General features: G+C 39.1%; 3 long non-coding RNA genes across 21 annotated transcripts; 2 read left to right on the plus strand and 1 right to left on the minus strand.

The window, feature by feature from the left end:
- Nucleotides 1-5,951: 5,951 nt before the first annotated feature.
- LOC144296998 (uncharacterized) lies at nucleotides 5,952-31,649 on the minus strand. Of its 9 annotated transcripts, none has more exons than XR_013364007.1 (6): nucleotides 29,139-29,324; nucleotides 28,871-29,039; nucleotides 28,226-28,336; nucleotides 22,738-27,591; nucleotides 15,617-15,739; nucleotides 5,952-6,227 (listed from the first exon to the last, which is right to left on the minus strand). It is a non-coding gene; the product is annotated as an uncharacterized LOC144296998 (long non-coding RNA). The 9 variants fall into 9 exon arrangements; XR_013364006.1 differs by lacking the exon at nucleotides 5,952-6,227 and adding an exon at nucleotides 6,302-7,423; XR_013364008.1 differs by lacking the exon at nucleotides 5,952-6,227 and adding an exon at nucleotides 9,473-14,607.
- Nucleotides 29,242-73,870, plus strand: LOC144297014 (uncharacterized). Of its 11 annotated transcripts, none has more exons than XR_013364051.1 (7): nucleotides 29,242-29,667; nucleotides 30,161-30,338; nucleotides 35,098-35,173; nucleotides 45,874-54,867; nucleotides 64,917-65,036; nucleotides 68,628-68,696; nucleotides 70,988-72,938. It is a non-coding gene; the product is annotated as an uncharacterized LOC144297014 (long non-coding RNA). The 11 variants fall into 11 exon arrangements; XR_013364056.1 differs by lacking the exon at nucleotides 35,098-35,173 and adding an exon at nucleotides 37,488-37,533; XR_013364025.1 differs by lacking the exon at nucleotides 35,098-35,173 and adding an exon at nucleotides 72,945-73,870 and having other exon boundaries at nucleotides 29,316-29,667; nucleotides 70,988-71,882.
- Nucleotides 73,871-123,304: 49,434 nt separating this feature from the next.
- On the plus strand, nucleotides 123,305-128,132 carry LOC144290583 (uncharacterized). Its single transcript, XR_013358166.1, has 3 exons — nucleotides 123,305-123,448; nucleotides 124,054-124,239; nucleotides 127,457-128,132. It is a non-coding gene; the product is annotated as an uncharacterized LOC144290583 (long non-coding RNA).
- Nucleotides 128,133-144,179: the final 16,047 nt, after the last annotated feature.

The raw sequence follows: 144,179 nt of genomic DNA on the forward strand, positions 1-144,179 counted from the left end.
TTTTTCTTATTTTGTTAAGTTTAAGAAAAAAAATGAATTTTATTATAATATTGTACAAGTAGTGTGAACTCATTTTTATATAATGGTTTCCATCTATATATTATTATATTTGAGCATTGATATATAAATGTATATGAAAAAATATTCATCAAATTGATGCAATTTCTAAAAAATTACTTTGGAGAAATTTTTTCTTTTTTAAACTTTTTTGGCACGTTGAAATATTACTTACATCATTAAAATGAGCTTGAGTTGCTTTTTACAAAAAAAAGCAATAGAATAATTTTTTAAAAATTACAATCAAGGCAAAAGTTTGCATTATGCCTTTATGCTGTTGGTATTCAGAGGTTTAAAAAAAAAACACCCTGAATTTCAGCTATAGCATATCCAGATATCAAAGCTTTGCATTCTTTTTTATAGCCTCAAAGTAATAATATTCGGGAGAAAAGTTTCAGGTGGCAGCCACTCTTTTCTCAGGCATGATCACATATACACACACACAAAAATGACAGACTCTAGCTGTCAAAATCCTCTGAGAGCTTGAAATTGTTTATTACACCATAAAAGCCTAACCTAGCCTGACTAATAAAGGGTAAGAGAATTTTGTCAGATGCTGGAAAGTAAGGGTGGTAAGGAAACCAGTGTGAACTGATGATCCATGTTAGCAGCAAAATACACAGTAAGCCTATGGATACTTAGAAAGCAGGCCACTCGCCTACGGGTCTTGTTGCTCTAAGGGGAAGAAATTGAAAGGTATACCTGAGTTGCTGGTGTTAGCAGTATGTAGCTACATTTGGCAAGGTTACAAGAAAGAGGTGAGTTTAGAAAAGAATTGGCAAGTTTGGAAGCAGTAATAAGAATAGAGAGATCCCATAAATTGAGAGATTTTCAATATTGTGAAGTCATTTATATCTAGATACCAAACAGTAAGAGATAAATTTTAAAAGATTTTGAGGAAAAAATAAAAATAAAAATAAAAATAAATAAATAAATAAATAAATAAATAAATAAATAAATAAATAAATAAAGATTTTGAGGGACAAAAGCAGATTAAAAAGAAAAAAAAATTTATACAATGCCAAAATATCTCAATTGACCAAAATAACTCAGATTAATGATGTGGCTTTCTCACAGAAGCCTAACTGCCATAAGGAGATAGCCCCACATAACGTGGAAGTGGGAGGTAATGGGATGTAGCAACCAAGGAATTTTATTGATGGGGTCAGTAATTCCTATGTTTAGCCAATAAAAGTGTACAGTCAGTACAGAATTTAAAAATAATTGTAAGACCAACCAAAAATTAGCCTACCTTTTTATCATCCACGTGTCAGCAATTTTATGGTACATCAGTAATATCCTTTTATGTTATATGTTATATGAGACAACTCATGCCTTCCCTTTGATAATATTAGTATAAAGATGAGGGTAAGAGTAAGAAAGCAAATCAGTTAACTCCAAATCAAGTTAGAGAACCCTGTCTGTAATCAAATAGATGGGAGCTACTAAGTTGTGCTGGTTGAGAACCAACAGGTCTGGGATAAAAGAACCTGCAGAGTGTCTGAGACTCAATCCTCAGGAATTCAACAGTCAAGAACTCAACTTATAAAGGTTGTCAGTCCCCAAGAAGGACATATTCCTAACATCCACTTTTGTTGCAACCAAGGGAAGTAATAGTCAAGGAAGAACCCTTCCAGAGGGCAAAACATCTGCTACATAAATAGAATTATGCTTGCATTACCAAAAGGAGAAATATGAGGTCATAGAATGTGCCTGTATGATTGAAAATGATAACATTTTAGGTTTAATATACACCTGTTGGACCTATTATCTAAATAATAGACATTGTACATGTTATATTAACACATAATATGTAAATTGGCTGCATTTGTGAAATTGTACTATACATATTCTTTGGCTTTACTCTTTTTTTTTTTACCCACTTGTTCTATCAGATATTGAAGTGTGTTAAATTCTTTTATTACTATGGATTTGTGTATTTCTCATAATTGTCAGTTTTACTCTATGTATTTTGAAACTATATTATTGTATGTACATATATTTTACGTTATTGTATTTTCTTTCTTAAAGATTTTATTTGTTTATTTGAGCAAGAGAACATGAGCAGGAGGATGGGCATAGGGAGAGGGAGAGAGAAGCAGACTCTCCATTGAGTGGAAAGCCTGACATAGTGCTCCATTTCAGGACCTTGGGATCATGACCTGAGTGAAAGGTAGACACTTCACAACTGAGCCACCAAGGCACCCCTAAATTATTATATTTTCTTGGCTCTGTTTTCATTATAAAAACTTCTGGTTTGTTTCTAGTAAGTTTCCTGCCTTAGAATCTACTTGGTCTGGTAGTAGCATAACTATATTTTCAATTAATGTGCATATGGCAGTTTTTTTCTATTCCTTTGATTTCAACTTTTCTGTGTCCTTATATTTAGGATGTTTTTCTTGAGAAGTTGCATCTATGTGGCCTTTGGTTTTTGTGCCTTCTGACAGGAGTATGTAGTCCATTTACATTTAATGTAAGTACTGCTATATTTGCATTTATAGCTATCAACTTACTACTTTTTTATTTGATCTGCTTCTTTTATTCTCTCTCTTTTTGGGGGGAATTAATCATTTATTATTATTATTCTCTTTCTTAACCTCTCTTTGCTTATTAAATATACGTTATTTTATTCCACTTCTAGTAGTTATCCAAATCTTACCATGTAAATCTTTGATTCATTTGAATCAAATAGAAATTATTTCTTGTATCACTTTTCTTGTGATTCTAGAATCATAGAACATTTTAACTGGGAACCTACAGATAAACTGGTAGACCTTAGAGATTGGCTATGGAGATTTGTTAGACAGAATTTGACCATTCCAATACAACTAAGAAGAGATGAAAAAGAAGAAACCGGTGTTTCCTTATTCTACCAGGACATGCTGATTGCATCCTCCTATACCCAAAGTAAAAACGACTTGTGAATGACCCCTCCCAGGCCACTGTTGTGCCTCATTATACACAGAGTCCTTCAAGTACCATTCTCTGGGTAGTGTGCAACATTTAGCCCACTGAAGAACACAAAAGGGAGGAAAAGTAATTGGGACCTATTAGCAGGATTTAAGAACTTTGGCAATATAAGCCCACTGTCTTCATGCATTTGTGTCTGTGTGACTGCTGCAATATTAAGCTTTCCATATGAAGGATTATTGTTGCTTGAATGTATCAGTTACCAAATAAGTTGCAAGTATAAATAACAAAGTAAAAGACTTCAAACTGTGTTTTCAAAATTGTATTCTTAGCGTGAAATTATCTTTGAGAAAAACTGCATTGAAATGGATCAAATTTTCAGTGTTTCCTGCTTTGGTGCATCTCAAGTAAAAACTGTTTAAAATATTTTAAAGATCACAACTTGGTTTCAAATAGATACCAAAGATGTTTTTAAAAAATAGGAGGAACTCAATGCTCTACAGTGCTTTATCTTAATATGATCAGGCATATTAGCCATTTTCCTATTCAATCTAGAATTACAATGCTAACTGGAGAAAATAGTTCTATCATCTGAACTACCTAACATGTCACTAGTGAAAGCTTTTGAAAAACTGTAATGTAGCATTTGTAAATATGACCAGTAAAATTAGCACATGACTGTTTACTAAATTCTGAGAGCATAGCTTTCTACCATACAGCAATATAATAAATACCATGGAAGACTTTGGTATTTATTTGTCTACATCTCTGCAAACTTTTGATGTAAAGGGCTAAATAATAACTGTTTTAGACTTTGTAGTCTTTGTCGCTATCCCTAAACTCTATTTGTTCTGGCATAAAAGTAACAGCAGACATATAAGTGAATGGGCATGGCTATAAGCCAATAAAGCTTTATTAACAAAAACTTTATTATGGGCAATATATGGGATGTGTTTCCTTGTTTGCCAGTCTGCGATCCAGTTCAGACTTCTCACTGAACATACAACAAAGATGAGCCACAAAGCCATCGTGACTTGTCCAAGAACACCCAAACACCAAGTTGTCCTATTATCCACTCCTCATTAGAAAACTTTCTCATCCTTAAAAAAAATATATAATTTCAGAAAATCTCTCACCAATTTCTTCATTCAAAAATGAAAATAATGATAATAATAGAATATACTTTGCTTTTCATGCAATATTTGGCCCAGTGGAAATTTTCAATGAATATATACCAAGTGCTCTTGGTAAAGTTCTGATGTGGTATTTATGTAAAGAAAAACCAAGCCACAACCATAGTTGTGCTACACAACCAGAGACATGAGGGTATACACATCAGCATGGTTGTTCATGGAAACCTGGGTCAGTGGTACTTGGACCCACAGCACCTAAGTGAAAAGGGCAGAGAGATTCTGAAACAGTATTTTTATGTTTTGTTGACAACTACTAACTGCCTTACCTTTACAGATTTTGGCCATATTTGAATAAAAAAGAATAAAAACTTAAGGGACCATTCAATAGACAAATCTAAAAATTTAAAGTTTCCTGGACAAATTTGTTGACAAACCCAATAGCTCCCAGGTGGAGACCCTTTGGATGACATCTTCCTCCCTGATGGCTGAGATTTCTGGATCCCTGCTGTGTGCCAACTACCATTGTAAGAACTTTATGTGCATGAGCTCACTAGATGCTCACACCACACCAGGAGGTCTTCCTTCAGCTCTTAAACCCTCTCCTAGGCACCAGGTTACATCAGGGAAAAAAATGACAAGGTCCTCATTCTTGGGCATTACATTCCTGTACAACTCATATTTAATTCTGGTTGGTGATAAGTATTATTAAGAACAATAAAGTGAGGTAAGGAGATAGAGAGTAATAGGAGGATCTTTGGGAGGATGACCAGGGAAATTGTCTCATTCAAACAGAAGTCTGAATGAAGTGGGCCTCTCCCAACTCCTGCAGTTTTCTTGCCAGTGTCTCTCCTCATTAGCTGTTGTCTATGCTAGTGGCTCCTCTGTCATGTTTCCCCTCGAGGAATACAGCATTCCTGGGTTCTCATAGAACACCACTCTCCCTTACCCTCAGAACTTCTCTGAATATCTATCCAGAGGGATATTTCCCTATCTCAGGAAGAGGGGGTTCTCATGATTTGCTCAGTTGCCATAACAATTACCACAGATAGGGGTTAAAACAAGACATTTCCTCCCAGAAAGGGAAATCCAAGACCAAGTTATCAGCAGGGTTGGTTTCTCCTGAGGCCTCCCTTCTTGGCCTACAAACGGCCATTTTCTCACTGTCTCCTCACATGGTCTTTACTCTACTTCCGCAGGTACATATTTGGAATCTGTGTGTCCAAATTTCTTCTTATAACACCAGTCAAGTTGAATTAGGGCCCACCCTAGCAGCCATGTTTTAACTTAATTACCTCTGTGAAGGCCTTATCTCCAAACAAAATCACATTCTGAGGTATGAGGGATTAGGACTTCACTATATGAATTTTGAAGGGACTCAGGGGCTTCCTGGTCCACAACCCAAACTTTCTGGAGTAGAGCTTGGCTGCTTTTTTCTGATGATTGGATATGCTATCCTTGTGTGGAGGATGACCAGATCCCCCTCGCCCCCGTTTTTCTACACATCTGGCACAGAGAGCTCCATCCACAGTATGTGTATCAAGGGGTAGCCAGCCCCCTTCCAAGGAAAGTCAATCAACCTATACTTTTCCCAAAGGAAAGACCAAGGAGATCTGCTGGACAGAGTCATCTGCTGGACTCTATACTTTAGGAGGGGCTTGTGTTCTTCTGGCTCTGTCACCTGTACTGAATGTATCACCTGACTTGTAGCAGGTCCTCAATGCATCTGTGTCAAATGAAAGGAAGCTCTCAACTCTATTCAGAGAAGAAACTGGGCAAGTAACTGCTCAAAATTTATTTCAGCAACCTAGAAGAACATGTATTTTGTCCCATGTATATAAATTTGCATCCATGGTTAAGGTTGCATCAGTGAACATGCTTTGACCTCTAATGTTACCTAACAAATTGTTTATGTTCTGAGACTCACTTGCCTCAACTTGAAATGAGGTGATAGAAGATTGAAGGAGGAAGGTGGAGCAGATTCTGTTTTGGAGTACAATCTTTTTGCATGTCAGTTCTGAGATGTATGATTTGAACAGAAACTGTGGTGTATTCTTTCAAAAAAAAAAATCAGACTCCAGTTGATACTCTGATGGCACTCCTACTCCTCATGAGAAAAGCCACAGTTACCTGAGCAGAAAATAATAAATTATCACAAAGGAAAAAAATTAGTATTTTAGAAAGAATTTTTTAATGAAAGCATGTTGTCCATTTTACAGAATTTAATTCAAACAGCAGGCAGTACATCTCTCAACTGGAACATTAGTTCTGTGTCCCAGCTGCCTTATCATTATGTCTTTATTATGCCTCATCCTAAAGTTGCTTCCACCACATCAGAAATAATTTACCCCTAGCCAGGTTTTAAATCAAGGATATCTATCAACACACGCTGGTTTCCAGCGATTATGTTATTTTAAATACAGGGGACCGGAAATAAATGAGTTGAAAATGTTAAATGCAGTTCAAGTTCTTGTCACACCAAAAGGAAAACATATTCCAAACCAAATTAATTTAGGTAGTAAGACATTCCGAAGCATCCTCCAATCAACGGCAGTTTGACATATTGTGATTGTCTTGATGAATAATGAAGCAAGACAACAACTTCTCCAGTGCATTCTTCAGGACATGGGAGAAAGAGAAGATGATGTTCGAAGCCCATAGCTCTTCAGACTTTACCAAAAGGGACACTCCTTGTGACAAGGTTCCAAAGGGACAGCAAGTCTGAGCTAAGCCATGGTGGGATCCTTGCGGGTCATTCCAAGCGGAATGTAGGTTTGACTCTACTGATGCTGGCAGCCAGAGCCCAGCCCCTGAGTGGAATTCTTCTGTACTCCAGTTCTCCTTTTGTTCCGATGGCACTTCTCCCAACAGTGCTTGACAATGAGTGATGCTCTAAAACCCTGCTCTTTCACACCCTGTGGGTGACCTATAACTTTTCATGGGTCACCTTTGACCTGCGAACTGACAGTTTGATTTATTGTCCGGTGTTATGATTTATGAGTATCTTCTCAGAATAATTAACAGACAACAGGTGGCGGCATAATAATTTTGATTACCCAGCGGTTCATGAAACCACCACAAAGGTGACTTCATTTTCTGAATAAGAGAGGGACAACAATTAAAAATTAAACAAAGAAATGCTTTTATGCCACAGTTTTTCAGTCTTTTGTCCCACACAGAAGACTTATTTAGGGGGCCTGCATTCCTCTTAGGCACCAGGAAAAAAAATAAGGAACTTCGATTCTGTGAATATAAGAAGACCGCCGTATGGGTAGAATTATTTTTCTTTCTTCCGTGAAGTCTTGATTAATTGAGTTATGTCAAACCTGTCAACCAGATCATCTTTTAACATCCCGTTTTTGACAATGGCCATAGCCCAGGAAAGAATCAGTGGTCAAAGACAGTTTGGGAATGCATTTAACTTTTTTGTAAGTCATTCTAACCTAATTCAACTGACTGCTTCTAAATATTTCTTCTTAAGTATGTAAGCAGAAACCAAGAATACTCCCCCGCACAAAGCCTTTTTTTTTTCTTTTAAAGTGTATGAATAGGAATCTATTTTTTTAAGTACTATTTTATTATGGTCTACATTAGCTTTAACTTTCTTCCCCCTCTTCAGATTTGTGTGCTATTTTTCTCCAGCAGACATCACATCACTTTTATTCAAGTCAAGGGTGGCATCCTCATTAGAGATTTTATATTACAGGCATCTCAGTCTCCTAGGGATTGACATTTATTTCCAAATGAATCCGCAGTGCATTTAGGTAAGCACCTACCTTTAAGAATGCCTAATGCCGTTTTTTTGTAATACTAAATAAAAATCAAGTCAGGTAAGATTTATCCCCCATAGCTCTCCATTTAATCTCTGCCGAAAATGGACCTAAGTGTTACTAATGTAATTGAAGTACACAGGCCTCTGAATATGTAACAGTCCTGCCTCCCACCCAAATGCTAGGTGGTTGAGAACCTCCCGTGCATATGAAATGCAGTTTTGTACAGCGCCACAATAGTGATATTACAGGCTTATCATTTTAATTGACTTTTTGACATATAAAAATATTCCTACAATCCTACTTTACATTATAGTTTAATAACAGCTTAACACACATCTATGAAATATTCATTCCCGTTACATTCAAATTTTAAAATATCTGATGGAGAGCCTGGTTAATAGATAAAGGAGAATCCCTGGAATATTAAAGACAGTTAGGTGTGCAGGTAGTGTCCTCCGCTGAAAAGTAAAGCACAATTACCACGAGGATCGCAGGTTTTTATTTATATTTTTAATTCATAAAGATTCCCCTGAACCAAAATACAGCCAAGGTAAAGGTGATTTTGTAGTGGGGTATTTTTTCTTCTACTATAGATACAAGCTCCAGGTTTCTCTGCTCCATGAGCCTCACTGAACACAATCCTATTCTGAAGAAAAATATCAGAAATACCAGATCTGTATATTTATGTATGATAGTGCTCAAGCCTGCAGATTCAGCTCACACCTCAGAAAATTAAGTGCCACCTAAATGCCCACTCTGGTTGACATCTGTCTCAGAACTCCACCCGCCCCTCAGCTTTGAAGAACAAGTTGGGAAGAGAGTTTACTTTGAAAACATGATACATGTGCGAATCATGAGGTAATTTGGGTACTTCGTTCCCCATCAATTTTTAAATTAATTATCTGGAAGCAAGCAGCGGTTAATTTTGGCCATAGACTTTTTGATTAGAAGCTTTGACCCCTTTTGCCTTTTGGCATCTCCTATACAATCCCGATGACATGCGGGGTAACCCTTGACACCTGATTCAACACAAAGTCACACCCCGGCCGGCCGATCTTCCACATTCAGCAATCCTTTTGTTACAATGGGACAATTTCACCCACTTGCATCCACCTCCGAGAAACGTGGCCATCCCCTTAAGCCAGCCTGCCTCTGCATAAAACTTATTTCCCAGGGAAAAGGAGCGCACCCCCCCCCCTTTCTGCCATTACTTCTGTTTTACAAACTTTACACCACAGCATCGTCCCATATGTTTGTGCAGCGTACAAGAAGGTTTCTTTAGAAAGCGCTGATGCTAATTATAAATTTAATTTGCATTTTAATTAGAATGGTAGCAAATTAAAAGCGTGGCAGCTGGAGAATTTTGAACGCTTTGCAGAGATTTGGTGTCAGTATCTCCCCGTTTTTGACTTTGCAGCCTTTCCCTTTTTCTCCCTCACTATCTTTCATTCACACAAGCATATTGGCAATGTTTCTCCCCGCATTCCTCACATTTGTGTATTTATTTTCCCCATTCTGCCCGCCCTCCCACCGCCCCTACCCCAGCCCCCCAAGGATCAAGTTGTGAATTCTTTCTTCTTTGTGCTGATAAACGGTGTGCACTTGTCCAGTGCCAGCGGACGGTGTACAGTAGTGACAGGGTGGCTCTTTAGAGGGTTTTTTTTTTTTTTTTGAAGCCCCTTCTTGTATCACTCCGTGTTGCAATCTGTGCCTGTCATACAGGTAAGAATCTAATGCTCCCTCTCCCTGAAGAAAGGGGGCTGCTTGGACTCTGTCGGCCTCTGTTTACCACAAATTTGGGTCTGCATAATAGCATCTTTATATTCCTGGAAATCTTGGCCACAGGTCTTTGGCACGTTAATAAAATATTCAGCAGGCATTCCGCCTGGCTCCTGCATGCCTAAGGAAAGGCATTGTTCCGAGTATACCTTTGGGCAAAAGCCCTGCGCTGTCAGCCCTTGAGCCTTTGGAGTGGCAGAGATGGTAGTCCTTGCGTTTCTCGGAGCTGTCTCTCACTTGGGATGTGAGCATGTCTGTTTTCAGCACTCACGTGAGCACGTTTATCAGTTCTGTCGTTTCCCCTATGTTGTGTCTCCATGGTCATTTTCCTTCCTTCTGTTCACTTCCCCCACAGTGTCCTTGCTCAATAATTTTCATTAATTGATTGACAGCTCTGATAGACCCAACTAACCTCTATCTCACTCTCGTGTCTGTTTTTAAATAAGTACTTGTGCGTCCAATGACCTTGTCGCCTCATCAGCGATCAGAAAATGAGCATGCAGATATGGAAGGAGCTGATTAGCAAAATAAGCAATAGATCTCATTTCTGGCTGAAGTCCATCGTGAGCAGTGACGACGATACTTTGCCATTTTACATTTCGAAGAGCAGCGGCTCAAAATAAAGAATAAGCAATAAACAGGCGATGCTGAATCTCCTGAGCATCCGTTCAAGTGTATTAAGAAATGAGCCTTTACCCATCATTTTGTCACCCTGGAGGAAGAGGGATGAGAAGGTGTGGGATGTGTCCCTCGACAACACAAGAGAGGAAGGTGCTTTCCCATCACTCACATCACTGGCTTCATTAAACCTCGAAAGCCAACAGTTAAGTTTGGGGAAATTATTTGTCCTAAGAGGAAGACACGGGCAGCGTCTTTCTACTGCATTCTCTGTGTGAGTGTGTGTGTGTGTGTGTGTGTGTGTTTATGTGTGTTTGTGTGTGTTTACCTTTTTTCCCCCGCATATTCTTCATGTTGAGGTATGCTAGATATGTCAGCTTTTAAGACCTACTGTTACCATGTAACTGGCTTTATACTCATCCATATAATAAGCAGGAAGATAGGTGTGCCTGGGTGGCTCAGTGGTTGAGCATCTGCCTTCCACCCAGGTCGTGATCCTAGGGTCCTGGGATCAAGTTCTGCATTGGGCTCCTCTCAGGGAGCCTGTTTCTCCCTCTGCCTATGTCTCTGCCTCTCTCTCTATGTCTCTCATGAATAAATAAGATCTTAAAAAAATAATAAGCAAGAAAATGTACTTCAGCATCATCTAAATACAACATGTTAGTTATTGTAGTTAGTTAGTAATAACTAAAATGAGCTATAGGAAGGAAAGCAATCCACATCTCATATTAGTAAAATACCTATTTTGGTCCGTTTTTAAGATGCTGATTTTTACCTAAAGCATTAATCATATCCCATGAATGAGACTGAACTGGAAAGTGACTTATTACTTACTTAACAAGAAATCACATTTTAAACATTATAAAAGCCACACATACATACAAATAATTACATTTATACTTTAATTCCAAATAATGTTCAGTTGATGTTACTACTCACTTTACTTGTTAAATTACAAATATTGATTTTATACCTTTCATTTGAAGGGTTTTTTTAAAAAAGGTTTCATTTATTTATTCATGAGAGGCACAGAGAGAGAGGCAGAGACATAGGAGGAGAAGCAGGTTGCTTGAGGGGAGCCGGTTGTAGGACTTGATCCCCAGGACCCTGGGATCATGCCCTGAGGCAGAGGAAGAGGCTCAACTGCTGAGCCACCTAGGTGCTCCCACTTAAAGGGCTTTCATGATGATTTAAAAGTAACTTATGTCAGGGATGTTGATAAAGATAGAATTTCCTGAAGGAAAAGTATATAAATACCATCTCTACTTTATGCCAAGTTTTGGAAGCTGGAGGGAGAGCTACATCACCAAATAAACTATTTTATTCATTATTATAAGCTTGATTAAGATAACTTCAGAGATAAGAATGGGGTTCCACAAAACTAAGTACTTTAAATTTGGATCCCAAGAGAGCTAGAAAAGAAGACAGAATTAACGCTTTCGTTAAGCAGAAGAGGGAATTGATAAGGTGTGCCAGAAGTAACATATTAATGATGGCAAAGGTGTCTGAGATATTCACAGTTGGTTTTCTGATAATTCAAACCTCATTGTAAAGAATGCATTATATCTCCAAGTTAAACAGCTTTGGTTAAAAGTAAATTTGCTTCTTTAAGTTGTAATTCTCATATGTCTGAGAATTCAATCTCCAACTTTGAAAAGCAGGAGTATCTGCGTGATACTGGCATTTAAAAAATGTTAATAAGCATATTGCCATCGAAGAGTAATTGTCTAAAATAGTAGATAATGGTATGCAAAAAGTTGGCCATGACTTACCCTAATTAAGTAACACGATTACAAGGCAAAATAGTGAAAATAAAAGTTCTAATTTCCCTGCCACTGTAGCACCCACCACTTGCCTTATTCTACACCTAAATGTACCCACCATGGCTTAAAACTGTACACATCAATTCCATGGCTTTCAAAGGAAACACATTTTCGGTGGCATTTTGAAATGGACAATACACTTTACCGAGATAAATCTTTTTCATTGCCACTTTGGAAAGGTTTAGTTTTTCTTCATGTAATTTTTTGCAGCTGTACAAAACACTTTCATTAACCCAAGAATGGATTATTTGGAGTGCTAATTAATTGATTCTTCAAAATGCCAATTGACACACTCCCAGGGAAAACCTGATCTAAGCAACTATGTTAATCAAGCTATTGTACTTATGGTTCTGTCTGAATATCAGACCATCTGAAATGAGGAGAACTTTGCCATTACTCGCCTGGCCCTCTCGTGGGCAGCTAATTAATATGAGCTGAATATGACAGTTGTACTTGTACGCTCACCGTACCGCCTGACAATAACTCTATAAAATTACATTTCAGCTAAAGAATGGAAACAGTGTTAAATACCATTATTTGCCTCCCTTTGATGTCTCAGAGTCATTATGAAAGCAATTACAGCAGTTTCTCTGTCTGTATGTCTACAGGGTATTTATTATCTGTATCTGTCTGAATCCTTTGCCAGGTGGAGAATATATGGCATATTAAAGACAAGGGAATTCAGCCACAATTATCAGGATGGGAACAGAGAAAGAAACAAAATCAGAGTTTTGCAGATGATCCTGCCAGAAAACAGTAATTTAATATTAAAGCCTGGTGGTCTGGGAAAACTTGCAGGATCTTTTTATTTATTTAAATTAAAAAAAAATTCTCCAGGTTCACAAAGCTCATGAATCTAGGGCAGAATTAATTAAAACCAATAGGGAAATGGAAAACACAAAAACAAAAGGAAAGGAAAAAAAAAAGCAACTCAAGGCAGCAGCAGGAAACATATTTTGCTTCTTAATTATAAGTGGATATTCTCCCTTTCAACCAGCCCTTTCCTAACCAACTGGTATAATCCACAAGACGGATTCCCTCTCTCCCCTCCCCCCTCCCCCAGATAAAATTACCTATGGTTTTTTCACACATGGACTAACAGACATCAAGAAAACCTCAGTTTTCAGGTCCCCTCTAAGACTTTCCCCATGCTGTTGGAACCTGGCATGATTCAGACACAACCATGTCTATCAGGAGTTGTAACTCCTCCCTATCAAAGTGCATCTGGATTCAAAGGACACTTTTGATTGACAAGCAAGGTGTGGATGCTGACTGCCCCCATGGAGGAGTTTTGTTTTTTGTTTTTGTTTTTGTTTTTTTTCTCCATGGCAGTGTCTGTGGACAGGCCTCTATATGATTCAATTCAAAGATTACTGATCGTGTGCTCCCTATGTGATCAGTGTTCTGTGGATGTTGGGGAGAACGAAAGACGAAAAAAGTCATATGGGATGAGGTCTCTGCTTCATGGGACTGTAGGAAGAAGAGAGAGAGGCCCGTTGGTTTTGAGCCTCCCATTGGGCATTAGGACGTTTCATCTGGGTAACAACCATGTGAGTAGAATCTCTGATCTCCAGTTATAGATGAACAAACCGCAGGGCAGGAAGGTGAAACAACGTGTCCAAAGGAACACAGTTGAGGGCCAGTGCTTTAAACTCCGCTTCTGTCTGGCTCCAAAGTCTGTCTCTCTCCACGAGTTCACACTCTTCCAAAGGCCCAAAAGAATGCTGGGACCAACAGTGGATGAAGAAGGTACCAAGTGCTGCCAGCTGGGAGGAGTGGAAGGACAATGTAGAGGGAGGAGCTGGAGAGAAGATTCTGGGAGGAGTTTTGACTTGCACTAGATCTTGCAGATGTGCAAGCACTTTAGTGAGGAAGAGGTAGGGATCCCAAATTTCCTATCCTCCGGGATTCTCAATTAAGACAGAAAAATGATCTCTTGTATGATGAAGATGGAAGACAAACTTTGTGATTTGGAAAATACTGCACGGAGATGTGTGCTTATTAGTATTTCTGATTTGAGAAAGAGTGATGCGAGACAGATGGAGATAGACTTAACCAAGATGTATTGAGAGGACGTTGAAGAGATTGGTTGCTTAGAATTAAGGGTTGGTATGCTTGATGTGCTGTGTCCATAAAGTTTTGGCCACACGTGTCATGGAGGAATACCTTTGGGTGGAGAAGAGCAGATGCCAGGTTGCTAGGCAAAGAGTACCAAAAGCACTCCCTGTTCTACAACAAAGAGTTTCCTCACTCAGCTACAATGATTCTCTTTTTCTCTTTCTCCTCCTTTGGCTGCTTCTTTTCCAAAAGTACATCGGAGAGGTTAAACCACCATTCAGAGCAGGAAGGATGCCCTAACAGTGCTGCTTCCAGGAGCACATTCCCCATGCTGACTGCTATCTCTGCTTGCAAATATAACATTGTTTCGACTATTGCAAAAACAAAGTCAATCCTTGAGATCTTTAACAAAGGGCTTAACTGGATAAGGAGCTGAATATAAACTTGAGATGGTATCACCTGAAGTCAAAGAAAATACAGATACTTTTTTTTTTTACAAAGAAGACCCTTGGAAACATTTCATTTTTGTGCCATGTAACTTCACCTCAAAAAGGTTCATGGTGTTGGCAATCTCAATATATTCAAAGTCTCTGGATACAAATTGAACCAAGTTTCTCTTTTGTCACCAGAACAACATCAAAAAAGTTTACATATTGATCAAGTATGTGAGTAATGGTCTATTTTGTATATCTGGATTAATATGTAAACAATCTTGGGACACATGGGTGGCTCAGCGGTTGAGCATCTGCCTTTGACTCAGGGTGTGATCCCAGGGTCCGGGATCGAGTCGCACATCAGGCTCCTGCACGGAGCCTGCTTCTTTCTCTGCTTATGTCTCTGCATCTCTCTGTGTCTCTTATGAATAAATAAATAAAATCTTTAAAAACTATATGTGAACAATCAAAGTAGAAAACCATTTGCATGCAGGGAAAAATGACAAAGAGCAGCAGAAGGGGAACAAGCTGGGTTCAAAGCCAAACCTTTCAATTTCTGACATCTCCATTTTCCTCTCTTAAATAGAAATGTCATTTACCTTCCATGGTTACTATTATGCCTTAAGTAAAATAAAACATGTACATTACCTAGCACTGTTTCTGGCACCTAGCAGGTGCTCAATACATGTTATCACTTTTTCTCTTTCATTTTTGAATTGGTGTACCAAATTTTACTTTGGGTAGAAGAGGAGATGGGTATAAAAGCTGCTAGTAACAATAAAAGCTGGGAACTGCCTCAACAATTTTAGCTTTTAAAAATGACTTTTTATGTTTCTTTAATCAAAAATTCAATTCTCCCTGCAATCAATGATGACTTTTATTTTTATAAGGTTTATAGCCATCATTAAATCGTTAAATTATTCAACATAGAGCAGTCAGGACCAGTTAGGTTATGCTGCAGTAACAAACCATTGTTAAAAATGATTACCCCCAAAAAATAAATAAAATAAAATAAATTTTAAAAAAATGATTACCCCCAAATCTCAGCATCCCAGAGCAACGCAAGTTGATTTCTGATCTCTGCTGCACTTATTGCGGCTGTCTGCAGGCTCTGCTCCTCCTCATCCCCCGCTGGGGACTTGCAGTGTTTCTTGTCCCTGTGGCAGAGGGGAGGAAAGCTGGAAGGTCACACCCAGACAATTAGATGCTCCAGCCTGGAGGTAGTTTGTGTCATCTCTTCACTCCCCATTCGCAGTGAATGGGCCAATGGTCACACAACCCCTATCCAACCCAAAATCCCAACTTCAATCCTACCATTTTCCCAGAAGGAGAAGATCTGAACAAATGTGGGGAATTGCATTACTGGTACTACAAGGGATTTAGAGAATGCGTGTTTCCAGTACATTCTAGTAAATGTTGTCTGTTGCACTTAAAAATTAACAGAACAGGCTGAAAAAAAATCAAACCACTCCTTTATGATGCAAATGGGCCTCATAATACTTTTCCTAATTCATTAAGCACCAGATGATCCTGATTTTCCAGCTGAGTTTTTCCTTTGAGACCAGGTATACCCAGACTGCTTCAACAATGACTGCAAGCTCAGGTAGAAATACCTCTCCTGGCCGTGGCTAGCACTTCTTTCTGCTCCCCTGATCAATAATTCCAGCTACAAAAAGCATCAAACATCTCAAAGACATCCCAAAGGCATAGGTTGCCAAAGGGAATAAAAAGCAAACGCCGCATAGATTAATGTTCTCCTTAGGCTGCCCAGACACCCTTGTAGGGCCTGAGGCCTACAAGAGGCCAGTGGTGATTGGGATGCTTGAAATTATAGAGCTTGAACAACATTTCTTTATGAAATAGCTTTTTGAGCCTCTAGAGAAAGGAATTCTAGTTCAAAGAGTGACAGTTTCCAGTTTCACAGGTTCCCAAGCAGGTGAGAAAAGACAAAAGGGGGAAAAAAAAAAAGAAAAAAGAGGAACGAAGGAGAGGAGAGTGATACTGGGGATACTGAAAAATACCTAATAATAACAATGATGTCTTATTAAGATTGAAAATAATGCAAATATCTGGTGTTGACAAGAGTTTGGAGGGAGTCGGCACACTCCTCCATTGCTGGTGATAGTGTAAATTGGAAAAATCTTTCTTGAGGGCAATTTGGAAATACACAGTAAAATTCTAAAAAAAAAAAAAAAAGGAAAGGAAAGGAAGAAAGAAAGAAAGAAAGAAAAAGAAGAAGAAGAAAGAAAAGAAAAGGAAAGAAAGAAGAAAGAAAGAAGAAAGAAAGAAAGAAAGAAAGAAAGAAAGAAAGAAAGAAAGAAAGAAGAAAAAGAAACCCATGCCCTTTCTCTCAGCTGCTTCACTTTTAGGACTCTATCTTACTTAAGGGAATAATCAGAGATGTGTCTAGAGGTATATTCACACAAATCATCATTGTATCCTTACTTATAACAGTGAAATTAACTGTATATATATATACTAGGGATTCAATTAAGTAAATTTGATAGGTGAAATATGAACCATCGAAAGCCACACATCTGAATGTATACCTATATAAGCAGAGAGAATAGACTGTAGGGAAACCCAAAATGCTTAAGATATGTGATATGAGACAAGATACAACATGAAGATACGGCTAATTTGTACTTTTTTGCTAATTTTCCCTTGCTGCTCTTCTGCTTTGCCCATGTACATCATTTGAGGAAAAAAAGATACAAACAAAACAAAAATAAACCTCTAGTATGACCCCTTAGAGTCACCAAATTAGCTCTAACTACACATGCTTTTTCATCTGCTGTGTCCAGAAACATGTAAGGCAGGGATAAAGAAATACAGTTATACTTATTTTCCCAAAGATAAAGATTAGGTCCAGAGATTTTACACAATATCTTGAACTAGTTTTGTAACCACAACTGATCTGTGTAAAAACTTGCAATTAGAATCAGTCTCTAATGATAAAATCTCAGTAAATTAATAGTCTGTAAATTAATGACAATGTACATCTGAAAGTGAACCAAAGCTGTAAGATACTTCCATTTCTTATGTATAGGTTATACATACTTTAATTTAAAAACATCAAATTTTAGTTAACATAAATCTGTGAAGATGTAAAATATGACTTTTTTTTTCTTTAAGGGTTAAGATGCTGTTAGACCCAGGAGATAGGAATAAATTGTTAATATATCACTTTTTTAGAAGAAACACATTCTGACATTTGTTAATTAAACTTTTCTTAAGGTTTAATGCATTGTCAAGATAGGATATGTTTTCAGGAAAGCCTTGTGATCTTACCAAGCTTTAAAATAATCCAAAAGCTAGTTCTGACATTCTACCTAATGTAGATAAAAGAGTATTTTAAGCTCATGCAAATCTAAAGAAATAGGGAAATTTGATTCATCCCATTAATTAGTAGGTAACAACATAACGAGAAATAAATCTTGCTTATTTTCTTCAAAAAGGATGATTAATGAAGGTTTAAAAGCCTTTTTGGTTTTGCAAAATTAATACAGTTTAATTATATGAGATTAAATTTATATCATACCCTATATTTTCTTTGGTGTAGATGGGGTCAAAAAATTTGCAATGTTTAGTGAAGATCACCTTGTGAACTTTTCCAGTATTGAATAAACATGGCAATAATAAATTATAAATGCTGGCAATATTTAAGAGCTTCCTTGTGTCTTTTAATTTTATCTTAATAATTTCTCCCTGGAGACCATTCATTTTCTTGGGGTCATCATTCTGTTTGATGAAATGAACTGAGACCAAAGTTAAGGGTAAAACCCATGTACCGGTCATTATTGGATTACATGATCAAAACAAAAGCTTCCTACAGTATGGTAAATGTAATTTATGTGAATGGTTTGGTGGAGAAGTGGATAAAACCCTCTTTGCTCAGGGTTACAAAGAATCTGAGAAGCCTCCTCCCTTGGTCATTTTCCTGAAGGCAGCAGGGCAGAGTAGATAGCTGTGGAGGGCAGGACCCTACAATCTTCAGCCAGTATCTCAAACTTCCTGTCCCCACTTTCATCCATAAAACAGGCCATACCACAGGCTGCACCAGGCCTTTGCAGTGAGTAAAGGTGATAATGTGCCTAAACGAGATGGCACATGACAGGCGGCTCAGAAATGTTAGTTTCCTTCCCCATTCCTGCTCCCTTAGCAAAATATTAGACTATTAAGATTCTGATATCAAACATAATAATATATACATCTGATGATAAAGCACTTTTTCTTTTTTCTTTTTTTTTTTTTTTTCTTTCATGAGAGAAGCAGAGACAGAAGCAGAGAGAGAAGGAGGCTCCATGCAGGAGCCCGATGTGGGACTTGATCCCTGAACTCCAGGATCACGCCCTGAGCCGAAGGGAGACGCTCAACCGCTCAACCACCCAGGTGTTTCAGATAAAGTACATCTTAAAGCTGGCTAAACTGGAATTACATTTTGGTCTGAACTGATCATCGTGAATAGATGGAGCAAATGTTGCAAAATATCTAGGCATTTTGTGTAATGATGGCTTTCTTACGGAGGAGAATGGAAATGCGGGGCGGGGAAGAGACAAACTAATAATGAATATCTGTAAACTACTAATTAGAGGTCTGACTTGGGGTTAGTCCCTTCAAAGAGTTATAGAAATAAAACTATTTCTCTGGATTCAAATCTGATTCTACAACAATGGAAAACTAAGAAAAGTAGCACTAACCTCCAAATTCTAAATGAAATTACCCAGTTGGGATCTTCATTTTATAATTAGGTAAATGCTGCAAATGCTGCACAGTGTTACTGAAGCAAGTGAATTCTAATCCTGGAGTCTTCGTGGGAAGTTGTCTTGCTGGCAGATTCAAGATATCTAGTCATTCAGCCACCAAAGTGACTTCAGCACTGGAAATGATGGAGAAACTTGAACCTCACCTTCAACTCTCTACATAAAAATTAGAATAGCAGGTGTGCCTGGGTGGCTTAGTTGGTTAAACGTCTGCCTTTGGCTCAGGTCATGATCTCAGGGTCCTAGAATCGTGCCCCATATCAGGCTCACTGTTCATCAGGGAAGTCTGCTTCTCCCCCTCTCTCTCTGTCCTCCCCCCTCACTCGTGCTCTCTCACTCTCTCTCTCTCAAATAAATAAATAAAATATTTAAAAAAAACATTAGAATAGTAGCTGTTCACACTTTCTTCACAGTGTCTCAAATACTTTCATGTGTTTTCTGTTTGTCAACAATCCTGTACAACAGTTGTTAAGTGTCACAAATTCTCATTGTAAGAAATGTGGGACAAAGGCTCAAAGATCTAAGGCCATTTTTTCAAGAACTACTTACTTACTGGTTGACAGAAACTCAAGATGTAGGCGATTTGTGATCCTGTGATCTAAAGCAAACATGCTAAAAAAATAAAAAATAATAAAAATAAAAAAATAAAGCAAACATGCTGAGAAGAAAGTGAGAGCATAGAGAGTTTTGCAGCCAATGGATTGTGAGTTCCAGAGGTAGGGTGGAAGGGTTCAGGCTGTTGGAAATGGCCAGAGAAGGGGCAGAGGAGGGGATGTGTCCGGATTCATGATGATCAGACCTTGAGTGATGAGGAGAAGACAACCTATGGATCAGAGACTTCTGGGGTGAAAGGGCAGTACCAAGGATAAAGAGCAGAGTGAGAGAGATCCTCATGGACTCAAAACAGACACAGTGGGTAGGCTGCAAATACAATAATGACGTTATTCGGACATTTGGGGGTATGACAACATGGACTACATATTAGACATTATTTAGAAAGAGAAAGAGCACATACAAATTAAGGAAAATGTTAATAATCCATACATCTCAGTGAAGACTATCTAGGTATCAATTGTCCTATCATTGTAACTTTTATGTTGGCTTGAAATGTTTTTAAAATAAAAACTCAGGGGACAAAGAGAGAACCAAGCAAGAATTCCACTTGGCATAAAGCAGAGCTTGTATTCAATACCAGAATTGACCAGGAGTAAACCTCTCTACACAACTTTAGTGCCCAAAGCTGCCTCTTTCTCTATAAGACCCAATTTAAAAACATTGTCTTGCCTGCAAGCTGGGCTGCTCTGAATTCCAGCCCTCCCCCCAACTATCCTGTCCAGAGAGATATCTGTGGGACTCAGTGCCCTCAGTCTAAGCCTGAAGCAGTTCTCAACATTCTTGGACCTTACCCTTTTGGCATCTAGTGAAGACCATGCATTTCTCTGCATGATCTTCTAAGTACAAAAGAAATAAATAAAATAGATGGGATTATAGAGGAAATCGGTTTTATTCAAATATATTTTCATAAATATAATTCTAAAGTGTGGTAGAGCAAATATGTGTTTCTTTATTGATGCATTAATTAATAAGAGTTAGCCATGGGTTTAATAACTACCATGATTGGAAATAGTGATGAGCATAAACTGTTTGTTAAGATATGTACAACTATAAAGTGATATAAATTTATCAGTGGTTCCTACTGATGACAAAGTACAGCTAGTGCTAATACTATCATGGTTTATCACAATCATTCAGAATTGAAAGAAATGCTATATTTCAGGTAGTCATTAGTACTTGTCTAAAATGACAGACAGATCTCAGGCTAAGAGTCTTGGTAAGGAGATAAACATGCACCATGCTCTGTGTTGAATTTACTAAGACCTCTTACAATTATTTTCTGTGACTCTGAGAGTTTTGCTAACTATAAACCAATAACTAATCAGTTTTTATGGTCCCCTGGTGTTTCGTATCCACTGCTAAAGACTATTATACAATATCGTGGTATATTTTCATGACCTTATCCAAAAAACCTAAGAGTGGAGTTGTGTAATTATCCATCTTCGGATCATCTATAGTCTGCCCTCTAGTATAACATTTATAAGTTTTTGAAGATGAATGCTGCATTTTTAGATCTTGTCTGTATTTCATGTTCATTTATGTTTTTGAAGTTGAATGCTATATTTTTAGCATACAAGATTTCATGTATTTCATGTTCAAATTAAGAACTCAGTTAATAGTTGCTCTCCAAAACCTATTTCAACTAAATCAATTAAACAAATTAAGCTTAACTTAGTACACACTTCAATGATTTTTTCCAAAATATTATAAAGTCTTTTTAAAAATTTAAATTCAATTAACCAACATAAAGTACATACTTTGTTTCAGATGTAGTGTTTAATGATTTATCAGTTGCATATAATACCCAGTGCTCAACACATCATGTGCCCCCCCTTAATGCCTGTCATCCGTTTACCCCATCCCCTCACCCATCTCTCCTTCTTCAACTCTCAATTTCCCATAGTTAAGAATCTCTCATGGTTTTTCTCCATCTCTGATGACTTCCCATTCAGTTTTCCCTTCCTTACCCTGTGATGCTCTGTGCTGTTTCTTATATTCCACTTATGAGTGAAACCATATGATAACTGACTTTCTCTGATTGACTTATTTCTCAGCATAATACCTTCAGTTCCATCCACATCGATTTAATGGCCTTTGTCCTTTTTGATGGCTGAGTAATATTCCACCACCTCTTCTTTACCACCCATTCATTTGTTGATGAACATCTTGGATCTTTCCACAGTTTGGTTATGGTGTACATTGCTGCTATGCACATTGAGTTGCAGGTGACCCATCGGATCACTACATTTAAAAGCTTTTCTGTTAAGATACTCATTGGTAATAAAAGAATACATAAAATATAGAACATTCAGATATCTTATTCAGTGGACAGTGAGAAGTTCAGGAATTCGATTCTGTCATGTTTTGACCAAGCTAAACCTTGAGATAGAAGGCTATCCAAACTCTGCCCTCCTTATTTAAACTCCACCTCTTTTGGGTGACTTCTAATAAGAATGTACAGAATGACACAGCTAGAAAAAAAAGTTGTATAAGAAAAATGTAGCCCAGGTAAGGAAACAAATATAAAAAATATAAATATAAGAGGTAATCATTACAGGTAAGCCACTAGGAGATCTTGTGAAAAATGATCAATTGTCATTAATTTGAGAAGAAAAAATTTCTGGTTTACACAAGAAGTTGGGTTCTTTAAGACATAAATGTCAAAGTAGTTATCCCATGGAACCTAAGAAAGGAGCACTGAATGGTTATAAAGGCAATATTTTCAGCAACATTCTCATAGCAGAAAAAGCAAATGGGGTAAGCATAGCCGATCTTACCATATCCTGATGACTTGGTTGTGATCAGAGTACAAATTCTTATGAACTCTTTTTGACCATGACAGGTGAATTTCAGATCCATCCCTTTGGGTACTGTGGCTGATAGATTCTTAGACAGTTTTCAATGATCCCACCTTATGGCATGCATGCCCTTGTGTAATCCTCACCCCTTAAGTATGGACAGGATCTGTGGCTTGTTTCTAACCGATAGAGTACAGGGCATGTGATAAGATGTTAACTCTCCAGTAACACTACATAGGATTGAAACGTCCACCCTGCTTACAGACTATTAACTCTTTTCCTTGTGGGTTTTCATGGAATAAGACTTCTTATGGAGAGGTCTATCAGGTGAGAAACTGAGGGCAGCCTCCAGCCAACAGCAGTGAGCAAGAAACTGAATCCTTCTCATAATGAGCTTGAGGGTGGATCTTTTTATAGGAGAGCCTCAAAAGGTATCTGAGCTCTGGCCAACACCTTCTCCAGTAGCCATGTCTGGCCAACACCATCACTACAATCCTGTGATACCTTGAACCATGTCCAGATTCCCAACCCACAGAGATGGTGAGGTAATAAATGCAGGTCGTCTTAATTTGGTAAGATTGTGGTAACTGTGTGTGCAGCAATAGATAAATAATATTCAATACACAATAAATAAGACACACATCTTCAAGATATGTAAAGCAGAGTATGTGCTTATGCTAGGCTGAATGTGCCACTCAGGCAGTGCTTTGGACTATCAGGTGGTGTTTTGTTTTAGGTTGTGGTCAGACATCTTCATCTCTCACTGGTACAGATGTCAAATCATAAGTACATGGTTTAGATGTAATTTTTCCATGGACTCAGAATTATAGAGATAAAATGTGTGTATTGTTGGGCTCATGACATGTCGTATGGGAAAATCCTACTAGCTTCTTCAAGCCTCTCCATGTAGTTTGTCACACAATTCAAGAAGAATGAGAGTGTTTAAAAGAAATATGCATAAATATTCACACAGAAGGTCCTGTGGTCCTCATTCAGTTATTAATTCAACAAATAACTTTTAGTTTGTCTTCCTACAAGAACCAGGCCTTTACTGATGATACAATCTTGCATGGATAAGAGCTCTGATACTGTCTTAAAGAAGTAGATACTAGCATCTACCAAGAACTTTACATGCATTGGCTTATTTGGTTCAGAAAACAAAAGTTTGATTGAGGTTTGGGAGTCATAGAGCAAGCAAATTGCAAAGCTAGAATTTGATCCTGAGTCTTTTTTCTGACTTTAGAAACCCTTTGGCCATGTCATGGTCTTCTGGCTTAATAAGAGTCTCTCGATTTATGAAAGTTATCATGTTATTATAAAACATTTAGAAAATATGAGCGAATAAATGAACAAAAACATTCATTTGATCTCATTGCCATTTCTCTACAGCTAGTATTCTAGAAAGTTACATTTTAGTGGACAGATGGACAGATAATTATGTGAGAATAGTTGGTTAAACAAGTTGTGTTTGATTTTCTGGGCCCTTTGAGGTTTTTTGCTTTGAGGGATTTTTGCAGGGAGCTACTTAAAATTGGCAGCTCTTCTGACTCTCTTAAAAGCCTAACCACATAGAAAAGATGTCTCCTTATTCCACAGAAAGAAAGAGAGGGGTTATCTTAACTGATCAAAAGGAGAAAGATGCTCTTTCTAGACAGTTAAGAGATAAAAAGCAATGGATCTTACTTGGGGGGGGGGGGGTGAAACACAGTGATGGGGATGGATAGCCCTTTGAGAAGGGAGGCTGTGGGGTTCACCAGTGAGGCTGGAGCCCAGGCACAGGGCCAGCCCCAAACATGGCACAAAACCAGCAGCACCCATGGGGCCATGTGCATTGGAATACAGACATGGAAGAAAGAATATTTGCCCGAGCTAATGACCTGTGACAAATGACCTGAGGGTTCCTCCCAATAGTCTGGGGCTCCTTAAAACCCAGGGATTCCTGCACAACTCTGAAAAGGAGAAAACTCCAGTTATGAATGAGAAAAAATATTCTAAAAAACAATTCTGCATTCTAGCACTGGGAGTGCTGGGAGGCAGATGGAAAGAAAATGTGATACTTCTTTCACCCCTGACTTCATGGACTAATAGCCACAAAATCCATGCTTGTTATGCCATCCCTGCAAATATTTAGAGAATATGATCTAGCAGACACTTTTAGGGGATACTAAGACAAATAAGGTAGGATCTCCTCACTTATAGTCTATTGAAAAAAATTAAAAATAAGTCTTTTAAGAATTTTATATATCAAGTGTCCAGTGAATCCAGGTGATGCCTTTCTCAATTTTGCAAGGGATAATTAGTTTGGCTTCTCCAGAGAAGTAGAAACAGTAAGATGACAGATAGATAGATAGATGATAGATAGATAGATAGATAGATAGATAGATAGATAGATAGATAGATAAGGAGAATTATTTCAGGGAATTGGCTTATGTGATTGCAGAGTCTGGCTGGGAAAATCTTAAATTTTAGGTCAGGCCAGCAGATTGAACAGTCTTGAGCAGGAGTAGATGCTGTAGACTTGAGGCAGAATTTTGTCTTCCTCTAGAAGACCTCAATTTTATTCTTAAGGCCATTCACTTGATTGGGCCAAGCACACCCAGATTACCAGAGATAATCTTTATTTAAAGTCAACCAATGAGGGCACCTGGGTGGCTCAGTAGTTGAGCGTCTGCCTTTGGCTCAGGGCATGATCCTGGGGTCCTGGGATCAAGTCCTGAATCAGGCTCCCCACAGGAAACCTGCTTCTCCCTTTACCTATGTCTCTGCCTCTCTCTCAATCTCTTTCTCTCTCTCATGAAAAAATAAAATATTTTTAAAAAGTCAACCATTGATAGCTGTTAGCCACATCTCCAAAATACTGCCACAGAAATACCTAGGTTAGTGTTTGAGTAACTAGGTACTGTAGCTTACCAAGTTGATACATAAAACTAGCCAAGCTGATACATAAGACTAACCATTCTACACAGGAGGTATGAGACTGGAAGCAGAACTAGAAGCTGATTAAGAGCTCACTGGGTGGAGGAGAAGGAACAGCAGAGTGCACGTCAGGGCAGGGAAGCGGAAGGTATGCTTTGAGGAAGTCTGAGTGGTGCTGTGCAGTTGGGACCAAAGAGGAGGGGAGAGGAGTGAGAGAAAACCTGGATTTGCAGGCCAATAAGCTGGGGTCAATGGAAAGTCTTATGGGGCTTTTTGTGAGTAATTTGATTATATTTGAGTTCCAGAAAGACCAGTCTGGGGTTAGTGTGGGCAGTGGTAGGGATGTCGGCTTGGAAGGTTTAGAGAAAGGGTGAGTGTCTGACTTCCAGTACAGTGGGGGCAGAAAAGAGGGACTTGGTATTGGGAAGATAGAGAAGAGCTGACCCCACAGACCTTGTGGGCCTCCATGCCAGTCACCATTCATCCATCACTGTGCTCTCTCCTTCTCTGCTTAGATGCGCTATTTACTCTTTGCCGACACCCTCCTCTGTGGAGCCGTATCAATAAAGCAAAGTCCTGAGCAATCTCCAGGAGTGGAGACAAGAGATGTAATGATATAATTGTGACACTTGTCTAGAGAGCGCTGGACCCAACACATCGATGTATAACAACAAACCGCACCCGTGAATGCACGCACGCACACACACATCCTTCAGTATGATCCTTCACTGCAGACATAATTTTCCCCACAGTTTAATTGCACCCAGGAGCTTGTGCAGTTGGAGATCCAGAAAGAGTTGAGATTCCAGCTTTTAAAGCCATGAACTAGAAACCCAGCCTAGATATTCTCTTTAGAAAATGGAATAAGAGAGGATGAGGGTGCATAGTGAAAGTGTGTTGATAAATGTCTTAAATCCTGGTTGCATCTCCACTACAATGCCTTGAGCCTTGCTTAGGCAGAGCGAGGAATTCGTTTGATCAGAGCCTGATGGGATTTTTTCCAGTGTTTTGGCAACAACTGCTACTCAGAGTAAGTAGTTTGCCTCAGTATCTATTTAATAGCCCCTGAATCTGAATCCACAAAGTGCCCTCAAGATCGGCCTTGTGTAGAACTGAGTGTCACCACCACCACCCCAGTAGGCAAATCTAGTCCATAAGTCCCGACCTGAATGCACATCCACCTGCCCCACTATCTCCTCAACCCCTTTATCATTCTTCCTGAGCACATTGGATTACATCAAGATTTATTCTGCTTCCCTTATCTCTGCCTTCAGAGAAGAAATTCAACATTCATGTATGCCATTTTGAAATCATTTTATTTAAAATAGTATGTGCTGAGCATGCATGCCAAGTTCTGAGCTAAGCACCAGGGATCCAGAAATGTATGAGAAACAGTGTCTTGCCCTCTAGGAGCAGAGAAAGAGCTATCAAGACATTGAAGAGAATGTAGCCTTAGCCTGGAATTAAAAACCAAGTATATATGGAATGGAGTTGGCCATGAGCACACATCATGGAGAAAACATTCCAGGGCTCACATCTCACACCAAAAGTCTGGTGAGAAAGGGGCTTTCTTGGGACTTCTTCAAAAGTAGGGGAGGAGGATGTGGCATTGGCAGGGGCTGAAACCTTCCCTGGGGACCAAGTGATGATCTCCCATCTGGAGAATTCTTATCATTTCCAATTGAAGGCCAGATGGCAAAGGGGAAGGGAAATGGGACCGCTATGCTACACTCTTCACCTCCTTTGTGATGACTGATGGAGGAGCTTTGGTGTGGGGGTACTGTCAGGTCAGGGATCCCTGACACCAAGGGACAATAGTTAGGGGAAGCAAGGTGTTCCTCTTCATTGTCACCTGAATCAGTAGCCCTCCCCTTTGAGTTGCATGGCTCCTTCCTTGACCTGGGGTCCAACCGTTCTCTGTGAACAGAAGAAAAGGAGGAGGATAAGAGGCAGAAAAGGACACAAAACATCCAGATGTTGGAGGGGAAGAAAATAAGTTGGTGGAACAATGCTTCCTGAACTTTCTTGCTTCTGGCACACGTGGTAAAGAGTATGCGAAGAGCACATTGGGATATAGAAATGTTTGGCCAAGGCCCACTTGGCCATCCCATGGACACTGCACTCCATCATCTTCACAACCCTGTGACCCATACTGGTGGAAAAGCTATCGAGAGATGGCTTCTACCAAAGAGACAAAGGAACAGGAGAAATATTCAGAGGCAGAAATAAAAACCAAAGTCAAGGAGATCACCTAGGACAAGGGAGGGCCAGGGCAAGCTTCCAGAAGGCAGAGGCTGGAGAGAAAGGAAGGTCAAGCAGGGAATGGCTGACCATACTTTGTGGCCTCACCCAAAAAGTCTCCTCTCACTCTCAGTTCCTCAGAGCAGCAGGAAACAAGTCAGGCCGTCCCTCTGTCCCTACTCTGTCCTGGCCCTGCTCTATTCCTCCCTTTGCCCCAGGCAACAGCCTTCCAGATTTAGGAAATGGAGAGGAAAGGAAGAAAAGAAACTCAAGTTTGGCTTTTAAGATGCTGACTCAACTCTCTACCTACCTTCCTTCCTCCATGGGCAATACTGGGCTTAGGAGGCCTCTGTGACCCTCCCTAAAAGGCCCCCAGCTGCAGGGACATGTCATGGCTTCTGGGAACTGTTGCTTGGAGGGTCTACGGGGGAGAAAATAGAGGCATCAGGATGTCCCTGCAGTATCAGGAGCCTGCCTAGAGCCAGGGACCTTGGGGGCCAACTTCATGCAAGGGGAGCTTTACTGTTAGAAGAGGCTCTTTGGGGACCCCTGGGTGGCTCAGCAGTTTAGCGCCTGCCTTTGGCCCAGGGCATGATCCTGGAGTCCCCGGATCGAGTCCTGTGTCGAGCTCCCTGCATGGAGCCTGCTTCTCCCTCTGCTTGTGTCTGCCTCCCTCATTCTCTCTCTCTCTCCCTGTGTGTGTGTGTGTGTGTGTGTGTGTGTGTGTGTGTCTGTGTCTCATGAATAAATAAAATCTTAAAAAAAAAAAAAAAGAGGCTCTTTGCCAACCTGGGGAGGTAACACCTTCAGGCGAGTATCCCGCCAAGCCCATTTAGGCAATCTGGGGTGTGTTTTCAGATGCTTTCTCCTGCTCTTCCAACCTGCTCAGATGCACTGGGTGTATTCCTCTGCCTTTACCTGCTCCCTCCCCCACTCCCCAGTGCTCCAACTTTACCCCAGCTGCTGGTCTGAAGGGGGTCTTGACAGGTTGTCTTAAAGGACAAAAGAATGCTGGCAGCTTGGAGTACATCTTCCCCACAAAGAAGTGGTAGTTCAATAGAAGCCTTCATTCAGGGAAGGAATCCTTAATGGTAGAGCATTGTATATCTGAGATGCGGCAGCACCTGGAAGGATAAGAGAGGTTCTTGGCAAGGGCTGGAGCCTGCCCAGGCCCCCTGAAATCCCTGCCAGGGCAGCTCCACAGGCCCTTCCTTCACCAATACCCAGGCTGCCACACGGAGCTAGGGATCCAGCAAGTTTCAGATATGTTTCCATGGGCTCAGTAGGAGCAGAGCAGCCTGGTCTTAACAGAAAGTCTGGGTTGAGTCATTTTAGAAGTCCCTGCTTCTAGAGAGTTCTGCACTCAGGAACTGCATGGGAGAAGTGGATGTTCTACAGGCCAACTGCCAAAGTACCTGTAGAGCTCTTTAGGGTTGCCCTGGAAACCCCAACTGGAGCAACTGTCACTGGGTGTGGGGGAGGGGCTGGCAGTTTGAGAGGCCACAGGTTCCTTCCTCACTCACTGTCCCACCCTCCTGAGGAAAGCAGAGGCTTCTTGACCTGAAGGGAGGATATTCATGATTCCCACCTTTCTTAGGGGAAAGACAGGGTCCAGAGAGCCTATTGGATGGCCTGGGAATCAGCACAAATATACCTTCTCAATGAATAGGTCCTTAAAAAACTGCTCCTAGATTCTAATATATACAGCTATATAGAGATATTGTACCAGGTGGCTGCCATCTACCAGAGCAGGTTTGCAAGTGCTAGGAGGTGGGCGAGGGTGATGGCCCTGGAGATGCCCCACAGTAGGACACTGAGCTCAGGCCTTGGGCATAGTGACAAAGGGAGCAGAGCTGGGACAGCAAAGACATTGGGGCTGTTCTGCCGAATTGTGCTTGCCCGCTGTCCCTGCCCTCCCTCCACCCGCCCCAGTTCTTGTGAAAGAGAGCCTTCAAGAGATGGAAAAGTCTCCAGGGCAAAGTTTCCAGAGTGTGTGGAGGGTCAGAGAAAGTTAGAGATAAAGCAGAAACCCTTGGCAAGTTGGGGCAGTGACACCCAAAGGGAAGGAAAGGATAGGAAGTCAAAGAGCAGGGTGGGCAGGGGAGGGAAGGAAAGGAAGTTGGAGGACTGGGGGAGGTCAGGGACAGCACAGGGGGGCTGAAGTGCAGATGCAGCACCCTGAGCAGGGCCGGCAGGGGGTGCGGAGGGAGTCAGTGGCACCTGCGGGGGTCCTCTTCCTTCCCAGGTTATTGCTGAGAAGAAGACAGGCAGAAGCAGGGAGCAAAAGGGCCAGCGGGAGCTGCACAGGGGAGAACAGAAAGCCCAAAAGTTCCCTTCTGTTGTCTTATGTCCCCTCACCAACTCTTCCCAACTCTCCCTCATGGAAGCCCAGTCCCAAAAACAAGGGAAAGGAAAAGAATCAGGTAAGGTGGGGTGGAAAGATGGGAACTGGGAATCCTTTCCAGAAAGAAATTAACAGCTTAACAGTAATCAGTGACCAGGAAACACCCCTCTAATGGTGGACAGTTAAGCATCCAGTATGGAACCATGGGGGAGGGGGCAAGGCAGGCTAGGTAGGGGGCCTTCTGAACCCCTCACACCCCAGCCTGAGTTATCCCTCCAGGGCACACAACGGGAATCCAGGTCTGAGAAAGACCTGGAAATGGCTCGTAGGCTGAGGAGGATGGTGAGCCGCCTCTTCCTGGAAGGCTATCTGAAGATTTGTGGGTCCAGCCAGACATGTTAGGGAATAGGCAAGAGAGAGGGGCACCAAGGCATGCTCCCTCCCCACAAGAGCCCCTTCCAGGCTGCTCAGGGAAACCCCAAAGGGAACAACTGCCACTTTTTCTTCCCTCCACCCTGGTAGTGGGAGAGGTACTTTTGAGCACCTCGAGTGGTGCTCCTATCCACCGGCTCTGCTGCCTCAAAGGCCTGGCGCCCTGGGTTGAGACAGGCCATAAACAGGCATGCAAACTGGAAGCAAGTCTGGGGAAGAGTTGTGATCTCAGAGAAGATATGAAATTGCTCTCTACATAGCTTAGTGAGCACCAGCTGAGCAGAAAGATTTAGAATCGGATTTCTCTTCAGGCAAGGGTTTGGGGGCTTTGACTCTGGTGTTATTGTTGGAGCATGCTCACATGTGCTCGCCTGCAGATTGAGACCTAGGATTCTTGTGGAAAAGTCCCTTCAGAAGATTGTCCCAGTAAAATAAACCAGCTTCCAATGCCCCACAACCACACATCTTGGAAAGGGGTGAAGTCCTGGCCAGGGTGAGGTGTCACTTACTCCCTTTTTGATTTCCCTGTTGCCAGTATCCTCTGGAATTTGTCCAGGGTTTCACTCATGCATAAGGTCATTGCTTTATCAAATATTTGTTGAGCTTTACTAGGCAGTGGAGATACAAAGATGAATGAGACAAAGTTCCTGTATTCAAGTACTTTTGTCCATAGTGAGAAAAGGACATGCTGACGTGCTGGAAACGGAAACAGAAATGCAAGACCGGGCTGATTGCTTGGGTTTATACGCCCTGTAGTTGCGACCTACACACATACACACATCCAGAAAAAATGAACATTAGAAAAATGCTCTGGTGAATCCTCTGAATCAAAAAAGATGGAGTGTTCACTATGACCAGCAAAGAAGTTGCAAGCTAGAATGTTCTTTGCCCACTCAGAAGTTGACTCTAAAAAAACCAATGAACAAACCCATGCACTCACCCATGTTAACAGGGTCTTGATCTTGAGCAGCACTGTTGTTGGGGAAAGGAAACTACTTGGAACCTTGATGGTCCTGTGAGAGTGGTGAACCAAGGAAGCCATTGAACATGCCCCAAATGCTAGAGACCCAAAATTTGTAAGGAGTTCTGAGGGTGACATGTGCTTATCGTGGACAAGAGTCAGATACTTCCTGAGACCACCATAGGACTGGGGAAGGGAAGCCCCCCAAATCAAGACGTTGTGTGTGAGTGCTCACAGGGGATGGGATGCCTGGAAGTTGCCTCTTTAGTATCTTCAGTCAAAGGGCAGAAGCCATGGGCTGGTCCCCAGAAGGTGGTGATGGCCCAACTGATGGCCAGTGGAGAGGAGTCTTGGAGACTCACAGAAGGGACCAGGGAAAGGTGGGGTGACATTGTAGTATCACCAGGCTGGTGCTTTCTTGCCATCAGAAACAGGGCCTGGTGGGAAAGGAATTTGTTCTTCCCTCAGCTGGGAAGATAGAAGGACAGAGCACAGCCAGGGGGAGAGGGGGCCCACTCCCTCCCTGCCATTCCTGCCTTCATCTATCTATCCCTTCTGATTCTGAGAAAGAGGTCCAAACAGAGGGCTGTTTGACCAGTCTGAAGCCCTGGCGAACCTGGGACTCTGGGCAGAGGTGGGCAAGAAAAAGGAGCTCGAATGACTGAGGTCTCAATTGCAGAAAGAATTGAGAGAGTCCACAGTCAAGACGGGGACCAAAGAGAAGAGAATTGTACTTAAAATATCATTGCATACAAAAGAAGAGATCGGAGAGGGAGAAGGGAGAGTTGCTTAGGGGGACCAGGGTCAGGGAGATAAGGGAAAGGAGAGAGGTGACCAAGGAACCAACTGGCTGGAACTTGCCCAAGGAAAGGAGCCATCAGGGAGCAGAGCCTTCGAGGTGGAGGCAGCAGCTGGGAGGTGGCTAGGGTGCCAGGGCTGACCAGACACTGAGTTGGCAAGAAAAGCTTTCCTATTGGGAGCAGAAGTGTTCCATGCTATGTGTGCAGACATGTGGTCTGCCCTTGCCCCACCCTCTGCTCCTAACTCAAGGCGAGCCTCTCCTGGAGTAAACATAGATGGAGAGAAACAGAGGCTGAAGTGAGCAGTCCATGAGCCGACGGTGGCATTGTGCAGGCATCCTTTGGAGAAAAGCTCCTCTCCAGCCTCCTACCCGTACCTCCAGGACCTACTGGGACCCCTATTCTGGTCCGGCCTGAAGGAAAGCAGCCAGTGTCTTTCCAGAGCCTGCCTCCCTCCTAACCCTGTCCAGTGGCCCCTGATGGGGAGAGCCAAATTTCTCATCCCATAGTAGAGGCGCCCCTCCCCCCCCCCGCAGCTTCTCTGCCCGAGGGGTGGCTGCCAACTCTGAGGAGGGCTGGCAGCCCCAATGCCTTTCTGTTCAAGCCCAGAAAAATCCCATCTTGATGCTAGCCTATTTCCCATTGACAGAGGGGACAACTTTGGATAGTCCAAGGAGAGAAGCAGGTTTGGGGGACATAAGATGATTTGCACAGAAGCAAGGTCTTGGATCCCTCCACCCTTCTGGAAGTTTCTCGAAACTCTGTCCTTCCCTGATACTCAGGAAGCCCTGAGAATCCAAGGACCAAGGAGGTTCAAATGGAGGTTGGCACAGTCTGGGGCCTGGGGTTGGAGAGAGAAGCTACCCTCCCCAGGGGAAGTGTTGGAAGTTGGGTGCCCAGGAACTGCCTGGAATAGGCAGTTGTGGCTGGCATATGCACTTGAGGCAGGTCCCTGGGGCCCCAGGAGCCACTCCCTCCCTCCCCCCGCCCAGGGTCTTTGACCCTGGCTGACCCTGTTTCTTACTTCCAGTCCACTCACCCCAGGGAGGAGAGCTGCTGTGGGCTCAGGAGACCCCACGAGTGCTCCCATGAGGCTCCCCTGCTCCTTGTGCCACAGAGCTTACTGACTCCAGGGCACTCAGTAGAGACCAGAACTAAGAGAAGGCCCAAGCTGCCCTCTGGCATGGTGGCCTGGAAGAGTCAGGGGCTTAGAAAGTGATGAAATTACAGTTCATTCAAGGAACCACCAGCAGCCTGGGTCAGGGGTTAGGTTTAGGATTTCTCTTTCATCAGGTTCCCCAGGCGAATTTCTCTGGATCAGCTGCTTTGACTATTCAACCTGCAACATTGGGATCTCCACTATTTCTACTTCCTTGACATGGCAGCCACTTATACATTTCCCCATGGAAAGGGTTCCCCAGAATATGCCCCATGTAACCCTACCAAGTAGGCGGTGGTGAAACCATCCCTCTTCTCTGCTCTCTCTTCTTTCCTCATTCCACCACACCCCTCTGTGATTTCTTCACGTATTTTTCATCAAACAGCTATGGACTTGACCTTGGTGTCAAGGATACAGCAACAAGTGGGCCACATGAGCCCCTGCTCTCAAGTTGCTCACCACATCCCAGGGAAAGCTATGGTCCTAAACATCACAAGGAGAGGATGATGGATACAAATCATCACTAGGAGAGGACAATGGTCACAAATGTTCACCATGGCCTTTGTTAGGCTTAGATGTCAATGTGCCATAGTCTTTCTCCCACATCACACCTCACAGAGAGCTAAAAACACTTTAGATGGTGAAGATCACAAAAATGTCACCAGAAGACTGCTTTTGCTCAGAGTGGCACACAGTGAGCTAGACCTGTGCTCATCAAGATCTCATTGTCTGAAAGAAGCTGCCACTTTGAGTGTCCAAATTCCCATAATTTCTCTTTATGCTCTACAAACAATTTTACGGATCAGGAAAAATCCTGGAGGCTACATTTCCAAAGTAGGGAACCTTTAAAATGCTAAAGACTCCAGGTCTGTGAGGGGTCATGAGGGGTCAAATGCCTCCTGAGACTAGGGTAAGGGGAAGCAGGGAACCCCCAAGATACAGGCCCTGGGGTACTCTCCGAGGCTGGGACTGTGTCTCAAAGCTGCCTCCTTGGTATCCCCAGTTGGAGGGCAGAGGACCAGGGGTTGATCCCAAGAAGAAGGTGACAACACAGATGATGGTCAATGAGGAAGTCTGGGGGGCTCATGGAGTGCCCAGGAAGAGGAGGTGGGGGTTACATTAGGTATCATCAAGATGGGCTTCCTCAAAACCAGAAACAGGACTGGGAAACAGGTTAATGGAAAAGCTTATGTATATTTTAACATAATTAAAAAACAAAAAAACAAAAACAGGACACTGAGAGGAAAGACGAAAGGTGTCCCTGTCCTAGCTCAGATAACGGATCAGGAGTATGAGGCAGGGCCTGAACTCTTCCCCTGTGGCCTCTTCCATTATTGGCCTCCAATATGCCTGAGGAGGAGAGCAAAAGGAAGCAGTCTAAATCCAACTCAGATGCCTAGAGGACACAGGACATTGGAGAGATAGAAATTCTGTGGTTGCATCTGCAGATAGGGAGTAAGAGTGACCTTCTCTCTGCATCTCAAAGATATACAGAGAGAAGAGACAGAAGGAACCCAGGCAAGGATGGGAGATCTGCAGAGACCAGAGTCAAGACAGTGCAGGTGTGAACACAGCCTACCCCTCCCCCAATACTGCCAAGTGCCAGAGTACCCCAGTTCCAGAGGGAGGAAAAGGAGGGACAGGTGGGTGGAGAGGAAGCAGCTGGCCAGACTCTGCCCCGGGCTGCTGGCTCTCGAGAATAATCAGATTCTTTTGGATTTCATGGTTCAAAACATACAAAACAAGAAATCAGAAATTTTCAGAGGCAGAGAAAAATGCTGGGGAAAATGTGCCCAAGACAAGATGAGCAAGATACTGTGTGATTCCGAAGGCGCTTGCCTTCTATATAGTGACTCTCTCCTCAGCTCTGGATTGCCCTGCTACCTGGAAATTTGGCAGTGGAGGGTCCAAATGAACTGAACTAAGAAGGATTGAAGAGGAGAAAGAAAACAATGCAGGACTGGAGGCCTGGCTGGATGGGAAACAGCCAGTTCCCTTTTTGAGTCCAGCTATGCATCAATTTCTAGATTAGCTGACCCTCTTGCTCCCACGTACAAAGATCCTTTGCAGGGAGCGGGGGGTAGCGTGCAGAGGAAAGTGGCACACAGAGCACATGAGAGATGTCCTTGGCCTTAGAAGGCCCTGCTCTTACTGCTGCTCTCAGAAGCTGTCCCTCTGGAGCCGGGAATACAACAGCCCTGCCCCCAGGCTCTGCACAGCCTCTGGTAGAGCTCATTTCCAGGACAGGTGCACCTGCTGCCACCCAAGATCCATGGCCCAGGCCCTCCTCAGTCATTCGGGAAATTTCTCTCCTCCTTTCCTACAGTCCTGCCTTAGAGTCTCTCCTCTCCAAAAATCCCTAAGGAAGTATGTTTGCTTTCTTTTTCTCATCCCCAAACTTCTATCTCAGTATTACTGTGTCAACAGTGATAAGCATCCTCCTTTTCAGAAGCAGAAAAATGATACTACTGGGCTAGATGTCTTCCCTGGAGAAAGTTTACTAGCTTAACACAAAATGGGAGAGTACAGGGTCAGGGACCAGATACTGTTCAGTAAGTATCCGGCTGTTGCAAAAAAGTCAGGTGCTCTTCTGGTTTCTGTGAAAGTTCAGACTAGGAACTTTATTTTACTCCCTCTTGAGACTCTGGCAGCCTTGAGAAGTCAAGAGCCAACAAAGCCTTCAAAGTGTGCCTGGCACATCTCTCCTAGAGAAAAGCAGTGGACTGTTCAGGAAATGATCAAATTACAATTTAATCAAGATATCTGGACCTGAGGTCTTGGGCCTGGGATGCTCCTTGTACTGATTCGAATGGGGTATTTCTTAATCTGTGGCCTTTGAATGCTTACTAACTTCATGACTAGTCTCTCTGGAATATCCTACAGACTTCATCAATATATCCACTGAAAGTGAGAGAAGGATCCAAGTCCTTACCTTACAAGAGCTTCCTACTTTCAATCAGCTCACAGTCCGAGTGGGAGAGGAAGATAGATCCTTGAGTGTATAATCTTACAACCATATGTTAAATGCAGAATAGTATCCTGAGGTACTCTAATACTCAGAGGACCCCAGAATCATTCAGTCAACCATAGTAAAAGATTGCATGGGCTGGCAACTCTTTCAAAGAAAATGCTTTTCGGTGGTCATTAGTCTGTCTTCAGACCAGTGCAGGGTAAATGAGACAGGATCTCACTTCACAGAGTGGGAGGAGTTTTCCTAGGGTCCAGGTATAGGGGATTGAAGTGCAATGATTAGATCAGGAACTCTTGCTATTTCTAGTTGCAGCGGGAAATGAAGTGGGATGGGTTAGGGACTTGTTCCTTATGGACTGCCCCCCTCTCCAGACAGTAGACACTTGAGGCATCTAAGAAAGAAAGAAAGGGGAAATGGGGACCACTTGACTCATGAATTTCCACTCTCAAAAAGGAGACCAGGAAAGGAAGGTGGTTTTGTCCTTTCTGGAGGGTCCATGACCCTTTCTTGCCTCATAGTCTTTATTTTGTCTCCCCAGAGACAGTCCTCTTATTTTTTTTAAGTAGACCAATACAGATACAGAATATATACCCTAAAACAAAACAAAGTAAAAAAGAAATAGCAAAGAAGAGCAGCAGAATGGGTGGAGACATAGATCCTCAGAGTCAAGAAACAGAGCAGAGCCCTGGAGAGAGAACTAAGGATGCTGTAGACATGAAGGCACTGAGGGAGGGCTCCCAGCCAGAGAAGCCAGAGCTGACTGGGTACCGGGGCAATGGGGAGCCAAGGTGCTTCTTACTATGCATACATACCGTGTTCCAATCAGGGAAATGAAAGGGAGCAATGGCCGGGCACTCCAGAGCAAATTGCTGTCTGACTTACCCATTTCTCTTCCTAACTCTCAGCATAAATTTCTGAGGAAGAGGAAGAAATCTATAAAGCATGAGCCTTGTAAGTTTGCCAGAGAGGGGGAAAAATAGAAACCAGGAATTTCACCAAGAGGTGGGGCTGGGGCTGGCTCCTGTCTGTAGGACACACTGGGAAGTGTCTGTAGGTTGGAGGGGAGGGTGTGGGGCAGAGAGGGAGGACTTGATAGTCAGGGAGAAGTTAATGGAGTACATCAAGCTCTTGTGAATCCCCCTGATAGGACTCCTTCCTCTGTCCCCTGAGTCTTTCATCCTGATTTGGTTCTCAGCCAGGCCATAGTTCAGATGGAATACTGAAGAAAATTAAGTTGACTGAGACCACAGATTCTCCCTTCAAAATAGGCATTCCCAAAACAAATGGACTTGGGCCTGGGCCCTATCATCCCCAAGAACTATAGTTCTCAAGGGCCAGTCTTGATTTACCTTTACCTCCTGGAAGGGACATATATCCAGCCAGGAAGTAGGGTGAGCTGTCTGCTCCAGATGGGACTAAGAATGGCTTTCCAACTATAGTTTGGGCATACTCTTATTCATGTGCCATAGGTTGGTATAGTTCCTTTAAGAAAGACAAGGCAAAAGAGGGATCAGAATGCATTGCTCTGATCCCTCTTTCACCTCATCCTTCTCTTTGCTTGGTATTGCTTCCCCCACCCCCACCCCCAACCTTGGCTTGGACCGTCCCTGGCTGACTCCTTTGGATTGGCTCTTCTGACAAGACTTTGCTCCCACTGGACCTCAGAGCACCATCCTGCTGCTTTGTGGGCCTCAGGGAATCTTGCATCTTTGACAGATGTGACCTTGTGGTGCAGAGGAGAGAGGATGCCTATTTTGAAGGGAGCATTTGTGGACTCTGTTCTTTTCCATGATCATTTATTAAGCCTCTAAATTTAATGTATACATTTTTTTTGGCCAAGGGCTGAAGGAGTTTGTTTTGATCTGTAGTTTTGGTTACACCTGCTTGGGAAGGCAAGATCTTCTGGCAACTCCTGCCATCCCTAAGTCTCTGACTGACTTCAGATTGTCTAGGATCTATTAGGACTCTTCAGCTACAAGTACTCTGACATAGAGAAGCTATGCCTTACCTGGAAGTCCTTTCTAAAACTCATGGATTCATATTCCTGTCTTTTCCTCCTGGCTCCTTTGCCATATCTGCCTCCCAAATTGCTACATATTTTCTTGCCTCTGGTATACATAAAAGACTGAGAGTTAGGCATCTATTCTGATATCTTTCAAAACACATCATGAAAATTCATATATCATTCAGATTCTCTAACAAGTCAGTCTTGGGGATACAGTAATGAATGAGAAACAGTGTCTTTTCCTCTAAAAGCATTTAATCTTATAAAATAACTTCTAGTACCTTCTAAGACACAAAAGGTGAGAAGTTGAATTTGTAAATTAACAGAAGTACTCAACTCTTGGATGGTAAATGGAAAAAACCCATGAAGACCCTAGTCCATGAATGGCTGGGTTGGGTATAAGGATCTCCTGGGAAGTGGCTTGCAGTCCAAGTAGAGAATCTCTAAACTCCTAGGAATCAGACATCTCAAAAGACTTAGCCTTTCTGGATGTGGGATCTATAGCTGACACAGGGAGTTGTCTTATCAGAGTTCCCAGTGAAAGGCAGAGAGCCCGGCGGGCAGAAGGCAAGATGTGGTTTTGTGAAGACATTACCTCACCAAATGATCGCCACTGCAAGAAAGGAGAATAAGTAAGGAAAAGGCAAGCCCAGAAGGAGATAGAAACCATAAAGAACAATGGAACAGGACCTGAAGACAGTACATTGTTCCATACTTCTCTGTTTATAAGCTGGTTTGCCAGAACACACTCCAGGAATAGTCAGGGGGTATCCCACTCCACCTCTGCTATCCTTGCGCCCTGCCTTCCTATGAGGAAAAAAGTACAAATGAATAAGCTAGAATGTCTCAATCAGAGAAAGAGAATCTCATAGATACAGAGAGAGAGTTATACAAAGAGAGACGCAGAAAAAGAACAAAATGCAGAGATAAAATAAGAGAGCTGTAATAAAAGAAATATAGCAAATGAATTGTAAACATCCCCTGGGGGACAATCCAGGACAAAGAGCAGTGAGTTGATATATAAATGAATAAATGAATAACTGATAGAGTGTCATCAGAAGGCAGAAACAAAAATATCTCTATACAACCTAACTCTGGCAAGGTTCAGGGCATGCAAAAGAGCAGAAGCTGAGTTCTCATCTATAATACCTTGTCCCACTGAGGCCAATACCTTTAGCACCCTAGAATCTCTCACATACTCAGAGCTTCAATGTAAAAGTAAAGGAGCAGAGAAAAGTCCTGAGAAGAAGGAGGAGGGAATGGAAATAAAGGGCAGATGTAGGATGAGTTTGAAGAAATTAGGGAAGGGAAAAAAAATTCTGGCCAGCAGTGCTGGGCACAAGGTACCTGTAAGGCTGAAAATGTACCCCACAATCATCACATTCCCCCACCCCCATATAAACCTCTGGTACAGATGGAAGCAAAGGGAGAAAATGTTGTGGTAGGATGCGGGTCAGACAGTTTGGGACTACCAAAAAACCCTCAGTTCATTTAATCTCTTCTACCTTTGAAATTAATTATTCAGACTCAGGGCTGATTCTCTATCAGATGTGTTTGGATTCTACCCAGGATTCAAGATCTCTTTACCCTAAGTGAGGGCAAGAGGAGGTGTCCCCTGATGGGCTCTTGGGTGGATAATCAGGGTACTTGTCCCACTAGGGTATAGTGAGGGAAGACTGTGCCATTATTTGCGATCTCTGGCCTTTGACCTCATATGTGCTCCCAACCCTATGTTCTAGCTGGTACTGACAGTCAGTCCTCTGTGCTCACTCCATCTGATCAGCCTCTGATGGCAGGAGAAGAAGGAGGAGTCAGCTGAAGTTGGCAGATGCCTTTGAGTTTTAATCAAGTCTTTGAAACAAGAGCACTGAACAAGACCATTTCTTTTCTACTTCTTAGCTTTGATACAATGGCTACATAAGATGTCTCAGGGCAGAGGCTGGTCGTGTTTGTTTTGTCATCATCCACAGTAGGGCTTGGAATATAATCTACCCATTTCAACAAACGTCTATTGAGTACTTAGTAAATCATACTGGGACGTCTGCTTTCTCAAGAATTTTATCAAAAGATTGTTTGAGATTAAACCAATTTCCAGAGACCTTCAACCGTAGCCTGACTCAGCTTCCCTTATGGCAAGCTATGGGCAGGGGAAGGGGAAGGCACAAAAGGTCTCACATGGTTTAAAAAATTGTCCCATTGCATTTCAGATCAATAATCACAAACCCAACCTAAAAGCTGAGACCAGAGTTTCCATCAGCTGAGATATGGAATCAGTCTTAATCCTTTACTACAGGAGACACGCACCTTTGTTGAAGCTCTTTGCAGTGCAGACATAGAGCTCTCAAGAGCCCACAGTAGTCTCAGACTATTCAGAAAAACTGCTCTAGTTTTAGGGTTTACACGCTAAAAGTACAGTGCAATCAATATTCACTCACCCTTTTTCTCTCCTTTCTCCTCAAATCTTCTTATTCTACCTTCATGCTTTAGTTGGCCTTTCCCTCTGATTTACTTAATAGATACATAAGAAGACTTTGGAAGTCTAGTATCACTGATGAATATCACTTTAATTAACACTTATTGACCTTTGGCCAGGCTTCTGTTGGTGTAGGGAACTGAAAATTAATGGAGAGTTGGTTTTTCCCATTGTGATAAAGTCAATATTGACAAGGGGCAGAGGGACTGCAAGGAAAGGGAGGCTGGGCCAGGTGGACAGGGTATCCTTTGAGGAGTTATCCAATGGGATACAGACAACATTGGGATACAGTGTGATTTCTTACTGTTTCCAGTTGGAGAAGAAAGAGCCAGATAGTGAGGGTGATTAATAAGAAGCTTGATCTCTTCAGTTATTTTTTTATAGTTAATAATTGCAGGAGGGTGGGGAGAGAAAGGCTGGGCAGCTAAGAGTGTGGGAATGGGCTATTCAGAGAGTTCTCCAGGGCAGGGTGATCTGGCTGCATCAACTGTTCCTTGGGGAGTAACATGGCAACCTGTCTGTTTCCTTCCATACCCTTATTGCCCTTGCGGCCAATTGAGGCTCCTGCCATCCCTGCTTGTCTGAGGAAATATTAGATGAGCAAGACAAAAGATGAACACTCACATCCTGATGCTGGCAAATGAGAAAGAAAGAAATGGAGAAACAAATAATTTTCTAAAAAGTTTTCTCTAGAAAGAGAAAATCAGATATAATGGCAAAAATGCAGAGATTTGGAGGATGACCACTGAATAGGGAGTAGGGGGGAAATGCATTACAGGGAAATCTAATCAGATGGGAACACACAAGAAGGGGTGGAATCCTAGGTAGAGAGAAGAGGAAGAACAGAGAATGGAGGCAGTGGAAACTCTCAATCATACCAGGAAGGGCACTCTCTTCTCCCATCTGGGCTGTGGTCCAAGCCACTTGATTTCTTGGTTCCTAAAAAAAGGTGAAAGAGGTGGTTTCAGGGAAGAGGCGCAACTAGAGATCCATATAGGGAGAATCTGAGGAAGCTGTGTCAAGAACATGGAAGAGAGTCTCAGGGTCCAAAGAGTGCCCATTCCTCCATAATTTACCCAACCTATTCACACATACCCCAGCTATCTGTCAAGTGTCTGATCCAATTTAGCCTAAGGGAATAAAGAGAATAAAGAAATTGGATAGAGTGGAGGATCCAGGCTATATGGCAGCCTCCATCTACTTGCTTATCTGAATCTAATTTGAATCAATACCACCCCTTATTCTTGGGCAGCTTTGAGGAATCTGACAACAGGAAACCATCCATTCTTTTTTCTTAACGAGTGGTTGCTGGGCAGGACCACAGTGTGGGGAAAAGCAGAAGATATCAAGAATATGCCTTATAAATGTCAGGATTCATGTCCTTGGTACCACATTTAAGGCTATTAAATTTACGGATCTCTTCTTTGCCAAGATAAAGCACAAACTATATAAACACAAATACAGTATATATTTGTATATACTGTATATATATATATATATATATATATATATATATATATATAAAACAAGGTGTTAAAAGAGGGCTCATACTTTATTTTCACTGATATTCTAAAAGGCCAAGAAAAAAATGGTGGAAATTTTTGGCTATTTTTTTTTAATAAGGAGCTTTAAAAGGGTCAAAGAAGGAGATCAAAAACTGATACCAGACCTTAGTCCCACACGAAGGGTATAAAATATTTGAGGCCTGGGAAAGAGAAGGATCTTCTTTGTAGAAAGTTCTTGAAGTGATGTGGCATTTTTACCTCCCCCATATCACTAGCGAAAGAAAACTGAAGGTACCACACAGGGCCCTTAACATGCATTTCTTGGATTTTGCAAAGCACAATGCACTGGTGCTTGACCCACAGATGACTGCTCTAAGGAAAGGGAGTGAGACAGCAGAGCAGAGACTCAACTTCCCTGGGAAGTGGCTGCATTGCCAAGGATAGGAAGTGGAGCCAAGGTGGATCACTGTGTTGCATTGACCAGATGTGTTGCTCCAGGAGAAAAGCTGACTAGGAAGCTAAATTATATCATGTCCATAATAGCTGCTAGGAGGGATATGGTAGTGGTTGGGAGGAGTGTTTGGCTGAGAAGGAGGAGGTCATTGCTGAATTGAAGACATGCTTTGCCCATGGCTGGGAAGCAGTTAAATGTGCTCCATGGGGAAGTACACTCGATAGTACTTCACAGAAAAGTCAGCCCTGAACATGCACAACCAGATCCCATGAAAACCAACCCACTGCCCCATTCCTGAATGCTGAGGTGGAAATCAAAGATGGGTGAGCAGAAGGAAAGCTCAAGCCTGGGAACTGGGGAGAAGTTAACTACACCCACTAATGAAGGAGGGAAAAGGCTTGAAATGAAATTCTCTGTTTTGACCATTACACAGGGCTGGGCATTTTAGTTACTAAATGGATCTGTCTTACGACTAAACTTGACTGAAAGGCTGATTATAAACTGAGAGTTCCTGGAAAAATTATGGAACCAGCCTGAGCTTCCACTCAAATAAAGGAGGGCAAGAAATAGCTTCACAGAACAGATTTTCAATAATTGGTTGTTCTTGAAATGTGGAGCTTTTGGGTGTTGTAAGTCATTAGGGGAACTTTGCTCACTCCTTCCCCTGCTCTTTGATTATGCAGGCTTCCCTCCAGCCACCTCTGACCTGACAGGACATGTTCCAGCCAGAGTGAAGCACTTTGAGTTTCAGGAAAGAATACTTTTTCTCTAGTTCCTTGATCTTGACACATGTTCTTGACTCTGCTAGAAAGCACTCTTCCTGCCATCCTTCTTATGGCATGATTCTTTGGGTGCCTCTCAGACTTAACTCCTTTCTGAAGATCTTTGGAATTTCTCCCAATGAGGAGAGAGCCCCCACCCCCACCCAAAGACTCCACCAGCATCACCACCCCCTGCTCCTCTCTGTGGCTCAGAAGTCAGTGTCCTCATTGCCAATTAATTTGTCCTTCATCTCTCCCAAAACACTGTAAATTCCTTGAGGGCAGGGATTCCATCTTATTGATTCATTTATTTCCCAGGTTGGATAACTTCTTGGTACATCGTAGATGCTCAGTTAATGTTTGTTGAATCAATGCATGAACACACTCATACCCCCTCCCCCTTTGTTTGGACATGTCAAATATATGTGTATGTACCTCTGTTTACTTTCTGGGCAACGACAAGCATTTTACTTTTATTACATGTGATTTGAAAATCACTTATCTTGAGAGGAAACAAGGTGTAGAAAGTTTAAAATGGAGGAAAGGAATACAGAGAATAAACAGATTTGTTTCTGAGGCTTCGGTAAAGATAAAGCAGAGGGAAATTAGAAACCAAAGAGTTGTGGCATAGGGGCTAAGGAGAGGTGGCTCAGTTGTGGGTCTGAGGCCAACTAGTATACTGTGCCATGAAGTGACTTGGGATATGGCTACTAAACAAGGCTCATGAAAAAATAAAAGCAAAGCAAAAAAATAGAAATAGCTTAAGCATATTTTTGCAATGCAGTCTCCAGAATGTGCTGGGACACTAAGTCCGTAAAGGTCCATTGGGGTCAGGTGAATCAAATTATTTGTGAAAGGGAAGGGTGATAAAAAGATGTGAGAGCAGAAGTAAGCTTGTGTAGTCTTCCCCAAATTTGGAAAGAATAATATAAAACCTTTGGGTCACAGTCTATCACTTTAGCAGTGCCCCATGATAGTAGCAGACCTCATGGGATGGCTTCAAGATGTACCAAGGAAGCATCTCCCGGGGGCTGGCTCAAGCTCCTATGCCTGTGAAAGCTGTTAGAATATCTGCTTACACTGTGACCCAAAGATAGAAGTTTCTTAAGAATAGTCCCTGGGACATGTGCACGGGAGGGGGGGGGTGGAGCACAAAAATAAGTGATGAAAAATTGTTAATTAGGTGAAAGAGATGGGAACTTGGAGGCAGCTTATACTAAAAACAAAAGAAAAGAAGTAGATGAGGTAGGATTACTTGAAACTAAATAATTGTACAGACTAAAAAATTGTAACTGCTAAATCCATCATACCTGTAATATCTTTAAGTTGTAATTGCACTGGGGATTTCAGAAACAGTTGTAGAAAATGCTTATTTAGCTCTACTGAGGAGATTAAATGCAAGTCAGAGCTCTGTCCAATTCAGGGATCTTGAAAATCCTCTGTGACTGGTTATTGGGTCGCAATATGGACTGGTTATGGAGCCATGGAGGAATACTGGTTATGGAGCCATGAAGGAATACTGAGTAGGAGGAAATCAAATCAGAGATGGAACCATACAAGCTATGAAAATTTGGATGGGGGACTTGACACAGAATAAAAAGATGGCTTTAATATTTATATTGTCAAGAGGGAGGGGATATGATGCAGTCATTAGCAAGCATCTCCTTGAAGCTAGAATGTAGTAGGCTCAGAAAAGTTTCAAGTAAGTCAAATATGATTCATGGGTGACATTTGAAAGAAACAATAGTAATTATGGTCATAATTAGACTTCCAAACAGATACTAGCTGAACTCCACAGAAGCCAAAGCCCCTTAAGGCAAGCAATAGCAGCAAGAAAAGGGCTCCATGATTTCTGCCAAAAGACTGCAAAGCCATGAGTGTAGTCCCACATATGCAAGGCCTGTAACAAGGGTGATGATAACATATTCAAGGGGAAATGGGCCAGAAGTGTTGGACAGTGTTAAGAGTATTCTATTCATCTGCTTTGGAATGGATTTCAAAGCTGTATCCTAGCCAGTTGTGAGGCTGCATTTGATCATAAATAATTACACCCTTTTGATGAAATATTTTAGCTCTTTTTCATTTCATTACAGTTTCCAGAGTGTTCCTACTATGAACCTATGAACCCAGAAGACAAGCCAGGAGCAGGTTGCACAAAGCTTCCCTTCTCCCTGTCCTATGGCCACATTCAGAATTGCCAGATTTCTATAGTAAACTTCACTCCGTCATGTTCAAATTTTCATTTGTAAAATTTTAATTTGAAGATGCACTTAAATGATGAGCTCAGGAAAAGCTACACATCAAAATAGACATTTAACAGATGGTCGAAACAGTAGCAAACTTAAATTTGATAAAAATGCAGGAATGATTTTTATACCACATTACTAAAATGCAAAAGAGAACCAAATTAAAATCCAACATTTGTATATTTCTCATTACCATCCTTAAAACTGTTTGAAATAATTCTCTGAAGTTTCAGAAATTTTTAAACAATTTTATTTTATACAAACCCCTTATTAAATTACAAATATCTTTCAAAATATAATAGGACACATATTGACATGAGTCATGGTTTATGCCAGTGGTTCAAATTATATGCTTCATAAATAATACAATAAAAAATATACTGATACTTAGTGCAGCCAAAGTGATTGTTTAACTGGTCTTCTGCAAAATTTAAACAGGAGAGAGACTTAAAAGTCTAAAATTCCAAGGGAATGACTGAATTTTGATTTTGTCAGATTCTTCCTAGTTCTGCAGAACCTTGTTCAAATTTTGCTTCCCGTTTTCTCAGAAACATATAGATGACAAAGCTTAGATGATAATGTCATTCTATCCTTCAATTAATGATAAATGTTGTCTTAAATAGTACAGGGTGAATGAATTTCACAGGGGTCAATTACCATTTCAAAATAGTCTTATTTCTCTGTCCTAAGTGAACACGGAGAGGATTTTTTTTTCCCCAAAAACGCTCAAACCCTTGCTCCACATGTTGCAAGAAAACTCCTCCAGTGCGGATTTGTGTCTGATGAATATCTCTCTCCAGCACCCAGCAAAGGGTCAGGAACATAGTCCAGTAGCCAGAACTGATGGCTTCTCCTGCCAAGTCCAGAGGGTCTGAATGTGGGTCCGCACTGGTAGCATCTTAATGCTTCAGCTTTTAAAAATGTATCATGATCAGTAAATAAGGCCTTGTGTCCCTTTAACTTCTGATTTTCGGAAACATGTTTGGGCAGGGTCAAACACTAAAATATCCTTTGCTCATCTTAATGTTCACACAGGCCCTGATTTAACACTATACTGGACCACACAGGAGACAGTTGACAGTCACTAAGCTAGGCTACTAAAGACTGCATGCACTCAAGCTGTCCCCAGGGAAAGTTTGGAGATATTCTGGTCAGAAATTTCACTGGGACGCTAACCTTTCGAAGAGAAATATAGCAAGACATTTAGGAAATCCAGAAATCCAGTGATCCACTGTAGAATTATGAAAAGTTGCGCTTCAGGATTGACACTGTAAGGATTTGAAGAGAAGAAATGGGATGTCCAATTTTGGCACCTCTCCTAACAGCACAATAAGTGTGATGTTTTGGTTATATCAACATGAAAATAACTAAATATAGGAGGATTAAAATCTAATTTTAATTACAACCTTTGCATCCCCAAAGAATTTTGGACAACATAGAAGTCTTTTTATTTTTCTTCATTGTCTATTATATATCTTGTTTCCTTGCTAAACAAAAGAATATCTTAGGAGTAAGCGCTGTGTCTTATTTATCTTTGCCATTTTTGTATCACTTCCTAAATTTAGTTTTTAGGAGAGCCACACAGCAGGAACTTAAGTAGATTTGTATTGAATTAACATATAGCCAAATCCAAGCTTGCCATAATGTCAGATATTGACTTGTTATTTGCATATCCAATAATCTTTGCCGGCATTCTCATTGACAACAGCATGTCAATTGCACAGGCAGATCAATTAGGACCTAGGTCAACCACAGATGTCTGTATAAATGCCTGAAATAGCAAAAGTTGCCATTAATAAAGTTTGGATTAGTGTTATAGTGGAAAAGTTAGCCCAGAATATTTTTAAAAAGAAAACTTCCAGTTTCCTAATTGGATAAAATACTTAAAGAGCATGAGGTATTTTTTTAAAGATAGACTACAAAGGAAATATAGATAGCTATTTGACTTCAGCATGGTGGAGTCTGTTCTATACACAAAGCAATTGACATCATGAAGAAAAATCTTGACAAATTTGATTACACAAAACTGTTAGTATTAAAAAAATACTGTTAATATTAAAAAATATATATTTCTATTACCAGTACTGTTCTATTGAGGGAATTAGAACAAATGAGATTTTTAAAGATTTTTAAGCAACTTCTAAAAGCATGAAATCTTAAACAGATTAAGAATGGATTTGAAAGAGAAATTTATATCCATGATACAATTTTATTTTTTTCCATGATACAATTTTAGAAATAAGCATGTTGGGATGCTTGGGTGGCTCAGCGGTTGAGCATCTGACTTTGTCAGGGGGTGATCCCTGAGTCCCAGGATCGAGTCCTACATCGGGCTCCGTGTATGGAACCTGCTTCTCCCTCTGCATATGTCTTTCTCTCTCTCTCTCTCTCTCTCTCTCTCTTTCTCTCTCTCTCATGAATAAATAAATAAAATCTTAAAGAAAAAAGAAATAAGCATGTAAATGACCTCTTGAATGTTATGTTTCCTAATGATGAATTTCATTGAGGTTTGAGAGAGAAAATACTAATAATCGTTTAGACAATATTTAATTAAAACCAGTATTTACAGTTCTGGTGCATTTAAGAAAGATTGTTGCCAATTTTTTTTAATGTATATTTCTATTTGGTAACCAACTTAAAATAACCAGATGATTGGCTTTCTTACCAAAGATGAAGAAGAGCCCTTACATGAATAAAAATTGCCTCAGGGCTTCACTTTAGAAATTTTGAAGAAGTAATTTCTGCCATAACTATGTAATGGTCTCTACGTATAAAATTTAATTTCTCACATATAATTAAAACCCCCAAGCTTGTTTATATAGTAAGGGTAATAAACTTCCAAAGTAAATACTAGTTCTGACTAAAATACATGCTAAGAGATGTTGGTTGTGTTTCAGAGGGCAATTCTCTGTTTCACCAAATAGTGGATTTACTCATTGGATTATGAGTCTTCTTTTCTCATAGAGATGCAAAACCACATACTTTGAAAATCATCCCTATTAAATGGTTGGTTCATACATGAGACTTTCCAGAAGCAAAAAGGTCCCTGGTCAGAACGCTTCATTATAAAAAATTTTAAAAAGTTAGTCATTTCAACTAGTTTCATCTTTGCTTCCCCCTTGGCCACCTAGGCTTCCCAGGTGGAGCAGAAAGGACTCAGACTTTGTTCTTACAGGATAGTCGGAATGGGAAAGTCTTGGAGATCATCAAACATAATCCCTTTACTCTGCAAAGAAATAAGGCTGAGACTAAGAGTAATTGACCTGACACAGAGAAACTGATGAAAGTTTTAGTTCTGTTACTTACTTGTTATGAGGCTTTTTTTTTGAAATAGACATTGTATCTGATTATTTAAATCACTCTGGATTTCAGACATAACCATTCCATGATAAACCCATCTGTATCTTGGGGGCTGAGGTGGGGTGGGGAGAGCTCACTTAAAATAATGCAGGTGTTCTGTTCATATTAGGCTAGTCCAAGACAGTTAACGCTAAGCAATATTCATTGCATGCCTTCTGTCTAATGCTAAGTTAATCAGCATGGTACAGGAAAAAAAAAAGAATACTAGTTTTGAAGCCAGACAAATGAGAATTTAAACTTCTATTGCTTACTAAACAGTTATCTTGGGTGTTCTTCAACCTCTCTGGACTGGACCTCAATTTCCTCATCTGTAAAACATATAGGAACAATGTTTTCAAATTTATTAGAAAAATAGGATGATACGGCTATGAAAAACAACTATAGTAATAGATACTCAGTAGACATTAGCTGTCCTCTGTGGTTATGAAGTTAAAAAAAGCCCTTGCTCCTCCTTCACAGGCACATTTGTCATTAGATAGAACTTTCTATCTCTGTTCTGCTGGGATATCTGATAAAGGTGGGAAGGGAGTTGTGTGTCCAGGCAACACTGCTTATGGTTCAGGTGACCCCTAACTGGGGAACTGCATCCCTACAGAGAGGAAGTATAAATGGAGTAGGTGTTAGGATTCTTCTGTCAGGGTGTGGCCCTTGCAGGGAATCTAGCAGCTGAGCTAGAGACTGTTTCAGAAGATACTGGTTCCTAGTTGGAACATGGGGTTTCTTCTAAGCCAGGACAGCTCTGGCACTTGCCTGGCTTAGTGTCCTTCCCTTACTCAGTAGCTCTCACTGGAGGGACCTAAAATAATATCCCTTGGACAAATGTGCAGACTTCTGTAGGACTGTTCTTACTGAAGAGAAATGCTTGATGCTGCTCTGAGGGCACTCTCTGCCCTTCCTGCATCCTTCTGAGAGCCAGGTCTGGTCTGTGGTAGTCACGCAGGTCTGTTCCTCTGGGGCCCAAAGAACCCTAGGTTGATATTGTGTCTTTCTACAGGCATGCTGAGAGATACAAAGGACAATAAGACTTGGAATACCTAGGTGTTTATTACCTAGGGGAGAAGTTGTGGCATGCACACAGTTAACTCTATGCCACACCAGAAAGTGTCATGAGAGAGCTAAAAGAAACCAAAAAGAGTTATAGAAACACAAAAGAGAGAAATGGCATCAGCTTAAGAGATAAGATGTCTCTCATAGGACAGCATTTAAGCCAAGCAGAAGTGCCATGCTTCTGGGAGGACAAAGCGTTCCAAACATAGGTGGCACAGAGCACAGGCCAGAAGACCAATGCACGGGAGTTGTAGGGGTGAAACAGGGAAGTTGGAGAGATTGAGGTAGAGCAGCAGAGTTTGGGGGAGCAGGGTTCTCCAGCTACTCACAGGGACTCTACGGATTAAATAACGTAAAGCTGTGTTCTCTGAGGGGGTGCACAAATACTCAGAAAGCTGACCAATAAATCATGAGACAGCAAAAATGTCATGGAGGTGTATCTTCATAAAATAGGAGAAAGGCCCCCTGCTAGGTGTAAGGAGGTCAAATGTGATTTCAAGAAAAGAGAGCATACCAGGACCAGCTCTGATAGGTACTCAACTGGTCAATAGCTCTGAAAAAAAAAAAAAAAAAAAAAAAGGTGTTGCCAAGTGGGATAGTGATGTGCTGAAGGTACCGTGGGGGGACCCTCTGTGATCTCAATCGTAAGAGCTTGCTACAACAATTACTTTTAAATGTCCAGAAGCACGTGACGTTTTATTTACTTTTTAAATTATTTTTAATTGAGGTATAGTCTACACACAGCAATATAGTCACTTTAGGCGTACTACCTGGTCATTGAACATGACGAAAATGTTCATCACAATAAGTGTGGTCACCATCTGTCACCTTACAAAGTTAGTACAGTGCTATTGGCTATATTCCCTATGCTGTGCTTTTCATCCCTGTGGCTTACTTATCTTATAATTGGAAGTTTGTACCTGTTAATCCTCTTCACCTATGTCATATGTCTTTCCCTCCTCTCTCCTCTGGCAACCACCAGTTTGTTCTCTGTATTTATGAGTCTAGTGTTGTTGTTTTTTGTTTGTTCACTCATTCATTCTGATTTTTGTATTCCAGATATGAGAAGTCATAAAGTATTTGTCTTCCTCTGTTTCATTTCACTTAGCATAACACCCCCAAGGTCCATCCATGTTGTCACAAATGGTGGGATTTAATTCTTGGTTATGGCTGAGTAATATGCCATTCTGCATGTATACCACATCTTCTTTATCCATTTATCTATTGAAGGACCCTTGGGTTGCTTCCATATCTTTTTGGCTATTGTAAATAATGCTGCAATAAGCAAAAGGGTGCATATGTCAAATTAGTGTTTTTTGTTGTCTTTGGGTAAATGTCCAGGCATATGGATCATATAGTAGTTCTATTCTTAACTATTTGAGGAACCTCCATACTGTTTCCCACAGTGCCTGCTCCATTTACATACCCACCTATAGTGAACAAGGGCTCCCTTTTGTCTACATCCTCACCAACCTTTGCTATTTGTCTTTTTGATAGTAGCCATTCTGACTGGGATAAGGTGATCTCTCACTCTGTCACCATCCAGTCATGCTCCTTTTTCCCAAATGTGGAACTAAATTTCTTGCATAGAACCAAAATCTCCCAAAAGAATATTCAACCCTACCTACTAGATGGAATGTCACCTATGTTCATTGATATTTTGAATGCATTTTTCACACTGGTAAGTTGATTTACAACCAGAGTCTTGAAATGCAGTCTGTAAATCAACATTCTACAACACTGTTTACCTGTTGCAAGTGGAGAAAGCAGAAGTCAGGCTTATTTAGAAATGAAGATGAGCAGAGTAGTCATTGGAAAGTCCTAGAAAAAAAGAAACTCTGAAGTGCCAACAAGAATGTAATTGAAGCTACTGACTGTGGGGAGGGACACATATAAATAAGAAATGGGATGATTAAGAAGGTGTGAGACACTAAAACATCTGTAAAAGATGTGTATTTGAAGTTAGAGAAACTGGGTTCAAATCCCAGTCCTGCCCATGTCTGAAGTACATAAGAGAGGGTTGTTGGGATGGTACCAGAGATGATTTGCAAAGAGTGTAGACCAGCCCCTGTTATATAGGAAGCACTGATTAATTAAATGCCAGCTGCTGTGAGGCTGAGATTTCAAAAAAAGAAGAGTGGGCTCCATTGGTAGAAGTTAATAGGAAAAGTGACATGTGATGTGATTAGAGTAAGCTCTGCATTTCAAATCTAGAAGCTTGAAAAATTCTTGGCACTTAAAAGTTGAGTCTAACCAGGCACAGATGCAATGGAGGGCAGTTGTAGGTCATCAGGGGTGAGGTAGTTGAGGCTTTTAGATGAAGCTGGAGCAAATAGCATGGATATGGCATAACCAGGAAGAGAGGCATCATGTGGAAGGAGGGCTGGGAGCCAATCCTAAAGTAACCACAAAGTAGGGAATGTCTTGGAGAGAGGACAATAATGGTAATGACCTTTGGAGGACAATAAATATAGAGGAGTCTTGTAAAAACAAACAAACAAAAAAAAAAAACTAATAAGCCTGTTACTTGGGGATAAAAATTGGCCTCCCAATTAGACTCTCAATTAGGCCTCCCAATAATCAAGTATATTACTTTATCCGAACCATGTTTTCTCATACCCAATGCATACATATGGATAAACTATTTTGACACATGATTAAATGCATATAATTTGTATATATAAAACTTTATGACACAGGAACACAATATAACATAGTGTCCAAATATCCATATCCTTAGTGCTAGGCATTCAAAGCTATTTGTTGAATAAATGAAAACTCCCAGCTTCGCCACTTAGCCACAAACTAAAGGAGTCTTGATAATGTGATTAATAAAATGGATATGGTAATACCCAGCTCATCAAATGAGATATGTATGAAGTCCTTGGCACATAAAAGGAACTCAATACATGACAACTGTAAAATATTGTTATTTTTAATATGTCAAGCACTGATTTTTATTATTATTTTTTTAAAAAACATCTTGGCATGATCTAATGAAGTTGATATACTTTATACTCCTTCATAACTTCTACAACCCATCAACATTATACATATACTTTACAATATTTTAGAAATTCTGATAAGCACTGATTTTTAAATGCTTTATAAGCACTGGTCTAAAATTATATCACATAAAACATTTTCTATTTCATGTGGGAAATAGTCTCATTTTAGGAAGAAGAAAATATATTTGAAACCTGTAAAGTATCTAATGTAGAATTCATCTTGATTGTAAATTAATTTATAATTAATATATTATTTATCCCCAAGACTAATGCAGGTGACTGTGATTCCTTGGCACCAGGTATTCACAAATGTATGGGTCCTAGGTAATGTGAGAAATATTGGGAAGATAATGAGACTCTGACCCTATTTTTCTCTGAGTGAAAAAAATGTATGAACGAAGAGATGAGCAAAAAATATAGTTTTCTCTTTGATAACATACAAAAAAATTGCAATAAATCAGTCATTTTGTGTGATTAATTTAAACTGTTCAGAGGTCTCACGGAGAGAATTTGCAACATGTGAGATTGTGGCATTCTTGGTGGGGGCAATGGGCAGGGAGAGACAATGGCATCCGGAGTCAAACCTCAGAGCCTTGTTTCAATGTCCCAGAAGTGTGTTGGGACTTTCCCGGGACAGTGGCACTTTGATGACCTCCCAGCCTTCTGTACCCAAAACACTGCTCTCTCCAAGCTTTGCCTTCTTTTCTATCAGAAGGAAAGAGAACGGTGCACTGCATGAAGTGGAGCCTAAGGGGGTATATTTTATTCTTTCAACTAGAAATTTCAGGACACTAGAATTTGTTTTCCTTTCTTTCTCCATCTCTTTTTTTCAGAATGGAAGAGTGACACCACCAGGGCTTCAGAAATCAGAACTAGAGCAAATCTCTACCTTTTGGTGACCGTGTGATATTGACATTTATTGACTTTAGGGACTTCCATTTCATCATTCATAAAATAAGGACTAATGCTACCTTTCTGGTTAAAATTAAATAATATGAAAATAAGAGTATTAGGGATGCTCAAAAGATGTTAATTCCCACTCTTTTTCCTCTTCATTCTTCTCTGGCTTCTTTGAAGGAAAGGGAAAGAAATAGAAAGTGTTATCAGCTAGGTGAGCAACAGGGAAAACTGATATAAATTCTGTATGCTTGGAGAACTTAAAAAATACTCACAATCTGGTAAAGTTGCAAAATTCCATCTTAACTGTGGCAAATCTCGCTAAGATATTTAAGGAAAATATACCTAGAGAGGCATGAGTAGTCTGATCTCAACAAAACTCATGAAGATGTTGGAATTTTCAGATAGTTCTATCTCCAAACTCACTATAATCATAAATACCCTAACTGTTGATCTCACTTGGAATGCTCAGGTGGGAAGACCAAGTGTTGAGAGTGCAGCAATGGTGGTCCCAAAGATCCTTAAAAAGGTAGTGACCTGGGGACCCTGGGGATTGCATCCCACTATGTAATACAGTTATATTTACCATGGAACTGGTTAGCACTAAATTGGCAAGGTCAGATTGTGCCTTTTTTAATCAAAAGCACAACACTGCCATTTCCATTTCCATGCTTTGTGCATTTCTAAATACAGGGTCAGGTTTACATATGTTGGTGCCAAACAAGGTGAAAATATTAGCACCAAAATAGAAAATTCTAATAAAAACCATAATGCAAAGGAGTCCAATCATCCTTAACAAAATAAGTAGTTTTGTGGGAACCTCCTGTTATTCCTAAGTACAGAAACATGTAAGCTCATAATGAGATTTCCCCTCATGATTTTACTTTGGGGGAGGCTGAATTGATATGTTTAACTCATTATATATGTAGATAGTAGATCTAAAGTTAAGAAACTGTATAAATAATAAGTTTCATTTTAAGGCAGTAAATGTTATTTTATTCCATTACTCAAAATACCAATATTTACAATTTTCTATTTTTGTGAAAGAAAACAGAACAAAAACTTAAAGACAAGGAACCGTTAGAATTTTGGAGGCATCTCCTATTTGAGAACCTTAATCTGAATCAATGATAATTTGTTTCCTCATTGTCAAAGAATTGTACTAAATTTCATCTGTGTCAAGAATCAGAAGACAGATTTTCATTTGCTGGATCTTTTTAGAATATATATCTTTTGGCTAAGAAGGAGGTCTAAGAATATAAAAAAAATAAAGATAAATCTATAGCTGAGATGGCTTTTATTCACATAAGGATGTATGCCCCTTCTAAAGAAAATAAAAGTTGACAATTACACAGTCATGCCACTTGCCAAGAATATACATTATCTATTTTTTCTCGCAATAAATAAAACTACCTTTCTTCATTTTCTTATTTTGTGCATAGAATGAGCCAAAGACACTGAGTTTGTCACATGGAAAAGGTTTAATTCCAGAAAGGAAGCAAAAATAGTAATGATCAGGTCCATGACCTTGGTGTTTAGAAGATTAGTAACTGCACAAGGGCTCTTAAGCACCCTCCAACCCAGACAGGAATTCATGAACATTCTGCCTTGTATATTTAATATATCACCTTCCCTACCTCCTTTATTATATTTACATTCTTGAGGAAAAGGTATATTGCATGCTTATAAAATCATATAAATAGCATTTTCATATATATTTTGTTCTATTTCCTACTTTTCATGTAATTACATTTTTGAAATGTATCCATGTTGCTACATATCAATATCCTTCCTTCTGCAGTATACTACTGCCTCATATGCATATCCCGCATTTTACTAGTCTTTTATTAATGAATACTGGGATTACTTCCAATTCTTCCCCTTACAAAAATAAATACTGGGAGTGCATCTCCATACACGTTGTCCTGTGCTCAGTTGAGAGTTCTCCAAGAGTATATAGCCAAAATGAGACAAGTGAATCATAAAATTTATCCACATTCCATTTTACTAAATACTGCTGATTGCCCTCTCAAATGACTATATCAATTTACACTCCTACCAGCAGCATTTAGCCATGCTCCACCAACAGTCAAGAATATCCAACTCAAATGAACAATATCCACTTTTAACAAGTGGTATCTCAAAATAGCCTTGAGTCCATTTCTCTGGTTACTAGTGAGTTAGGTAGGTCCCACACACACTCATTATTTGGATTTCTATTTCTGTAAGTCGTCTCACTTTTCCCTTCATGAGTTACAGTACATATGTTTACATATAATAGATCTTAATAATTTGAAAATTGTAAAGTATTATTCCTAATTATCTGTTACTTTTATCTGTGATGGACTTCACTGAATAAAAGCTTTTGTGATATACTGAAATCCCCTAATTTACCCTTTATGATTTACACTTTTTTGAATCTTGTTTAAAAGATGGAATAATAGGGGCACATGGGTGGCTCAGCAAGTTAGGCCTCCCATCTCTTGATTTCTACTGAGGTCGCGATATCAGAGTCATGAGATCAAGTCCTGCATCCCAGCTTGGGTTGGTCATAGAATCTGCTTAAGATTCTTTCTGTCCTCCACCCCTCCCCAAATTAATCAATTTATTTATTATTAAAAAATAAAATCTGGAGTAATAAAATATTACCCTACATTTCTTTCTATTAGGCACAGTCTTAACTTTCACTTTTTAGACTTTAATTCATCTGGATTCATTTCTGTATATGATACAGAGTAGTTACCTATAATAACTGATTTCCCTCCTCTTTATAAAGTGCTCCTTTCCTTACTGATTCACTGGTCTGTGAAATCTGACCACTCTATAACACATCACATTCCCATGCACATGGATTTTTTTTTCCTACTTTAAACTGTTTCACTAATTTTGTATACTTACATTCTTTTCACACTTTCTTTGTGAATGGCTTTGTCCCATGCTGTACTATCTAGTATAGCTAATTCCACTCTGCACACCAGCCACCACCCCCTAACCTTGCTTTTCTTTTTCCAAATTTGTTTTTATATTTTCATAATTTTTTATTTTGTGTAAGTCATATATAAATGATCAAGGTTTTCTAAAAATTCCTTTCTGGGCTGTAATGAATTTATAGGCTAATTTTGGAACAATCAATACTTTTATAACACTGTTCTCTTTCTCAGGACATAATATCTCTATTTATATATATGTTTTTTCCAAAGTCCTCTGATACAGTTTTAAATTTCTCTCTGTGAAAGGTTTGTGCATGATTTATAAAATTAACCCCTAAATAATTTGTGAATTTTTTTTGCCATTTAAAATGGTATTTTATTAACTATTACTTATTTTAGTCTATGATTTCCAGGATAATGAACAAATGTTGGGTATTGAATATAGATCTCGAATCAAGCTATCTAGTTAAACACCAATTCATTTCAATACTGTTATCAGTTGATTCTTTTGGATTTTTCATGTAATGGACACTTCCAAAATAAAATTTTTGTTCTTGATACACCTTCATTTCTGTTCCTATTTCCCTATCTAGAATGTCTAGTACTAAGGTGAAAAATAATGAGAGTGGAATCCTAGAGAGCACTTCTAAAGTTTCTTTTTTTTATATATATATTTTATTTATTTATTCATGAGAAACATGGAGAAAGAGGCAGAGACATAAGCATACAGAGAAGCAGGCTCCTTGTGGGGAGCCTGATTTGGGACCTGATCCCAGAACCCTGGATCACAATCTGAGTTAAAGATGCTCAACCACTGAGCCACCCAGGTGTCCCTAAAATTTCTAAAATACAGTGTTTTCTATAGATTTTTGTGAAACAGATCTTGGTATAGACTTTTCTGCATTTTTTAAAATTAATCATATGCTTTTTCTTCTTTAGGCCATTAATAATGAATTAACATTTTGAGGCGACCTTATGTTCAACTACCCTCAAGTTTCTGGGGTAAATCTACTGTTGAGTTAGTACTCCATTGGGCCTGTAATTTCCTTTTCTAGTCCTGACCTCCAGCTCTAGTTCCACCAGCTTCACAAAAATGAACTAGACAGTTCACTTTTTTTCTTATTTAAGGACATGTGTAAGATAAGGTTATCTATTTCCTGAAAATGTCTAAACATAGTGTTAAGTGGTCTTTATTCTTCTTTACTTATCCATAAGATATGGAAACCCATGGTGTGCCTGGGTGCCTCGGCCAGCTAAGTTTCTGATTCTGGATTTCAGCTCAGGTCATGATCTCAGGGTTGTGAGATCCATCTCCCTCTCAGGCTCCTAGCTGGAGGTGGATCCTTCTTAAGATTGTCTCTCTCCTTTTCCCTCTATCCTTCCCCAACTAAAAAAAGGAAAAAAAAAAAACCCACACTGACATTTTTCTCTTAACAGTTTTTTATTTTTTTTATTTTTATTTTTTTTTTCCTCCAAAATATTTTTATTGCAATCTGAGGAACTGCCACCAAGTGGTCGGTAATGCCAAAACTATCATGACCTGAACTGCTCGTCACCTGTTCATGATTCGGCTCAACACATCAAGTATCATTGCGCAGAGTTATCAATCACTTCCTTCCAAGGTTTCCAGCATTTGAAAAGGAAAAATTCATCTGCTGTGCCAGTTGTCACACTCCTAGGAATTCATCCTAATAAAATATTCAGTGATACAGTCTGAGATACCTGATGAAGGGCTGCATGAGTGCATTATTTATAATAGTACAATATGAAAAACAACCAAAACATCCAACAATAAGGAAATGACAGCAATAATTTCAATACTGGATCATTAACTGGTTTGTTAAATACAATACTAGTGGAATATTACATATTACACAATGATAAAAAATCATGTTTTTTGATATTCCAGTTGTAAGTCAATGTTCTTGACAAAGTATAAAGTGACAGAAAACAAAATCTTGGGGCACCCAGGTGGCTCAGTGGTTGAGCGTCTGCCTTTGGCTCGGATCATGATCCCAGGGTCCCGGGATTGAGTCCCACATCAGGCTCCCTGCAGGGAGCCTGCTTCTCCCTCTGCCTATGTCTCTGCCTCTCTCTGTGTGTCTCCCATGAATAAATAAATAAAATCTTTTAAAAGAAAGAAAGAAAGAAAGAAAGAAAGAAAGAAAGAAAGAAAGAAAGAAAGAAAGAAAGAAAGAAATCCAAAACCATGTGCATGCATAATCATGTGATGATCTCAATGGAAAGCAATAAAATGTTACATCATTACTTCCAAAAATGGGGTTATATAGCTTTAACTAAATATTTACTCTTTTGGAAACTTCCCTGATTTTCTTTAACATGCATGCTTTACTTTTAAATCAGAGCAACAACTATATTAGTTTTATAAAGATTTCCAGGTCTCCTCTAGTATGTGTCTCTGTGCTTATCTTTTTTTAGATCTAAACAATATATTTTCCTCTCTTAACTGAGAAGAAAAAAATACTTTTTTCCTGTTTTCATTTTTCTCCCATCCCTCCACTCAAATCTCATCTTCCAGACTGGTAACTTCTGGAGTTTTAGTTCTATATAGTAAAGGACAAATTATTTCATTTGTTGTTTAGACATTGGTATAATTCATTACATCCCTTACTCTAGTTCCAAGGGTGGCGGTGGTCAATGCTTCTTCTGAATCTGTCTTTTCTTGCAGGCTACATCCCCAAGAATTCTTACAAAGATAGTCGATATGTGACAAACTCTACAAAACCTTTCATTTCTTAAAATAGGTTAATTTCATCCTCATGTGTAAATGTCACAAATGGTTATAAAAACTGAATTTCAAATTCAGAGTTTCAATCTTTTGATATTGTTCTCTTATGCTTTTGCCTCCAAGATGGCCATTGAGGTGTGTCCCATAGCAACCTGTTCTTTTTTTTTTTTTTTTTTTTTTTTTTAGCAACCTGTTCTTTATTCCTTTGTGGACATTTCACTTTTCTCTCTTTTGGTGATTTTACAATTTTCTCTGCCTTTGAAATCATTACATTTTACTCTAATATCTGTAAATCTAGACAAGTTTAATCTGACACCTCTGTATCTTGTTAAATTGTGTTCATTATTTCTGACTACTTCTATATTCATTCTCTCTAAACATTTCTTTTTCTGTACACTTACCTCTGTCTGGTGCTTTTGGGAGAGGTCCTTGACCAACTCATTCAGATCTTGAATTGATTTTTGATGGTGTCTATTTTGTTCTTCAAACAATGTTTATCTACAAAATTATTTTTATAGTCAATATTCTCAATTGATTCTTCTATGTTGTCACCTTTCAGGGATTCTACTTCTAAGAACACTGCCTTATTCTTTTAGGGTGCTATGAGGGAAAAGCAGGAGGAGATATAGCCCATATTGCAGTAACATAATTTTTCTGCCTTCATGAAGTCCTTACTTACTCCATTCTTCATCATGCATGGCTCTTGGGGTATAAAAATGAGCTTATAGAAAACAATTATGGGACATAGGAAGAGCAAAAATCCTGAGAAATGAAGATACTAGATATAGAAGCATTCTTTCTGCTGGGTAGAAATTGTGAATATCTCTTGTATACACAGAATTGCTAGAGGCTCAAACCAAGGCAAAATTATGTAAAATGAACACATGGTTGGTCCTGACCAACCAGGTGGTACTGTATGATTTTTTTATAGAAGATTGTTTTATATATTCTGTATGTAAAAAAATATTTTGTCAAAGAGTAAATTTTTCATCCACATGGACATATGTGTTTTTTTAACTGAATAATACTAGAATTTAAAATTTATTTTGTTTCAGACTTTAAAATAATCTTCCATCTTATCCCCATTCATTGCTAGTTGTATCAAATGTATTCCCTTGCCAATAATTCTAATAGCATGTCCTAATTAACTCATTTTATCTTTTGGTATAAATCAATTACAATTAAAATAGAGTTTGTTGAATCTCAGTGGAGTATTGTTTCATGTTAAAAACATTTTTACTCAAGAGATCAAGTGTGATTAACTTCAGTTAGAGGCTAAAAGTTCAAATTATTCTGAGTAGAGGGAAATAGTCACAGGGTCTTTTTTTATGGAATATTTTCTATTTCTAAATGCAGGATGATAAATCTCCATTAGTCTTATTAATTTTCTCCAAAGCAAATTTTAAGTGTTTTTCTCAGGTAACATGGTTAATATGAGGGTAAATCCAAGGGAGTTGCTTAGGGGCTGTCAAACAGGACCCCCACAACGTAATCTCCTGAGAGAGGTATGAATGATGTACTCCTGGAGCTGCTACTTTGCATTTTCAGTCTGATTTTTATCAGTGTTTTTGAGATTGATCCATGTTGTTGCATGGGTAAGTCATCTCTTCCTCTCTTATTGCTGGATAGTATTCCATCATATGTATTCACGTGTCACAATTATTTGCTCATTAATAAGCATCTAGGCTGTTTCTAGGTTTGATGACTGTTAATAAATTTGCTGTAAATATTCAAGTATAGGAAGCTGTATGTATGGATACGTTTTGTATACTCCAGAGCAAATCCCATGAGTGGGATTGATAATCATATATCTAACTTTCTGAGAAATTGACTTTTCTACCATCATTACCTATAGAAACAAGGCTAATGAAAAAGGAGTTCTGTTATAAAGCTGCATTGCAAATATAGTATAAGTGAAATACTTTATGAGAGTTTCATTATTCAGCTCCTTGTCAGCACTTGATGTTGTTAGGCTTTTTGTTGTTGTTTTGATCTTAGTCACTATAATACATGTGAAGTTGGTATCTCATCATGATTTCAGTTTGGTTTTCAGTAACTAATGGTGTTGAGCAACTTTTCAGATGCTTGTATGGCCATCCATTACCTCTTCTTTGGTGAAGAAAAGACACTAGTGAAGTGTCCATTCAAATCCAATTTTTATTAGATATTTTGTTCTTATTCTTCTTATTATTATTATTCTTATAATATTCTTATATTGTTCTTATTATTGAACTTTAAGCATTTCACTCATATGTGGAATATAAGAAATAGTGAAAGGGACTATAAGGGAAAAGAGGGAAACAAAGTGGGGAAAAATTAGAGGAAGACAAAAACCTAACTTTAGGAAACAAAGGGTTGCAGAAAGGGAGGTCGGTGGGGGTATAGGGTAACTGGGTGATGGGCACTGAGGAAAGCACTTGATGGGATGAGCACTAGGTGTTATACTATATGTTGGCAGATTGAATTTAAATAAAATATTTTAAAAATAGTTTTTTATAAAGTCTGGATAGAAGTTTTTATCAGATAGGTGGTTTACAAGTACAATTTTTCCACTGGGTGGCTTGTCTTTCCATTTTCATAACAGCATATTTCAAAGAACACAAGTTTTAAATTTAATAAAGTGCAATTTATCATTTTATCTTTTATGATTTGTGCTTTTGGTGTTACATTTAAGAATTCTGCCTAAATACAAAAAATATATTTCGTATTTGTGCCTCAGGTTTCATAGTTTTTGATTTTACATTTGAAGATATGATCCATTTAGAGCTAATATTTGTGGGGGGGGCAGATATGAAGTATGAGTTGAAGTTTATATATTTACATATGGATGTGCAGTGTTCTAGCACCTTTCTTGAAAAGATCAACCTTTTTCCATTAAATTATCTTGGTCCCTTGGCTGACAGGCACATGTACTTCTATTATTGGGCTCTCCATTCTGTTCTATCAATCCATTCACCTACCTGTGTATGTTGATTATTGCAGCTTTATAGTAAATCTTGAAATCAGGCAATGTCACTTCCCCAACTTTAATCTCCTCTTTCAAAAACATTTTGACACTCTAGGTTTGCCTTTGCTTTCCCATATACATTTTTAGAATCAGTTGGTCAATTTCTATAAAAAATACTTGTTGAGGTTTTGATGAAGATATCCTTCATCAGGTTGATGAAGCTCCCCTTCTAATAGTATTCTTGCTAAGAGTTTTTAAAATGAAAGAATGCTGAATTTTGTCAAATGCTCTTTTTATGCATCCTTTAAAATGATTATCTAGTTCTCTTTTAATCTACTGATACAGTGAATTACATCAGTCTATTTTTGAGTGCCCAATAGACCATGCATTCCTGGTATAGTCCAGTTTTGTTGTGATTAGTATGCTAATAATGACAAAATTTCGTCTACCTTTATAGTTTTTTTTTAAGGATTTCATTTATTTATTCATGAGAGACACCAAGAGAGAGGCAGAGGCAGAGGGAGAAGCAGGCTCCATGAAAGGAGCCCAATGTGGGACTTGATCCTAGGACTCCAGAATCATGCCTTGGGCCAAAGGGAGGCACTCAACCACTGAGCCACTCAGGCATCTCAGCTTTTCTAATTTAAGATAAAACTTATATTATTGATTTGAATTCTTGCTTTCTAATATGAGCATTAATTCTATAAACTTGCCAGTAAAAAATTATTTCATTGATGCCATATTTTTTCAAGAATAAAACAAATTTTATTTAAAACCTAAAATGTATAATGTCATAAAAATGTAAAATGAAAAAATAAATTTTAAAATACCAAACAAACAATATACGGGGATGAGAAGAAAAATTTCAGTGGGGCAGGGGGTGATAAGGAGCTGGTACTGAGGGTGAGTCTAGAGGTTGATCTCTCTGTGGGAGTGCTAGGTTCTGACCTGGTTGCAGGTCTCTTGTAGGAGCAGGAGCAGATATAGGACCTGGCTGTCCCTGCAGGGATGCTGGGTCCTGGAGTGGCTTCAGGTCATCTGCAGATGCAGGTACAGCCACAGGCTCTCCCTACAAAAGTGCCATGTTCTAAGCTGGCTCCTGGTCTCCTGGAGGAGCAGGAGTAGGTGATGGCTCTCCCTGCAATGGGGATGGGTCCTGAGCTGGCTCCAGGTCTTATATAGAAGCAGGAGCAGGTACAGATGATAGCTTTTCCTGCGTGGATGCTTTGTCCTTAGCTGTCTCTGGGACTCCTGCAGAAGTATGAGCAGGTGGTAGACATCTCTGCAGGGGTGATAGGACCTGAGGAGGCCTCAGATCTTTTGAAGGAAAAGGAGCAGGTGATAGGTCTCCCTGCATGGGGTATTGAGTCCTGAGCTGGCTCTAGGGCTTCTGCAACTGTAGATGCAAGGACAGGTAGTGTGGATCTCCCAGCAGGGGTGGGTCCTCAGCCAGCCAATCTAGGGGCCCTATAAGAGCAGGAGCAGAAGTAGGTGGCAGCTATTTCTGCAGGGGTGCTATGTCCTGATTTGGCTCCAAGATGGCATGGGATCTGGTGCCCAGGGAATCCACTATTCTATTTTGGAGCAGGATGAACCCTAGTGGACTCATTTGCCTTTTTTTCTCAGCACAGGCCTTTGGTTATGGCCCTAGGTTTCCCTACACATCCCTGATCCTGGGACCAATCACAGAAATCCTGGCTGTGAGGTCAGAGGGGCCGGGCCCACTTTTGCTCACTTCACTCCTGGAAGTGAAAGTTCCTGCGTCAGGTTTCCAGGACCTCTAGATCTGTGAGCATAAGGCCTGCCCCAACCCATCAGCCCATCCTCATGAACTAGGAGTATCCCCCACTGCACTCATGATGCCAGAAGGGCAGGAGGTTTGAGGCAGATGCCTTGTGGCCCTGTGCCTGATAATAGAGAGCAACGACACCTGTGATGATCATATTTCCCAGGTTTTTCATCTGGAACTTGCGGACAGTACCAAGGAAGGCAGGGCTGAGGAGTTCCTGTGAGACTTTGCTTCAGGAGAAATGGCAACTCAGTTTTGGAGCAGCGTGGCTCTGGGCATCCCTGTGAGTCCCACAGAAATCATGACTGGGTGTCCTGTCCATCTCCCCAATTCCTAGACCCAGGAATGGATCCCAGGGAACCCAGACATTGAATTGCGGTGGCTCCACATGTCACACCTTTATAATTTCGTAGACAATTTTTGAGCAATTTGAGGTTTTCAGAAAAATGAGAGGAAAGTACAGAGTTTCTATATACTCCCCTCAGCTTCTCCTATATTAAAAATCTTGGATTAGTGAGGTTCACTTGTTATCATTGATAAGCCAATATTAATACATTATGAACAAGATTTCATGGTGTACATTAGAGTTTACTGTTTGTGCTGTACATCCTCTGGGTTTGGACAAAAGTGTAATGACACGTATCCATCATTATAGCATTATACAGAATAGTTTCACCGCCCTAAAAATACCCTTTGCCCCACCTATTCATCCCTCCATCTCTCCCCCTGAGCCTTTGGCAACCACTGATCTTTTTTGCTGTCTCCATAGTTTTGTCTTTCACAGAATGTCCTACAGTTGGAATCATACAGTATGTGGCTTTTCAGATTGGCTCATTTACCTTAGCAATACACATTTAAACACATTTAAATATGTTTCCTCCATGTGTTTCAGGACTGGATAGTTCATTTCCTTTCATCACCAAATAATATTCCATTGTCTGGATGTACTACAAATTATGTATCCATTCACCTACTGAAGGACATCTTGATGGCTTCCAAGTCTTGGCAATTATAAATATCTGTGTGTAGATTCTTGGGTGGATGTAAGTTTTCAACTCATTTGGGCATGATCGCTGAATCCTATGGTAAGAGAATGTTTAATTTGCTAAGAAGCTGCTAAACTGTTTTCCAAAGTATCTGTAACACTTTGCATTCCCACTAGCAAAGAATGAGTGCTCCTGTTGTCCCACATCCTCACCAGCATTTGGTTTTGAGTGTTAACAATTCTAACAGAGTACATGGTATATCTTAATAGTTGTTGGTTTTTTTTTTAATTTTTTATTTTATTTTATTTTTATTTATTTATGATAGTCACAGAGAGAGAAAGAGAGAGAGGCAGAGACACAGGCAGAGGGAGGAGCAGGCTCCATGCACCGGGAGCCCGATGTGGGATTCGATCCCGGGTTTCCAGGATCGCGCCCTGGGCCAAAGGCAGGCGCCAAACCGCTGCGCCACCCAGGGATCCCTGTTGTTTTTTTTTTTTTAATTTTTAGTTCCCTAATGACATATGATGTTGAGCAACTTTTCCTAAGCTCCTTTTCCATCTGTATATTTTCCATAGTGTCAGTTTAGATATTTGTCCACTTTATAACTTGGTTGTTTTCTTGTTGAATTTGTGATGTTGGGGATCCCTGGGTGGCTCAGTGGTTTAGCGCCTGCCTTTAGCCGGGAGTGTGATCCTGGAGTCCCAGAATCGAGTCCTGCATCGGGCTCCCTGCATGGAGCCTGCTTCTCCCTCCCTCTCTCTCTCTCTCTCTTTATGTTTCTCATTGATAAATAAAATCTTTAAATTAAAAAAAAAGAATTTGTGATTTCATTTTCAGCCACAGTATTTTCATATATTTTTCCTTGTTACTTTCTCTTTCACCCATGTGTGGTTTAGAAGCATGTTGTTTACTTTCCTATCATTGGAAGATTTTCCTGATATCACTCTATTAATGATTTCTAGTTTAATTATATTGTGGTCAGAGAAAATAGTTTGAATGATTTCAATGACTTTAAATTTGTTGAAGTTTGTTTTATGGCCCAGAATATGTTATTTTTCTCCTCTTCTATCAATTTTTGCTTTACGTATTTTATTATTTTTTTTGAGAGAGAGTAAGAGGAGGTGGAGAGGGGTGGGGGGAGGGGCAGAGGATGAGAGAATCTTAAGCAGGCTCACTGTCCAGTGCAGAGCCTGATGGAGGCTCCATATCGGGACTCTGAAGAGTCAGGCACTTAACCCAACTGAGCATCCCAAGCATCCCTTTGCTTTATGTATCTTAAAGGCCTGTTTTTAAGATTGTTATGCCTTCTTAATTAATTGATCCATTATTATGCAAATTATTCCTTTATCCCTGATAATATTCCCTTATATAAAATTCATCTTGTTGGATATTAAGAGTCACTTAAGCTTTCTTTTAATTAGTGTTTGTATACTCTATTTTCCCAGCCCTTTATTTGTTGCTATGTCTCTAAATTTAAAGTGGGTTTTCTGTACATAGCCTAGAGTTGTGTCTTGCTTCTTCATACAGTGTCACAGCCTCTGCCTTTTAATTGGAATGTCTAAACCATTTATATTTCATGTAATTAATGAAATGGATGGTTTTAAATTTACCTAATGTTTTTAATTGTTTTCTGCTTCTTTGCTATTCATTCTTCTTTTCCCTTTTCTCTGCCTTATTTTGAATAATAATTTTTCCCTGATTTTTCTTCCACTACTGTCTTTTTTTAGTGGGTTGTTCTAGGATTTATAACATGCATAACATGCAATGCATATAACATGCATTCATAACAGTTTACCATTCAATAACATATAAGAATCACTTAATAATATACTTCCAGTTCCTGTTTACCATTCCTTCCCATGTCATGTCATTGTACTCTTAGTGTCAAGTCTAAGATCTCTGCCTAATCTCAGATCTCAAAGATTGTTCTCTTTTTTTCTTGAAATTTTATAGTTTTCTATCTTATATTTAAATATGTGATCTCTTTTGAGTTAATTTTTGTGTGAAGTGTAAAATTTAGGGTTTTTTTTTTTATTTTGTGTATGTGTGTTTTCTTTTTTGTTGTGACTGTCTACTTACTCCACCATCATTTGCTTAAAAAGCTCTCTTGCCTCCATTAAATTGTTTTTACGCCATTGTCAAAAAAAAAAAAAAACAGTTGTGCATATTCGGTAAGTCTGTTTTCTGTTCCATTAATCTACGTGTGTATCTAACGGTAGTACCACACTCTTGATTCCTGCAACTAAAGAATACGTCAAAAAAAAATTAGGTAATTAGGTAGACACCTTCTTCGCATTTTAATCTTCTTTGGCAAAATTTTCCTAGTTATTCTGGAATCTTCTATTTACCTACAAATTTTAGAAGAATCTTGTGTAGGTCTACAAAAAGTCCCTTGTGATTGAATAAGAATTGCATTAAGTTGGCATATCAGATTGAGAATTGACATATTTACTATGTTGAGTCTTATGCATGAACAGGGGTATACTTCTTCATTGATCTAGAAATCCTTTACTTTGTTTCAACAGTTTGCAATTTTCAGCATACAAATCATAGAAATATTTTGTTAAATTTACATTGAAATTTTTTATTGACTATAAATGGTATCATATTTTAAATTTCAGTGTTCACATATTTATTGCTATCATAATTATGCAGAAATACAATTTATTTTGTATGTAGTTATTTAGACATAAAATTAATTCTAGTATACAGTGACCATGCTAAAGTCACGGCAATTTTCTGGGTTGGTTTGTGTTTTTGTTTTTTGATAGACTATTGTTTTCTATGTACATAATTCATATCATCTACAAATAGAGGCAGTATATATTTTTTCCTTTCTAATCTACATGCCCTTTTATTTCCTTTTATTGCTTTATTGCCTTGGCTAGGACTTCTGGCACTATGTTGAATGAGAGTGGTAAAAGAGGACATCCAGGCCTATTTCCCAGACTCATGGCGTAAGCAGTCTTTTACCTTTACACAAGTATAATGTTAGCTGTAGGGTTTTTTGTAGATGCTTTTTATCAAATTGAAGGAATTCTCTTTTTATTCTATTTTTCTAAGAGTTTTTCATCATGAATGGTGTTGGATTTTGTCAGATGCTTTTTCTGCATCAGTTTACATGATCATGTGTTTCTTTTCTTTAGCCTATTAATATGATGGAATACATATTTTAAATATTAAGTCAGTCTTATATCCCCGGAATAAATCCCACTTGATCATGGTGTTTTGTTCTTTTTATAAGTTCTTGAGTCAGTAACCTAGATTATTAATTTGAGACTTTATAACCATATGCATTTAGTAGTATAAATTTTCCTCTCAGTACCACTTTCCTTCAGTTTCACAAATTTTGATAGATTGTATTTTGATCCAGATAAATTTTTTTAATTTCCCTTGCAACTTCTTTTTTGATTAAAAGTTATTGTTTTTGTTTTTTTAGGTAGGTGTTATTGACAAGTGTTTTAAGAATATTGTTTATTTTCTATTTCTTGGCTAGTTTGATTCCACCATGCTAACTATATGATTTCATTTCTCATAAAATAAGTATGGTTTCTTTAATGGAATAAGATATGATCTGTCTTGGTATATATATTCCATGCGTATGTGAAAAGAAAATGTAATCTTGTGTTGTTGGGTGGAACAGGAATGAGATTCTGATGGTTGATGGTATTACTGAGTTTTTCTATATTCTCATGATTACCTGTATAGTTGTGGTATTAATTGTTGAGAGAGACATTGAAGTCTCCAACTACAATTGTGGATTTCCCTATTTCTCCATTCAATTCTCTGTTTTTCACACATCTTCATCTTTTGCTGGGTACATACATTTAGGGTTGCTGTGTCCTGTTGGTGGATTGACCCTTTTATCAACACATATACATATATATGTTTCTATCCTTTTGATTTAGCCTGTCAATATCATAATACTTGAAGGTAGCTTCTTGCAGAAGCATATAGTTGAGTCATTTTTTTAATCCATTCTGACAATGTCCTTTAATTTATATACTTTACATATAATGTAATCATTGATGTCAGGCCTTAAGTATATCCTGTTGTTTTGTTTCTCTATTTTATTTTCTCTGCCTTCCTGTATCACTTCATACAGCTATTTTAGTAATTTCTGTGGGCATTTTGTTATATGTACATAGCATTACTGTCTACTGGCATTCTCATTTCTCCAGTTTGAGCAAAGTACAGAAATTTTATCTCCCTTTATGTCTCTTTATCCTTCTTGCTTAAAGGGTAGTTGTCTTAACTCCTCTATACACATTTAGAGCCACATCAAAGAGTGTTACCATTCTTACTTTAGCTGTAAACATAATTTAGAAAACTAACAAAGAAAATGAAAGTCTATTGCATTTACCCATATTTTTGTTTACCATGTTATTTTTTTCCTACCTGATGTTGCTAGTCTTCATCAATTCATTTGTGTATATAGAAACTACTTTAGCCTCAAGCCTCTGTTTTAGAGTAAGTCTGCTGGAGACAAGTTTTACTGCTTTTTCTTCATTTGAGAATGTCCTGATTTCCCTTTCATTGGTGAAGAATATTTTTGCTGGGTGGAGGATTTTAGGTCAACAATTCTTTTCATTTAGCAATTGAAAAATTTGTATAATTTCCTTATGGCATCCATGGTTTATGATGAGAGATAGATATAGGTAGAAATAGTATTTATTGGGATCCCTGGGTGGCGCAGCGGTTTGGCGCCTGCCTTTGGCCCAGGGCACGATCCTCGAGACCCGGGATCGAATCCCACATCGGGCTCCCGGTGCATGGAGCCTGCTTCTCTCTCTGCCTGTGTCTCTGCCTCTCTCTCTCTCTCTGTGACTATCATAAATAAATAAAAATTTAAAAAAAAAGAAAATTCTTTAAAAAAAAAAGAAATAGTATTTATTGCAAATAATCTTTATTATTTTTTAAAAGATTTTAATCATTCATTCACAATAGACATGGAGAAAGAGGCAGAGACCTAGGCAGAAGAGCAGGCTTCCTGCGTGGAGCCCAATGTGGGACTCGATCCCAAGACCCTGGGATCACAACCCCAGCCAAAAGCAGGTGCTCAACCACTGAGCCACCCAGGCACCCCAATCTTTATTATTTAAATTTATCTTTAACTTCATTCATGTGAGTGTATATACATATGTCTGTATATAAATAAATGCATATTTATAAATATCTGTATATTATATATGTATGTAAATTCAGAGAAATTTATGCTTTTTTTAAAAGATTTTATTTTTTGAAACAGAGAATGAGTGAGGGAGAGATCACATGAACAGGGGCAGAAAGAAAGAGAGAAGCAGACTCTTCAGAGCAGACAGCCCAATGCAGGGCTCAATCCCAAGCCCCTAGGATCATGACCTGAGCCAAAGGTAGACACTTAACCAACAGAGCCACCCAAGCCCCACAAGAAATTTATACTTTTAAATGTAGTCAAACTATGGCTTCTTCAACTTTTATGCTTGAAGATTTATTCCTGACTTATGATCAGATAATCATGCATATTTTTCTGTTTCCTTTTACATTTTATAATGATTTAGAAGGTTTTTACTTTAATAGTTTTTAGTCATATAAGTAATATATTTGTGTTTAGATTATAAACACATCTAATTCAAAGAATAATCTCATGCCTATATTTTGGTATATTCCAAAGAACAATTTATATTGTTATACATAATAGAAATAGTAAAATGTGTGCATGCATGTGCTTGCTAGTGCACTATAATATCCATAAGCTTTATCTCTAATCTTACTACATACTGAAAGGCTGCTTAGACCTATGCCAACTCTTTGAATAATTCATTTATCAGTGTATTTCACATCTTTTCTTTCATAAAACAAATATTGCCCGAGTGACTACTTTGTTCCATGTCCAGGGGATATAACAATAAACCAAATAGACACTGACCTTGCTCTTGTGTGGTTATCATGTTGATAAAGACCCAGCTCCTCTTTTGTGTTTGTGGCTTATAAGTTTCAGATGTGCAAAATGCTGACATAGCCTGCAGTTTCTACTACCATGTCACTCGAAGCTATTAAGAACACATCTCACTAGAAGTGGGATGGTGGTATAAGAAGAGCACCTATTTCAGTTTTTTCTCCCTGCTTCTCCCAAAAGACCAGGAATATAAGACCTTCCTAAGGTAGGGAATATTTGCATTGGATATCAAAGAGTACATAGAATTGTAATAGGTGGACACTGAAATAAAGGTCTTCCCAGACACAGGAAATAACATGAAAGGCACAAGTGTCCACAGAACCAAGAACAACATAATGAGAGCAGTGTGGGGCATAGGAGGTGGACCAGAAAAGATGGGTGCCTGGAAAGGCAACATGCCTGGAAGGAACCAAGTAAGCAGAAGAGCCTTGGCCAGAGTCATGAACAATCTTCCAGTATAACAGTAACAAACCTAAGAATGATGAGATTTTACATAATCTTCCAGACCTGGAAAAAGTGCTCAAAAGCATTTTGCGAATCTAAAATAGCCTTGACTGAAGTAATAGATAAGCTAGAAGCAGAAAAGCAAAGACCAATTTCCCAAATAATGATGATAAAATAATTTTTAAATATGACAATCTTAAAATAACCTCTAGCAATTAAGTCTGTGTGCAAACCTTAGGGGTACATTAAGAGATCAAAGAATAGGAGCGCCTAGGTGGCTCAGTCAGTTAAGCATCTGACCCTTGATCTCTGCTGAGGTCATTATCTCCAGGTCCTGAGATTGAGCCCCGCATCACCAATTCAGGCTCTGCACTGAGCATGGAGTCTGCTTAAGGTTCTTTCTCCCCCCTCCCTCTGCCTCTCCCCTACCCCACTACCACAGACTCTCTCTCTCCCTCTAAAAAAAAAAAAAGAGATGAAAGGAAAAGAACGATATAAAAGCCTAAATAAATGCCCCAAAAATCAACTTAAAAATTCAGAGCCCTTCATGATTTAAATAAAACCTGGTAGAAAAGGAACAAGTATATAATGCATGATGGCATCATGTCTATACTAGACTAACATAAGTAGAGTGATGCCACACATCATGAACAGAGAATACACCTTCAGATTACAGAATGACAAAAATTTATCTTAAAATGTTTTGTTTCAATTCTGTTATTAAAAACTATTAAAGTCAAACTTCAATTATGTAAGAACTGTCTTTTTTTTTTTTCAAATTTATTTCATTTCTGGTTAACATACAGTGTCATATTACTTTCAGGATTAGAATTGTGATCCAGGGCAGCCCCGGCGGCGCAGCGGTTTAGTGCCGCCTGCAGCCCAGAGCGAGATCCTGGAGACCCGAGATCGAGTCCCATGTTGGGCTCCCTGCACAGAGCCTGCTTCTCTCTCTGCCTGTGTCTCTGCCTCTCTCTCTCGCTCTGTATCTCTCATGAGTGAATAAAATAAAATCTTAAAAAAAAAAAAAGTATAAAAAAGAATTGCGATCCATCACTAACATGCAACATAGCAACTGCCCCCGCCTTGATGCTCCTCTTCCATATAGTCCACTCTACCACCATCCCACCTGCCTCCTTCCATCAACCCTCTGAACAGTCATTTTTTAGGACTGCGGGCAACCAGATCATACAAGTCACTACACTGTACATCTGCAACACTGGAAGGGCTCTTTACTTGAGCTCATTAGAGGTACCTGGGGCAGTAGCTTGATTTCTCTAAATTTTTTTACACCCTACAATCTTTGTCTGAAATGATGATTTATTGTGAATGTGATTGTATGCGCTTTTGAAATTTTTATTTCCTGAGAAATTTTGATGTTCTTTAAATTCATCCTCACAAGATATGACAATTTTGGAGGAGTAGGGATAAGTGGAATTAAATAGTCAAAGATAGGTACAGTTCCTAAAGGATGTGTTTAATCATTACGGATACTAGCCCCAAAGAATTCTATGAAGTTTATGACATGATCTTATCCCTATTCTTATTTCTTTCGTATTTTTAATAAAATATAAACAACAGTTGACTCCCCAATGTTCTAATCTACTTATCTAATCTTCATATTTATGTCCACCATTTATTTTTTTAATAATTGGCAAACTTTTAATAAGTCTTTTGCACACAAAAGTAATAAGTTTCACAACTATTGTTGCATCATTTATACTATTCTATACTTGACTAATAGCACTTCAACATATTAAATATAAAATACATAAAATATAAAATGTTTAAAATATCTGCATGCAGAACACATCTTTACAAAAAGTGAATATTAATATATCACAGTATACTAAAAAAATACACCTTGTTTGTATTAGTTACAATGTATTACACTATTACATAAATTTAATAGATGTGATAATAATCTACGTGATCATTTGATCAGCAATTACACACTGAGGTCAAAAAGGACCATTTCAAAGTCTTCAGCCTTCCCCCCAAACTCAAAGCAAAATCAAATCATCAATTTAGGGTAGAAGATTAGAACCACAGCTGAATTTTGTGGAGTCCTAATGTATATATGCATGCAACTGTGTATGTGTGGCAACAGATAAATGATAGTGACATTGAAAAGACAGACTGTATAATCTATAAAAGTTAATCCTGTTTTAATGTCATTCTCTTTGGAGTGTTTAATTAGATCTATTAGGTCTAAACAAAAGCCAACATCATATTAAAAAATAACACCTTAAAACTCCCAAGAAGTCAAGACTTTATTCAAAGATGTCCATTCACCACTGTTGTTTAACTAGTCATGCTATTTAACCAGACAGGAGAGTAATGTCTGGCCAGGCCCACAGTAGACAAGCGTTGGCTTGGGTAAGTCTGTGCTCCAGACACTGTTTGGAAACCAACAGTGTTTGTTCCGTACAGCAATCAGAACAGCCTCACCACATTAAGCTTATGGAAACCAATCCCAAAAAATAAAATGTAATTCATAAGGTTCCTTCTACCATTTTTCCATGTTTATTGTTTGGTGTGTTTTTTTTTTTTCAATTATTTTTGTTATGCAAGGATGCAGTTTGCAGGTTCTCGTGCACTCTGAATTTGAACCGCCCCCATTTTACAAAGTAATAATAACATTTGTACCAAGCACTCTTCTGGTTTAATCTTCATGGAAAAATCATATACAGCATGAATTAGTAGGCCCATTTTGTACATAAGGCGACTGAAACTATAATTGCCTGACATCTCGTGGTGGTAAGATTCAAGACCATCACATTCTCAGCCCGGCATCTACTCTACTCTGATGCACATTGGTCATGTTAGCACCTGTTTTCCTTGGCATCAGATCTGAACAGCTTAATACAGAGCAGTGAGGTCCCTGAAAGTCAGAGGATTTGCTGGGGTTTATGCCAGAGCAAAGTTCCATGCATTTCCCCAGACACTCGCTCAGCACAGCACCTGACTTTATCCTGGAGCAGGGGGCTGTGGCTCCTGGCAGCTAGGCAACCCCACACTAAGATCAGCCTCTGCACAGCACTGGATTTCTGCCACCCTCTCGCCATTTCTGTAATTACCTCTAAATTTAACACACGGTCATTAAGGATGGTGCCGGGAGAATCTGATAATATTTCCCTTCCTTTATTGGATAAGTGCATCTGCCTGTCTTACCCCACATTTTTAACAAGTGCAGCCTCAGATTAGCCAACCAGTTTTTTTCTCTGACCCCTGCTTCCATGCAAAGCTTCTAGCTTTCTCTATTCTAAAGTTCACTGAAGTATTTTTCTGCTTTCCTGCAGTTTTTAAGTAGATAATAAGTTCCAAAATTTACCAGCCTTTCGCTGAAAGAAGCTTGTCACGGTGGTTGGTAGCTAATGAAGGCCCCTTTAGTTTATCTTCATCAATTGTCAAATATTTGAGTCCGTGAAGTGGTGTGATGAGGTACAAAGACAGATATTTGAAGGGATTTTAACTCATTTGAGCAATTACATGCTTAACTGCCCTGCGATAATCTGCCAGTCTGAGTCTTTTCTACACAGCACAAGTGGGGAGCGTTAGAATAGCTGGATTTAGAACATAAAGGCTTAGTCTGAATGGAAGAAAGGCACCAGGGAGATTAATGGCCAGTAACAAACAGCAGGGCTGCTTGCAAGTTATATATCACATAGTTACCTACCAGCAGTGATGGGGGCCAGCTCACAGAGAGCCTGGGTGGGGACAAAACAGGCACTGCACAGAATCCTGAGTACCATCCACCACTGATTTACCAAGAGGTGGAGAATTCATTTTTTTAAAGTAATACATACATACAATATATACATGCATACAATATACACGTACATTAATGAATGCAATATATACATTCATGTATGCAATGTACATGTACATTCACACATGCAGTATATGCATACTATTGAAAAAATCACTTTTGCCAACAAATCCGTGAATTTAAAAGCTCTTTCCAGGGCTGTTTTGCTAATAGTTAGCTGAGTCTACTAACCCATCATTCTTATCTTCTAAAAGCATAATGTCTTTGGGTATTAGAAATTAAAATAAACATAACACTTTAGAGAACTTAAATAATTTTGAAAAAGATGAACAAATCAAATCACCTGAGCTAAAATTATACCACAAAGCCAGAGCAATCAAGATAGTGTGGTATTGTGTAAAGACATATATACAGATTGATGGAACAGAATAAAATCTTGACATAAAGGAAATAATTTCATGAATGAATATCCTGTCATTAAAAACATAATTCTAAAGGAGCAAATGTCAGGAAAATGGATTTCATTATTGGTGTTGCTGTGGTTACTGAATGTTGATTTTCTCCTGTCTTTCCTGAATTGTTTGATATTTTGTTTTTCCAGCAGGAGACATCTAGAGTGATACCATGTTGATTATATTCAAAGGCTGTGATGTATGATAAGTTATTCTTCCACTTATTTGTTTACTCACTAATTCATTTTTTATTCATTTACCTAATGTTTCCTAAGCACCCCTTGATGTACATTCAGAGGAGAGAGAGAGCATGAACAGAAGTGGGGATCAGGGGAGGTTGTGAGGACAGGGTAACATTTCAGGTGGTTTTGAAGACTAGTAGGATGCCCAGGGAAGTGTGGAGTGGTAAGCACTTCATGTGCATAAACAAAAAATATGGAAAAAAGACACAGTGGGTTGAGACAAAGGGAGGCCAAGTGTGGAAACATGGTTGGAAAGGCATGGATGCTTTTAATGCCACATCAGCAAGACTGGACTTAACCTGGAGCGATGGTATACTATCAGAGAACCTGCGGGGAGAGCTGTGCTTTAAGAAGGTTAACCTGATAAAATTGTGCCAGGAGAATAAGAGTGATAAGACCAGCAGGATAGCTTTAGCAATAATCCAAGTCAACCCATAATGACAAAGAATTGTGCATGGTTAGGAGAGTGGGGATGGAGAGAAGGAAAGACAGGTAGAATTAACAATATTTGTCCTCTGATTTTATGTAGTGGATGGCAAAGAGTAAGACACAGAAGATGGCTTGGGTACTAGAAAAAGGGAGTTGATGCCATTACAAAGGGGAATCAGGGGGTAAGGGAATAAAGACTAAATTTGCCAAAGAAGATTACTGTTTTCCTTCAAACACATAATGTTGATGATACTGGTTCTGGTCCACAGCTGATCAAAAAGGGAATAAAAGCATTAAAGAGAAGTCATGATAGAGGATAGAGATCTTGAAACTTGGCCCCTTTTGCTTGACCATCTATCTCACCCAGGCTCCAAGATCAAGTCCGTGGGAGATACCAGGCCTGATGTTCATTGACTATCTCCTTTCTGAAAGCATGGATCTGAGAACTTGCACATGGGTTCCTTCATTTCATTTGATATCCACAGCAAACCAGTAAGTCTTACTCCTATTTTTACATGGCCAGTAAGTGCCATAATTAGGTCTAGTCTGACTTCTAAGCAAGAAGAGGCAGATAAGAGGGAAGGAGAGAGAGAAAACAAAAATCTCTGTAAGAAAATTGGTGGCATTTAGAACATAAAGGTGTTCTCCTTCCCTGTACCTCAGGTTCCTTTCCATCAAAATAGGTGACAATCTTGCTCTGCCTCACAGATGAGAATGGATGAATGAGAGAATCCCACACCAATAAGGAGTTACTTAGCCCTTCTTTACAGAATAATACAAAAATAGATGTGCAAAATGAGGAAATAGTCACTTATAATTATGCATAGTTTTTACTTATACTCTTGAGTCATCTGTGCTTTAGACACTATTTGTGTAACTATTGGTTAAAAAATAGTAGTACTCAGGGGGCACCTGAGCAACAGAGTTGGTTAAGCAATTGACCCTTGCTTTGGGCTCAGGGGATGATCTCATGGTCCTGGGATCGAACTCCACATTAAGCTCCACATTGGGCTCCATGCTCAGCTCAGAATCAGTTTGAGATTTTCTCTCCCTCTTCCTCTGACTGTTCTGCTGGTGCTCTCTATCTTCCTAAAAAATTTCAACAAAAAATAATATTACTCAATAAATCTTTATTGAATGAGTGGGTTAACAAACAAAAAAAGCCAACAACCATATCTATATACTTCTGGGATTAAAGTATGGATTCACACTGGAAAGAAATTAAGATTAGTAATTACAGTGTCCAGTGGGCAGTTTCTTAACCTTATAGTGCCATCTACTATTATTCTCCATAGGAGACAGCAGGATAAGGGGTAAGTGGGTGGCCAGAGATTTGTTGCTTCTAGGGACCAGATGGAAAATCTGCATTAGAAGGGAAAGATTGGTAGTGAGGAACTAAATTATGTGAGAAGGTGGAGGAGCATCTGTATTTAGCCAGAAAGTGTGCATAATGAGCCCCAAGGTTTTCATCTAATGGAACCTGATACCCTTTATTTGGAGACAAGTGACCTCTAAAGGCATGCTTCTGGCTTCATTTATCCACAGAAGAGATAAATTTGTACTTCTCCACTCACTGCTCTTACTCAGACCACATTGAAATCAATATATTTGGACTTAGTTTGCCATCATTATGGTGGGGTTTCTAATATTAGAGGATAACTGGCCAACTGGCCCATCCAGACATTGGTGATGTGTTTCATATATAATGTAGTGAAGACTATGTGAAAAACACTGAGTGTGACCAATCTCTTCTCTCCTTCCTCCCAACTTTCCACAGGCAAGTACTAAACAACTGATGATTGCTTCTAGATGTAGGAACAAGCTTCCAACAACAGAAGACATGAATGTGTTTTCCCCTGCCCCAGCAAGTTCTAAGAGGTGACTCCAAAGTAGTCTAATCCTAACTAAAACATTTTAGAAATGTCAGTTTCATCTTAGCGTGCCAATAAAAAGGACACTGTCTTTTAATATATCGAAATATTTTAATTTAAAATGCTTTGTTTCCAAAATATTCCCATAAGACAGCATCCCCACTTTGCTAAACATTTTGGCACAAAAACTACACCCACTGCACTATAATTCGAGAAACATGGTCTTTGGTAAAAGAGATGAAGAGTAAAATTGCCACCCTCGAGGATTCAACAATCTAGCAGGGATGACAAATGAAGAAACAGCAGAGCTTGACAAAAGTTATGGGAGCAGTAGACACAGGTTTATGGGCCAGAAAACAGAGCTATAGTTTTCTTTCCTTTGTGACCATTAGTACAGAAGCAGAGGATCAGATGACCTAACTTTGCACCTGCCAGAGAAGTTGAAAACAAACTAAGAAGGTGTTTGATCCACCATGACAATGTACTGTATCATTTCAGAAAGTTATACATATGGCACCTGGTTTTGAACATTACAGTACTGCTTGGGGGCACTTTCAGGTGCTGTCTGCCATCTGCCTCCATCCAGAGTGCAGTTGCCTATGCCCTCAGACTGGCAGAGTCAAACAATATGTGCTCTGCCCTCATCTTTGCCTCACCCAGTCAAGTTTGTCACTCTGGCAGGACTAACCAGTAGGTCGGTCCTCCTTTATCATGCAGAAGCTATGACACCACCTTCAATCCATCCCAGTCACGTTATTCTCCAACTGGATGCCACCACTCAAGATGGCCATACTAATGGACAGGGCTCTCTTGTCTTCATGCCATTGTCATCTGTGTGATTTTTCATTTGAAATGATCACCTTCAGCCGAATTTCAGAGTGCTCTCGTAACAGTAATGATATTCCTAGGGACTCCTTGGAACCCAGCTGATTCTCTTGGCAGCAGCACATGAATTCCACATAATCTGTTTATTCCTATTGTTCAAGTGGCAGCATATGGTGATGGCAAAGAGAGTACCTATGCACTGATGTTGTGAAATTGCCATCATTGGCAGTCATCTGATACACTTGGATGGCTGTATATGGATGCAACATGGCATGCAAGATGCCATGGAAGTCAACAAAACAACACATGCCACTGCTATATGGAACCAAACCCTCCTAAATCATATGCAATATACTCATGGATTAAGATTAGCCTTGGGATCCCTGGGTGGCGCAGCGGTTTGGCGCCTACCTTTGGCCCAGTGCGCGATCCTGGAGACCCGGGATCAAATCCCACGTCGGGCTCCCGGTGCATGGAGCCTGCTTCTCCCTCTGCCTATGTCTCTGCCTCTCTCTCTCTCTCTCTCTGTGACTATCATAAATAAATGAAAAAAAAAGTTAAAAAAAAAAAGATTAGCCTTAATATTCACCAGGTGACTTAGTCGGTTAAGTATCTGACTCTTGACACAAGCTCAGGTCTTGATCTCAGGGTCATGGGTTTAAGTCCTGCATTGAGCTCCATGCTTGATGTGGAGCCTACTTGAAGAGAAAGAAGAAAGAAAGAAAGAAAGAAAGAAAGAAAGAAAGAAAGAAAGAAAGAAAGAAAGAAAGAAAGAAAGAAAGAAAGAAAGAAAGAAAAGAAAGGAAGGGAGGGAGGAAGGGAGAGAGGGAGGGAGGGAGGAAGGAAGGAAGGAAGGAAGGAAGGAAGGAAGGAAGGAAGGAAGGAAGGAAGGAAGGAAGGAAGGGAATGGGGAACTTGGGTGGCAGAGTCCATTAAGCATCTGACTCTTGGTTTCAGCTTAGGTTGTGATCTCCAGTCATGAGACTGAACCCCACATAGGACTCCATACTCAGCACAGATTCTCTCCCTCTGTCACTGCTGCTCATGCACTCTCTCAAAAAAAAAAAATCTTTAACTGATACGTCATTTGCAAATATCTTCTCCCATTCTGTAGGTTGTCTTTTAGTTTTGTTGACTGTTTCTTTTGCTGTGCAAAAGCTTCTTATCTTGATGAAGTCCCAATAGTTCATTTTTGCTTTTGTTTCTCTTGCCTTCATGGATGTATATTGCAAGAAGTTACTGTGGCCAAGTTCAAAAAGGGTGTTGCCTGTGTTCTCCTCTAGGATTTTGATGGAATCTTGTCTCACATTAAGATCTTTCATCCATTTTGAGTTTATCTTTGTGTATAGTGCAAGAGAGTAGTCTAGTGTCATTCTTCTGCATGTGGATGTCCAATTTTCCCAGCACCATTTATTGAAGAGACTGTCTTTTTTTCCAGTGGATAGTCTTTTGTCCTTTGTCAAATATTAGTTGACCATAAAGTTGAGGTATCAGATAAAGGGCTACTACCAAGATCTATAAAGAATTGATCAAACTCAACAGCAAAGAAACAAACAATCCAATCATGAAATGGGCAAAAGACATGAACAGAAATCTCACAGAGGAAGACATAGACATGGCCAACAAGCACACGAGAAAATGCTCCACATCACTGGCCATCAGGGAAATACAAATCAAAACCACAATGAGATACCACCTCACACCAGTGAGAATGGGGAAAATTAACAAGGCAGGAAACCACAAATGTTGGAGAGGATGTGGAGAAAGGGGAACCCTCTTGCACTGTTGGTGGGAATGTGAACTGGTGCAGCCACTCTGGAAAACTGTGTGGAGGTTCCGCAAAGAGTTAAAAATAGATCTGCCCTACGACCCAGCAATTGCACTGCTGGGGATTTACCCCAAAGATACAGATGCAGTGAAACACCGGGACATCTGCACCCCGATATTTATAGCAGCAATGTCCACAATAGCCAAACTGTGGAAGGAGCCTCGGTATCCATCAAAAGATGAATGGATAAAGAAGATGTAGTTTATGTATACAATGGAATATTCCTCAGCCATTAGAAATGACAAATACCCACCATTTGCTTCGACGTGGATGGATCTGGAGGGTATTATGTTGAGTGAAATAAGTCAATCGGAGAAGGACAAACATTATATGGTCTCATTCATTTGGGGAATATAAAAAAATACTGAAAGGGAATAAAGGGGAAAGGAGAAAAAATGAGTGGGAAATATCAGAAAGGGAGACAGAACATGAGAGACTCCTAACTCTGGGAAATGAACTAGGGGTGGTGGAAGGGGAGGAGGACGGGGAGTGGGGGTGACTGGGTGACGGGCACTGAGGGGGGCACCTGATGGGATGAGCACTGGGTGTTATTCTATATGTTGGCAAATTGAACACCAATAAAAAATAAATTTAAAAAAATTCTTTAAAAAAAGATAATCCTTAATACTAACCCATAGACAAGATTTCTTCTATGTCACTAGCTTAGCTCACCTTTCATGAAACCTATATTTCAACAACTATGAAAAGACTTCTTTTCTAAAGGTAAGCCTGATGGGTTCCTTCTCTGCTTGAGGTCATCGAGATACCCTCTATTTTATAAATGTTAAAAACCAAACTCCGTGGTATAACCTGGCCCATGCGTCATCTCCCATTATCTTCCCATCCTTTCTCTGTAAGGAGCTATCCATCAATCCCCAAATACACCTCTCTCTAGGGTCCCTCCATGCTTCTGCTTAGGATGTTTTTTTTCCCCTGGAATGCCATTCTTCCTCCTTTTAGATAGAAAATATCTGTTTGGTTTTCAAGACCCAGTTTAGACGCTATGTCCCCTTTCCAGCACAAGGACTCACTGTTCCTTTTGTCCCAGAATGCTGTGTATAGGCATCTATGCAGCACGGCTTCTGTGCTTCCATCATTATTTGTCTGTATATCTGACCCTTGAGCCAGCCTGACTTTCTTGAGAGAAGGGTCACATCTTTCTAATCTTTGCTGTGCTCCCTAGCAGAGTGTGTAGAACACAGTAGACCCTCTGTCATCATGTTGTGAACTTCAGCTCTGTCCAGGTCTGTGAAACACAGGCAGGGCTCAGATTTCCTTCAGAATTAAGTTCAGACACAAACTCAAATTCATACAGGAGCTAGGAGAACAGCAAAATTAGGTGAATAATGTACAGTCAGTGGAGACTGCAGTAATCTGAAGCACTCATGACTTACTCTAAGAAAGTGGTCAGGACTAATGATGGCTATGTATGACAATGGACTCAGTATTGCTAGATCTTTTGATCCCCACCCCAACCCTCACCTGCCAAACCAAGAGACTCAGAGATCCAAATTCCTTGTTTGAATTTCTGATTTTTAAGTGAGAGAAACTAATCTTAAAACTTCTAGGGCAGCCCGGGTGGCTCAGCGGTTTAGCGCCACCTTCAGCCCAGGGCGTGATCCTGGAGACCCAGGATGGAGTCCCATGTCAGGCTCCCTGCATGGAGCCTACTTCTCCCTCTGCCTGTGTCTCTGCCTCTCTCTCTCTCTCTCTCTCTCTCTCTCTCGAATAAAAATAAAATCTAAAAAATAATAATAATAAATAAAAACTTCTAAAATTATGTGTAGACCAAAGTATAACACATTTGTGGGATTTCAACCTCATCCTTACCTAACCTCTTTTAATCACATTCCAGGGGTGGGAAGGGAAAGTTACTCTTTACCTCCCCCAATCACATGCCTCTGAAGTACAGAGGAGAACTGGAGTTGATTAATTACTGGTGTTAATCGCCTGACACTTTTCAAGTATTTGGGGAGAAGCTATGTCATCAGAGGGATAGTTTAATACACTAGTTTAAATGTTACCTTTTCTCCACCTAATGCACCCTCAAACTGTCACCTCCAAATATTGAAGCTTAAATGTATCTAGAATTTATAACACTGAATACAGTGGGACAAGGTCAAGCCGTAAGTCTAACATTTCACATATTTGAGTTCCTTATCTGACATCCCCATTCCCTTGGGGCACAACTTTTTAATTATTATTTGTAGATCATCTTTTTCTTAACCACCTGAGAAGTGCAATTATCACCCTGAAATGCAATGTCTGAGGTATCATTTTTTTCTGAAATGGAAATTTTACATCCAAGTAGAGACCTAAGCATACAATTTATTGCAATAGCATCCCTGACAGCCACTCAGAAATATGTGTGTCCAGAATGTGGAAACTAACTCATAATTAACAGTGGAACTAGGATCATTTTAAAAGGAAAGAAAAAGAGCCAAACTCTTTTTCTTTCTCATAAGATTACTATTTCCCACACATCACTATAGCTATTTGAATTGTTGATGCCAATTTTTTGCCCCTACTTACACTGTGGTCCTGATTGTGAAGTGGTTAAGATGAAATTTAATTAATGTATGGTACACATTTATTTTCCACTCCACATTTTGTAGACGGAATATTCTCCAGCATACCTGCCTACTACCAAAATACACAACCATGGCATGAATGGAATTCTAGCTAACACTTGAAGGAGGCAGTATAACACCCAGTGGATTTTAAACCTAAGAGCTCAAGACCAGCAGTCAAGACCCTTAGGACTCATTCCCAGTTCTCCAAGTTGAAAGATATTCAGCTAGCAGTGTGTGTCTGCAGTAACAACTTTATATGTTGAATCAATTATGCTAGGGGAAGAAACAGAGTAGAAGGGTATGAGAGGAGAAAAAGAAACAGCCAAAACTTGGATGGTAGAAACCTGGCCAAAGAAAATGACTGTGTATAATGTATCACAATCCCTAGGTTCTGGCTAACTAGTCTATGAAGTATAGGCAATTTTATGCCACTTCCAATGAATTTTTTTCTTGAGTAGTCAGTTTGGTTTGCCCTTTCCTGGACATAGTTACTACCATACTTCACTCTTGTAAGAGTAGAGCCGAAATCATCAGTGTGCCCAGCTACTAACTTAGTGGCATCTGTTTTCATTGTCACTACCAGCATCTAACTAGTACCTGCATCCTCTCATTTGGGAGCTCAACAAAGGGTCACCCATTCTGTACTTCTGCCCCTTCTCTTATGGGGAACCCTTGGAAATATTTTTCCTATACCAGATCTTTCTCCTTTAAGAGTGCATGCTTAAGCATAAATCTGAGCTGTTGAGGATACATAAAATAAAACAAATTTCTCATCTATATGACATTTATATATCCTTGACCCAAAGAACTGAAGATAGCAGTCGTGAATTATAAAATCTCTTAAGTTCCTGGTTGAATGACCCCAGTTTCTTTCCTTGCTCTGCATCTGATGCGGCTTCTTGACCTTTGCTTGACAGAATATCTTACCCTGAAAAGTAGTCCATATCCCTGATCTAGTATCAGTTATCCATGAGCCTTGTCCAAGCAACTGATTATTAGGTAAATTGGGAAAATGTCTTAGGCTGGATTTCTCTGATTTCAGTTCTAGTACTGAAAAATCATTTATAGCTATGACATTTCTTTTGTCCACTGAGCCATACTAGTTACACAAATCAGAATATTCAATAACATTTTGATTACTCATTTCTTTACCCCATATTTGGTAATTGTGCCAGGCATTGTGATAGACTGGCACTGGGGTCATAGTTCATGGCAACATTTTCCCTGCCCTCATGGGGTGATCACTTCTAATTAGGTCATTGGCTCAAACTAATTCTCTGGCAGCTGTTGCCTTCACATCCTACGAATAGTGAAAGACTAGAGAGAAAAGTTCCTCCTTCAGAAAAGCTGTTACCACCACCTGGTCTCAGCATGCCCATGAGCACTGGCAGGTGCTGCTCAGTTGCCTTACTACATACAGACAAAAAGTAGAAGGCCCGCTCCCCTTTTCTAGAGTCAGTGAGTGAGGCAGGTAGTGGAAGCTGGCAAAAGTATGTACTGCTCGTGGGCAGAGACCTTCAGCAATGGAGAAGACCATCTGGGAAGTATGATCCCTTCTTCAGAACTTTCTTGCCCCTTCATGTACTGCCATGTGGCCCCCGTCATTTTGTAAAATAATTGTCATTTTCATATCTGACACCCCTGTTACACCCAAGATTCCTGAGGGGAATGGCTGTGTTGCTTTCATCCATATTTAGCCAGAATATGGCACTCAGTAGACATTTATGGAATGTTTGTTGAACACATGGCTGCGCTTTCATCTCTCTCTACATGGTTTGTTGGCTAGGATCATTCATTGTTCCAAGTTATCGCTTCCTGTTGCCATTGTGAGAATTCAGTATAAATACTATGCTTGTGAAAAAGAAAGCTCTGGAAATAAAAGTCCGCTTTATGCCTCCTTCATTATGCCATTTCTTTAGCTGTAATTACTTTGTGATTCTTGAAAAATAACAGATTAACAATTGGAATAACTCATAATATGAAATAATTTTCAAAGCCACCATCTATATAAACTCTGATTTTTTTACAAAAGGATAAAATGCAAAAAATGGAAATAATATATTGAAAACATATAGTTTTTAAGTATTTTATGAAGTTACTTAATGGGTTATCCTCTTATTTACATTTTAAATGAACTTCAAAAATCAATCATGCAAGATAGTGGATATGCTTATGAATATACAATGTATTTTATATGGCGCATTAAATAAAAAAAGGATAAAGATGTTCACTGCATCTACCAACAATCCTATTGATACAATTGGTTCAATGAAGTTGTCAAGATTTACCAAGAAAAAAACAAATGACCTCCACATTTATCATTGCTAAAGGTTCCTGCTAATTAGCATCTAGAGATATCATGTTATAGATGCTTCTTTAAAAGCTATCAGCCCTCCAACTCTGCACAGTGACATGGTATCTATCAAAGTCTCATGGTGCTTGCAATTCTGACAAAAGGCACTCCAAAGAACCGGCACGTACTGCCATATTTGCATTTTTGCATCTCATTATGAACATAATTGCATACCGACACAGCAATTCTTCTTGACTATCTCAAAAAACATTATCAGTAATGTCTGAAATAAATGCTTAAATGTCAGCTATTGACAATCAAGAAAAGCTGACCTTTGAAGGTTCTCATTCTTCCAAGATGTGGCCTGCTAGGACTCACTTCTTAACTTCCTGTCTGTGTTTGATAACAGAAAAGGGACACAGTGGCTCAGAGAACTGTGGTTTTATGTGGCAAAATAGAGGAGAATTGAGAAATTATAAAACCAATTTATCATTCCTATAAGCAGTCATCTGGAATCAGTTGAATGTTTGTTACAGCCATTCTGAAAACCTCTGAAACTTTAAAGAGAGTGGACATCTACATGTTTACAATGGAATTTCTGCAAAATTTATATAGTGCCTTCACATTAACAACTAAAATGAGTTTCCCCATGATTAATGTTATGACAAAGAACAAAACAACCTTTCCCCTACAAGCATGCAACCCATTTTACACATTGTCACAAGTAGAGTCTTAAGGGTTCGACAAGTACCAACAGCTAATCTAAAACTGCACAGAACCATTCACACCCTCTCCCTTAAGATTTCATCTCAGTAGAGTGGCCATAGTTGCATGGATCTCATATTCTATTGTGTGCCTGTATCCTGTCATCAACCCATGTTTGGAGCTGCCTCAATTTGTACAGCAATTCAGTATACATTTTTCCAAAAGCACTAATCAATTTTAACTCACATTGAAATGCCATAGAAATGGCTGCCAATGTCCAGAAAATGCTAATCAATTTTGAAAATCTACATCATGGCTTGCATCCCAGATTTTCCACCCAATCCACATCAAATAGAAATGATGGAAAATGATGTTAACATGTTCAGCCGCTTGTTTGCTTGTTGTAGCTGAGGCATTGGTCATGCTTCAGTGGCAAACGAACCGCCTGTTTGGAAGCTCATCCAGTTTGTACTACTTTGGGTGTCTGTGTGGCAACAATGTGAAGTGGCTGTCACACTTTGCGTTCAAAGACTAGGATTTCCATATTAATCCTTTCCCCGTATTTTGCTTTTGAAGAACATAAGGGATGATTTATTTCTTAGATGGGGAAATATGCATTTCTAATGCTTCCGATTCTCCAAAGAACATTCTCTAGTGGAAAAGCTGCATCTTTGGCAGGAATGACACACATCTATATTTCAGACTCACAGAACAAATCTAGATACTATAGAAAGGAGAGAAAGGTTTGGTGCACTAAGCCCATATAAATAAGCTCTTGCTACAAACAAACAAATTAACAAAATATCTTCTCAGAATTTAAATTAGGAAAGGATCTCAGAAACCAGCCAGTTTAACCTCCCCACCATGAGGATTCATCCTTAAAGACCTTCCTGAAAGACGTTCCTTAGGATGAAAAGAATTCCTCTACTTCCCAGGATGGGAAATTCTAGTAGGAGGCCAACCCATTGATTCAAAAATTAATTACAAATATGGGCTGAAAACCTCTTCAAAACTTCTCCTAATTGGTGTCCAGCTGTTCTAGGTGTGCAGAAAGCAAACCACTGCACCCTTTCCTGACAGTGATCACTTTGCCCATTAGTGTTCTGGGCCCCAGGAAAACACAGCCCCATTCCCATTAGGTTCCATTCTTTCATTCCCATGAGGTGTGGCTCTGGGATGTCCCTCCCACTCTGTTGGTCAATTTCCCCAGTTGCTTCCCAGATCCATAACCCTTTTTGAAACACCCACAATTACCCCCAGGACGGGACCCAGTTCTCCCAGTGGGAACATTGCTTCTGGGACTCTGAACATTAACAGTCCTACAAAAATAATCTGAGAAGGTTGTAGCACATTGAGGAGCAGGAACACCCTTGTTGGCATGTAAGTCTATAATCAGGCTTATTCCTTCAATTATAATCAGTTTGATTTACTATTTTTATGTCATACTTTCTTCTTCTGCTTTTTTTTTTTTTTTAAACAAAGCTAAAGAGTCCATAATCTCAAGAGGTCTTCAGAAGCCAAGAAAGGGCCTGATCTTTGCCCTGGGCCTAGCAAAGTATAGGCATATCCTGACCATTATCATAGCAGTGGCAACAAAACTTAGCCATTATTAAGCACATAATTGATGGCTGAGATATGACTACCATCTGTATGATTTATCTCACTTAGTCTTTATCAGAAGCCTATGAAGTAGTGACGATTATCATTCTCATGTTGTAGATAAGGAAACTGAGATCCATACAGGCTAAGTAACTTGCCTAAAGCCACAGAGCTAGGAAATGATGAGCCTGGCTCCAGTGCCCTCATTAACAGAAGCCTCCTTAGCAGAAGTTCAGAATCTGCTGGTGACCCTGAACTAATTGTTGTCTCTTTTGTTACGTGCATGTTTTCTTACTGAATGAGGAGAGTATTCTAGGCACCATGGTGACAGCAGCATTGAGTCTCCAGAGGATCTGTAAGCCCGCACGGTATTCTCCATTCTGCAGTGGCCCCCTGGCAAAGTGACAGGGGTTAGGATGAGTCCAGGAGGTAGCCTTGCTATTAGTGGGAGAGCACCCTTAATATTCATATGCTCAGTTCCTTTGCATATCATGGGGTGGGCCATCCTTAACCAGAAGCAGAGCATTGCTCCCTGAACTAGAACTTCCCAATGAGAAACACCAGAGATCCCTCCCTTCTGGATCCCAATGTCCTCCACAGCCAGACCGAGGAGGATATCCAAGGCACCAGAAGGCCTGTCAGCCTCAGGTAACATATTTTTGTAGCCAGATGTCTCATTCTGAGCTACTATCTAGAAATCCACTATGTGGTTGTCTTATTTGAGAGGTAAAAGGATGGCCAGCAGGTAAAAATAGCAGAACTGAAGAGAAGCACTGCATTTAATTCTATCTAATTGATGCTGCTGTGGGTGGGAATCAGAGTTCATCTCCTAGACGTTAATTAAGGCAGAAATACAGTGAAATGTCAGTCCTCTGGCTGCAAGGGCCCTTTTCAGGGGGGAAGCTGGAAAAGTAGACCTGGTATTTCTCTGCTGTCACAGGGCTCATAATATAGGGCTGCAAGCTTAATGTGGCCTCAGAAAGTACCCTGTCTCCCAATCAAGAGCCTTTCAGCAGAGAAGGACTGGACCCTAGTCCTATGGTCCTGGCAGCTGTATCCATGGGAATCCCCCTCCAACAGGAACAGAAAGAACACTTTGCAATTAAGGGCTCTGAATTTGGTGTTGTGCATATGCTGAAGTTCCCAAGCATTCCCCCAAAAACTATATTTCACCCACCCACACCCTTGGCAGAAACAAAAACACTGTGTTCTTCTTTTTTAATGAATTACCAATTGATGAGCTCTAAAGAGGAGAGGGGCAGGGAGATGCTGGCTTTAAATTAGGGCTAAAGAAAGGAAAAGAAACAAGCCAGAAGAAGGCAACCTACTTTTCCTAAATTTAGTAGGCTTTGACATCTCTGGAAAAGCATGTTTGTGGGACAGAATGCCAAACTCCAAAAGAAAGGAAACAAATCGAATAAATAATCTGAAAAAGCATCACATTTTGAGGCCAAGACTGGAAGCACAGAGCCATGCTGGAAGGCAGCGTGAGATCAAGAATAAACCCTTCAGCCCACATTGAGCTTTCTTTGCAGAAGATGTAAAACGTGCTCTGCCATTTTCTTCCAGAGATGAGGGGGAAAAAGAGCATCTGAGAGACAGGGAACATGAGCTGTTTCTGTGAATATCTTTCTGCGGGTACGCACGCAACATACTTGGCAGTATTTCCCAGAAATACTTTTATGGATCTCTGCTTGGCTCCACTGCTTTTTGCTACTAAAGCAACAGAAATAAAACCAGGTTTACCTTTATCTGAGGCCTTAGATTCTCTTAGACCTGGAGTCCCACACACTTTCTTTAAAGGGTGACATTGTAAACATTTTAGGCTTTGGGGGCTATACATTCTCAGTCTCCACCACTCAGTTCTACTTCTGTAGCACAAAAATAGCAGGAGACAATAAATGAAAGAGCCTGGCTGTGTTCTGGTAACACTTTACTGATGGTCACTGAAATTGGGCTTCTGAAATTTCTCATCAAATTATTATTCGTCACGAAAGACTATTATTACTGGTCTTTTGATTTTTATCACCATTTAAAAATGCAGGAAGCGTTCATAACACTCGGGCTGTCCAAAACAAGCAATGTGTGGAACTTCTTTCTGTGGGCTGCCTTTTGTCAACCCCAGTTTAGGCCATACGGAACCAGTGTGATCCTCTCCTACCTGTTTTTGGATCCCAAGTTTGAGCACTTAAACTATAGCAGGTGTGATGGTAGAGGGATTTAATTTTATGATCCAAATACTGATGCTGGATGGAGACTGTTTCTTATGGCTTGGCCGCAGCATCCAGGTGATATTTAAACATGTGCAGTGATTATCTTCACTATCAGCCTGCTGCCTATGACATGGCAGGCACTTTGCAGAATAATGCATACATGTTCCTAAGTCACGTATGAAGTGTGTGGCCCTAGTTCAGTGGTAAGCATGATGGGTGCAACCTCCTGGAATTCCTACTGGCCTTGACATGATCTCATGAAATCCGTATGGCAAATCAGTGAGGGTGGGGCACTGCAACAGCTCCATTTCATAGATGAGAAAGCTGAGAATCACAAAGTCTGGGACCACTCCACCTGTATATCGCAGAGCTGCAGTGTTTTTTCTCCTCTGCCAAAGGTGCTCATCCCTTCAAGTGTTCCACACTCCCAGTCAAGACCTTAATTCCATCAGTCATGCTCATGAGCAAACTTAGCTTGCACTCATATGAGACCATGTCTGGCCTCTTAATTTCCCATGTGTTTCGTCATATGTTTTATTGAAGAAATAATAAATGTGTGGCGGCAAATGAGCAAGACCTAAAGCTTACACATTCTGGGGGAGGCTTTGTAAGTATAAGAATGCAGCTATAAAATTATTGGCATCTCACAAGTAGTTAAAGGCATTTGTCAGTTCAACTGCCAAATATTTATATTTAAAAGATCTACCCTGTGCTAAACATTTTTCTAGGCACTGAGGATGCAGCAGTAAACAAAATAGACAGAAATGTCTGCTCTCGGGGATTTATGTTATACTGGGGGGAGACAGGCGGTAAACAATAAAATAAGTAAAACATATGCTATGTCAGATGGTGATAAGTGCTGTGGGAATAAAACAAGCATTGAAGGGTGATTGGGAGTGCCAGAATGGTATGGGAGTGGGAGAGTGAGAGAAGGACACAGTTTTAAAGAGAGGCTTGTCAAAGAAATATTACCACGGAGGTGGTATTTGAAAAAAGACCTCAAGGAAATGAGAGACTCGACCATGTGTCCCTCCAAGGCAAGGAGATTGCAGGCAGAAGGCCCAAAAAGAGCAAAGTCCTGGAGACACAGGTGAGGAAAGGCAAGGAGACAAGGGGGTGGAGCCCAGTGAGGGAGGGGAGGAAGAATGAGAGTTGAGGGGTGGGGGTAGGGTAGTTCCAAAGTGGCAGGCAGAGCCTTCAGAGATTTAGTGCCCAATGGACAACTTCTGAGGGGGTCGTTGAACGGTTTTAAGCAAAGGACCAACATAATCTAATCCAATTTACATTGGAACAGGACCACTTCAGAAACTGTTGGAAGAAGAAAGTGTAGAAAGCAAAGATAGAAATTACTGCAGTCATTTAGAGAGCAAAGGGGGATCTTGAACCACAGTGGCAACTGTAAAGGTAGAGTCTCAGACAGTTTGGACTATTAGAGCAAAACCCCATAGACTGAGTGGGTTATAAGCAAATATATGTATATCTCACAGTTCTGAAGGCTGGGAAGTCCCAGGTCATGGCACTAGCGGATCCGGTGTCTGATAAGCACACCCTTCCTGACTCACAGATAGAGCTTTCTGGAGTCTCTTTTTTCTTTTAAGTGCACTAATCCCATTCATGGGGGGGTTCTATCCTCATGTCCTAATCATTTTCTAAAGACCCCACTTTCTAATACCATCATTTGTGGGTTATTATGTCAACATATGGAGGGGAGGGCAGGCAGAAACATTCAGATGATCCAAGACAGTAAGAAGGGATCAGATTGAAATCCAGGACAACAAGATGTGCTGGCCACGGGTGTGGATCAGGAGAGGAGGCAGGAACCAAAGATAAGCCCCAGTCTCTTGGTCAGGCAACAGGAAAGATGGAGTTGCTAGTCACTAAGATGGGGAAGACAGTGACAGGAGTCAATCTGTGAGTAGAAGACAGAGAAGTTTGTCTTGGGATATGAGTTGTCTATTAGGTACTGAAGCAAGAATGCCAAACAGTGGTAGAGTCCAAAGTTCCTAAGCGTGGTATACACCACGTGTTGAGGACTAAGAGGAGGGGAAGGAAGAAAGACAAACCGCCATGCTGGTTCAGCTTGCAGACTGAGAATGCAACTGTACCACCTCCATCACACTTGCTAAATTACAGTTTACTTCAACAATTTGGAAGTTTGGCTAGGGTCCACTGATTTGAGTATGACATCTTTTGGAAATTTCGTACACTCCTTTTACTAAAATATTTGGCAAGATGAACTGGAGAATTTGTGGTTAATTTTATTAGCTGGAGAGTAGAGATTCTTTACTTTTGACACATTATAATTTTCTCTTAGGTTCCTAGTCTCAGTGATGGTCTTTTTGAAATTTTGATATTTAAAATTTCACTTAATATCATCCAGCTCAGGTTACCACATGACATACTAATATACATTGATCAAATTACCAAATCCACTTTAACTATTAAAATTGAAATAAAAACTTTTTTTAGGATGGTACCTGAATCCACACAGGTGGTGTATTTGTGCATTTTCTCTCTGAAAAACATAAAGTGGTGTCATCTATAATCAACATGTTCTATTGCTTCTCCACATTGATATCCACATTCTCAAAGGGGAATTCATTGCATGGATGGTTGTGATCTCCTTCCACTCTGACAATATTGAAATGGCAAAACCAATGTCAGCTGTTGGTTGAATCTCTAGGGATCACACTTGTCCATGAGCCTCTCATAAACTTCAAATGCTCATTTGCACAATCTTATCAGAGGAAAAAGTCAATGTCTCTTCCTGAATTCCCACCCTCTTTCCTCACGTTATAGAAATAAAGGCAAACATTTCATAATAATATGTTACCTTGCATTCATGTCCACTAAATTTAATATTAGAAAAATGGCCTTCAGAGAACTATGTTTTGGAATAAAGCTTACATTTCAAGAATAGCTTTTATACAGTATGAAAAGAAGGCAAGAGTATAAAAATGTGCCAATATGTATTCAATACAATTGGCTATGCACTGTTTGTCTTGTCTATTGCAAATGTAAAAATCTCAGGACTGGAGATGAGTATGTATGGGGAAAGTCACAGATCTTCTTTAAATATTATTATTCTTTTGGAAAAAGAAAACAAATTCACAAAGGATATGATTTGTTGGTTTTTCTCCCCTTGAGTTGAAGTGAGCTCTTAAGTTTAAGATAAAAGAAAGAGTACACCTGAATTTTGCCTAGTGCTTTTTCCCAGGCAGAGAAAATGCAGGTAGGGAGAGGAAACTTACCTGACAATGTCCTGTGCACAGAGTTGGACAGGATGCCTCTAGCTGCAGAAGGAGCAAGTGCAGAGGAGCCCAGAGCAGCAATTCTGGCTGTTCAAGCCACACGGTGTGCCAGCCACCAGGGTTGAGAGTCGAAGCATATTCATGTGCCTTGATCTTGGCTTCTGTGTGAGATACCATGTTAACAATCCTGTTGCCCACTCCACCCTGGCTTGAGATTTAAATAAAAACAAATTACAGGTCTTAACAGTGATAGATGGACTGCTTTTACATTTGTGTAGAGTATTTTTGCTCTAAGATTAAAGGCTTACGCATTTATCTGCATAAACTAACCCCTGGAGTAGGGTACTGCTGACATTTTCCAAGAAAAATGAATATCCTAACTTATTCCAAAGAGAAGACTTGGTATTTGTATGGCCAGAGTGACCTTTGCAAGTGCCCTTTCAGATTAGGTGCACTACATGGAAAATTGTGCTCTTACAGTACTCCATAAATCATACCTACCAATTTTCTTTAAAGGGGTATGTAAATATCAGTGTACCAGGTGGGTAAACAACACTAACCTCGTACAAATGGCTTGAAAATTGAAGAAAAGCACCTTATTTTGCTGCTGAAATTGCTTTTGAAGCCCAACATCGGGGCTTAGTTTGTAGAATGCATGAAATGATTTGAGCACAGGGAATAGAAAATGGGCTGATGATAACCATCCTCGACACAGTTCTCCTATTTCTGAATTCTTTCTGTGATCAAAGATATCGTTGCTGCGTATTACTTTTCTTTGCATATCCCAAATACATGTACATTTTAAGTGACATCTTCATTATCTACATATTTCCAAAATGGTCAGACAGCTATTCTAGCTGGCTAATATCTCTAGACGGACGTTCATGGAAGTCTTCTCATTTTGATTACATAACACTTCATTTAAGAAGAAAACAGAAAACCTTAGAGAGAAAACTAAAGAGAAAAGCTATAGCTTTTGAAACTCACAAAGTCTTAATATGAGTAAGTACTATTTTTGTGATTTAGTGAAATGCATTAATTCACTCTTTATTTTAAAATAGAAATAGAGAAATGGGGGGAGGGGAGGATCCTGCTACCAAAACATTTTAATGGAATGTCTGTGGCATAAGATACAGCTTGTACTGCACCCAAGTGACGTGACTATTTTGAAACTCAGTTTTGTACTTTTTTTTTCGTGAGCTAGAAATCCCTGACTTTGAACCATTTGGAAACTTGTGGCAAGAAGCATGATGGACATCTTGAGAAGAATGTTACATACAATAAAATTAACATTTCTTAATCAGGTAACTTGCAAAGGGGTAAGATTTTTATATCACATAGGGTTTAAGCAAATAACTCTTAACACTTCTGCGTATGTAAATAGCTAGAAAAATTATGAAAGCATCTCAATTAAATGTCTTTTTTTTTTTCAATTAAATGTCTTATTCACTATTCAGTTTGCCAGTTATTTTTGAATGCTGGACTAATCTTAATGGGGAAACATAGACTATGTAACACATTGTTTTCCTTACAATCATTTTTATTTTCCATTTTCTCTCCACTGACCAAAATATTCCTTGAATAAAGGTTTTGTCTTTCTAGCCCTTAAACAATAAGAAATGAGTTTCTGCATTTCTTAAAGACTGCATTTCTTAAAGCATTTGTAAAAATCAAATCACCAAATGGTGCAAGTAACATAGGCATCTACCTTGCTTTCCTAGTTCTTTCTTCTGTGGTTAGGAGTAGTTACTATGTATGAGTAACTTCCACTCCTTTGTTCCTATTAGGAATAAAGAAGAAGCAAAAATGTCTAGTCAGGCATTAGGTGCTGGTAGGTAGAGTGTACCAAGTATGCTACATTCTTTGCCTTAGGCACATTTGCAGTGCTGAGCTCTGTTTTCCTTCATTTCTGTGCATGATATTTTGCAGTCAATACTTTCTCTTTTGTTGACCAGTTTCCTGCTGTTTAAAAGTATAATCCTTGATACTCCTTCCAAACAATATTTCCCGGCCTTCTTACTGAAAAGTGAAGGTTGAAAGCTTTTACTTAATATTTTTGTAAGTGAAGATTAAAAATGTAGTGAATATGGGGGGCGGTAGTTAAGCTAGAAGCATGGAAGGAACCGGAAATTAGCTCCTCCCACAAACACGGCAAATCTATAGCCATATACAGCATAATATCCTCTGAAAAAAGAACCTGAAAGCTAGCTGAACAATATCTATACAGCAAAGAATAAATAGGCCACACATAGACAGGTAGGAGAGGCAGAGATGTGGTCTCAAGAAACCCCACCCAGATGCAGCAATCCAGTCAGGATGGATCTCCTGGTACAGAGCATATCCCGGAGGAATAAGAATTTTGTGCCCCACATCAGGCATCCCAACCCTTGGGGGCTTCAGTAGAGAAATGAGCCCCCAAAGCAACTACTCTTGAATACCAGTGTGGCTTCCTTCCAAGAAAACTACAGGGTTGGAGGAAATAGAAAATCCAGTCTTAAAGGGTTCATATACAGATCCACTTACCCTAGAACCCAGTCAAAAGCAATGATTTCAAAGGCACCTGGACCATCTGTGAAGGAAACTGATTTGTTAATCTTAAAGCATCTGCCAGAGAGGAAGGAGTCTGTTGGGACTCTCCAGGGATGGAGGCACTAGCAAGCTCTGTTTTTGCATTCCCATCTAGAATGCTAGGTCTGGTGGGTACACCTTGCCCCTGCATGCCTGGTCAGTCAGTCTGACCAAGTGCCCTGTCCCTGCACACCAATGTACCACATCCAGCACAACCCACAGAGGGGATGCCCTTTGAGTGCCTGGCTCTGGTGGCCAGGAAAGATTGTTTCTGGGCCCTATGGGCCTGAAACAAAGGAGAGACTGTCCTTGGTAGCCACCACACCCTAGAAGGAAAAGTAAGCTTTAAGTTTGTCACACATCCCTAGGCTAGAGAAGTGCCCCCAAGACACATGGTCAGAGAGACACCGTATTAATACCCCCCCCCTTTGCCTTGCTGCAGCTCACTGACACCTCCCAGATAGGAGCTTAGACACACATCCAAATCCACTGTTTTAGCAACTGTCATCCAGGAAACACCTCTAGATCTCCAGTCTGGAAGTCAGCAGGCTTTATGATTGCAGACCCGTAAGAATGTATACATTTACATATCTGAAAGCTGCTGTCTGAGGAACTACCTTACAATTAGCTTGAAACTAGGCAGTTTCTGAATCCCTTCCCTTTGGAAGACTGATAGGTCTTGACACACCTTCAACAAGTGGGACCTATCAAGAACAAATCAGATTACCAAACAATCATAAAGGTCCAAGGAACAACCAAAAGCTAGGGCAAGGTTGAACAATAAAGTTCATCTCCTACCCAAAGCTACTGTTTCAAGACTGGGAGATGTAGGAGCATTGGGTGGCTCAGTCCATTAAGCATCTGATTCTTGATTTTGGCTCAGGTCATGATCTCAGGGTCATGAGACTGAGACCCACATGGGGCTCCAAGCTGGGTGTGGAGCCTGCTTAAGATTTTCTCTCTGCCATTCCCCCCAGTGCTCGTGTGCTCTCTCTCCCTCTCTTTCTCTTCCCCTCTTTCTCTCTCTCTCTTTCTTTCCCTCTCTTTCTCTCTCTCTCTGTCCCTCAAAAAAAGGGGAAAAAAATGGAGTATGTAGCTGTTTTACCTAGAGCATGAAAACAAACACAGAGAGGGAAACAAAATGAGGAGATGGGTAATTATGTTTTAAACAAAAGAACAAGACAAAAATCTCACAAAAAGACATTAATCAAACAGAAATAGCTAATTTCCCTGATAAAGAATTAAAAGTAGCTGTCCTAAAAATGCTCACTAAACTTGGGAGAAGAATGGATGAACATAGAAAGAACTTCAGCAAAAAGACAGAATACATAGGAAAGTACCAAACAGAAACCACTGTGCTGAAGAATACAATCCTTAAACTAAAAAAAAGAAAAAAAAAAAAAAAAACACTAGAGGGGATCAATAGCAGATTAGATCAAATAGAAGAAGAAATCAGCAAGCTGGGAGATAGGACAGTGGAACTCATCCAGTCAGAGCAATGAAAAGATAAAAGAACTTAAAATCTAAAATAAAAATTTAAGAATTCAAAATGAAAATAGTTTATGGGATCTGTGGAACAGCATCATGAAGAATACCATCTGCATTATAGAGGCTCCAGAAGGGAGAGAGAGAGAAAGTGTAGACAACCTATTTAAAGATATAATGGCTGAAATTATCTACATGATAAGGAAAATAAAAAAATTGTAGTTTTTAGAATGCATTCAAATTTAAGGTGCTATTAAAATTGTTACAGACATGTGATGTTATATGTGAACCCCATGGTAACCACAAAGCAAAAATCTATTGTTTATAGACAAAAGACAACGTGAAAAGAATCAAAACATAACACTAAAGAAACTCACCAAACCACAAGAGAAGTGAACAAGAGAAGAAAGGAACAGAGAAAACCTACAAAAACAGCTAAAAAAAATCAACAATATGTCAATAAATACCTACTTATCAATAATTACTTTGAATGTAAATGGACTAAATTCTCCATTCAGAAGACAAAATGGTTGGAAAAACACACATCTATGTGTTTCCTACTAGAGGTGCTTCAACTCTCCTCAGACTAAGAGTGAAGGATGGAAAAAGATATTTCAAATTGACAGAAACAAGAAGAAAGCTGGTATAGCATAAAAATACTTGTGTCAGACAAAATAGACTTTAAAACAAATATTGTAATAAAAAAAACAAAGAAGAACATCATATAATGATAAAGGGGTCAGTCTAACAAGAGGATCTAACATTTCTAAACATCTATCCCAACATGAGAGCACAAAATATATAAACCGAATATTAACAGACCTAAAAGGAGAAAAAGACAGCAATACAATAATACTAGGGAACTTTAACACCCCACTTACATCAATGAGTAGATCATCCAGATGGAAAATAACTAAAGAAACATTAGCTGTAAGTTACACATTAGACCAGATGGACTAAGTAAGTATATAAAGAACATTCCACCTAAAATCAGCAGAATACACTTTCCTCTCTGGTGCATATGGAACGTTCTCCAGGATAGAGCATATCATTAGGCCACAAAACAAGTCTCAAGAAATATTTTTAAAGATTTATTTATTTATTTATTTAAGAGAGAGAACATACATGAGAGTAGGGGCAGGGGCAGAAGGAGACAGATTTCCAAGCAGGTTCCCGGCTGTCTGAGTGTGGAGCCAGACATGGGGCTCCATCTCACGCCCCTGAGATCATGCCTAAGCTGAAACCAAGAGTTGCATGCCCAGCTGACTGAGTCACCCAGGTTCCCCAAGTCTCAATAAATTTTTTAAAAGGCTGAAATCATATCAATCATGTTGTGTGACCACAACAGTATGAAATCAGAAATTAATTATAGGAAGAAAAACAGAAAAATCACAAATGTGTGGAGATTAAGCAACATGCTACTGAACCACCAATGGGTCAATGGAGAAATCAAAAAAGTACCTGAAAATAAATGAAAATGTAAGTACAACAATCCAAAATCTATGGGCTGCAGCAAAAGCAGTTTTAAGAGGGAAATTTACAGTGATATAGGCCTATCTCAAGAAACAAGAAAACATTTAAAACAAGCTGACTTTACACCTAAAGAAACTTAAACAATAGCAGCCCAAAGTTAGTAGAAGGAAGGAAATGACAAAGATCAGAGCATAAATAAATGAAATAGAGAATAAAAAGACATTAGAAAATATCAATGAAACTAAGAGCTAATTATCTGAAAGATAAAATTAACAAACTGGTAACTAGATTCACAAAGAAAAAAAGAGAAAGGACTCAAATCAGACATGAAAGAGAAGTTACAACTGACACCACAAAAATACAAAGAATTATAATAAACTACCATGAATAATTATGCACCAACAAATTGGGCAACCTAGAAGAAATGTGTATATTTCTAGAAACACAACCTTCCAAGATTGCATCATGAAGAAATAGCAAATCTGCATAGACCAATTACTAACAAGGAGACTAAATCAGTAATCAAAAACCTTCCAACAAGCAAAAGTCCAGGACCAGATGGCTTCATTGATGAATTATACCAAACATTAAAAGAAGATTTAATAACTGTCCTTCTCAAGCTCTTCCAAAATTTTTTTTTTATTATTTATTTATGATAGTCACAGAGAGAGAGAGAGAGAGGCAGAGACATAGGCAGAGGGAGAAGCAGGCTCCATGCACCGGGAGCCCGATGTGGGATTCGATCCCGGGTCTCCAGGATCGCGCCCTGGGCCAAAGGCAGGCGCCAAACCGCTGCGCCACCCAGGGATCCCTCTTCCAAAAATTTTTATTTCCAAACTCATCTTAGGAGCCCAGCATTACTCTGATTCAAAACCAGACAAGGATAGCACAAAAAAGAAAATTATAGTCCAATATCTCTGATGAAAATAGATATAGTAATTCTCAACAAAATATTACAAACTAAATTCAACAATATATTTAAAGGATCATATGCTACAATCAAGTGGAATTTATTCTATGGAGGCAGGATGGTCCAATATCCACAAATCAGTGTAATATATCACATTAACAAAATTAAGGATAAAAATGATGATCATCTAAATAAATAAAGCATCTGACAAAATTCAACATCCATTTATGATTAAAAATTATCAATTATCAATGAGTGAGTATAGAGAAAATGTACCTCAATGCAACAAAGGCCATACATGACAAGTTCATAGCTACTTAACAGTGAAAAGGTGAAAAATTTTCCTCTAAGATTAACAACAAAACAAGGATGCTCAATTCTTCATCATTTTTATTCAAAATGATTTTGGAAATCCTAGCCAGTACAATTAGGAAAGAAAAAATAAATAAGTAAAGGCATCCAAATCAGAAGAAGTAAAACTGTCACTATTTGCAGATGACATGATATAATATAGAAAATCCTAAAGGCTCCATCATAAAACTATTATAACTAATAAATGAATTCAGTAAAGTTGCAAGATACCAAATCAATATAGAGAAATCTGTTGCATTTCTATACCCTAATAATAATCAGAAAAAGAAATTAAGCAAACAATCCCATCTACAATTGCACAAAAAAATAAAATACCTAGAAACAAAATGAATCAAGGAGGTGAAAGATTTACTCTCTGAATAATAAAAGATTGATGAAAAAATTGAAGACAGAAATCAATTGAAAGATTCCATGCTCATGAATTGGAATAACTAAAATTGTTAAAATGTGTACACTAACCAAAGAAATCACAGACTCAATGCAATCCTTTCAAAATCCCAATGGTATTCTTCACAAAATTAGAACAATTCTAAAATTTGTATGGAACCACAAAAGATCCTCTATAGCTATAGAAATCTTGGAAAAGAACAAAGCTGGATTTATCACATTCTGATTTTGAATTATACTCCAGAGCTATAGTAATCAAAACAGTATGGGGTTGTCATTAAAACAGACACATAGATCAATGGAACTGAATAGAGAGCCCCCCAAACCCCAAACATATATAGTAAATTAAATCTATGACAAAGAAGATAAAAATATACAATGGGTAAAGAATAGTCTCTTCAACAAATAGTTTTGGGAAAACTGGACAGCCACATGAAAGAGAATGAAACTAGACTACTATCATGCACCACACAAAAAAATAACACAAAATGGGTTAAAGACTTGAATGTATAACTTGAAACTATGAAAATTCTAGAAGAAAATATAGGCTGTAATCTCTTTGACATTAGTCTTAGCAATGATTTTTTTTTATCTGACTCCAAAAGGCAAGAGTAACAAAAGTAAAAATAAACAAATGAGACTGTATCAATAGCCAAACTGTGGAAGGAGCCTCGGTGCCCATCGAAGGATGAATGGATAAAGAAGATGTGGTCTATGTATACAATGGAATATTACTCAGCTGTTAGAAAAGACAAATACCCACCATTTGCTTCGACGTGGATGGAACTGGAGGGTATTATGCTGAGTGAAATAAGTCGATCAGAGAATGGTCTCATTTATTTGGGGAATATAAATAACAGTGAAAGGTAATAAAAGGGAAAGGAGGAAAAATAAGTGGGAAATATCAGAAAGGGAGACAGAACATGGAAGACTCCTAACTCTGGGAAACGAACTAGGGGTGGTGGAAGAGGAGGTGGGCAGGGGCTGGGAGTGACTGGGTGGCGGGCACTGAGGTGGGCACTTGACGGGATGAGCACTGGGTGTTATTTTGTATGTTGGCAAATTGAACACCAATAAAAAATAAATCTATTATTAAAAAATAAAAATTAAAAAAAAATTAAAAACAGCTTCTGCACAGTGAAGGAAACCATCAACAAACTGAAAAGGCAACCTACTAAATGGGAGAAGATTTTTGAAAATCATAAATCTGAAAAGGGGTTAATATCCAAATCATGTAAAGAACTCATACAACTCAACAATAACAAACAAAATCAAATAACTTTCTTTAAAAATGAAAAAAGAAAAAGAAAATTAGCAGTGGATCTGAAGAGACATGCTACAAGGATAGCCAACCAGCACATGAAAGATGTTCAGTGTTACTAATTATAAGGAAAATGCAAATCAAAACCACAATGAAATATCACTTCACACCTGTTAGAATGGTTATTATCAAAAAGATAAGAAAGTAAGTGTTGGATAAGATGTGGAGAAAAGGGAACCCTCATATAGGAATGAGTGGAATGGTAGGTTGGTAGGAATGTAGTAAATTGGTGTATCCACTACAGAAAACAGTATGAAAACTCCTCAAAAAATTAAAAATAGAACTATCATATGATTCAGCTTTTCCACTTTGGGGTATTTATCCAAACACTAATTCAAAAGAAATGCAAGAATCCCTATGTTCACTGCAGTATTATTTACAATTGGCAATATATAGAAACAACTTAAATGTTTATCAGTGGATGAATGGATATGTATACATCCATATACACACATGCACACACACTCACACATACACTAGAATACTATCCAACCATAAAAAAAAAGAAGAAAATCTTGCCATTTGCAACAATATGGATAGAACTTGAGAGTATGTTCATGAACTAAGTCAAAGAAACACAAATACCACATTCACTTATATGTGAAATCTAAAAAACAAAACAAATGAACAAACAAATCAAATAAAAAATAAAATCATGGTCACAGAGAAGATGGGTGGTTACCAGAGCAGAAGGGAGTGAGGTCAGTGGGTGAAATGGATGAAAAAGCTCAATTCTATGGTGATGGGTAGTAGACTCATGAGAGTGATCACTGTGTATTGTATGCAAATATTGAATTATAATGTTCTATACCTGAAAGATGCATGTTACATACCAATTTTACCTCAATAAAAGCAGAATGAATGCAATTCCAAAATTTAACCCTATTATTTTTATCTCTTACAGTTAAAGAAGTCACAAAAGTCTCAGATTTTGAAAAAAAAAAATTCTTTTTGAACACCAAATTTCAGGAACATGAAAATTCATGACTCAGTACAGCTAGTTTGTGAATAATATATAGCCCTCTAGATTAAGCACTGAATTAAAAATAGGTAACTTAGACTCACCAGTCCATGATTTTTTTAAGTGTTTATGAGGCAGTCGGTAACATCTTCTTCAGTGTCCAGCAATATATGCTGCATGTGTGGAAAAATGATACTATTAGAAAGAAGGATATTTTCGTTAAAGAAAAAACTACCTTCACTGCATTTCTACAGCACCTTGAATTTCATAACTTTCTTCTTACAGCCACTCCTGCTTTGATTCAGTCAACAAATATTTATTGAGTGCCTACTCTGTGCCAGGTACTGTTCTAGGCTCTGAGGATACAGAAGTGAATAAAACAAGAAAACAAAAAAACCTCTGCCTCAAGCAGTAGAATTACTAACACTCTAAAATCAATGAGCCATATACTACTAGCACAGCACTTTCTAAGCATAGTGTCCAAGAAATGACCTTGTTTTTCATGTCACCTGAAGTTCAACATATTTCCAAGAATCAAAGAGGGCATCTCTTTTGTTTAAAAATTGAACATATAAAAGAATATTCACTATTTGCTCTTTACCATATTTTCAAATTGCCTTAATTAATAAAACCTTTTTGATAAATATAATATTTATTATTTAATTTACTTCTAAGATCATTTATCTATTTTTCTATAATGGGTAGATTATATGAATCATTAATATTCACCTTTTACTAGTGTATTTCTATTATTGATCATGCTGCTTAGCCTTAACACCTCCATACATTTTTTTCTAACTGATTTATCCAAAATCAATTTCTACCATCTAGATTTTCTACTAAACTTATAGTACGTATTGCACAATTCAGCAATCACAGATTTTCTAGTTTTAGTTCCATTGGCTTGGTTTCCCTTATTGCTTTGAAAAACCTTGAAAGAATAGCTAACTTCTCAGACTCCTACTTCCCCAGCAGCTAACATAATGCAAGCAGGAGGAGTTGAAAATCACATTTCTTTTTGACTAAGAGGTTCTATTCAGGGCCTCCTCCTTCTTCTTCTTCTTCTTTTTTTTAATTACCAAATTCTGGATTCATTAAAACTGTAGTGGATTTTTTATAAGTGCTAAAAAAAAGGAGGAAAATTTCTTAAAAGAGCAATTTTCCATTTCAATAGAAAGTTTTGTTAGACAAAATAAAATAAATATGCTTGTGATATTCAAAATATACATACTTGTATTGAAACTTGTCTCCCTCTTGAATTGATATAGAAAGTGACCCTGTGAAATACGTGTGCATATTTCACACATTTTAAATCAATTTTTAAAAAGATTTTTATTTATTCATTTGAGAGAGAGAGAGAGAGAGAGAAACAACAAGCAGGCACAGGGGCAGAGGAAGAGAGAGAAGCAGACTCCCCGTTCGGCAGGGACCCTTGCACGGGGCTCAATCCTAGAACCCTGAGATCATGACCTGAGCCAAAGTCAGATGCCCTTAAATCAACTGAGTATTGAAGTCAGGAAAGTCTCTAATACAGAGACAGAGTTTATATAGATTTTCTTTAAAATTCTGTCAACTTACCTACCTTTTTTAAGAAGAGAATGATCAAACCCTAAATTTTCAAAGTGTAAGGTACATAAAAATATGAGTTAAAAAAATAAAACCTTTAAGGTGTCATTTAATATTTTCAGTTTTATTTGCTGCTTCCATGAATTTTACAAATTCAACAGAGGTAAGAGGACTAAGCCTGACATAGAAAAGAATAATAAATCAAGTGTCCTACTTCCACCGCTATTTAGAGCTAAATTTTACATATATGTTTTAAAGATAAGCATAATGTGATATATGAGCATGTTGAATCCTAAAGTCACCCCATTCATTATTAGTTCCTTGGGTTTATTAGTCCGATTCTCTCTCTTTAGGCAACTCCCAGTAAACGGACTGCTAAGAGGCTACCCTGTGCTACTTAGGGAATTGAGAAAAGTGATAGAGTGTATATGGTACACCTCCAGAGTTGTTCTTAGGTAAAATTCAGAAAGGAGGAGCATCTTCATCCTCCCTTTCACAGGCTCCCTTTCTCTAAACCATGTCTCAGTTCACCCTTTCCCTTCACCCCAACGCCATCTATTACCATCATGCTACCTGCCAGTCTCCCTGATCCCTCTACTATGAAACCTTAGCCAGATTTATAGACCCTACTGTCCTCCCAAAGAAAGCTTACTTGTCCTGTGCTCCATTTATTCTGTTCTTTTCAATCAGTTAGCTGGCATACAAAAATATTTAGACAAAGATGCATTTGCACAAAGTTCTTCATGGATAGTAATGATTTAGTGTATACTTCTCCCAGATAATTAATATAAGCAGATAATTCTTAGTTTTTAGGACAGATTTTTTGGGTATATCTCTAGATGTGGGATTGGTAAACATTTTCTGTAAAGGGCCAGGTGGTAAATATCTTAGATTTTACAGGCTATATGGTCACTGTTGCTCACCTCTGCCACTGTAGCTTGAAAGTAGCTGTAGGCAATACATGAATAGGTAGGCTGCTGTTCCCGTAAGACTTTATTTACAAAAACAAGGGGTCAGCTGGTATTGGCCTAGAGACCATAGTTTGACAACACTGTCTACAGTAACCAAATAAATGGGGGTTGGAGGATATAAGTGGAGAGGACAGAGAGGCCTTCCAACCCCCATATAGCCAACTATCCCATACCCTCCATACCATATAACCAAATACTCCTTTTGAAAAATCACCCCTGAATAAGTGGGATGCCAATGGACCCAGCCAGTCTCTAGCAGCAATTATTTAAGTTTCATGAAAGACACTAAATGTCCAATGTCCCTATGTAATTTGTCTCCTACCTCCTGTCGTGTGGGTTTTTTTTTTATTATTGTTTTAATGGGACAGAGCCAGGGAAGTAGTATTTCTCTCATTACAAGCAGACAGGGTTCCTTTCATTAACAAGAGCCAATCAAGCTTCTCTCTTTGCCATTAGGAAGCTCACGGAAAAAAAAAAAAAAAGAAAAAAAAAAAAAAAAAAAAAAAAAAAAAAAAAAAGGAAGCTCACGGAAAAATGTTGTACTTTATTACTATCATCTTCCTCAATATCAAGACTTTTCCTCTTCTCCCCCCTTTGACTTGACTTCTTTTCCTTAAGTTGTTGTTAACGGTTTACTGCTAATTGTATTGTGTTCACTGTAGTCAGTTTTGATCCTTTCCAGGAAGTAGTGAAAAATAAAATATAGACCCCCAAAAAGTACATGAGAAACATGTAGAAGAATGGTGCTTTTGCTTTCTGGTGAAACCAGAGCTACCTCATAAACATGTCAGCCAAACATACGCTTCAGACTAGTGTGTTTGGCCATATTGCAAGATTGAAAATATTTCTCCATGATTGTGCCGACAGACAAAACAGTCTGTTAGTCCAGACGCCTTATGGAAGGTGTATCATATTCTGTGTTTGTCAGTGACCTAACTCTGGCCACTCGACAATCACATCTGACCTCTGGCAGAGGAGGCTGACTGGCAGCAGTGGGGCTCTGTCCTCTGTGGGGAAGCTGCTGTGGCTATAAAAGTCAGTGAGGAATTCCCTGCTGGTAGCACTGCCTTGCTACTCCCTGGAATCATTAAATAAACTCTCAGGTCCTTCTGACAACAGTTAATGTATTGGGATTGCAGAGGAGCAGAGCAGAAGGATCAGAACATCAGGAATCGCTAATCTATCTGAATAATATCCCTAACATGGGGTACCCTTCCAAATCATCTCAAAAACCTGGGAGTAGCATGGCAGGCTGAGAGAAGCAGTGGACCAGCAGCTGAAAGATTTGTAAGCAATCTGTCTTCTATCTACAACATGGTTATTGACTCAACCATTATGCAATCAGGAATAACTTAAAACCTTAACCAAACACTTCCCATAAAAAACCAACATTCAGCAGTAGAGGAATATTTCTAGAATTCTGGGTGACTTTCACTCCCTGTCTCCACTCCTACAGCTGAGCTAGCCTGTGATTAGCTCTGTTGAGTAGTCAATTACTGCAGTGCAAAGTTTCTCATTACATAAGTACAACCCTACTGGGGAAAACTGTGGATAAAAATACAAACCGTGTTTATAAAATAACATGTAAATGTAGCTATGTATGGGTTATTGTGTCCAACTTGGTAGTAGGACCAATAAGGTACCTAATGAAAACAAATAGGTGCTGATATCCTTAACTTACAATATCTTCAAATTACTGCAGGTAAATGTTCAAGACCTCAGACATGCTTTTTTCTAAGACCTTGTGTTCCTTCTCAAAATCCTTCTTTTACTGATCAGGTAAATTCATGCAGAAGTTTTGTGGTCCTATAGCTTTCTCAGCTATAGATGGGGCTGCAAAGCACTTCAAGCAAGTCAGTAAACCCTAGGGCCTTAGAGGCAATAACCAGGCCTTTTAAGAGACCCTCAGCATCCCTGTGACCTGGCTCACAATACATCTTTATTATTTTTTCCACCCCTAAGAGTTAGAGGTGCCTAGGCTAAATATCACACACTGATAAGGAGACCTTCATTATGACACACCCTATGATGGAGTGCATGTAATTGACCAGAGTTTTTTGAAGGGGATGAAGAAGAGGAAGAGAAAGCTGGCAGGAGTGCCGTCAGGTGCCGTCCTGACAGTACAGTTCTACGTGGCATTGTGTTGTCAGGCTTGGCTGATTCTCAGATCAAAAGAGCCATCAATCTTCCCTAGATCTATACAGATCTGTCCTGGGTCAGAAGAATAATCAATAACCCTTAGTTCTCACTTCACAAAAACAAAGGAGCTGTTGGTTTGTTTACCTTTCAGATTGTGTCTTGATTAAGGATCATTAGTGGCCATTGTGGGATGAAATTCTATGTGTATTGCTAACTCGGTCAAGTTTACATTTCAGGATGCTGCATGTCACACAGAGGCAAACCTGCACACCACTTTCAGAGAGAGCTCCAGGGAGCAAGAAGCACACACCACGACCAGGACGGCAGGACATAATGAAAAAGCTATTGAGGATTAGAGATGAAGGGACATTAGAGTTAATTTAGCAAAACCCCACATTTTACAGATAAAGAAATTGGAGCTTCCAAAGGGCATTAACCTGCTCAAGGTCACTTTGCTGGATAAAGACAGTATGAGTTAGAGATGATGCACCTGCTACATATATACTTATTTTCTTGCCTGCTATAGATGTTAGTTAGAATTCATTTCTATGTTTTGGAGTTTTGTTTTCTTAGCAAGCAATAGGCTGCAGTAGAAACACCACAAGCTTTGAAAGCAGACAGCCTTGAGTTCAAAGACTGGTCTGCCATGGACAGACTGAATAACCTTCTGTGAGTTACTTCCCTCCAAGGGTCTGCTTCCTCATTACTATCCTGAAGATAATAATATCTACATATTAAGGTTGATGTAAGAATTAAGTAAATTTTATATATATATATATTTATATATATATATATATAAATAAATTGTCTGGCACAATACATAGCACATAGTAGGTGTTTGATCAATATATGCACCCTAGGGATCCCTGGGTGGCGCAGCGGTTTAGTGCCTGCCTTTGGCCCAGAGCACGATCCTAGAGACCCGGGATCGAATCCCACGTCGGGCTCCCGGTGCCTGGAGCCTGCTTCTCCCTCTGCCTGTGTCTCTGCCTCTCTCTCTCTCTCTCTCTCTCTCTGTGACTATTATAAATAAATAAAAAAAAATTAAAAAATATATATGCACCCTATTTTCTCTTTTTCCCTCAACTATAGCACAAATTGGTTCTGGCTATTTGAGATTCATCTTTCTCTCCCACAGTTACTCCTGAAATGCAGATAACAGAATTTCTGTCTGAAATTTTGTATAGATGATACGTAGGTAGGTAAGTAGGTAGGTAGGTGGATGATAGCTTGATGCACATATGTTCAAAATTGAATAGCTTATGCCTATAAGCAAATGGGTGTACACATGTCATGCTCAATTACTATGTCCATACACACAAGTGGTGTTTGGTCACCCACAGAATAATGGCAAAATTAAATATGAAGATTTAACTTTGTCAATATATCAGTAAAAGTATGAGAAGCAACACAAGTTAACTCAGATAATAAACTCAATCACCATTAGGAACAAAACTGCAACAACAATAACAACTGCTCTAATATAACAGCATCCTACTAAGTCAAACTCCATTAAAATGTAATTTCTTTCAGAGTCACATTCTGTGATTATTTTCTGAACCAAAGAATGGCATGACATCTAGTTTTCCTGCATATCGAAATTGGTGTCTACACTCTAAATATTCCAACTGGAGATGTGTCCAAAAAAAATTGAGACCAGTGAAGTGAATTTGGATGGAGGTCAGTAATCAGCTCAAATTTGTTTATATTTTTGGTTTTCACTTTAGTTTCATTTCCCTGTATCACATTGCCCCTGGGGGAGGCAGTAAGGTCAGTCAATCAACAGAGAATGAGAAGAAGCCCAAACAGGCCTGTGACAATTCACATCACACAATCCCCTAGCTGGTGACCCTGACAGCTTTCTCTCTACCTCCTGCCCAGGCTCCCTATAAATGGCTTCAATAGCTATTCTCCTAACCTCAAAAAATGTCTCCAGGCTGTATGTATATCCTTCTCCTGGCCTTATACACTCTCACTAGAATCTACTTGGCCAGATTTCTTTCCCACTAAGTCACTTAAACCCAGATCTTTAGGGCTCTGGCTGACTATCTAATTGGACAGTCATCCTAGCTTTGACTTCCTTTTCTTCATAAAACACTGCCTTTGCATGGCTGGTTTCAGCAATCCTGGGATGCCTCCCTCCTTTATTTGGAATGGGCCCAGGGTACATTGTGTAGAATCCCTCTGTGAGTCAAAGTCTGCCTACCAGAGTTTCTGCTGTTCTTTCTGACTGGTCCACCATGTGCTGCATTTGAAGGACAGCCTCTCCTTTGGCGCCAAGAGCTAATTCACATTAAACCTGTCCTGTTGTCATTGAACCACAAAGAGGATAAACTGTAGCATTGTTTAGAAGTGAGGGGGAAAAGGAATCCAGCCCTGAATAATGAAAAGCACAGGACTCAGAGTAAGGACTCCTGTGCATTCATCTCTTACTGCTTTTATTGGGTCTCAGTCATCCATCTCATGGCCAGCCAACAAGGATGAAAACGTCATCCCTACAGATGGTGAGCCTGATGCTCAGGAAGTTCACCCATGGGCCTATGTCACACATCTAGGAAGTCATAGGGACCAGATATGAGCCTTGACCATCATTAATACACTGCTCAGGCTCTTTTGCCAAAGACAGCTGAGTTCATAGAAATAGTCTGGGTTGTTAAGAAGTAAGGTTGGGCTGGGCAACTCTGAAGAGTGGGGAATTTTAATCTTGGTGATATGAGAAATAGAGGAGTCTGGAAATTTGTTCCAGGGAAGAGAATAGGTAAAAGTGTTGGACACAGAGTAATAGCTCTCATGCTTGACTTTTCTTGGATATTTGGCCAGAAGCAACATTAGCTTGTTTCTCTGTGATATGAGCATAGAACAGGGTAAAAGGAGGAAATAGACACAGGGTACATAAAAAAACTTGAAGAAGCTTTCTAACAAGCAAAACTGTATGAAAGATTGCCCAGAGGACCTAGTGAACTCATTGTCATGACATGTATTTTAAGCAGAGGTTTTGAAAACCATTTAGTGACATTGTCAAAACACAACTAAACACCTCAATGATAGCTCACATGACTGATTGGTTACTATATGCCTGGTATTCTTCTAGAGACTTTCCACATATCATCCCAATCAATATTTCCTTCAATACCCTATACTGGGTACTACCCCATTCTAAAGATGAGAAAACTGATGGTTAGGGGGATTAAGAAATTTGCTCAAGTTTCAAAGGTTTACTGGAACAGAGAGCCAAGCATTGAGCTGAGGGAGTCTAGCTTTTCTAAAAGCCATGCCTTGATGCAAGAGATTTCAGATGGCCCTGCTAACGCTAATACTACATGCAAGCCTCTCTCACCTCCAGGATTAGAGGTAATCATTTCTCCATCTCCCCACACTCACTAACATTGTCCATTTATCATCCAATAGGGAATATTATGGTCTTATTTCTTTACCATGTCAATGCATAACACGTTGAAATGAACAATAACTGAGAATAATGATGAGCGTCCATTAAAAGAGAACAAATTAAAGCCACACGACACATCTTTACCAACACCTCAGCAATGCACATGACAGGTCTCTGATACTTAAGGACATATTCAAAGAAAATGGCACTTTGAACTATAAATTTATTTGCACAGAAGTAGCAAAGCATCGCATGCCCTTGAATCTATCTCATAGGAGATTCACAGCCTGGTTTTGACAGCTAGTTCTAATAATAAAAAGGTTTTAAATGTAAGGTATAACGGCATTCCAATCAGCGCCTAATCAGGGTTATGCTTTTCAAATTATATTGTGTCTGCTTTCACCTCCTGCCTATTATCTGCAATAAAAACAGAAGTGCTTAAGAAAATCCTTGATCTGTGCACATATATTTTTAATATTAATATGTCAGGCCAGTGGTAATAAGGATATTAGGGAAATGACGGAATTCTACCCCAGCTGGACATGTTAATTGAGAAGCCAAGTTTTGGAGGCAAAGTTCACGTTTGTGCAGATGGCGGGACAATGCTGGGTGTCGGCTAGGTCAGTGTCAGCCCCAGTCCTGGCTCTAATGGCTCAAGTCTCTGCTTTCTCTGCGTCAGCTGGTCCCTCTGGGCTGTGCAGGTTGAGGAAGTCTGTCTCTCCATTTTTTCTGCCCTTGACTCTGGGGTAGTAATTTCTCTAGAGATGTCAATGTGATTTCTTTAAAAAAAAAAAAAAAAAAGAGGGGGGAGAGAAAGAAAGAAAGAAGAAAGAAAGAAAGAAGAAGAAAGAAAGAAAGAAAGAAAGAAAGAAAGAAAGAAAGAAAGAAAGAAAGAAAGAAAAGTAAAAAAGTTAAATTTTTCTAGTTGGAGGGAATATAAATTACAGCACCTGCTTCTCTTCCCCCCCACCCTACATCAAAAATAAAGAGTCACCACCTTACTTGGGGAGAGGAAAATGTTATAGTCACCTCAAAATAAGGAGTTGAGCTCTTGTGGAATCCAGTGACTAGCTCAATGCGTGTTTACTTTTTTAGCTGGTTAGCATTAAAATTTATCCATTCTTATTGCCAATTTTCCACCTACCACTTATTGCCTTTAATGTGGCTTATATATCACTACCCACCCTTCAAATACAGTAATGTGGTACCAGCAGTCTTTAATAGTTTCAGTTTCCTAAGTAATATAATTATTTATTATCTCTAATTAAAATTCAGAGTTTGGCTTTCAGCATGAGTCTGGATGCGAAGCTTGCTTTAATGAAAAGAGCAACTGTGAGTCTAAATTTCTTTATGAAAGAGATAACTTATGTAATCACTGGTAACCTTTTTCAAGAATATTATCTCACTATTTATAAAACAATGCCTTTTTTACTTTAGAAATTTCCATTTGCATATGAAAAAGACGTATTTATTGATGCTTTTGACTGATGCACATTTTTCATTCAGTAATGCTCTTTTCAAATCATTCATATATCACTGAATTTTTCTTTGAAAACTCAAAGCTACAGTCTTTTAAAAGATATTTATATATATGTCTATATACGTGTGTGCATAAGTAGCCATCAAGAAAGCTTTCAATTGTTGGTTCCTTTTAACAATTTCTGGTTTGAAAATGCAGAACCCTTTCTGCTTCTGAAGCCACTTATAATAAGCAGTGATGCTCTAGATCCTTTCTCCCACCCATAAGCCTATACCTAAATTCCTTTTTTTCCAGAGAAGAAATCGTATTTGTGTCTAATCATGATGAGTTGTAGTTAAATATGTTTCAGGCTCTTACTACAGTATTATAGCAGACACTTCCATTTAATTCACAACATGGTTAAAGTGGTTTAAGTCATTTCACTAATAAACACGTTTGAGGAAAAGAGGATGGTATATACTATCGATGCAGTAATTTGCTTGTGAGATTTTTCTCATGGAGGCAAATAAGACAGGATTTCAGTACAAGTGTTTCCAACCTTCAGTCATAGAACTCATCATGTCCCTCTTCAGGCTCTTGATTTCGTCAGATCATCAGTTTATAATGAGTCACGACAATGAAACAGAAACCATGGCTTAACTATTGCCTATAACAAAAGGAAATGAATTAGATCAACAACCTTCCCCTCCCTATCTCACCTTGTTCAAGCCTCTAATAATTTCCATATCATTTCTAAAGATATTTTTTTAATTTGAAATTTAGGACCTATGGGCCAAGCTTATGAAATAAAGTGAGCAAGGCAAAACTTTATTTTCTCAGAACTCTCCTAAAATTTATCAGAACATCATTCTCCCATGCCATATAATCATACTCATGTGCATTCTCTTCTTAATTAAGCAAGTTAACTTATTTGGCATTTATGTTTTATGCATGAGAACCCACAGCTTCCAGATTACTTCATTCTTCGGCCATGTAATTCAGAAGCAAAAAGATCCATATAAATAGCTCTATCCAGGTTATATGAGACAAGATCATTGCCAGAAGAGGACACATATGCATGCCTCAAGGATCTGTCCAAATTAATCAAGATCAAGATGTTACATCTCCTTAATTTTTGGTCAAGGCTGCCATGATGTGTCTTTCATTAGGGGAAAGACTTTTCATTAATAAAATTTCTTCTATGGACCCAGACACCAAAACAATAAAAAAAGATACTTGTCATATCTGATGTACATGCAGGAAGAAAAATTTATTTTTATAATTTATATTGACTTCCACTCTTGTTTCATTTATCCATATACATTTTCAGTGTCAGCTGAGTGCCAGAAATTTTGGGGAAAGCGAAGATGGGTAGTTTCCGGTTTAGGTCTCAGGAAGTTATAGGAGGTGTTGCCAGATGCTCAACTGAAAAAAAAAAAAAAAAAAAAAAAAAAAAAAAAAAAAGATGCTCAACTGAATCTGTTGCAATGCAAAATAAGGTTGCCCAGCAGAGGAAGAAACCAAGCTGTGTGGCCTCCTCAGTGGAGTTATTACTTGGGTTGTAAGAAGATGGCACAGAGGTCAGGAGAAAGGTTCTGGGGTCAGCTTGCCTGAATTTAAATCTCAACTCTGTCAGTTAGTGACTATGTCACGTCCGTTTCAGTTTCCTTGCCTCTAAAATGAAAATGCAAAATAGTTCTCACATCACCTAGTCTAGTCAAAGAACAATGAGTCTAAGTTAGAGCAAGGGGAGGTGTAGAGGGTGGTGAGAAGGGCAAACAGGGGCCACTCTGAGTAATATTGTGAAGATGAAGCAGGGGGGTGGAGAGAGGGGATGACATTCAAGGCTTTAAATTGTGTCTCTGCTTCATGACACATACTTAAAATCAGAAAACAGTGACATACGCTGACCAAATCAAAGGGGAAATAAGACAAAATCAATTTCGATATACACTGATAAAAACACTACATTTTAGTTTAAAGAAAAAAATGATTTGATGTAATATTATTTTGCAGTGCTATTAATTACTTCCTTCAAAGTTACTGGTACTATAGTATAAAGAAAAAAGGTGCAAATATGTGATGCAGTGTGAAGTTTCTTCTGTACATCATATAATTCCACTCAGGTTGAACATCTGGGAAGCTGGTGCTTTCTGGGAGTGGAGGTATAGATGTTAAAACAGAATAATAAATTAATGAAAGCTTTCTAAGTAGGGAGTACAAGTAATATGTCATAAACCTATCATTTATTTCTGAAACATTTGGACAAGCAATAGTTAAATCTTAACTCTTTGGCTTAATTTATTTTTTAATTTACTTATTCTATGTTGATTTATAATGATTAGCCTTAACAATTTACACTAGACTAATGAAGGCTCATATTTTTTTTTTCTTTTTAGTTACATTTCACTCTGCACAGTGACAGAAAGTCTTAGTCTTTTGTAGAAATGTTTGTGGCTATGTTTTCCTATTTTAGGACATCTTATCATATCAAGTGAATCTGTTTTTATAAAATATCCATGGGATGATTTAGGGAATACAAAGGGCTCTGCTTCTTTTGTTCTTTATTCAGAGGCTTTTTTCAATGTAAAATTCCTTTCTTCTACCCTCCATGCACAAAATTCATCTCAGCTGACCTCACTAAATATTTTTTCCATCTAATCATATAAATGATTGCTGATACCTCTGTTAAACATTAATGCATTTTGCATTACTGTCAATGGTAAACCTAAGGTATTCTAAAATTAATTTTAGACTTGGTCTCTTTCAGTAATAGAGAATAAATATTGTTGCACTATTGTCAGTGTTAATGCAAATAACAGAAGCCTTAGTGTATCCACTGACAATTCATTAATACTCTGGTCAACTTGATTAACATTGATTCACCAGATACACGAGTTGTTACAGAATCTGTGTCCTATGTGGTCAGTAACAATATAATTACTTACTGTAAGTGTGTTCACAGATCTGCTCTACGTTTCATTATTATCACCACAGCTTATTCACATGAAATTATGGGAGATCTTCAAGTCTACAGTCTTTGACCACAGACCCAAGCAGGTGTTTGCTTAATATTTTGGTCAAAGATCAGTGAGTTAAAGGTTAAACTGGGGAGAGTGAGAATAGAGGGGTCACCACACTTGCAGGAGGGGGGATGAGACTTGATCTTCCCGGGTCTGGAACGGTCGAACCCCAAGGTCACCCATTAGTGATCCTGCCTTTAAGGACTGTGAGATGTCAACAATAAATTCACCATGCCAGAACCTTTAACCCTCTTAATGCTGTGAACACTGGGAGCCAAAGCCAAAACCCAGAAGGAGAGGACCCAGGGAGAATTATTCACACAATGGTCTGAGGGATGTGGCATTTATGTCCTTTAGGCTTGTCTCCGTTAGAGCGGACAGCTAGGAAAAAATGAGACTGTTGTTTGCCATGCAAACAATACACTCATGCACAGATGTAGACCTTATATAAATATGGTACAAATAGCATTGTTCAATTGTCACATTTTCATCCTGTCACAAGTATATCCAAGTGACAGAGAGTTTTAATGTAAGATCTGTCCCCCTCCACAACACTTAGAAACAATCAGTCCATGAAACAGAATGGAATTAACATAGAACATTAGAGAATTTCTTAGTAAGAACAAGATTAACTTATATTGTTACTGACTACATAGGAAATTCTACAGATTTTATGAAAGCCTGATGCTTAGATCTCAAGCATAATTTTGCTTACCATACCTATCACCCCGTCAAGTAGTTAGCACCAAATTTATTGCCAAAACTTAAATAACAAGGACAAAGACAGCTTACCCCATGCTGCCATGAACTTTATTACAGAGATGGCAGCTTCCCCCTCAGTGGTCTCTTACATCATAAATTGAAGTATTCTGGAAGCATTGACCCCTGCTAAATATCTTGTATTGGGCTTTAATCATTTCTAAAATCCAATCGTTTATCAAATATGTCACCAAATGCGTTTCCAAGTCACCCCCTCCTAACAGATTATCTATGGTGGATATGCTTGGATTTAAATCAGCTCTGAACATACTGGTGCTATCCACCCAACTTATCAGATGCTTAAAGTAGTTTCTCCACTCCCCAAACACAGATTTAAGTCCAACCCACTGTGGGGAAGCAGGTCTTTATCAGCATGCTCCTAGCATGACGGTGGGACTGAGGGGAAAAAAGAAAAAAGAAAATCACTCACCATCACAGTCCTAGCAACAGAGCATCCTAAAAAGAGGCAGAACCAAAACCAAGAAATGAATGACTTGCGCTGCCGGTGAATATTCTGTAGGCTGATTTATCCAATGGTGAATTTACTGTCTCCTCAAACCCGCCAGAATATTGAGTGGCAACATGAATTTGTTGCTTTTATTCCCACCTCAGAGTTATGGGACACCTAGTTGGCCCGTGGTCCCAGCATTCATCAAGTCTAGCATTTTTCTTGGACAAGTGTCCCAGTTTAGATGACAAATTGTATGGTCACTCTACCTAGAGGTATATTTGAGCGGTCACAGTGTGAAGGTGATGGCATACACACTAGGTGTGAGCAGCTCTGTATAAGGGCTACCCTTGACCTAAGGAATTCACAATACAGTGGGTGGGAGAGCCAGGGCGAAATGTTTCAGGTGCAAAATGCTATGGGAGCAGAGAGGAAAGAGAAATTAATCCTGATTAGGGGAATTCACAAAGGAGCAAAGGCAGGAAAACAAGACTGAGGTGTGAATGGGAACAGCACTGATTGGCCTGAATGCCAGGGGTACGTGCGGGACAGACAGCCCAGGACAGGAAGACTGTGGCATGTGGTAGAGACTTGGGACATCAGTTAAGGAGTTTAGACCTATTTGGAGTAACTAGAAATCTAAGAGATTTTTAGCAGGAAGCTGCAGAGTCAGATATCCCTTTCATTTTTTTTTTAATTTATTTTTTATTGGTGTTCAATTTACTAACATACAGAATAACCCCCAGTGCCCGTCACCCCTTTCAGAGAGTTGTCTCTTTCACAATACATTTATCAAGGGGAAATACTAGGCAAAGCATAAGAAGATACTACTACAGACCAGGGTGGAAAGAGAAAGGCTCTTATTGAGGCTTTTCCTTCCCAGGTCAAATACACGCTCTCATTTGATCTTCAAAACAATTTTATGAGGCATTATTCTGATTGTGTTGTTATTCTTGCACAAACGAACAAACAGTACTGAGGAGGTTAAGTTACTTGCGTAGGCTCACAGCCAACCAGAACGGAGCCTGAATTGAAACCCTTTTCTGCTCTGATTTCCAAACCATTGCTCGCTGTGGTGCAGTACCAAGCTTCCTCTAGGGAACAGAGGTAGAGCTGAGAGCATACATTTTGAGGAACCTAAACAGAATTCCTGTTTTATTTCAGGAAAAATCCACATAGCATTTCAGTTTTGTAGTCTGTGCAATAAAACAGAACTTTCTGATTTCCTTTTTTTGGGGGGAGAATTTAAAAAGTAAGTTTGCATGAAGATTTCAAGGAAAATAGCCATGCACCATTGCAAGATTTTAGGAGACTAGTGAATTCAATGTGTTTTGGAGCAATAGTTCACAAATCACTGTTGCATACGAGGCATCCACGAGGGGCTAAATGAACTAAATGGGATGTTGTGGGAAAACTCACAGTTGTCGAAGTCTTTCAAAAGGGACGACTACCACACTCAATGCATTCTTCCTTTCTTCTCTCTCTTTCCATCATGAGTCAAAGAAAAAAAAAATTTTAAGACAGTAACAACAAAAATTAGCATATCTGAGATGGCAGGTTCAACAGTAAAGAAACAAAAAAAATAAGGCCTTTTTATTTAAGTGGATAAAAGCCTTCCTAAAAGCCTAATGAACTAACAACCCATGGCTACTCCAGGAAAATTGTGGAGCATTCATTTCTCTGAATCTGTGTCTAAGGGTAGAGAGAGACAGGAAGAAAGCGAAAGGTACTTTGACCCCTTGTGAAAATATTGATAGACGTTCCAAAAAGACCCAGAATCGTGATCAATTAAAGCCCAACTCCTGGTGAGGTTTTAGAATATTTAGTACATCTTCCAAATGGGCTGCCCCTTGTCAGGCATACTGTGAATGATGCTGAGCGCACCTGTTTATTTTGCTCTCATTACACAAGAGTATATTTTGGGTTGGAATCATTAGTTCCAACAAATGAAATCCTATTTTTATTCAAGTAAACATAAGAGATGTTTAAATGATTCTGCAAACTGAAAATATGCACCAAAGACAACAAAATTATGACAACGAATTATATAAACTTTTTTTAAAATCTCAAGTTATATTTTTCTCTGACACTACAATATCTACAATATGTTTCCATTTTGGTGATGTGTGCTGTTGGGATTTTCCCCCCAATTTCAAACATACTTTGAAAATAATAGGCCTTTTTTCCCTAAAAATAAGAAATGGCTCTAAAATGATAAAAGAAAAAAAATATGCTTATCTAACCATAATTTTTTGGAGAAAGAAAAAAACCAAGCTGCTTTAAAAACAGAAAGACAAAGAAAGTATATTTCACTATAAATTATTCATTGCACTCATTTTGGATCAATATTTATAGATATTCGCATGCTTTTTATAAAGCTTGGGAGATTCTTTTAAATGTCATAATTTCCTCCTCAAAGCCAATGTCAGAAGCACAGCTTAGCACTGGCAATAAATGAGCACCACTTGAGGCACATGCTCTAGCATCTCCATCCTTTGGAATCAAGGCAGCTTGATACACAGTGGGTTTCCGCCACTCTTTTACCAGAATACTGCATTTCTGATCTAATATATTCTGCCAAATGGTTGTGTTTTATAAGAAGAAACAACAACAACAACAACAACAACAACAACAACAAAAACAAAACAAAACAAGAAAAACCTGGCTACTTTTACTCATGGAATAAGAAGGGAAATGTAGCCACTGTCGGGATTAATGGTAGAGTTTGGAGTAAGTAGAATTTGCATTCAATCCCATGATTCCATGTTAAGTAGGCATGAAGTTTTCAAGAAAAATGAGGGGAGCCCCAGCTTTACTTCATAGCGTTTTGGAGAACTATTTTCTGTTGGAGTTTGCTAGGGACAAGTCCGAAGATAAGGTTTAGAAGAGGGGTTGTCAAATCAGAGAATGCCCTGTCCATAACAAATATTACCTGCTTCGCTGCTTGCATGCTCCCCAAAGTTCAGATTTCTCTACTGTGAAAAAAATCAGCCTCTACAGGGCCCTCTGCCTGGGCCCTTTGCTGGGAACATTACCCCAGTAAGAGAAAAGTGGAATTCAAAAGCTGCCACAACAAATTCACCTACCCTATTTATGAACCGAAAAGAATGTTCTCCTCACACCATTGGGGAAACGTTTTCCTGGTACCTTCTTCATTAGGACAATAGAAACCATTTAAAGCTATTGAAAAGAATATGAAAACAGCATCAATTTTTTTATTACCTGCCCTTCCTAATGCAAAGCAGTTGGGTAAGGAAAAGAATTTTGGAAATTCTGAGCACAGCAAAAAATTGAAAAAAAAAATCCCTATTGTTATTACTGACAGCACAAACAATTTTCTTTTCTGTTCCACTGAAGAGGTGGAGCCAGGGAAAGTGTATAATCATGGATGGTTTTGTAGGAACCAAAAACAGCGCTTAAACCTCACAATCTAGGAGACAGTGCAGCCAGGTGTCCTCACCTGGGTCTTGCAATCCTTGACCCTCCCATGTCCAAATGGGTGCTCCCAAAACAATGATTGGCCTTTCAAAGGGCAAGACAATTCAGCAACAAAGCCAGTGTTTGCACTGAATGCTACCATGAAAAGCTCTCACACCCTTTATTCCTGGTCTTAAAACGATCACTTCATTAAAAATGGTTCTTTTCAATAAATGCATTGCCTTTGCAAGTAGTAACAACAATTCAGTCACTGATTGTATTACTGTATATAATCTGGAATACTTTAAAAAATGATTTTAGCTGCAGAATGCTCTGTAATCTTCCAGTAGGAGGGTGTTACATCACCGAGTAATCGCTAATATCAAATAATACATTTAGACAAAAGGCGCTATATGCAAACTTTGATACATATCAAAAGAGTTACAAGAGCCCTTCTAGAGAAGGAGTGATGGTAATCTGAGCACGATTTTTCCTGAGTAGGGTATAGGCCACACTCTAGTGAATAGAGAACAAAGCATTGCAGTTACATTTATTTTTCCAATATGCAGATCCATCCCCAATTCCAGCTATTTTTTTTTCCTCTTTCTTGATCAAAAAGCACACAATCTCAAGAGGGCCAGAGCCAACCCACACCCTTGTGATTTCTATCAGAGTCTGCCTCCCTGCCTCTCCAGAGAGCACTGATGGAGTGCAGCATCTCGCCTGAAGCCTGGAGCCATTTCCTGAGAGTCTTCCTTCCAAGACTCCGATGCCTCACTGACTTTCTGCATCAGTGGTTCCACCTTTGGGGCAAGAAGATTGATTTTCTTTCTTACTACAAGTGAAATCCAGTGTGCCTCACACACACACATCCCTCTGCCCCCCGCCACTACCCGGAGAGACCAACAATACAACCACCAGGATCAACTTGAAAAACTTGTCCAGGGGGAGCCTTCCCACCACCTCTGTGCTACTCACTGGGTTAAGTGCTCTATATATCAACGAAGGCAAGCCCTGCGAAGCCACGTGCCCACAACAGCTGCATGCGGTACTTATCTGGGGCTGAATGTCTCTCTTGCATAGAAGGTCTACACACAGCCTACCCATGCATACGTGAACATTCAGGATGGAATTTTGAAATCAGGGCATGAAAAATCACATCTTGGTCTGGGGCTGCAGTGAAAAATAGCAAGGTCTTTGATTTGTCAGAATACCATGAATGGGATCATACATCCATGTGTATCTCACAATTGTTATATCTTGGGTTATTTCGAACATGCAAACTGCTTCAACATGTAAGCATATGGCTTTCATTTTTTTTTAAAGATTTTATTTATTCATGAGAGACAGAGAGAGAGAGGCAGAGACACAGACAGAGGGAGAAGCAGGCTCCGTGCAGGGAGCCCGACATGGGACTCGATCCAGGGTCTCCAGGATCACGCCCTGGGCTGAAGACGGCCCCAAACCACTGAGCCACCCGGGCTGCCCAGCATATGGCTTTCAAATAAAAGTTTTCATATTTCAGAACTAACAGAGTGCTCTTTTAAATTTTAAAGGGGCTCAATGGCCTGAGGAAGATCTTTTGGTTTTTCATGGAGTCCTTTGGGGAAAGGTGTAATGCATACCAGCTAGATCTCATTTGCAGATGGATTATTCTCTGTGCTTTAAGAAAGTTTCTGTTTTCTGCAAAGGAGATAGATGGTAAGACAGAGCGGTGGAGGTGGGTGGGGGAAGTTCAGGCACAAAATTTGCACTCACACCAAGTGCATCAACCAGGTTTACATTTGCCAGCAATGTGGACCAACAAACTTATGTAAAGAAGGACCACATTATTTTCCCATGCATGAAATGGTGTTATGTTCTTTATTAGTGGGGAGAGTATGAGAGTAACAAGGTAGCATGTCTCCTAAGCTCTACCTCTATATAAATAAAATAAACGGCAATGAGTGGAAGAACCCAAACCGGGATGGCACTCAAGTGGTTTTAATAGAAATGACACTGGGAGGGTAGCTAGGAAGAGCATTTTGTCACTTTCTCATCATTTAATTGCTGAAGTTTTCTGGAAGAAAACTGCAAAAAATTCTACCTCATCCTTCAAAAAGCAAATTAAGCAGATAAATATTGCTTTGAGCCAAGGTATGAAAATTGGTGATTTCACTTTTTTGAAATAATCCATGCAATTCATTGAAACTTGATCAACCCAGTATGGTATTTCAAATTTTAAAAAATTAGATTATGACAATGTGGTCTGTCTTTAAAACCATCATGGGTAACACATATCTTTAGAAAAATGGGTGTTATCTCTTCTGATAATATATCAATATTAAATGTGGCAGGTTTTACTCAACACAATAATTTATTCTATATTTTGCTTTCTATACTATAACCACCTAAATACTTTCCGATGCAAGTTGCCAAATAAATATTTTTTATCACATCAAATGCACAGCATTCATTTATATCCTGTTTATTAAGGCACCCTCCATGATGTCCCTTCACATCTTCAAAAGAAACTATTGAAATAAAATTTGAAGAAAATATTCATAAATGAAGAAAGTGAGAACCTTTCTAATGCCTGGAGATTTAAATACCAAATTCCTGCCAAAATGTATCATGGTTATCTGGAGGTATGTAACCTTACGAAGTAAAGTAAGTGTATTTATATTTAATAAGAAAAATAAATAAAAGAGCAGAAGAGATTCACTGTCCCTCTACTCCCCTTATTAGCAAAAGTCTGGTAAGCAAACTATAACAAACAAGGAGAATTGATGTAACATTTTTTTCTCCTTTTTTTTTTTTTTTTTTTAGTGGAGGAGAGTGGTGGTGGGAGGGCAGATTAAAATGATATATGTCAAATATTAGTAGCCTTTTAAGGAGTCATTGCCCATGGCCCTTAACCCCTTACAGATGGCAAATCAGGTGCAGAGCGAACAGAATTAAGATGATAGTGTAGTGATAGGAGCAAGTAGATTCCAGTTTTCATCCCTACAGACAACTGGAATGACATCACATCTTTTCAAACTGACACATTAATGAATTTAGCAACACCTGAACTTTTCTGGCACCGGACACCTTTGACACCACTAGGTTCCTCCATGTCAGTAATAATAGGATTCTGTATCATCCCCCCATCCCCTCCCACTCCATATTTGATGGCGGAATTACCTTTTGGGCCCTAACAAGTTGACAGGGTTTCATTTTGCTTCCTCTTTTAATGACATCTTCTTTGCAGGTGAACGGGAGATGTAATGACTTCCTTTTTTGTCTTGGAGGCCTCCTAAATGCCATTGAGAGACGTAAGATGTCTCAATCTCGCTTAAAGCAAACGGGAAGCCAAGGGTTTTTAAAGGTGAAATGGATCTTGCTAATGAAGAAGTATCGCTCTTCGTGGGGCGTGCATCTTGTTAGTTCGAGTTAGGTGAGTGTCACAGGTTAGGGTTCAAGCATGACACCGGGTGGGACTCAGATGTCATCTTTTATTTATTGGGCTTAAAAAAAAAACATAATTGGATGGTTGGACAATAAAAACAGAGAACCCTCTCTGCATTTGGGAGTGATCCAAACAGAAAGGTAATGAGCTCTTGCCTCAGAAATTTGTGATGATGGGGTCCCAATTATGAGAAAGTTCAAATATGTGAACTTTAAATATGTGAACAGTAAAGCCACACTGTAAATACAACTGCCTATTCATGAGGACCAGAAACTCTAGTTTTCTGTTTATCTGGGTTCTTCAGCCTTTTTCTTTTTCCCATGAGTGTGACTCAATAGCTATATAGTTATCTCTTTGTTTCTTTTCCCTTCTTTTACACAGTAAAAAGGCAAGAAATATAATACTGGTGGCCATCACAAAATGGTCCTGAAACCCAAAGGGGGTGGAGAGAAGTCCTAGCTTTTAAACACTTGGCAATGTTCAAACTTCCTACGCATTTCCAACACTTATTCTCTGTTTGCTGTCTTTTTCTGATATTACTCATCCGGCCAGTCACCATTTGGGAGAAATATAAGAATGGAAAATTCGATTCACGCAATCCCATAAAATCTGTTGTGGCTGAATAAAGCCAAAGCTCCCAGCAAAACCCAACTTCAATATACAAGCCCTCAGCCAGGGCTGAAAGGGTTAGTTACCCTGTCAGCTCAGGGCCACCCCCTGAATCAGAGACACGCCAAAAGTTACGTCCCAAACTATTAAATGGTCATGTTTTCAACCCTGTCTGAATGAATCAGCAGACTCTCCTGGTCTGTCACCACTCCCCCTCTCCTCTTTACCTGAAAATCTAGAATACCCATGGCCCAAACTTTTCAGATTCAGCAGGTTCGTTTGAAAAGGCAGGACCCAACCATTTCAGGAGAGCACTACCCCCTGCCAAATCACTCCCTCTCTTCATCCTTTTTTCTGCTATTTGGAATCCATGTAATTATTAACTGTTAGGTTTGCCCCATTACCTTTGTGGAACGAAAATTATTCATAAGAGATGAGGATGGCTTCTCAATTAAAACACTTCTACGAGCCATGGCCTTGGTGTCATTTTTGGAAAAACACACAATTACATTTGGTTATAACAGGTAAAATAATGACTTTTTCACCTGTCAACGGCTAGCTTAAAATTCCCACACATGTAGGCCATTTCTGTTTCATCTGTTCTTTGAATTTCAGCTGCTTTGCTTTTCAATGCCTTCATTCCAGTCGCGTCTCTTTTGTGTCGGAGACTCTCACACTGGGTTCTCCCTTTTTGGTGATGGGCTTTCTTTTCACAGTGACATTTCAACATAAACAGTCAATATTCATTACCTCAAAGGAGACTTCCCTCCTATTGCTGACCAATTAAATACCAGCTGAGATAGGCAGACAAAGGTAAAGGAGCTGTAACACAAGACAGTCCGTGAGCATACTTTCTGCTCCCTTAAAGGAAGAAAAATTGTAATCAAAACAAAGAGAGCTGGGGATTTAGGGAATATGTCTATCCAAGAGACACAATTCCGTTGGATATTATGGCTCCCGATCTTTTCATCTGGCACACTGCAGAGTGGGTGTTGGGGGGAAGGGGAGTTGTATTATTTTTGTGTGTGTGTTGTTTTTAATAATTCAGCGCCATGCATTTTTGAGGTTTCGCCGAGAAGGACAATCAGCCCTTAATTAGTTCCTGCCTGAAGATGGCCATATTGGCATAGGCTGTTTACTCAGATGCTGGTGGACCTGACCTTTATTTTCTTACTCTGCTGACTAATTTGATTTAGCTTGATTTCTGTATTTCTCTACCACACAAGAGCGACTCAGGAGGCGCCACTTAGAACATCTGTTGAGACTGAGCCCTGTATGGTGAACTTTCCACTGTATTGGGAATGACTGGGATGGCTCTGAGACTCATCAGCCAAGTCCTCTGAGCCGTGCATTCACTTCTGGGAGGAAAAAAATATTCTTGTCTATTTCCTTGAATCATTAAATAGCTCTCTCCCACCCCATCCGCTCCCTCCCCGTGCTCAAGCATTCTACAAAACACACTGAAAAGTGTAGGGCACCTAGGAAACCTTTTTTCTTAGGAAAATTAGAGGGTTGTTTTGTTTTTCTGAAGTCTGCAAATTTCAAACTATTTGCCTTTTTCACTTTTACACAATTCTGTGCGGCATGCATGTCCCAGGCTGCAAGGCTTTGCCTCCCTGCAAATGAATGGGAGGCAAATGAATGAATTCTGCAAGAAATTGGGCATTCAGGTCTTTCCTTTGTGAAATCATCCCACAAATATGCCATTGATTCCACCTATACAAAATGTTCTTCAGTGGCCAGGTAGCCACATGTGGTGCTGACTTTTACATCTGAAATGGAGCTCAGAGTTAAAGGGTTGCAACCTGAGCTGCTCTCAGGACTTCCATCGACAAATTCAACATTTTATTAAAGATTAATTTTGATAGCATTCTCCTGTAAAAAAAAAAAAAAAAAAAAAAAAAGCCCTGAAAGTGGAAGAGTACATACAAATGAAGTACACACACTGCTCACTCTCATAAACATGCATGGACATCCTAGCTTTGTCATTATTTCTATAAGCCATTGCACTATCCCTAAAACAAATAAACCGAAGTCACTTTGGATTGTAATCTTTACTCAGCTTCCTTTAGAAATAGAATTAAAATCAGTAACCAACACTCAAAGCAACATATAGTCCAAAATGTGTGTGTCATATTAATCAGCTGCTTGAGAGAAGTGACATACCAGTATAATTTTCTGAGAGTCCCTCCTGAATTATCAATCTGCTTTTGTCTGGTGATAATAAAAGCACAATTAATTCAAGAAGGTAAACTTATTTGGGTATATTTTTATAAAGAAAAACTTTAGTTCCTAGGGATAATGGGGCTGCCCACTCCCTCCACCCCCCCCCAAACCCCTCGCAAGCCAGATGAGGTAAATTTAATCATCAGAGAATTTTATTTTCCATTTGTGCTTTCAGCAGCTAGAGGGCACAAAAGAATGCTTTTACCTTTCTTTCTTTCTTTCTTTCTTTCTTTCTTTCTTTCTTTCTTTCTTTCTTTTTTAAGCTGAGTGGAGCTATAGACTCAGAAATAAAAAAAATACAAGGGAGGTTAGGGGATTTTACCAGGGCTTCCTTGCTCAGATATTAATTTTCATATTTTCTTTCTCGCAGGAATCCAAATTCCAGATGACAGTACTTAGCAAAAGTGAAGCACAAGAACTTCATCATCCTAAAATAAAAAGTAAATCTCAGAGAATGAGAAACTCAGATCGGGCACAGTGATTCCAAATTTGGCCCAACGTTATGTTTCTGAACTATTTTGTAAAGCTCTTTGTTCAAAAGCAATATAAACACATGTTTAACCTTTATCATTCTAGCATCTTAAATATTAATGTTGGTTGTGATTCTGCATTAACAACATCTATTATTTTTGCACTAATAAGAGGCTTACAAGAATAAACATGAAAGGCTTGGAGCAACCTTCCTGTCAATTAAGAAACAGTCAGGAGTACTTCAAATGAACAGTTCCAGCGGATCTCAGCAACTGGAATCCGAGTGGAAATGCATGCTTCGAGAGCCACAAAAGAGGCTCCAACCCATGACTATAGGTCTTGCAAACTATCCCCGACACACACTTCTACACCCCCATCTTGTAAAGCTAGCTACTAATACTCAATAGTAAAAGGCATTCTTTTTGGACCATTTATTTGAAAGCATAATAGTTTGGCATTTTTCTGCAAGAAACACTAATAAACCTCAGGAGGAGTCGCATCTGTTGCTGGAGTACAAAATGGGTTGGGCCTCAATAGCATAATATATATAAACACTTTTTCCCCCTAATGAACTGTACCACCCCCTTAGGCATAAATGAGTTGGATCTGGATAGAGTGCCATTTGCCAAATTGTAAATTGCCTACATTTATTTTGGGAGTGCACTAAACAGAGTGCTAATTGCCTTGTTTAGCACTTTCCTTTCTTTCATTTGCACTGGTGTAAAATCTTAGTAAATTAACTCAAGGCTTTTATTATGTAGGTAGCATTTGAACAACCAAGAATTAGTGAGGAGGCAGCATGAAAGGACTGATAAAAGAAGGGTTGGCTCTACCCATAATGCCATTTATATGTCCCTTGAATTAAAAGGATGGAATTAACTTTTAATCCTTGGACTCTTTAAATAGCTGATGTTAACACAGAATGTATTACGCAGCCATTTTATTCAAATTTGCTCACTTAAAATGGGTAGAATGTTAACAACCATGATCGTATGGGGAAAGTGCAGCTCGCTGTATTCATATACACAAGTGTATATATTAAGATTCATTCCAAACAGCAATTTATGTAGTTGTAGTCAATTGCATAGTCAAGATTTCGGCTTATTGTCAAAGACAAAACACTCCAAAGTCATTAACATCCACTGCTGTGCTAGTGCCTATGTAAAATGAGTTGGGAGTCTCTTTGCCATTCCTAATGGACAGGTGTACACTTCAGAAAAAACATCACCAGATTTAGCACTGCACGGAATGCATGCTGGCTATTCGAATGTATAGCATGGAGACGAAAGAGCCCCCAGAGGTGGAAGGTCTTGTACTCTTACAGGTGGCCTCCTGTAGGGGGTTGTCCAGGGAGCTGTGGAATTTTGCAAATGCAGTCCTCTGGATGAACAGTGACATTTCTATTCTCAGTGTTCTTGGTTCCATGCTTTTCACTAGTTTTTTCCCAGCCCATCATTGAATTCTTTCAAAACCAGACATGCATCCTCAAATGTTTCCTTTCAAAAGAAAAGATAATCCTGGGACAAATGATGATTTAAAAAGAAAAGCAATAAATAAATCCATCATCTGGGATTTTTTTCTTCCTATTTTTCCCTTTAAAAATCATGAAAATTGTGTTTAGATTGAAGTCTGCCAACACGAAAAACCAAATGATAAAAAAAAAATACATTTCAATTCTTTCTTATCACTTGTATTAACCTCTCACATATGAAACTCTGCGGGTCATTATGGGTAGACCAGAGAAGATAGTTTCTATGAGGACAAATTCTCCAGCTTTTGAGAATCTCTACCAGGCTTTTATTTAGGTGCACACTACCTTAGAAATATTTTCCAGAGAGATATTAGTATGTTACAGAGGGTGCCGGGAGACACAAGTTTAGTGGTTCAAGATAATCACAATGGAAGAAAGTTTTGGACTATAGAAAGTCAGTCAGTATTTGCTGTGTCAAACATCATCATGAATCCAGGTAGTAAGATAAACTCCAGTTTTGGTCATCTTATTAGAAAGAAGGAAGAAGAAAGAAAGAAAGAAAAAGAAAGAAAGAAAGAAGAAAGAATGAAAGAAAAAGAAAAAGAAGAAAGAAAGAAAGAAAAGAAAGAAAGAAAGAAAGAAAGAAAGAAAGAAAGAAAGAAAGAAAGAAAGAAAGAAAGGAGAGAGAGAAAGTGTTTTTGCTTAATAGTTCCTAGAAATTCAAGCAGTAGCAAAGTAACTTCTTCTTAATAGGAAATACATTAAAGTCAGGGAGACGTGAGTGGATCCCACCTAGTCTACTGGAGCTCTCCTCTCTGGCAGGCAAGCCCATGTTTTGGAATATCTGTGTCCCATTCTCTAAAAGGATGATGATACCAATGTGTGAATGCTGCTGTGACAATTATATGACGGTGCATACAATTTCTAAACTTTTTAAAACATCATGTGCATTCATTGCATGTTAATTTCCCTTCTGATTCTCTTTCTGTTTTGGGGCACCCCTTATCTCACCCTTTCATTTAACTAATGAAGCAAAATTCCTGCTTTGATATTGGAAGGTAGAGTAGTATAATTATTTCTCTTCTTCCAATGTGGAACACGACAGTAGAATTCCCCTATAATAAATATCTGAGGAAAAGCTAAATGAATGAGAAAAAAAATAGACAATGTTTTAAGATTGCCTCTGGAATAATAACAAATTCAATGGGAGTATTAGTTGTCAATATTATTTAATATTAATCCCCCTTTCCTTCCACCCAGACTGAAAAGCAGCTGGTAGCTTTAAGTACATACATAATTAGAACAGATGCTTCTAATATATATATTATACAGAGGCTTTATGATGGAACATATTTGTGACATTTCCAAGCCGGGATGGTTTGGAACCACTTCAGATTGCTAGCTGGAATGCCACACACTTCTCTGGATGCTATGAGGTCTACCTATCACTCACACCAAATTGTGGTTATATAGAATTTTTGTGTGAAATAAGATAGGATTTAATGTATTTCCAAAACGAATTTATTTGCCAGGGAAACAAAATGATGGCTTAACTACTAAACTTTATCTGATTATCAACTAAACAGAAAACATATTTTCAAATGAGAACTGGAAAAGAATGAGATTGGGGGAATCTCAGAAAGGATATTTTATCCTCTGGGATTTCTCTTACATTCTTTATAATACAAAGTGTTCCCTCATTTGAGGGGATGGTCATTTTTAATGGGGCGACTTAGTGGTAGTTTCATAAAATAAGAGTTGCATATGAAATGACATAGATTTCTCTCAAGTCACATGATAACTCATCGATTGACCAATCCTCAATGGAGGATTAGATGCTGAACATTGGTCTTTAGATTCCCCCTGCCCTCAAAGAGTTGATTCCATAGTTTTCAGTGTCAATGTTTGCTCTAACCAGAGATTTGGCCCAAGATTCCAGAAACTTCAGCTTTTGTTTTCCGTAAGATTTTCATCAAGGGCAGAAGCTAAAGACTGGTCATCTCTTCTTTAATTAAAGACCTCACTAACAGTAGATGGTTCTACATTTTGTTACAACGTGGTTTGCTTTCTTAAATCATGAGGCAAATAGTCTAAAAAATTAATCTTTCATCTTCAACTTATTATATTAACAAACCTGTCTTTTTTATGGGCTTTGCTTTAGTCTCTAAAAATAAAAAATAAAAAGGTAGGTACTTTGGTTCTCTGCTTCTTACTTTTTTGTCCCCATCCTTCATCCTTTGCTTTGATCTAATCTGTGACATTTTAACATCTTATCAGACATCATTAAAGAGGAGCTTTAATGGAAACTACTCAAAGAAATGAGCCAGGATTCTTTTGTTCAAGGGAAAAAAACTTTCTTTGTAGGTTGCTTTCCTATTATATTGAATTTTATGATTCCTGGGGTTTGTTCTTTTTGTTTTGGCATATTCATAACTGTGGTGACCCACAATCAGCTTCTATCTTGAATAAAATTGCCAAATGTTTGATGAGTGTGTATTTAATTTTACAAGCTACCCAGCCTTGGTTCATGGAGTCTTTAAAGATTCAAAGCTACCTCAGACAATCAAAATGTTGGAAAAACCAATTTTTTAATTGGTTTGGTTAAGAAGGAATTTATAAAAATGCAGTATTGAATTTGTGGGTTTTTTTGAAATTTTTAAAATTTATTTGAGAGAGAGAGAGAGCATGATTGGGGTGAGGGGCAGTGGGAGAAGCAGACTCTCCACTGAGCAGGGAGCTAGATGCAGGACTCAATCCCAGGACTCCCAGATCACGACCTGAGCTGAAGGCAGATGCTTAACCAACTAAGCCACTCAAGTGTCCCAAAGTTACTGAATTTGAGTACAAATGCTCTGTGCCTAAGTCATCACAAATATGTCATAAATGTAGCATCAGCTTATCAAAAAACCTAAGGTGGCACTTACTTATTACTTATCTAAATTGCTATGGTTTAAGTTCTCCGTATTAACTAAAACAGGGTTAGTTTTCCTCCACTGAATACACTAGGGACTTGAAACCTTAGCAGGACAGTAGATGCTAATCCAGAGTAAAGCCTGAAGGAGAGAAATAATATATTAAGAGAAGGTCTTATCCATTACATTCCCAGGCTATGATCATGTGGTCAAAACCAAATATACTCTTGTATAGGATTCTGTGGGTTAGAGTCAATAAATATAAAGCCCCCCACAATCCCAGAAGTTTTCTGGGATATATCTAACTATAAGCAGAGTAGAAGACATCTTTATACCACAGACTTCATTACATATAGTCAATTGTGCCACGAACTAGTGTCCAGAGACTGGGTTTAGGCTTGCAGGTTGGTGAGATTATTTCCAACAATAGAAGTAGTGAGTCCTCACACAGCCTAATTTCTTCTGTGTGATTTACTGCCTATTCTGACTATAGGTATAAAAATTCTGACCAAATGTGTTTTTTGAGTATTGTAATATTTTCTTTTCTATTCTTGGAACTAAAGTATTTATAAACACTTAGGTGATTTTTAATAGGATTTATTATAAAGAAGAATTTTAACTAAATCTATTGCTTTTCAAGAGTTTACTCTGTTCTTCCACCCAGAATTTATATTAAGAAATAAAATTCTCGACAGCCCAGGTGGCTCAGTGGTTTAGTGCCGCCTTCAGCCCAGAGTGTGATCCTGGAGACCCAGGACCGAGTCCCACGTCAGGCTCCCTGCATGGAGCCTGCTTCTCCCTCTCCCTCTCTCTCTCTGTGTCTCTCATGAATAAATAAATAAAATCTTAAAAAAAAGAAAAAGAAAAAAATCTCATATGAGGGATGTCCTTAAACAAAAGGATTTAATTGAAACATTATTTATAGGATCATTACTTTAGTATTAAATTAAACATTTGCTATAACGCAACTCAGAAGATGAAATGTCACCCAGCCAAATCAAAGTCATATTTATGAAGAGTCTAGAAACATAGAATAATACTGAGAAAAAAGTTTAACACATTTCACATATGACATGATCTTGACTCCATAAGGAAGAAAAATACAAGAATAATTAGAAGAGAAAGAACCATGTCAAAACAGTCATTCTGTTTGAGCTGGAAGCTAAGATTGTGTAAACTTTTTCCTTCTCCATATGCTTTTCTCTGCAGTATGTTTATAAATAAACAGAAGTAAATAACTGGGGGCGGGGGGAGAAGGAATTCTTCACAATGACTATTCAGAGCAGTTTCTTTGCAGAGATGGGACCACAGGTAATGATACAACTTATCTGTACCCCTGTCTCCAGCCTATAACCTCCTGCAACATCTAGAATAACATAAGAATCAATGAACCAAATTCACAGTAACAGTGGAACCTAAGAGCTGCTTCCTTGGCTGAACCAGAAACAATTTTGGAACATCTTCCCCACCTTCTTTTCTAAGGCAGCAGAGATCTTTGCCCTCGTATGTTATACCTGGGAAGTAAAAACCATAGGTAGAAGGCATTGGGACAGAAAATGATAAAACAAATACAAAAACAAAGAAATAGGGGGAAAAAACAAACAAACAAACCATGTGCTTAAAACTCAGTACTTTCCTGGGGGGGGGGGGGGAAGAAAATCTGGTTCCACTAACCAACTTCTGGCAAGATTTTGCTCACCCATTTCTTTGCTGCCAACATCCCCGGTGACCTCCCTCATCCTCCAAAGTGCACACCGTCACACGCACACTCATTCACATAGAACTGCCTCGACATTTGTGCAATCAGCAATTCCTTGGCCTTTAAACAGCACACAGACAGCTCTTTGTGTTTTAAAAGAAATTTCTCAAACAATATTGGTGTGTGAGGCTTACTTAATCCCCAACTCTCTTACTTAATTCTAACCCATTCTCCAAGTGAGGAAGCTAAAGCCGAGAGATTAAGCCACTTTCTGAAGATCACAAAGTCAGCAGTGGAGGCAGGGCCAGAATAGATTCCAACGGTGTTTCCCTTAAGAGATGCCTGTCACTTTTAATCTACACGGTTAGAGTTTTACCCCTTAAGCCGTGCGTCTCAGCAATACATATTAAATGAATATTAGATAGTTCGCTCATTGGCTGAACTTTGAGGTGTTAGGGCTCTCTGCCCACCAGTCTAAAGAAAATTAAGCTTATTTGAAGGAAACGTGGTCTCTATTAGTAAAGGGTTAAACACAGATTATGCAAATAAAGATATTGTCCTTCGTCCCCTCTGTTCATTCTGAGAGCTGCTTTTCTGTTGTTGTTTTTCCTTTCCTCCAATTGAGAGATTAACCTGGTCCCAATTGAAATGGCAGTCCATATCATACCTTTCCTTGATCTCACAGCATGGCAAATAACAGCTGGGGCCCGCCAAGCAAGCGTCTTTATTTTTTCTTTATTGTTCCAGGCTACACATCCGTGAACCTGCAGCATGTTATGTACTTAACCATGGTCAGGTTGATGTCATTATTTTCTGATTGTCCGGGAGCTCCCAGGGTACTGGCCCATATTGACGGTGAAGGGCTGGTGCTCTTTATAGGGTAACCTTTGAAAAAGAAGTTCCTCGACCACCTGCATGTTTTGCCTAGAGCTATGACATTGCGCCAGGCCAGTTGGTACACTTCAAAACACATATTAGCACTAGTTATGCTACTTCAGCCTGCTTCTTAATTTCCCTCAGTCTTGTTAGATCAGCCTTATCTGTGCCACAAGCAAATGCTTCGGAGCACGGAGCAGATTTTTAAACATCTCTGCAAGAAGATGTGGTATGTGTGGGTCACTGTGAGCTTTCTCTAAATCTAAGCAAAGCTATTTGTTAGCTCCTCCCATCTTTCTTCATTATTTTTTTCCTGTTGCCCATGCATCTGTCTAACTAACTAGCTGGATAGCCTAAAGCAGACCAAACCAGGGACGTGAGCACAGAACGGCAAGAACAGCAGAGTAAAGTGCTTCTCTGCGTGAACTATCTCCACACTTGGCTTTTACTAGCCTATAAAAATTGGTCTACTTGTTATCAGTTCAGACTGGAAAGCAAGCAACAGCCCTCGATCGCCTCGGGCTTTGATGTAAGCACCCCTGACTATTTCTGTTTAAACTCTAGTGGATGGAAGACACCTATAAAGATATTAATTAGCTCCAGTTGTCACCAGATGTGGTTCACATTCTCTGAGCCAGCTCTGAAATCCTGGAATTTTTATTAGGCAAGGTAATGTTTATGGCTCTAATTAAAGTCTGAGTCATAAAAGACTGAAGATGAGATGAGGGGAGGGCGGCGGTGGGGTGGAGGGGATAGTTTTCTCTTTGTTTATCAACTTTCAAAAATCCAGACTTGTGTTTTAGATTGGTGTGGCACGTTAACTTTGAGGGATTTGGCAAGAGTCTGGTGGGGTTTGCACTCCAAGGAAACTTTTTGAGTCACACTACAGAAAATGACTGGTTTGTGTCAGAAGTATGAGTTATATTTACATGCTTAATTATAATAATGTCAGTGGTGTGGCATTACACGATGCAAAAGTATTCAGGACTAATTGTTATTGGACTGGATACTTAATTTATGGGAGATATACCAACAAAAGGAGCTAATTGTTTCTTAAAAAATGGGCTAACACTACTTCTTAACTGTCAGGGAGGAGTGGCAGTAAAAGGGAGGGAATCCCGAAATATATTCTGAATTTGTTCTAAGGCTCCTAGCCCCACCCAGGCATCACCATTAGATGATGGTGCCTTTAGAACTCTTAGGAAATACTTCTGCTAATTTTTCTCCTTGATAAAGAAAAGGGTAATGGATAAAACGTGTTCAGGTCTACTAGCCTCTTTACGAAAAAAAAAAAATCTTAATTTGAGAAAGATCTGCAGGCCAAAATAGCTGTTCAGCCTCTTTCAAAAGCTTCCCTGACCTCCATCAAATCTACACACACAATAAGACTGGCCCAATTCTGCTGACGGCCCCATGACAATCCATGGTCTGGGGTCCCCAAATGGAATATATCTTCAGCTTGAATCCTCTGATGACTACATCAGTGCACCCGATTTACAGTTTCATAAGATCTTTGGAGATTTTAAATGCTATTCCGAAATATGCTGATGCATTTTTAAAAGATTCTTTTTTTCCCATCTGAACTCTTTTAACAAAGGTATTACACTAAGTACAAAAGCTGTCCAATTTCTTCCAACCTTTTGGTTCTTTCTAAAACACAGTCATTTTGTTAGACATTTGAAAATGTCTTGATTTAGTTGTCTTGCTATTTTGGGCCTGTCCTGCCCCCTGCGGTGGTAATAAGGATGGGGGTCCCTGCTGGGCCCAGAAGAATACCATTTCACGGCCGCCACAGAGCTGGCGGCTTTTATTTATGGAGCCAAGAAAATGAATGGGTATTAGTGTCCAAACATTTCAACATGCTCCTGTGGCCATGCACAAAAGGGACTGATTTGCAGCAAATTTCCACTTATTTTCCAAAAGTATTTACCTTGCCGGAGCTCGGCTGATCACTATAATGGCATAGCTGAGGGGGAAAAAAATGACCATTTCAAAACCCAGCATATATATATATATATATATATATATATATATATATATATATATATTTCTGAACCTTAAAAGTGCTCTACTTCTTCCGAATAAAGATAATACCTTTGGTTGCTAGGCTTTTATGGACGTGTGAATAAATCCAACGTGCTGGGGTTTGTAGTGCTCATTGTTTTAAACAAGAAAAGATGGTACACAGTCCAAAGAAAGATAGTTCAGATCAGCAGATATAAGGCTAGCCTAAGAGAGCATGCTACAAGTGTCCCAGGTCATCTTTGGACACTCCCAAAGAGTCAGTCCAGCGTTTTAATGTCTGGAATTTGGTCAGGGAATCAAAGGCTAACATGTTCTATAGCTATGATTACTATGTGACCTCAGGCTAATTGAATGGCAGGCAATCCTAGGATGCTACAAATCACTTCATCTTCCTACATTGTAGGATTCATTCATTATGTCAATAAAACTAGTTGAGCACCTACTCTGTGATGGGCATTTGAAAACCACCTCAAAGAGATGTTACAAGTGTTTTCCCCATATTTTGGGGCAACCACTTAGGAGACCTCCCTACTTCTCCATCCATTCTCCAAACCCTGCCTCTGTGCAGGGTTGTTCCCTATTCTCCAAATATTGTATCATTTTCTCCCCCTCTGGACTTTGGTTCCACTCTGCTTAGACACAAAGAATATCTGGAATCTCTTTTGCCCCAAATCTACAAATCAAAGTTCCTCCTTCACAAATTCCATCCAAAAGACCCATTCTTCCACAAGTGGCTCCAAAGTCCCTAAGGTAGATATAAAGTCTCCTTCTCTGAATTCTTTTTTATGTTACTATTTTTATGCTTACCTGTGTGTATCGACTACTGGATAATAAACCATCCCACAGATGAATTGATGCCAGTCCTATTACCTAACCCTTATATGCACTTTGCACATAGTAGGTGACCTCTCAAAGAGGGAGTGGGAGGCCTTGATGAAAGAATGAGTTTCCATGATCTCATATATCCCCCTGTCTTGTCCCTCTACAACACCATCCCACTCCACAAGAGCCAGGATTTACAAGTCCCAGGAGATGTGTCAATTTTCTCCCAGTTCCTCCAAGATTTGTGTTTGCTTTTTTAATACTTAATGTCAACTGCATCACGACTATAAATCTCCTCAGCACCCTTCACAATTGTCATCATTTCATAGCTCAAACTTCTGTGCAGAACAATTTAACAATCTCAAACTACTTAGGTAAATCTAGTCCTAGCCTACTAAACTGGTGCTTATAAGATAAGTGTAGGAAATGTGCAGTACATGATAGAAACAAAACCAGCGAATTCTTCCATCCTGGTTCCCATTAGCTAACAGCTATATGACTTTGGGCTGGTTACTTGTCTATACCTTGGTTTTCTCATCCATAAAACAGGGATAGTAATCATAGCTACCTCATGAAGTCACTGCGTGCAGTGAGTTAACGTAAATAAAACCCTTAGAACATAGAAATTGCTCAACAAATGTTAATGATTATTTCATATTTGGGAACCTATGGCTTTAATTCACAAAAAGCATCTGTAGTTTTACTTGCTATCTTTGAGTAAGGGATAATAAACATCTCTAGGAAAAAATAAATAAATAAAATTTAAAAATAAACATCTCCAGGAGGCACATCTTCTCCAATCAAAGCCATTTCTTGGGGACCCCCGGGTGGCTGAGTGGTTTGGCACCTGCCTCTGGCCCAGGGCATGATCCTCGAGTCCCGGGATTGAGTCCCACACCAGGCTCCCTGAATGAAGCCTGCTTCTCCTCTGTCTGTGTCTCTCATGAATAAATAAATAAAATCTTTAAAAAAAGCCATTTCTTTTTTTAATTAATTAATTAATTAATTAATTAATTTGAGTTCAATTTGCCAGCATATAGCATATCACCCAGTTCAAAGCCATTTCTGTAAAGAATATTGTCCTGCCTTCCTATGTAACAAGATTATTTTGGGGACAGCTTCTCCCAGCAAATTCTGTCTTATAGCCCTCTGAAGTCCTGGATCCCAAGGCCTTTCTAGTCCTGGCTCACTGGTTGGGATGCTCCCATTGCATCCAGGTCTGCATTACTAGCTGGTAAACTATCAAGTGGCCTTTCACCTTTGGATTGCCAAATGGGCATTCCATAGACCAATGAATGGTTCTTTCACTCAAACTTTTTCCTGACCCACATGCTTCTCATGGGCATCTGTGCTGGCTTCTGCCCACTTTCATAAAGAAAGGCATCCATCTCCTATACCTATTTTATGGCCAGAGTTCCATGAATTTTTATTTTGTTTTGTTTTACTAATAGGCCAGAGTGGTTATTCTAGTCCAGTTTTGCCAGTAACAAGTGACTTTACACCCTTATTTCCCCTCTTTGGCCCCAGTGTTCTCATATGTAAAATAAAATTGTTGACCCAGAGAATTATTTCCAAGAAGCTTTCAAAATGTGCATTCACTCATCTTGAGAATTCATCTTCAGGGAGTAAAATATTCAATCCTAGGATACCTCCCTCAAGATCTTCATAAAACAGAACTGTTATGTCCTTACTGCAGAGTTCTTACACTAATCACCAATATCTTGATGTCAGACAAACCTACCTGTCTTTCATGTTTGTAATATGGTCAGGGAACAATTGGTCTACCAGTCACCAATGTCCAGTATGTCAGTTATCTCAATGCCCACTTTTCCCTTCTGAGCTGAAGCAGTATCTCTGACACATTCCTGAGAAGAGCCTGATAAGAAACCTGCACACAACCATCATGTCACAGTGAACAGAGCTAATAATATAACAATAAGACACAGTTTCATCCTCAAGAAGCTTACAGGCTAGGGGCACCTGTGTGGCTCAGTCAGTTAAGCATCTGACTCTTGATCTCAGCTCAGATCTTGATCTCAGGATTGTGAGTTCAAGCCCCATGTTAGGCTCCACATTGGACATGGAGACTATTTAACAACAACAACAACAACAACAAAATCTCACAAGCTAATGCAAGAAATATCTGTAGAAACAATTACTCTATAGTTTGATAAGTACAAAACTACATGACATTGAAACATGTCTACCCAACATGTGTCTGAATGGGGATGAAAGAGAAGGGGAGGGAAGAAGTGGATAAGGAGAAGAGAAGGAAAGAACAAACTAAAATCTGAATCTGGGCATGTTTTTCTTAGGGAAATTCTATAAGAAGCAAAATTAAACAGGTTTCCTTATTGCAGGACTTCTCAGAGCCTTGAAATTATGACTCTTGTGATCTCCAAGATATTATTTGCAAACAAAACTAGCCTATTTTTCCCTTTTATATTTCAGGTTTAGCTCTTAACATCTTAGAAACAATAAGTACTCTATTGGATATAGTTGGAGAAATCCTACACTGCAGAGATATTGATGGGTATGAGTATAGTCCATAAGTAATAGAGTCAAACAGCCCAAAGTCATGTCCTGACTCCTTTAATAATAATACCTTCATCATGGTGAAGATTAATGAGTTAAGTTATACAAAGTGCTTAGACCAATGCTTGGCATATAAAAATATTTGATAAAAGCTTATTATCATTTTATTATTATTATTATTATTATTATTATTATTATTATTATTATTAAACAGCAGGGAGACTTAACAGTTCCATTGGGGATCAGAGTTGGCTCAAGAAATCCCTGAATTAGGAGCTCTTGGGTATCTCAGCTGGTTATGCATCCAACTCTTGGTCTCAGCTCAGATCTTGATCTCAGGGTCATGAATTCAAGCCTAAAGTTGGGTTCCACGCTGCATGTGAAGCCCACTTTAAAAAAGAATCCCTGAATTAGTTCTTTAACTCTTGAGTTACATTCTCCAGGTGGAAGGGGTATGCCAGGCAGAGGAAGCAGCATAAGCAAAAATCCAGAGACTTAAGCCAGCAGGAAAGCATGGGTCCATTCATTAAGTAATGAGTATGCAGTGGATCAATGTTCAAAATCCTCTCCTGAAACTAAAAGGAGATTGGAATGGGTATCAATCATTACACTGAGCATCTGCCTGTAGTCCCCACCCACCCACCCTTTCAAAGGCTTCCTAGGTGAACAGGTTAGTTCAGTTCACAGTATCCCTACTCAAAGGCCATTATTAAATACTATTTGGTAGTGATGCCTCAAATTAGATCTAACCGCTATTTATTACAGCATCTTTTCCAAATTTATTATTTCCAGGAAAAGCCTTAAACAAAAAGTTCAGCGAATTTGTAGGACTGCAATGTTCACTGACACTTTCTAGGTACACCACTTTACCTATATGACAATTTTTAAACAGAATATCAATTCTTAAGAAACCAAGAAATTCTTACTGTTTGTAGTAATTTACAAGCAATTTGTATATTACACCAAAATTACAATGATGATCATGCAAAAGTACAGATTAGCTTTCTTTTTACATTGTTGCTTTTAAAAGAAATAGTCTAAACATAGGTCAATTCTTTCAATAAATATTATGAGCAACCTGCATACATATTATTCCACTTCTTTTACTTTGTAATTGTTCAAATATTTTGCTGAACTGAAAAACTGCAGAAATTTCTTTCTTCTTTCTCCCCCTCCCTGTCTCCCTCTCCCTCGTGTCTCCTCACCCCTTCTTCATTCTGAATTGACAGAAATCAACTAATGAGATATGGACAACCATCCCTCCTTTTTTGGACATCCATCCTTACTTTTCTTTTTTTACTTTTTATTTAGATTTTTTATTCTATTAACTTATACTGTATTATTAGTTTCACAGGTGTAATTTAATGACTCATCAGTTACATATAACACCCAGTGCTCATTTCATCATGTGCCCTCCTTAATGTCCACCACCCAGTTACCCCATGCCCTCACCCTCCACCCCTCCAGCAACCCTCACTTTGTTTTCTATAGTTAAGAGTCTCTTACGGTTTGCCTCCTTCTGTTTTTATCTTATTTTTACTTCCCTTCCCCTATGTTCATCTGTTTTGTTTCTTAAATTCTACATATGAGTGAAATCATATGGCATTTGTCTTTGATTGACTTATTTCATTTTTCATAATACCCTCTACGTCCATCCACCTAGTTACAAATGGCAAGATTTCATTCTTTTTGGTGGCTGAGTAATATTCCACTGTATATATATATACATATATATCTTCTTTATCCATTCATCTGTCAATGGATATCTGAGGCTTTTTCCATATTTTGGCAATTGTGGACATTCATGCTTACCTTTCTGTATAGGAGATGCTAAATTTGATAAGATCCATGGGAGAGGAAGTGAGAAAGAGAATAAATTTAATAACTCATCAATATGTCAACAAATAAGAGTAATAAACAGCATTCACTTTTTGAGCTGTTATTATGTGTCAGGCACTGAGCTACACCCTGCACACACATTAGAACCCACAATCCCCACCAGTGAGGTAGCCCCACTTTACAGATAAGAAAACTGAGGTTCTTCCATGCTGATAAAATTGCCCTCTACATACAGCTAGGGAATGGTGGTAAGGACTTGAAAACAGACCATACAAACTTCAAAATCCAGGCTTTACCTATTAGCTGCATCACTGCCTCCAGGGGCTTGCAGAAAAACTAAGAACATTATATCCACAGAACAGGGAACGGGCTGAAAGCATTTTAATAAACAAGGAATCCTTTGAGTTTTTTATTAGACACAAAATAAATCTGAAGGAAAAAGTTACAATTCCAACTCAGCTAGACTAAGATTGACTAGGATATTTACCAATGTGTCCCCTAGATGCCTGGATGCTTGCATGCAAGGATAGAGACCAATGGTACAAGACCCAGGTGGCTGCCTGGGCTCAGACATTTATTCAGCTAATTACTGCCTTAGCCTCCCAGAGCCTCAGTTTTTCCAACTGGAAAATGGAAAGAACAGCTTCCTTTCTGCTTATTTCTGAATCGATGAGAGGACTAAATGAGAATAAATATATAGAATATTAATTGTAAATGTACTCTAAACAGTCTTTCTCTGAAATACCTAGTTTTTAAAATATTTCTTCTTTTGTTGACATTTTAGGATTAAAGAAACTCTGTATCAAGTCAAATGAAAAGTCCTTCCAATCTGAATATTTTATCTGTGAGGTAACAGGCTTCTGAGTTAGCAACTCTATCTTTGTTTTAACTACTATTATTATGAAATATTTCTAACAGACCCAAAAAAATAGAAAATAATATGACAAATGGCATGTGCCCACTTGATGTCATCATTTTTCCATTTGCATTTCCATTTTTCAACAAAGATAAATAACTAAAACATCACAGGTATAGCCGAAGGCCCTCATGTGCTTCTCCTGGATTCATTGCTGTCTCTTCCCTGCCCAGAGATAATCGTTGTCCTGAGGTTGGTCTCTTATTACTACGTAAACTTTTATATTTTTCCTACCATACACTGACATTTTTACATATACTTTAAATGTATGTATATATTTACAAACAATATGCAGGATTATTTTGCATGCATTTTAACTTTTTTAAAATTGTGTCATATTGTATGTATTTTTGTCTTTTTTGATCAACATTTTGTTTAGATCAAGCACATCATCTATAACTGAGATGTGTGCCTCGTACTGTACTAGTTTGTCCATTCTCCCGATGATGGACATTTAGGTTACTCCCAATCACTTGCTGTTACAACCAATGCAATGAACATTCTTACTCTTGTCTCTCTGAGCACATGCAGAACCAGATCTCTAGAGCAGTGGTTCTCAGTGTGGTCCTGGGACCAGCAGCTGCATTGGCATTATCTGGGAACTTATTGCCCATGCAAATTCTGAGATCACAGGAACAGATTTTAAGAAGCCCTCCAGCTGATCATGAGGGAAACTCAAGTTTAAGAACAATGGTTGAGGCTCTGCCTTTGGCTCAGGTCGTGATCCCAGGGTCCTGGGATCGTCCCACATAAGGCTCACCCTCACCACAGGGAGCCTGCTTCTCCTTCTGCTTGTATCTCTGCCTCTCTTTCTGTCTCATGAATAAATAAATAAAATCTTAAAAAAAAAAAAAAAAGAACTGCTGCTTTAAAGGCAGACCTGGGAGTGGTTAGAAATAAACTCTTAAATTCTATTGTCTTTGATTTTACCAGTATTGCCAAATTATTCTTCAAAAAAGTAGTTCATTTTGTTACACATCTTCATCAAAATTTTGTGTTAACTTTTTAAGTTTAAGCATCTGCTACTTGCAAAATAGTTGTCTTGTGATTTTAATTTGCATTTCCTTGACCAGTACATAGGGTTAACCATCTTGGTATATGTTTATTAAGCATTCATGTTTTCATCTGTATCTTCAGTCAGTTTTTCTATTAGTTTATTGATCTTTTATTGATTTGAGGACTTTTTGATTATCCTAGATATTAAGCCTTTATTTGATCATATAAGTTACAAATATCTCCTAGTGTGCAACATATTTTTAAAATATTTTTATGCTATCTTCCATCTCATAGTTTTTTTTTTAATTTAAATGTGGCCAAATTAATCAACATTTTCCTTTCTCTTTGTATATTTCCTATAAGAAATTCCTTTTTATCTGAATATCTTAAAACATTTACTTATATTTTCTTCCAAATACTTAGTTTTGCTTTTCAGATTTAGATCCTTAACCTATCTGGAATTGACTTTTGTGTACATGAAGAATCTATTTAAATTTTTTATTAAAAAATTTGGTCCAGTACCAGTTTTTG

Source organism: Canis aureus, chromosome 2, assembly GCF_053574225.1.
Source record: "Canis aureus isolate CA01 chromosome 2, VMU_Caureus_v.1.0, whole genome shotgun sequence".
In the NCBI taxonomy this organism is placed as follows: Eukaryota; Metazoa; Chordata; class Mammalia; order Carnivora; family Canidae; genus Canis; species Canis aureus.